General features: G+C 37.7%; 1 pseudogene; it reads right to left on the bottom strand.

Annotated features, from left to right (window-relative positions):
* Positions 1-50,390: 50,390 nt before the first annotated feature.
* On the bottom strand, positions 50,391-118,414 carry LOC127680266 (NADH dehydrogenase [ubiquinone] 1 alpha subcomplex subunit 10, mitochondrial-like; annotated as a pseudogene).
* Positions 118,415-144,179: the final 25,765 nt, after the last annotated feature.

Raw genomic sequence — 144,179 nt, 5'->3', positions numbered from 1 at the left:
AATAGACTTACAGGCTCACAGAAGCTTCAAGAACCAGTCAATGACCATAGGACCAGAGATAACCAGATGGGGAAAGGCAAACATAGGAGCATTACTAACAGAAATCAAGGCAATATGGTAGCATCTGAACCCAATTCTCCAACAAAAGCAAGTCCTGGATACCCCAACAAACCAGGAAAACAAGATTTGGATTTACAATCACTGGTAATGATGCTGCTAGAGGAACACAAGAAGGACATAAATAAATCTCTTAAAGATATACAGAAAATGGATCAAAAAGATAGAAGCCCTTACAAGGGAAACACAAAAATCATTTAAAGAAATGTAGGAGAACATGGGTCAATGGATAGAAGCCAATAAAGAGAAAATGCAGAAATCACTTTAAAAAATACAGGAGAACTGGGGTTAGCAGGCAGAAGTCATGAAAGAGAAAACACAAAAATCTCTTAAAGAAGTACAGGAAAACACAAACATACAAATGAAAGAACTGAGCAAAACCATCCAGGATCTAAAAACAGAAGTAGAAACAAGTAAGAAATCTCAAAGGGAGACAACTTTCGAGATAGAAAAACTTGGGAAGAAATACGGGGCCATAGATGCAAATATCAACAACAGAATACAAGAGATGGAAGAAAGAATCTCAGATGCAGAAGATACCATAGAAAGCATTGACTCAAGAGTCAAAGAAAATGCAGAATGCAAAAAGCTTGTAAACCAAAACATTCAGGAAATCCAGGACACAATGATAAGACTAAACCTAAGGATTATAGGTGTAGATGAGAGTGAAGATTTACAACTGAAAGGGCCAGCAAATATCTTCAACAAAAACTATGGAAGAAAACTTCCTTAACCTAAAGAGAGAGTTGCCCACGAATATACAAGAAGCCTACTGAACTGCAAACAGACTGGACCAGAACAGAAATACCTCTCATCACATAATATTAAAAACCCCAAAATGTACTAAACAAAGAAAGAATATTAAGAGCAGTAAGAGAAAAAGGCCAAGTAACATATAAAGGAATACCTGTCAGAATTACACTAGACTTCTCACCAGAGACCATGAAAGCTAGAAAATCCTGGGTAGATCTCATGGAGACTCTAAGAAAACAGAAATGCCAGCCAAGACTACTACACCCAGCAAAACTCTCAATCACCATAGGTGGAGAAACCAAGAAATTCTACGACAAAACCAAATTTACACAATATCTTTCCACACACCCAGCCCTACAAAGGATAATAGATGGAAAACACCAATACAAGAAGGGAAACTACACCCTAGACAAATCAAGATAGTAACCTTCTTTCATCAATCCCAAAAGAAGATAACCACTCAAATATAAAAATAACTTTAAAAATGATAAGAAGTATTAATCACTATTCCTTAATATCTCTCCACATCATTGGACTCAATTCCCCAATAAAAAGACTTACACTAACAGAATGGATACATAAACAGGACCCTACATTTTGCTGTATACAGGAAATACACCTCAGTGTCAAAGACCAACACTACCTTAGAGTAAAAGGCTGGAAGACAATTTTACAAGCAAATGGTCTCAGAAAACAAGCTGGAGTAGCCATTCTAATATCAAATAAAATTGACTTTCTACCCAAAGTCATCAAAAGAGACACAGAAGGACACTTCTTGCTGATCAAAGCAAAAATCCACCAAGAAGAACTCTCAATACTGAACATCTATGCTCCAAATGCAAGGGCACCCTCATTCATAAAAGAAACTTTACTAAAGCTCAAAGCACACATTGCACCTAACACAATAATTGTGGGTGACTTCAATACTCCACTCTCCTCAATAGACCAATCAGGAAAACAGAAACTAAACAGGGACAAAATGAAACTAATTGAAGCTTTGGAGCACTATAATTTAACATATACATATATATATATATAGAGGGAGAACATTTCATCCTAAAGCAAAAGGATATACCATTTTCTCAACACCTCATGGTACCTTCTCCAACATCGATCATATAATTGGTCAAAAGACAGACCTCAACAAATATAAGATCAAACTAATCCCATGACTCCTATCAGATCACTATGGAGTAAGAGTGGTTTTCAATAGCAACAAAAACAACAGAAATCCCACATACACATGGAAGTTGAATAATACTCTACTCAATGATACCTCGGTGAAAGAAGAAATAAAGAAAGAGATCAAAGACATTTTAGAATTTAATGAAAATGAAGGCACAAATTTATGGGACACAATGAAAACAGTGCTATTCATCCAGGAGGAGTAGAAGACAAGAAATCGTTAAACACAGGGCTGAAATCAATCAAGTAGAAACAAAGAGAACCACACAAAGAATCAACAAAACTGGGAGCTGGTTCTTTGAGAAAATCAACAAGATAGATAGACCCTTAGCCACACTAACCAAAGGGGACAGAGACAGTATCCAAATTTAAAAAAAATTAGAAATGAAAAGGGAGATATATCAACAGAAACTGAGGAAATTCAAAAAATCATCAGATCCTACTACAAGGCCAATACTCAACACAACTGGAAAATTTGGAGGAAACGGAAAATTTCCTAGTCAGATACAAAATACCAAAATTAAAGCAGGATCAAATAGATCATCCTAATAGTCCCATAACCCCTAAAGAAATAGAGGGGGTCGTAGAAAGTCTTGGAACCAAAACATGTACAGAACCAGATGGTTTTAGTGCAGAATTCTATCAGACCTCCAAAGAAGACCTAACAGCAATACTCCTTCAACTATTCAACAAAATAGAAACAGAAGAAACACTCCCCAACTCATACTACAAAGCCAAAATTACACTGACACCAAAACCACACAAAGATCCAACAAAGAAAGAGAACTTCAGGCCAATATCCCATATGAATATCAATGCAAAAATACTCAATAAAATTCTTGCCAACCGAATCAAAGAACACATCAAAACAATCAATCACCCTGATTAAATTGGCTTCATCGCAGGGATGCAGGGATGGTTCAATATATGGAAATCCATCAATGCAATCCACTACATAAACAAACTCAAAGAAGAAAACCACATGATCATTTCATTAGATGCTGAAAAAGCATTTGCCAAAATCCAGCATCCTTTCATGCTAAAAGTCTTGGAAAGGACTTTTCAAGGTCCATACCTAAATGTAGTAAAAGCAATATACAACAAACCTGTAGCCAACATCAAACTAAATGGAGAGAAGCTTGAAGCAATCTCACTAAAATCAGGGACTAGACAATGCTGCCCCCTCTCTCCATATCTTTTCAATGTAGTACTTGAAGTTTTAGCTACAGCAATTAGACAACATAAGAAGGTCAAAATGATACATATTGGAAAGGAAGAAGTCAAATTATCACTATTTGCCAATGATATGATAGTATATTTAAGTGACCCAAAAAAGTACACCAGAAAACTCCCACAGCTGATAAACAACTTCAGTAAAGTGGCTGGTTATAAAATCAATTCAGGTAAATCAGTAGCCTTCCTACACTCTAAGGATAAAGAGGCTGCGAAAGAAATTAGGGAAATGACACCCTTCACAATAGCCACAAACAATATAAAGTATCTTGGGGTGACTCTAACCAAACCAGTGAAAGATCTGTATGACAAGGACTACAGGTCTCTGAAAAATGAAATCAAAGAAGATCTGAGAAAATGGAAAAATCTTCCATGCTTGTTGATTGACAGGATTAATATAGTTAAAATGGCCATCCTGTCAAAAGCAATATACAGATTTAACACAATCCCCATCAAAATCCCAACTCAGTTCTTCATAGAGTTAGAAAGAGCAATTCTCAAATTTATCTGGAATAACAAAAAACCCAGGATAGCTAAAACTATTCTCAACAGTAAAAGAACTTCTGGGGGAATCGGTATTCCAGACCTAAAGCAATACTACACAGGAATAGTGTTAAAAACTCCATGGTATTTGTACAGTGAGAAGCAGGTAGATCAACAGAATAGGACTGAAGACCCAAAAATGAACCCACACACCTATGGTCACTTGATCTTCAACAAAGGAGCTGAAAACATCCAGTGTAAAAAAAGATAGCCTTTCAACAAATGTTTCTGGTTCAACTGGAGGTCAGCATTCAGAAGAATTTGAATTGATCCATTCTTATCCCCTTGTCCTAAGCTCAACTCCAAGTGGATCAAGGACCTCCACATAAAACCATACACACTAAATCTAATAGAAAAGAAACTGGGGAAGACTCTAGAGAACATGGGCACTGGGGGAAAGTTCCTGAACAGAACACCAATAGCTTATGCTCTAAGATTAAGTATTGACTAGTGGGACTTTATAAAATCAAAGTTTTTGTAAGGTAAAGGACACTGTCAAAAGGACAAAACCAACAAATTGGCAAAAGATTTCCAGTCCTACATCCGACAGAGGGCTAATATTCAATATATATATATATATGGAACTCAAGAAGGTGGGCCCCCAGAGAACCAAATAACCCTATTTAAAATGGGATACAGAGTTAAACAAAGAATTTTCACCTGAAGAACTTTGTATGGCTGAGATGCACCTGAGTGGCCCCTTGTTCTGGAAAGACTCAGTGTAGCAGTATAGGGCAAAACCAGAACAAGGAAGTGGGAAGGGGTGGGTGGGAGAACAGGGGGAGGGAAGGGGGCTTATGGGACTTTCAGGGAGTGGGGGGCCAGAAAAGGGGAAATCATTTGAAATGTAAATAAAAATATATAAGAAATGTTCAACATTAATCATTATGGAAGTGCAAATCAAAACACCTCTGGGATTTCACCTCACACCAGTCAAAATGGCTAAGTTTAAAAACTCAGAAGACAGCAGGTATTGGTGAGGATGTGGAGAAAGAGGAACACTCCTCCACTGCTAGTGGGATTGCAAGCTTGTACAACCACTCTGGAAATCAGTTTGGCAGTTCCTCAGAACACTGGGTATGATACTTCCTGTGGACACCACTATACCACTAATGGGCATATACCCAGAGGATTCTCTGGCATGCAATAAGGACACATGCTTCACTGTGTTCATAGCAGCTTTATTTATAATAGTCAGAAGCTGGAAAGAACCTACATGTCCCTCAATGGAGGAATGGACACAGAAAATGTGATATTTACACAATAGAATACTACTCAGCAACAATGAATTCATGAAATTCTTTGGCAAATGGTTGAATCTGGAAAATATCATTCTAAGTGAGGTAACCCAATCATGAAAGAACACACATGTAATGAAGTTACTGATAAGTGGATATTAGCCCAGAAGCTCTGAATAGCCAAGACACAACTCACATATCAAATCATTCCCAAGAAGAAGGAAGTAGAGAGCCCTGGTCCTGGAAAGGCTTGATGCAGCATTGTAGGGGATTATCAGGACAGAGAAATGGGAGAGGATTTATTGGGAAACAGGTGGAGGGAAGAGGGCTTAGGGGGTTTATGGGAACTGGAGGGGGGACTGGAAAAGGGAAAATCATTTGGAATGTAAACACAGAATATAGAAAATGAAAAAATAGTGTGTGCATTTACCTTGTTATTGTCAATATAGTAACAAAGATTTGCATATGTGGTGACTTCAAATACTATAAATTATCCACAGCTTAAAGATCAGAGCTTAACATTAGGATATATTCTTAGGGGCATGCTCTCTCAAAAGGCCACTTTCAGATTAGTGTCTCTGGCTGTTCTTATGTGGATGTTGTAGTCCTACCAATGATTTTCCAAGTGAGCCTCTTTTGCTTCTCCACATTTTTCTTGTGAGTTCTATAAAGAGCTTTGGATTGAGCCATCACTAAGATAAAACAGACTGATCTCATGTTTTCAAGATGAAATTTTTAGCTTAATTATGTCTCTTTATGCCACATAAGACACCATTCACACACTTTGGGAATTAAGGAATGAATAAATATCTTTCAGCAATCTATAAATCAAGTATTTACCATGTCTTCAAGCTAAATCAAAGGATTTGGTTAGACACCCAGAGATGAGACATGGTGTAGTAAACTTATGCTTCCATGTTACTCAGCCAAACAACCACATGTATTAACTTAACATCTTGTGTCCGTGCTTCTTCAGCTTGTCTGAATGTTGTTTACCAGACAGCAAAGAGCTACATTGTAGCTAGTGCCTTCTGTGAAGCAAACATGCACTAGATACTTATTACTGAAAATCTCTGAAACATAAGCTTTCAATAAATGGGTGAGTATGTGAGAGTTCCATTCTGAAAATTTTATTACTGCAACAAGTGTTTGAAAATGTTCACACTGAAATTTGAAATTATAATTATGTTAAATTGATTTACATTTACATAAACCTTTTTTTGTTTGTATTTTGGTGATGGAGTTGGTCAAATGCAGCCTCTATTTGAAGTAACTTATCTCAGCTGTGGTACAAGCCAATATGAATCCACTTTCAGAGTATGCATGGAGTCTTAGCTAATCTTGGCAATTAACATGGAGCTAAAGTAAAGCAATCATTAACTGTAAATACAACAAATATGTGGAGTAATTGAAGCCGTCTGAGTGACTTGACATCTGGCATACTGTGGTGGTGACTTCTTACATGTCTCATCAGAAGCAGAGAGCTCTGGCTTAGATAGTAAGTCTATCTCAGATTCCAGACCTGGCTCACAAGTCCTCCTTAGCTAATTGACCACAGTTACAAAGGTCTGCAATTGCCAAAAACAGCATCACTGACTGGGGACCAAGTGTTCAAGCACATGCTTATATGGGGTCATTTCACACTCAAACCATAAAAGAAAATGCACACTGAGAGAACTACAGTGTGGGGAGTGTCAGAAGAGCAGAACAGGCACACAAAGAAGTGGCTAGGTATACTACTGGTCCTATGCGCTGCCAGAAAGCTTTAATAGATGTAATTATCCTTAGGTTTTTAGGTATCTCTCAGGCCTAGAGTGCTCAAGGAACAACTTTCCCTCTCCACTGTCATGTCATTCCCCAGGCTTTCATATGGACAGGAGTATCAGGGCAAGCCTAGAAAAACCAGAACTCTGTCCTCATATATGGGCAGAATAGAGGTTGGCCAGAAGAAATATCTGGAGTTGAGACTTGTTATACTTCTGTGGAACATAAGGGAGCCAGCTAGGGCCTAGCTAACTTTTGCAGACTGATGAATGGGTCACAAAAATGGTATTTTAGAGAGCTAAAGCTACATTACTGAATTTTTTCAGCAACTGGTTTGGAATCCACAGTTTCAATACTAACAGTGCAAAACTTCATCTACTACATATTTTGCTAATTCAAATTCATTCGTTAAGATGATAACCCATAAAAAAATTTCCAAATAGACTGCATGTGTCTTTGGATTTGCCTCTGTTATTTATATATACATAATGTGGTGTATTTACATTTGTGTGCAACTATGTGTTGTCTGTGTGATTCATGAAAAGATAAAATAATGTTGTTGGGGAAATGCCAAGATGTATGTTGGGTATAAACATCAAAAACACTTTAACACCACTGATAAGTATATGACTGAGAATCTAGTTATATAGTTACACTTTACCATTAAAGGATGATTCCACATTTTTTAACATTAACAACAAATTATGTTACCAGAGCATGAATCATTTGTAGGATGTATTTGCTAATTTACAGTCATGGGACTTTTGTTAATAAGTTTTCTTGAGATTACAAAGTAATTAAAATATTTCTTTCCCTTCCCCCATCAAATTCTAACATTTAATGCACTCTATGCACCTTCAAATTCATTGTTTCATTTTTCATCAATAGTTATTTTATGCTTACATGTATACATGTATAGTTATATCCATTCCTAAATATAACCTCAGTTAAGGATCCTATTGTATCCATATTTTCAGTGTTAACTATTTTTCAATGAACAACAAATCAGTGTGTTATTTCCCAAGGAAGAATAACTCTCCTATTCACATCTTTCCAAGGTTGTTTATAGATTTTGAAGGGTTGTGGATTTCCTTCTGGCATATTTTCTGGTATTGTCCTCATTTAAAAAGGTCCAATTTGGCCAGTCATATTGGTGAGAGTACATATACAGCTTCTGACATTAGTAGGAAACACAATTCCATAGCAAACTCCCAGACTTTGCAGTTATAATACTCTTTCTATCCCATTTCAGCAATGTTCATTGAGCTATAGGTATGAAGGTATGTTGTAGATGTAGCTCAGTGTTTTGATTGGCTTTCTGTAATGGTCTTCATCTGTTTCAAAGAGGAGTTCCCTTGCTGAAGAATGAAGACTACATTTATCTCTCTACATATAAGAACAAATGATTATAGATTGCTCTTAAGTATTGTGCAACTTTTGAAAATGTATTGGATGTACATTATCCTCTTAATCAGAAGTCAACTAATGGTCTTAACCAGCTCTGACAACTACAAAGCACATCAATGAACAGCATGGCACAAGAACCCTAACAGTCCAATAATGGTACACATACTTTGGTAACCAGAAGTTCCTTAATTATACTTATGACTATCTCATCAAGAGGGAAAACATCCATTATACTGGATACATAGCTAATTACCCAGTACTAATATAGTCAGGTACATTTTTCCCTGGCATAGGGAATAAATACAAAACAAACAAACAAACAAACAAACAAACAAAACAAAAAAACAAAAAAAAGAAAAATGAGGAAATTTGGAACAGTAAATCTTTTCAAAGTACGATAGGAAATTTGAAATTGAGATAAAGAAAGGTACGATGATATATGACTGTTGGATATTCATAATTTGTTTAGTCTGTCTACAATGAAACAATGAAAAGGGCTGTAACAGTGATTCTTTTTTCTTTTTTCTTTTTTTGATTCGATACATTTTTTATTTACATATCAAATGATTTCCCCTTTTCAGGTCCCCCCACACCCCGCAAGTCACATAAGCCCACTTCCTTCCTCATCCTATCCCATCCACCCCTTCCCACGTCCCTGTTCAGGTTTTGCCCTATACTGCTACACTGAGTCTTTCCAGAACCAGGGGCCACTCCTCCGTTCTTCTTGAACATCATTTGAGGTGTGGATTATGTTTTGGGTATTCCAATTATCTAGGCTAATATCCACATATTAGTAAGTGCATATCATGATTGATCTTTTGAGACTGGGTTACCTCACTTAGTATGATGTTCTCCAACTCCATCCATTTGTATAAGAATTTCATGAATTCATTGTTTCTAATGGCTGAATAGTACTCCATTGTGTATATATATACCACAATTTTTTGCATCCATTCTTCCATTGAGGGATACCTGGGTTATTTCCAGCTTCTGGCTATTATAAATAGGGCTGCTATGAACATAGTGGAGCACGTATCCTTATTACATGCTGGGGAATCCTCTGGGTATATGGCCAGGAGTGGTATAGCAGGATCCTCCAGAAGAGATGTGCCCAGTTTTCTGAGGAACCACCAGACTGATTTCCAGAATTGTTGTACCAGTTTACAACCCCACAAGCAGTGGAGAAGTGTTTCTCTTTCTCCATATCCTCACCAAAACCTGCTGTCTCCTGAATTTTTAATCTTAGCCATTCTGACTGGTGTAAGGTGAAATCTCAGGGTTGTTTTGATTTGCATTTCCCTACTGACTAATGAAGTTGAGCATTTTTTTAAGATGATTCTCAGCCATCTGAAGTTCTTCAGGTGAAAATTCTTTGTTTAGCTCTGTACCCCATTTTTAATAAGGTTATTTGGTTTTCTGGGGCCTAACTTCTTGAGTTCTTTGCATATATTTGATATTAGCTCTCTATCTGATGTAGGGTTGGTGAAGATCTTTTCCGAATTTGTTGGTTGCTGATTTGTCCGTTTGATGGTGTCCTTTGCTTTACAGAACTTTGTAATTTAATGAGGTCCCATTTGTCAATTCTTGATCTTAGAGCATACGCTATTGGTGTTCTGTTCCGGAACTTTCCCCCTGTACTGATGCCCTCAAGGGTCTTCCCCAGTTTCTTTTCTATTAGCTTCACAGTGTCTGGCTTTATGTGGAGGTCCTTGATCCATTTGGAGTTGAGCTTAGTACAAGGAGATAAGGATGGATAAATTCGCATTCTTCTGCATGCTGACCTCCAGTTGAACCAGCACCATTTGTTGAAAAGGCTATCTTTGATCCATTGGATGTTTTCAGCCCCTTTGTTGAGGATCAAGTGGCCATAGGTGTGTAGGTTCATTTCTGGATCTTCAATCCTGTTCCATTGATCCACCTGCCTGTCACTGTACCAATACCATGCAGTTTTTAAAACTATTGCTCTGTAGTATTGCTTGAGGTCAGGGATACTGAGTCCCCCAGAATTTCTTTTGTTGTTGAGAATAGTTTTAGATACCCTGGGTTTTTTGTTATTCCAGATGAATTTGAGAATTGCTCTTTCTAACTCTATGAAGAACTGAGTTGTGATTTTGATGGGCTTTGGATTGAATCTGTATACTGCTTTTGGCAAAATGGCCATTTTAACTATATTAATCCTGCCGATCCATGAGCATGGGAGATTTTTCCATTTTTTTTTTTTGAGGTCTTCTTCTATTTCCTTCTTCAGAGTCTTGATGTTCTTGTCATACAGATCTTTCACATATTTGGTAAGAGTCACCCCAAGGTACTCTATACTGTTTGTGGCTGTTGTGAAGGGTGTCATTTCCCTAACTTCTTTCTCAGCCTGCCTATCCTTTGAGTATAGGAAGGCAACTGATTTGCTTGAGTTGATTTTATAACCTGCCACTTTGCTGAAGCTGTTTATCAGCTGTAGGAGTTCTCTAGTGGAGTTTTTTGGGTCACTTAAATAGACTATCGTATCATCTGAAAATAATGATAGTGTGACTTCTTCCATTCCAATTTGTATCCCTTTGACCTCCTTATGTTGTCTAATTGACCAAGCTAGTACCTCAAGTACAATATTGAAAAGATAAGGAGAAAGGGGGCGGCTCTGTCTACTCCCTGATTTTAGAGGGATTATTTTAAGTTTCTCTCCATTTAGTTTGATGCTGACTACTGGTTTGCTGTATATTGTTTTTACTATGTTTAGGTATGGGCCTTGAATTCCTGTTCTTTCTAAGACTTTCAGCATGAAAAAAATGCTGAATTTTGTCAACTGCTTTTTCAGCATCCAATGAAGTGACCATGTGGTTTTTTTTCATTTTTTTTATTCGATATAATTTATTTACATTTCAAATGATTTCCCCTTTTCTAGCCCCCCCCACTCCCCGAAAGTCCCGTAAGCCCCCTTCTCTTCCCCTGTCCTCCCACCCACCCCTTCCCACTTCCCCGTTCTGGTTTTGCCGAATACTGGAATACTGTTTCACTGAGTCTTTCCAGAACCAGGGGCCACTCCTCCTTTCTTCTTGTACCTCATTTGATGTGTGGATTATGTTTTGGGTATTCCAGTTTTCTAGGTTAATATCCACTTACTACTGAGTGCATACCATGATTCACCTTTTGAGTCTGAGTTACCTCACTTAGTATGATATTCTCTAGCTCCATCCATTTGCCTAAGAATTTCATGAATTCATTGTTTCTAATGGCTGAATAGTACTCCATTGTGTAGATATACCACATTTTTTGCATCCACTCTTCTGTTGAGGGATACCTGGGTTCTTTCCAGCATCTGGCAATTATAAATAGGGCTGCTATGAACATAGTAGAACATGTATCCTTATTACATGGTGGGGAGTCTTCTGGGTATATGCCCAGGAGTGGTATGTGGTTTTTTTCTTTGAGTTTGTTTATGTAGTGGATTGCATTGATGGATTTCCTTATATTGAACCAACCCCGCATCCCTGGGATAAATCCTAATTGATCATGGTGAATGATCATTTTTATGTGTTCTTGGGTTTGGTTGGCAAGAATTTATTTTATTGAGTATTTTTGCATTGATGTTCATAAGGAAAATTGGTCTGAAGTTCTCTTTCTTTGTTGGATTTCTTTGTGGTTTTAGTATCAGCTTAATTGTGCCTTTGGGTAGTGTTTCTTCTGTTTCTATTTTGTGGAATATTTTGAAGAGTATTAGTGTTAGGTCTTCTTTGAAGTTCTGATAGAATTCTTCACTAAAACCATCTGGTCTTGTGCTTTTTTGGTTGGAAGACTTTCTATGACCCCTTCTATTTCTTTAGGGTTTATGGGACTGTTTAGATGATCTATTTGGTGCTGATTTAATTTTGGTATATAGTATCTGTCTAGGAAATTGTCCATTTCCTCCAGATTCTCCAGTTGTGTTGAGGATAGGCTTTTATAGCAGGATCTGATGGTTTTTTGAATCTCCTCAGTTTCTGTTGTTATAGCCCCCTTTTCATTTCTAATTTTGTTAATTTGGATACTTTCTCTGTGTCCTTTGGTCAGTCTTGCTAAGGATTTATCTAACTTGTTGATTTTCTCAAAGAACCGTCTCCTGGATTTGTTGATTCTTTGTATGGTTCTCTTTGTTTCCACTTGATTTATTGTAGCCCTGTATTTGATGATTTCATGTCTTCTTCACCTCCTCAGTGAAGTAGCTTCTTTTTGTTCTAGGGCTTTCACATGTGCCATTAAGCTGCTAGTGTATGTTCTCTCCCATTTCTTTTTGGAGGCATTCAGGACTATTAGTTTTCCTCTTAGCCCTGCTTTCATTGTGTCCCAAATAATTGGGTGTGTTGTGCCTTCATTTTCATTAAATTCTAAAAAGTCTCTGATTTCTTTCTTTATTTCTTCTTTGGCCATTGTGTCATTGAGTAGAGTATTGTTCAGCCTCCATGTGTATGTGGGCTTTCTGTTGTTTTTGTTGCTATTGAAGACCACTCTTATTCCATAGTGATCTGATAGGAGGCATGGGATTAGTTCGATCTTCTTATATTTGTTGAAGTCTGTCTTGTGACCAATTATATCGTCGATTTGGGGGAAGGTAACATGAGTTGTTGAGAAAAAGGTATATTCTTTTGCTTTAGGGTGACATGTTCTATAAATATCAGTCAAATCTAATTGATCCAAAGCTTCAATTAGTTTTACTGTGTCCATGCCTAGTTTCTATTTTCCTGATCAGTCTATTGAGGATAGTGGAGCGTTGGAGTCACCCACAATTATTGTGTTAGGTGCAATGTGTGCTTTGAGCTTTAGTAAAGTTTCTTTTATGAATAGGGTGCCCTTGCATTTGGCGCTTAGATGTTCAGAATTGAAAGTTCTTGGTGGATTTTTCTTTTAACCAGCAAGAAGTGCCCTTCCATGTCTCTTTTGATGACTTTAGGTTGAAAGTCAATTTTATCTGATATTAGAATGGCTACTCCGGCTCGTTTCCTGAGACCATTGGCTTGTAAAATTGTCTTCCAGCCTTTTACTCTAAGGTAGTTTTTGTCTTTGGCACTGAGGTGTGTTTCCTGTATGCAGCAAAATGTAGGATCCTGTTTCCTTATCCAGTCTTTTAGTCTATGTCTTTTTATTGGGGAATTGAGTCCATTGATGTTAAGAGATATTAAGGAATAGTGATTATTACTTCCTGTCATTTTTGATGTTATTTTTATATTTGAGTGGTTATCTTCTTTGGGGTTTGATGAAAGGTGGTTACTATCTTGCGGTTATTATCTTGCTTTTTCCAGGGTTTAGTTTCCTTCTTTGTATTGAAGTTTTCTTCCTATTATTCTTTGTATAGCTGGGTTTGTGGAAAGATATTTTGTAAATTTGGTTTTGTCATAGAATATCTTGCTTTTTCCATCTATGGTGATTGAAAGTTTTGCTGGGTATAGTAGTCTTTGCTGACATTTGTGTTCTCTTAGAGTCTGCATGAGATCTGCCCAGGATCTTCTACCTTTCATAGTCTCTGGTCAGAAGTCTGGTGTGATTCTGATATGTCTTCCTTTACATGTTACTTGGCCTTTTTCTCTTACTGCCTTTAATATTCTTTCTTTGTTTAGTACCTTTGGGGTTTTGATTATTATGTGACAGGAGGTATTTCTGCTCAGGTCCAGTCTGTTTGGAGTTCTGTAGGCTTCTTGTATATTCATGGGCATCTCTCTAAGTTATGGAATTTTTCTTCCATAATTTTGTTAAAGATATTTGCTGGCCCTTTCAGTTGTAAATCTTCACTCTCATCTATACCTATAATCCTTAGGCTTCGTCATCTTATTGTGTCCTGGATTTTGTTCTGGGATACAAGCTTTTAGTATTTTGCATTTTCTTTGACTGTTGAGTCAATGGTTTCTATGCTATCTTCGGCATCTGAGATTCTTTCTTCCATCTCTTGTATTCTGTTTTTGATATTTGCATCTATGGCCCTTGATTTCTTCCCAAGGTTTTCTATCTCCAAAGTTGTCTCCCTTTGTGATTTCTTATTTGTTTCTACTTCTGTTTTTAGATCCAGGATGATTTTCCTCAGTTCCTTCATCTGTTTGTGTTTTCCTTAATTCTTTAAGAGCTTTTTGTGTTTCCTCTTTCATGACTTCTGCCATTTGACTCACTTTCTTCTGCATTTCTTTAAGTCTTTTTTGTGTTTCTTCTTTATTGGCTTCTATCTCTTGAGCCTTATTCTCCTGAACTTCTTTAAGTGATTTTTGTGTTTCCATTATATGAGTTTGTAGCTTATTCATGTTCCCCTATATTTCTTGAAGAGATTCATTTATGTCCTTTTTGTGTTCTTCTAGCAGCATCATGACCAGTAATTTTAAATCCAAATCTTGTTTTTCTGGAGTGTTGGCATATCCAGGACTTGCTGATGTTGGACAGCTTGGTTCAGATACTGCCACATTCCCTAGATTTCTGTTAGTAGTGTTCCTACGTTTGCCCTTTGCCATCTTGTTATCTCTGAAGTTAGTTGGTCTTGTCTCTGGCTGGTGTTTGAGCCTCCTGTGAGGCTGTAGGGCTTATTTCCGCAACAGTGGATGGCTGAGTTTCCCCTGTCACAGATTGCTGATGTGCTACCCTCCTCTTGTGTGCCCTTCGAGCCCTAGTGATCCTTGTCCCAGATTATGTCTGTAAACCAGGTGGTGCTGATGGTGCATGAAGCGGGGACATTTTCTGTAGGGATCAGCCGAGTTCTGTCTGCTGGGCAGCAGCACTCCCAACCGGTTTGGTGCATACAAGGTTAGCCTATCTCCTCAGGCCCTGAGTTTAGGCAAAAGCCTGGCCAGCTTAGGCCTGAGCAATGTTTGCCTTGGGCTATGACTGTTAATTTATTCTGTCAGGTATCCAAGATGGCGGCCTGCTTACACTCCCTTAAAGTGCCAGGAGAGTCTGCCTGGCTAACAACCTCCTGGCTGGGTTGCCACACATATGGCCCACTGGACAGCCCAGGGTCTAGGTGCAGTCCAAAGCCTCTCGGGCTTAGACCCCTGCTATGTTAGCCTGGGTCTATGAGTGTTAGCTGGCTTTGCCTGCTAGAACTCTCTGGCATCCCCTAGCCAAAATGGCAGTACACACTGCTGAGCAGATAACCTCCTGGTCGGGTTGGCACACTGATGGCCTCCAGAACAACCCAGGGCCTGGGTGCAGGCCAACACCTTTTGGGCTTAGACCCCTGCGATGTTGGCCTCGGGCTAAATTTGTGTACCTCGGGCTGTTGGTTCTCTCTGGTGTCCGAGAGCCAAGATGCTGGAGAGTGTCTAGTAACTGACTGGTGGGAGGCAGAGTTCTGATGTGGCTTCAGTGTGGTGAAAAGCGCTGTAAATCCACAGCCAGTTGCAGCCTGGCTGGCCAGTGATGGTCAGTGCTAGCGGGCACAGGGCCTGTCAGGACCCTGTTGCCTTGGATCCACTGCTGATGGCCCTTCCGCAGGAGCTTCCACTGCCGCCACTGCTGCTGCTGGCTGCTGCTCTGTAGCAGTGATTATTAAACATGGAAGGCTACCTAGGATGCATAGCTGATCAGATATCTGACAAGACTCTTGGCTCATTGACTGTTCATCCTTAAAGATCACTCTAGCATATTAATGCATGCTCACTTTAGAGAAACAGCAGCATGTTTGCTTTATTCACTCACTCGTTCATTCATTCATTCATTCATTCAATTGTTCGCTTGGCTAGAGCATCTTTAGCACACAACTTAGTGAAGTCTTTGTCCTGCAGTCACAAACTTTGGTGAAAATAAGACTTTTGATTGTGACTAGAATTTGAAGTTCCCCTATCTGCTGATGAGTAATGTTCTGAGTTATTCTACATATGACTTATATTGTAAGAAATAATATGCCCCTCCTCTTTTCATTTTCCTGTTTTGGTTTTCTGTCAAGAAATTTCTTAATTTCATAAGGCAAAGACTGCCTGTGATATAAAGAAAAAACATCTGTTCCAAACTGACAATATTCCAAATCTTAAAGAACATGGTGTCTGATAAGTATCCTGTCTATATAAGGTTTTCAGCCTAGGTTCTTCCCTGTGGCTAGCTTTCATAGTTATGACATGTAGGATGTTGGATAAGAATAGTCTTCCTCAGCTATGAGTCAGGAAGGCAAGGTGTGTCCACCGAGCAGTAGTACATAAATGCTATAAGGCCATCTCAGTTATGGCTACTATTTCTGTGATATATTGGGAGCATAACAATAAATAGTCCTTGAGGTTTCAAATTTTCAGAAAAACCAGGAATGCTAAGCAATTGTCTTTCCAGTGTGAAAGATGGAAAATCTGTTTTTACATCCAGAAAGCTGAGAACTGAAGTGAATAAGAGCCTAGTAATCTATGTCATCAGATGGGCAAGGCCATATCAAGCTCATACAATCAGGATTGGATGTTGCTAGTAATCTGAATGTCCCTTATAGCCAGAAGCTCCCCGAAGCTCCCACAACTAGGACCAAAGGTGACTAATAGACCAAATGGCTTCTTTGTTATCTTTGTGACAGAGACCAGATCAGACCCTTAAGTCCCTAATCTAGTCCAGATATCATATCTCTAGAACACGTCTTGGAATAAATGCAATGTACATTGAGTTGAATTTCAGTATAATTACAATTCCTTGTGCAATAGAGATTGTATTACAACAAGAAACATTTTGCTTTGTTTTCAAATTATACTGGGATTAAATATTATTGGTAATGTACCACCTCTTATTAGATCTCCAAAGTGTAATTTAGGTTGACAAAGGTAATTTTCACTTGGCTTTTATTCTTTTCTTTTACTGTGGTTTGCATTCCTGTATGATACCTTTAGGGACCTTCTCAATGATGAAACACTATGATCAAAGTGTCTTGGGGAAGAAAGGGTTTTCTTCACTTATGCTTCCATATTACTGTTCTTCACTGAAGGAATCAGAATGTGAACTCAAACAGGACAGGGACCTAGAGGCAGAAGCTAATGAAGAGACAACAGAGAGAGACTTGCTACTTCTGCCTTGCTCAGCCTGCTTTCCTGGAGACGTTAGGACTACTAACCCAGGGATAGTACCACTCACAATGGTCTGGGTGTTCCTTCATCAACCACTAATTAGGAGAATGCCCTGTAGTAGACTTGTCTATAGCCTGATCTTATGGATTGATAGAAACGACAAAATGCTGTGTGCTAAGAATAAATAACTGTTGAGTGTTTAGCTCTATATTAGGTATCTGTTCAAACCCCTCCAAAACTCAGAGAAATTAATGGGTGAGAAGGGAGTAGCATTCAAAATGTTAGATAAAAGCTACAGAAAGCTGTGGAGTAATGTGGGATGTTTCTCTTTAGGAAGGACATAGCCATTGTATTCACAAACTCATAGTAACTTCCACTATCTGATCAAGACCTGCCTAAGTTTGGTCTGTTGACATCTCCTCATGAAGTAGAGAACAACTCATAAGGTTCTACCCTTCTCTGTGGATTTATAAGTAGTTATTAGTTGTTATGGGGTGGGAATTCATGAATCTCCACTCTTTCCCTGAAGGTCCCTTGACAGTTACTTGTTTCTGGGAGGTAAATTATTTCCTTGATAGTATAGATCTTATTAAGATACCCATGCTTCTGGAAACAACCCTTGCTTTTGTGAAGAAAAGCAGAAAACAAGAGAGAAGAAGAAGGGTAGTTGGGAAGCAAGAGTTGATCAGTTGGACAAGAAAGAGGCCAATAAGGGTAATAGATTAAGATACATTGTATGAATGGATGATAACGAACCCATTATTGTTCACAATTAATATATGTTAATATAATCTTTTTAGTATTATACAGTTGGTGATGTGTTGGTTTGGTCTCACAGAATCATTCTCTTTATCTCCATTTTCTCTAAAACCTTTTCTCCCTTTATTAAAAATAGTTTTTTCTCACATAATATATGATAATGATGGCTTTTCCTTCATCTATTCGTCCCAGTTGTACTCACACTTTCCTTCCATCCTACCATCCAGATTCATCTACTTTCTGTCTCTTATAAGAAATCAAACAGGTCTTTAAAGTAATAGAACAAAATAAAAATAGAAAAGAATAGAATATGGTAAAAAAAAAGACTTATATATTAGAATTGGACAAAATAAACAAACAAAAGGAAAATAGTTCAAGAAAAGGAACAATAGAAACCAAAACCCACTCTTTCAGACACTCAGGAATTCCCCTAAAAACACTGAACTGGAAGCCATATTATATATGCAAAGGATTTATAGGGTAAAAAAAAGATAAGAAAAAATATATAAGTAAAACAAATAAAGACCAAATACAAAACAATACAACGCAATATAAAACAGTGAAGCCCTGACACAACATTTTGAGACAAGGAACCTCAAAAGATGACATTGAGATTTAGCACCATTGGCCATCTACTTCTGGGCATGCAGCCTACATTGAAGAGCAGTTTGTGTTGTCGATTAGATTTTTTTAATGAAACCACATTTTCATTTGCAAATAACTATCAGTTGGAGATTAGAGATTGTTTTGTGATTAGGGATGGGAGCAGGAGTCCATGTCTTTTTTTCAGCACTTGAGCCTGTCTTGTGTAGACCCATACTATTGGCCCTGTGCCTAATTCAGTCTCTGTGACCTCATATGTGGGTTTATCCTGTTGATTTAGAGGACATTGTTTTCTTCATCCCCCTTCTTATCTGGCTCTTATGTTCTTTCTACTTCCCTTTGTCATCATTCTCTAAGGACAAAGCATTCAAATATATATGTCTATGAGGGACCATTCCTACTCAAACCATTACAATAACCTAAAGCTATTATTATTATTATTATTATTATTATTATTATTATTATTATTATTATAGGCTTGCTTCACAGGAAGAAACACATGCCGGGTATTGAAAATCTAGTCAAGAACCCATAAACATATGAAGTCAGAGGTCCCAGGATTAAACCTACTGCTATTATTTTGCAAAACATATCACTCTGTTTCCTAAATTTGCATTTCTATACCAGTTGACTATGTAGCTCTCAGTCCCTAGTCCGAGAACTTTTCTATTTCCTACACTATGGTTAATGAATGAACTAAAAACTGCCTAAAGTGCACCAAATATTGTCTATAAAGTACTGAACCATAAAAAGGGGTATCTATATCACTTCCTCCAACAAGGGTTCAGGAAACATTGTAGAAAAGGTAGTAGTAAGAATGTAATAGCCAGTGGCTAGAGGAAATTCTGGTGAGAGAGTATGTTCTGTTTGATGCACTCATAAATTCTCAGCAACTACTTGACTGCACAGGATTTAGAAAAGATGAAGCCAGTTAGCATTCTGGCAAGGAAAGATGAGGGCTTCATTAGCAGCCATCTCTATCTGAGAAGCCATTTACTTCTAGGAAAGTGTCCTTTTTTTTTTTTTCTCTCTCTTTTTTTTTTTTTTTTGTTTTGTTTTGTTTTTTGGTTTTTTTTTTATTCGATATATTTTTTATTTACATTTAAAATGATTTCCCTTTTTTCTAGCCCCCACTCCCCGAAAGTCCCGCAAGCCCCCTTCTCTCCCCCTGTCCTCCCACCCACCCCTTCCAACTTCCCCGTTCTGGTTTTGCCGATTACTGCTTCACTGAGTCTTTCCAGAACAAGGGGCCACTCCTCCTTTCTTCTTGTACCTCATTTGATGTGTGGATTATGTTTTGGGTATTCCAGTTTTCTAGGTTAGTATCCACTTATTAGTGAGTGCATACCATGATTCACCTTTTGAGTCTGGATTACCTCACTTAGTATGATGTTCGGCAAATGGATGGAGGGCCCATTTCTTTTAAGGGAATAATTTATCATAGATCAACAAAGCTCCATTGGATGGCCCCACACTTATTTGTATATGAATAGCACAAATTAGACTCAGAGGCTTATTTTTTTTCTTTCTTTAATTAGATATTTGCTTTATTTATATTTCAAATGGTATCCCCTTTATGCCTTACTTCTCCAAAAATCCCCTATCCCATTCCCCCTCCCCCTGCTCATCTCTTCCCCCAATTTCCTGACTTGCATCCCACTATTCTGGGAAATCGAGCCTTCCCAGGACCAATGGCCTCTCTATTCACTGATGTCTGAAATGGTCATCTTCTGCTACATTTGTAGCTGGAGTCATGGGGCACTCCGTGTGTACTCTTTGGTTGGTGGTTTAGTCCCTGGGAGCTCTGGGTGAATTGGTTGATACATATTATTGTTCGTCCTGAAGGGCTACAAACCTCTTCAACTCCTTGGGTCCTATATCTAGCTACTAACCTATGCTCATTCTATTGGTTTTTGAGCAATGGGTATTTTGATTCACTTTCCAATAAAGATCAAAGTATCCACACTTTGGTCTTCCTTCTTGAGCTTCAAGTGGTGTGTGAGTTGTATCTTGGATATTCTATGACTTTGGACTATTATCCACATATCAGTGAGTGTATACTATGTGTGTTCTTTTGGGTTCCCACCAGCAATGGAGGAGGGTTCGTCTTTCTGCACATCTTCTCTAGCATTTGCTGTCCCCTGAGTTTTTGATCTTGGCCCTTCTGACTGGTATGAGGTAAAATCTCAGGGTTGTTTTGATCTGCATTTCTTTAATGATTAAGGATGTTGAACATTTCTTTAGGTGTTTCTCAGCCATCTGGTATGCCTCAGTTGAGAATTGTTTGTTTAGCTCTGTATCCCATTTTTTAATAAGGTTATTTGGTTTTCTGAAGTCTAACTTATTGAGTTCTTTGTATATATTGGATATTCGCCCTCTATTAGGTGTAGGATTGGTAAAGATATTTTTCCAATCTGTTGGTTACTGCTTTGTCCTTTTGACAGTGTCCTTTGCCTTACAGAAGTTTTGCAATTTTATGAGGTCCCATTTCTCAATTCTTGATCTTAGAGCATAAGCTATTGGTGTTCAATTGAGGAAATTTTCCCCTGTACCGATGTGCACCAGGTTCTTCCTCAATTTCTCTTTTATTAGATTCAGTGTATCTGGTGTTTGTGGAGGTTCTTGATCCACTTGGACTTGAGCTTTGTACAGGGAGATAAGAATGGATCAATTTGCATCCTTCTATATGTTAACTGCTAGTTGTCCCAGCACCATTTGTTGAAAATGCTATCTTTTTTCCACTGGATATTTTTAGCTCCTTTGTCAAAGATCAAGTGACCATAGGTGTGTGGATTCTTTTCTGGGTCTTCAATGCTCCAGGTTTGGTTGATTCTTTGCATAGTTCTTTTTGTTTCTATGTGGTTGATTTCAGCCCTGAGTTTGGTAATTTCCTGCTGGCTACTACTCTTGGGTCTATTTGCTTCTTTTTGTCCTAGAGCCTTCAGATGTGCCATAAAACTGTTAGTGTATGCTCTTTCTGGTTTCTTTTTGGAGGCACTCAGAGCGATGAGTTTTCCTTTTAGCACTGCTTTCATTGTTTCCCATAAATTTCATTAAATTCTAAAATGTTTTTAATTTCTTTCTTTATTTCTTCCTTGACCATGTTATTATTGAATAGAATGTTTTTTCGGTTTCCATGTGTATGAGGGCTTTCTATCGTTTTTGTTGTAGTTGAAGACCAGCCTTAGTCCATGGTGAACTGACAGGGTGCATGGAATTATTACAATCTTCTTATATCTGCTAAGGTCTGTTTTGTGACCGAGTATATGGTAAATTTTGGAGAAAGTACCCTGAGGTGCTGAGAAGAAGGTATATTCTTTTCTATCAGGATAAAGTATTCTTATCTGTAAAATCCATTTGATTCATAACTTCTGTTAGTTTCATTGTTTCTCTGTTTAATTTGTGTTTTCCTGATCTGTCCGTTGATGAGTGTAGGGTGTTGAAGTTTCCCACTATTATTGAGTGGGGTGCAATATGTGCTTTGAGCTTTAGTAATGTTTCTTTTATGAATGTGGGTGCAAGTGATTGTTGCTTCCTGTTATTTTTGTTATTAGAGGTGGAATTATGTTTGTGTGGCTCTTTGGTTTGTTGAAAGATTAATTTCTTGCTTTTTCTAGTATGTAGTTTCCCTCCTATTGTTGGTGTTTTCCATTCATTATCCTTTGAAGGGCTGGATTTGTGGAAAGATATTGTGTAAGTTTATTTTTGTCATGGAATACCTGGGTTTCTCCATCTAAGGCAATTTAGAGTTTTGCTGGGTATATTAGTTTGGGTTGGCATTTGTGTTCCCTTAGAGTCTATATGACATCTTCCCTGAATTTTCTGGCTTTCATAATTTCTGGTGAGACATCTGGTGAAATTCTGATAGGTCTACCTTTATATATTACTTGACTTTTAATATTCTTTCTTTGTTTAGTGCATTTGATGTTTTAATTATTATATGACTGGATGAATTTCTTTTCTGGTCCAAACTATTTGGAGTTCTGTAGGATTCTTGTATGTTCCTGGGCATCTCTTTCTTTAGGTTAGGGAAGATTTCTTCTATAATTGTGTTGAAGACATTACTAGCCCTTAAAGTTGGAAATCTTCACTCTCTTCTATACCTATAATATTAAGGTTTGGTCTTCTCATTTTGTCCTGAATTTCCTGGAAGTTTTGGGTTAGGAGCTTTTTGCATTTTGTATTTTCTTTGACTGTTGTGTCAATGCATTCTATGGCATCTTCTGCATCTGAGATTCTCTCTTCTACCTTTTGTATTCTGTTACTGATGCTTGCATCCATGACTCCTGACTTCTTTCCTAGGTTTTCTATGTTCAGAGTTGTTTCCCTTTGTGATTTCTTTATTGTTTCTACCTCCATGTTTAGATCCTGGATGGTTTTGTTCAATTCTGTTACCTCTTTGGTTGTGATTTCCTGTAATTCTTTAAGTGCTTCTACCTGTTTTCCTGTGTTCTCCTGTATTTCTTTAAGGGAGTTATTTATGTCCTTCTTGAAGCCCCCTATCAGCATCATGATATGTGATTTTAAATCCAAATCTTTCTTTTCCAGTGTGTTGGGGTATCCAGGACTTGCTGTTGTGGGAGAATTGGGGTCAGATGGTGTTATTTTGCCCTGATTTCTGTTGGTAATTTTTCTACATTTGCCTTTTGCCATTTAGTTATCTCTGGTGTTGATCCTGTTGTCTCTGGATGTGGTCCTGCAAGCCTGTCTCAGCACCCCTGAGTGACCAGCTCTCCCCTAGCACAGAGTGCTGTGGCCTTGCCCAGCTCCTGGGTGCATGTGGAGCCTGGACTTACTCTGTCCCAGCTGTTTTGGCTCTCCTGTATTCCCAGCTCTCCTGGATGTACCCACCTGCTCAGTTGCTTTGAAAGAAAATGGCTGCCTCACCTCCAAACTTGGGAATCAAATCGCTCCCTGCAGAGCAATTCTCTCCTGGCAGGATCACTTGCACAGATAGCTGTGGCACTGCCCAGCTCCTGGGTGCAGAGGGAGTCCAGATGGACCCTGTCCCAGCTGTTCTGGGGACTCCTATGTTTCCTGTTCAGTCTGTTTCACCTGCTTAGTTGCTGGAGAAAAGATAGATAGTCCAGAGGCTTTTCTTTTATTTGATATATTTTTATTTACATTTCAAATGATTTCCCCTTTTCTGGCTCCTCACTCCCTGAAAGTCCCATAAACCCTCTTACCTCCCCCTGATCTCCCATCAACCCCTTCCCACTTCCCTGCTCTGGTATTGCCCTATACTGCTACACTGAGTCTTTCCATAACCAGGGGCCACTCCTCTGTTCTTAGACATCATTTGATGTGTGGATTATGTTTCAGGTATTCCAATTTTCTAGGCTAATATCCACTTATTTTTTAATAAACAAGGACATAAAATTCAGATTGATATTCAGGGGTAGGGAATGGATCTGGGAGCCATTCCATTCATGTGAGGAATGGGAATGATATAACTAATATAAATTATATGCATTTATGCATATCTAAAATAATAATTAAAATAGAAATACATTAAATTAAGTAATAAAATAAAGGAATTATATTTTATTTTTAACTAATAGCCAAGTACACATATGCACATTTCAATTACAGTACAATTCAATTTAGACTAACTGCTTACAAAGCAGTCAATTGTCACGTGCAGTCAAGGACTGCTTTGTTATACAGACATGCGGGAATCAAGACAAAACAACACAGCATTACTAATCACCTACAGAAGTTTTCTCAGAGGAATGCAGGAAGAAAAACTTACTACCAAGCGAAGAGTCAATATTGTATGCTTGAGTCAATATTGTATGCTTCCGTAGTCATTACATAAAGATACTGTCATAAACATGCTTTGTAAGATCAAGTATACAAGCATACATTCAAAGTCAAAGCAATATTCATAGTAGACATTTGAACACAGCAGTAGAGTCTACCTGGTAGCAGAGGTTAAAAGTGGGAAAGTGGAAAACACTATCCAGTGAGAGGAAGCTGATATGGAAGGACCAGTTGTCTGAGACTTATTTCAGAAAATATATCTTTTATAGGAACATAATTGCTTTCATTTCATAACTTAGCACAGTCCTTTTTGTTTCCTGAATCTTTTGGACACAACTTTTGGAGAGGAGTAGGCAAGTAAAGAAAGGGGAAAATATGTTGTGTACATAATTATCTAACATGGAGATTCCTGGTTAATTCTTTGAACAGCCTCATTTTTTGCCTGTATTGTTTTCATGGAATTAACACATGAATGGAGTATTTATATGCTTGCCAGATAGAATATGTGTACATGTGTGGCATGGTATGTGGCAGACACAGATGTATGTGATGTGTGGATTATAAGTGTGTTCATGTACATGGTATGTCTGAACATGAGTATGGTATATGCTTATATGTATGGGTATGTTGCATTGAGTATTTTCACATGTTTATAAAGTATGTCTGGTGTTAGTGAATGTGTATATGATATATTATGTGTGCATATGTTAAAGTATCACATGCATGGCATGTTATTTGTACTGCTTGAGACTGGTTTTGAAGGATTTAGGTTGATTTAGTCTGGCACGATAATACTTGGTTTTAGATTTTAAAAAAGAAAATGAAAAGACTATCAGCAATACTAACATTCTAATGTTTGAAAGCTGTTTCATGTCTTTGAAAGGTACTAAATATGAAATAAAATCCCGAGAAACCTACTTGACCATTACCAGTTCCTTGTGAGAAAAACAGCATGTTCCATCCTAGGGGAAATAATGATGTCTTAGACAAGTTATGTCAATAACTCATTCCCAGGGGCCATTTTAAGCTTAGATTCAACTTTCCATAACCTGCTGTACTGTCATATCTGTCAGTATAATTTGGTCCTTGTTCTACTGATAAATTATGAATTTGTGTCTAACATTGTGAATTATCAAGAATGCATAGAGCTCTTAACCTAAACTAAAGAAAGAAAGAAAGAGAAAGAAAGAAAGAAAGAAAGAAAGAAAGAAAGAAAGAAAGAAAGAAAGAAAGAAAGAAAGAAAGAAAAACACTCTTAGAAAAACCCTCAAGTAGGCTAGAACACCCTTATTCAACAAATCCAAACATGACATGTGGACCTGCCTTTCAGGAAGACAAAGATCATATTTGAAATAAAAAGTCCACCAGTCTCTCAGAACTGCTCATTTTCTTTATGAAACACCAAGACAGGTAAGAAAGAAGACCTCATTCAAAATCAAATGCACCTAATGAAGGGTAACAAGTAAGCAATGTTGGAAGTTGTCTGGAACCCTTACTGAAAAACAAGTTGAGAAAGCTAATACCCTAGAGCATTTTGCAAACAATGATCTTTCTGTTCATGCAGTCTAATGAGATGGAGACATGCGCACACAGCAAGAAATTTCTCATGTAGTTGTTCCAAGATATAGCTTCTGTAACATTGTTTTGACAGAAAACTTGGTCAAAACAATTTGCTCATTTTTTTCAAGGTTCTTCTCTTCATTGGCCCATGGTTCCATATAAGGAGTGTGGAGAACTTAAAGATTAATGGTCAAAACACTTATACATCTCAATGAGCATTGAGAAGTTACAAAGGTAAATACTGACCCAGCTAAAAACCCATTGATTTACACTGGTGATGTGATCACAATATATAAAGGTATAATGATAGGACAATGCTTGTGGGATTGACTAACCAAGAATATGAGAATAACTTTGCCAGGGAACTGGCAGGATGACCAAATAATACTCTTTTGCTGAAAAATACAGCAATAAAATACAACCTCTAACAACATTATATTATGCTCATAGTTCAGTGCCTTGGTCAGCAATAATCAAAGAAGCTTCTTTCCTCAGTAGATAGTAATAAACAGAACCACAATCAGACAATGTGTAGACAGTGAGATTTTGTAACACTTTTTCCTAAGTGACATGTCTCCATCAAATTCCTCCTTTCAGGTCTCAGGGAGTCCTCTGGAAGAGCAGGCATGACAAGTGTAATAGCCAGAAGGAATGAAAAATACCAAGGAAACAAGGGCTTCTCAAAACAGCCTACCATGTACATATGAACTCATAGAGACAGGCAGCATGCACAGAAGTCTGTACCAGATGGGGGGGGGGTCCTAGAGCGGAGAGGGCAAATGGACATCCACCCCTTTCTCTAATCCTAAAATTATCTCAAATTGATAACCACTTTAAAAAAATTAGTGTTCTCCAAGGGAGTCTCATTGAGAAGACAAATTAGTCTAGAGAGCAAGCTTCATGCCATGTTGACTGCAGATTATCAACACAAAAAATCTTAACAGTATCTTTGTGGTTCTTTGTCTTATAACTTTGTGCTATGCATTTATTTTATTTTATTTTATTTTATTTATTTTATTTTGTTTTATAATTTACTTTACAAGTCTTTTGCCTATATATTATGACTTTCTGTTTTGAGTTTTTAAGGCATTCCTGTCTCTACAAACATATATATCTCTTTGTATCTACATGGGTTTCTCTTACTTTTTCTTTGGATCTTTTTCTTCTGTTTATTTTATCCTAGTCTCATGTGTTTTTATTTTATCTTATCATTATTCCTTAGATATCTTTTGTTTTCTAATGAAAGACAGAAAATGTGTGCATCCATATGGGAGGAGAGATGGGGAGAAACTGAAGGAGTTGGGGAGGTGAAATCATAATCAGATTATATTGTATAAAAACATCTATTCATAAAAAAATAAAACAATGGTCAAATGAACACTGCATGCATACACAGGGGCATTTCAAATGTATACTAGTATTACTGAATATTTTTTTAAAGGCCAACTAACATAAACATTTCTTCTCATCTTAAAAGATTAACCAAACATTTTTGTGGATGACATTTTATTAAAACTCAATAGGCATGTTGTAATTTTTAGGCTAAAAAAAATGCAGGACACTTACAAAAAGTAGAGTTACATTTTGGACAAAAATGTAAAAGAAAAAAAAATTTACTGTTGAGGTTTGAATAAGAATGACCCCTTGGGCTCTGAGAATGCTTAGTAATCTGGTACTGTAAATGCTTGAAAGGACTGGAAAGATTAGGTGTGGCCTTGTTGGACACAAAGAGTGTTTTGGTGTACAGCAGAGTTTTTCTGTGTGATGTTTGCTATGCTGAAAGGTTCAGAGTTTCAAATCCTTTTGTTTTTAACTTTTCTCCTCTGTTGTTTTCTACAGTTCTTTTTAGTGGCTATTCTAAGATGCCCATAGAATAAACATTAGAAACAGAGTGCACTAATAAAATTTGAAGTCTAGTTTGGCCATCAGATCAAGAAACAATTTCCATTGCAGAGCATAAAGAGCAGAGCATTCTGGGCTAAAAAGGTTCTTGGGAAAATGTCAGAGTTTCTCAGCAGACAAAAGTAGAGGGATGTATCCTGGGAAAGATGTTTTATAATCTCCAACAAATCAGTGAGGAACAGGTTTAGCACTGGCTTGATTGAGTAAATGGGGCACTTAGGCTTCTTTGGTTAGCTTGATTAGACACTGAACAGTGGCACAGTGTGAAGCCCAGAATCTAATGGGTTTGAGAATAGGCTTTAAACAGCTCTGTTTGCATTTGAAAAGTTCATTGACAAATGAGGCTTTATCTACATTTTAGCATTTGAGGATTCTACTGGGGTCTGCAATATGCTGAGATATCACATCACCTAAGGAAGGATTCTCTTTTTTAAAATTTTTTTTTTTATTTTCTATATTCTTTGTTTACAATCCAAAAGCTTTCCTCTTTCCCAGTTTTCCTCTCCCCATATGTCCCATAAGTCCTCTTCTCTCCAACAATTCTCCTATCTTTCCCCTCCCTTTTCTCTGTCCTGGTACTCCCCTACAATGCTAGATCAAGCCTTTCCAGGAAAAGGGCCCTCTTCTTCCTTCTTCATGGGAATCACTTGATATGCTAATTGTGTCTTCAGTATTCAGAGCTTCAGGGCTAATTAATATCCACTTATCAATGATTGCATTCCATGTGTATTGTTTTGTGATTGCATTACCTTGCTTAGGATGATATTTTCCAGTTCCATCCATTTGCCTAAAAAATCATGAATTCATTGTTTTTAATTGCTGAATAGTACTCCATTGTGTATATATACCACATTTTCTGTACCCATTCCTCGACTGAGGGATATCTGGGTTCTTTCCAGCTTCTGGCTATTATAAATAAGGCTGCTATGAACATAGTGGAGCATGTGTCCTTATTGCATGCTGGGGAATCCTCTGGGTATATGCCCAGGAGAGGTATAGCAGGGTCCTCCAGAAGTGTCATGTCCAGTTTTCTTAGGAACTGCCAGACTGATTTCCATAGTGGTTGTACCATCTTAAAATCAAACCAGCAATGAAGTAGTGTTCCTCTTTCTCCACATCTTCGCCAACACCTGCTATCTCCTGAGTTTTTAACCTTAGCCATTCTGACTGGTGTGAGGTGAAATCTCAGGGTTGTTTTGATTTGCATTTCCCTAATGGCTAATGATGTTGAGCATTTCTTAAGGTGCTTCTCAGCCATCTGAATTTCTTCAGGTGAAAACTCTTTGTTTAGGTCTGTACCCCATTTTTAATAGGATTATTTGGTTCCCTGGGGTCTAACTTCTTGAGTTCTTTGCATATATTGGATATTAGTCCTCTGTTTGATTTAGAGTTGTTGTATATCCTTTCCCAATCTGTTGGTTACCATTTTGTCCTTTTGACAGTGTCCTTTGCCTTACAGAAACTTTGTAATTTTATGAGGTCCCATTTGTCAGTTCTTGATCTTAGAGCATAAGCTATTGGTGATCTGTTCAGGAACTTTTCCCCTGTGCCCATGTCCTCAAGGGTCTTCCCCAGTTTCTTTTCTATTAGGCTCAGTGTGTCTGGTTTTATGTGGAGGTCCTTGATCCACTTGGAGTTGAGGTTAGTACAAGGAGATAAGATTGGATCAATTCGCATTCCTCTGCATGCTGACCTCCAATTGAACACGCACCGTTTGTTGAAAAGGCTATCTTTTTGCCACTGGATGTTTTCAGCTCCTTTGTTGAAGATCAAGTGACCATAGGTATGTGGGTTCATTTCTGGGTCTTCAATCCTATTCCATTGATCCACTTGCCTGACATTGTACCAATACCATGCAGTTTTTATCACTATTGCTCTGTAGTAATGTTTGAGGTCTGGGATACTGATTCCTTCAGAAGATCTTTTACTGTTGAGAATAGTTTTAGCTATCCTGGGTTTTTTGTTTTCCCAGATGAATTTGAGAATTGTTCTTTTAACTCTATGAAGAACTGAGTTGGGATTTTGATAGGGATTGCGTTGAATCTGTAGATTGCTTTTGACAAGATGGCCATTTTAACTATATTAATCCTGCTAATCCACGAGCATGGAAGATTTTTTCCATTTTCTGAGGTCTTCTGAGATTTCCTTCTTCAGAGATCTAAAGTTCTTGTCATATAGATCTTTCACTTGTTTGGTTAGGGTCACCCCAAGATACTTTATGCTGTTTGTGGCTATTGTGAAGGGTGTCATTTCCCTAATTTCTTTCTCAATCTGCTTATCCTTTGAAAATAGAAAAGCTACTGATTTGCTTGAGTTGATTTTATAACCAGCCACTTTGCTGAAGTTGTTTATCAGCTGCAGTTCTCTGGTAGAGTGTTTTTGGGTCACTTAAGTATACTATCATATTATCTGCAAATAGTGATAGTTTGACTTCTTCCTTTCCAATTTGTATCCCTTTGACTTCCTTATGTTGTCTAATTGCTCTAGCTAGGACTTCAAGAACTATGTTGAAAAGAAATGGAGAGAGGGGGCAGCCTTGGCTAGTCCCTGATTTTAGTGGGATTGCTTCAAGTTTCTCTCCATTTAATTTGATGTTGGCTACAGGTTTGCTGTATATTGCTTTTACTATGATTAGATATGGGCCTTGAATTCCTATCCTTTCCAAGACTTTTAGCCTAAAAGGATGGTGAATTTTGTCAAATGCTTTTTCAGCATCTAATGAAATGATCATGTGTTTTTTTTTTCTTTGAGTTTGTTTATGTAGTGGATAGCATTGATGGATTTCCATACATTGAGCCGTTCCTGCATCCCTGGGATGATGCCTACTTGATCATGGTGGATGATGGTTTTGATGTGTTCTTGGATTCGGTGGGCAAGAATTTTATTAAGTATTTTTGCATCAATATTCATAAGAGAAATTGGCCTGAAGTTCTCTTTTTTTGTTGGATCTTTGTGTGGTTTTGGTATCAGCGTAATTCTGGCTTCATAGAACGAGTTGGGTAGTGTTCCTTCTGTTTCTATTTGGTGGAATAGTTTGTAGAGTATTGGTGTTAAGTCTTCTTTGAAGGTCTAATAGAATACTGTGCTAAAACCATCTGGTCCTGTGCTGTTTTTAGTTGGAAGGCTTTCTATGACCCCTTCTATTTCTTTAGGGGTTATGGGTCTGTTTAGATGATCTATTTGATCCTCATTTAATTTTGGTATTTGGTATCTGTCTAAGAAATTGTCCATTTCCTCCAGATTCTCCAGTTGCATTGAGTACAGGCTTTTTTAGTAGGATCTGATAATTTTTTGAATTTCCTCAGTTTCTGTTATATCTCCCTTTTCATTTCTAATTTTGTTAATTTGGATACAGTCTCTGTGCCCTTTGGTTAGTCTGGCTAAGGGTTTATCTATCTTGTTGATTTTTTCAAAGAACCAGTGGTTTTGTTGATTCTTTTTATGGTTCTCTTAGTTTCTATTTGATTGATTTCAACCCAGAGTTTGATGATTTCCTCTCTTCTTCTCCTCCTTGGTGAATTAGCTTCTTTTTGTTCCAAGGCTTTCAGTTGTGCTGTTAAGCTTCTTGTATATGCTCTCTTCATTTTCTTTTTGGAGGGACTCAGGGCTATGAGTTTTCCTCTTAGCACTGCTTTCATTGTGTCCCATAAATTTGGGTTTGTTGTGCCTTCCTTTTCATTAAATTCTAAAAAGTCTTTGATTTCTTTCTTTATTTCTTCCTTGACCAAGGTATCATTGAGCATTGTTCAGTTTCCATGTGTATGTGGGCTTTCTGTTTTTTGTTGTTGTTGTTGTTGCTATTGAAGACCACTTTTACTCCATAGTGATCTGATAGCAGGGGATTAGTTTGATCTTCTTATATTTGTTGAGGTCTGTCTTGTCCCAATTATATGATTGATTTTGGAGAAGGTACCGTAGGTGCTGAGAAAAAGGTATATTCTTTTGCTTCGGGATGAAATGTTCTATATACATCTGTTAAATCCAATTGTTTGAAAGCTTCAATTAGTTTCACTGTGTCTCTGTTTAGTTTCTGTTTTCCTGATCGGTCCATTGAGGAGAGTGGGGTGTTGAAGTCACCCACAATTATTGTGTTAAGTGCAATGTTTGCTTTGAGCTTTAGTAAAGTTTCTTTTATGAATTAGGGTGCCCTTGCATTTGGAGCATAGATGTTCAGAATTGAGAGTTCTTCTTGTTGGATTTTTCCTTTGACCATCAAGAAGTGTCCTTCTGTGTCTCTTTTGATGACTTTAGGTTGAAAGTCAATTTTATCTGATATTAGAATGGCGACTCTGGCTTGTTTCCTGATACCATTCACTTGTAGAACTGTATTACAGCCTTTTACTCTAAGGTAGTGTTTGTCTTTGACCCTGAGGTGTGTTTCCTTTATGCAGCAAAATGTAGGGTCCTGTTTAAGTATCCCGTCTGTTAGTCTATGTCTTTTTATTGGGGAATTGAGTCCATTGATGTTAAGAGATATTAAGTAATAGTGTCATTTTTTATGTTAATTTTATATTTGAGTGGTTATCTTCTTTTGGGTTTGATGAAAGAAAGTTACTATCTTGCTTTTTCCAGGGTATAGTTTCCGTCCTTGTATTGTTGTTTTCCCTCTATTATCCTTTGTGGGGCTGGTCTTGTAGAAAGATATTGTGTAAATTTGTTTTTGTCATGGAATATCTTGGTTTCTCCCTCTATAGTGATTGAGAGTTTTGCTGGGTATGGTAGTCTTGGCTGGCATTTGTGTTCTCTTAGAGTCTGCATGAGATCTCCCCAGGATCTTCTAGCTGTCTCTGCTGAGAAGTCTGGTGTATTTCTGATAGGTCTTCCTTTATATGTTACTTGGCCTTTTTATCTTACTGCCTTTAATATTCTTTCTTTGTTTAGTACCTTTGGGTTTTTGATTATTATGTGACAGGAGGTATTTCTCTTCTGGTCCAGTCTGTTTGGAGTTCTGTAGGCTTCTTGTATATTCATGGACATCTCTGTCTTTAGGTTAGGGATGTTTTCTTCCATAATTTTGTTGAAGAAAATTGCTGGCCCTTTAATTTGTAAGTCTTCACTTTCGTCTATGCCTATAATCCTTAGGTTTGGTCTTCTCATTGTGTCCTGGATTTCCTGGATGTTTTGGGTTATAAGCTTTTTGCATTTTGCATTTTCTTTGACTCTTGAGTGTATGGTTTCTATGGTATCTTCAGCATCTGAGATTCTTTCTTCTATCTCTTGTATTCTGTTGTTGATATTTGTACCTATGGCCCCTGATTTCTTCCCAAGGTTTTCTATCTCCAAAGTTGTTTCCCTTTGTGATTTCTTAGTTGTTTCTACTTCTGTTTTTAGATTTTGGATGGTTTTGCTCAGCTCCTTCACTTGCTTGTTTGTGTTTTCCTGTAATTCTTTAAGAGATTTTTGTGTTTCTTCTTTCATAACTTCTGCCTGTTGTCCAAAGTTCTCCTTTTGTGTTTCCTCCCTATTGGCTTCTATCTTTTGACCCCTATTCTCCTGAGTTTCTTCAAATGATTTTTGTGTTTCCTTTTTAAGGGCTTCTAATTGTCACCTACAGTGAGCTAGAACTTCCCACATCAACCATCAATGAAGAAAATGTGTCATAGGCTTTACCCCAGGCCTATGTGATGGGGTTGTGCAATTTCTCAAGTGAGGTTCTCTCTTCCAAAATAACTGAATTGGGTCAACCTGACATCAAAATAGGTAGCATGGAAGGAAAGCTGGAATGTATAATATTGCATTAGTCAATGCAAAGCCAAAATCATAGGAGAATGGTCTAAAACTACATTTGCATCTCTGTTGGTTAATGTCCTGCTCCCTTTTTCCTAAATCTGCAAAGGCTTGTTTATTTCCTTTGTTTTTTGTTTTCATTGCTATGAACAAAACTATGAGAATAAGCAACATTTCTTCTGATGCTTAACAATTTTCCTTTTATTGCTGATCTTATAATTTTTATACTTCTACCAACTTTTGAAATGACACACCCACTTCCACCTGGAGATTTGGGGAGCCTAGTCCTCTCTTTTGTGCTTGTAGACAGGTAAGTATGCAGCTACTTTGGCATAGTGACAGAGAGGGAGCATCTCTGTATTCTTACCTCCTGAGCCCTCTTCTTGTTCTTCTTGTTCTTCTTCTTGTTCTTCTTCTTGTTCTTCTTCTTGTTCTTCTTGTTCTTCTTGTTCTTGTTCTTGTTCTTGCACTTGTTCTTGTTCTTCTTGTTCTTGTTCTTCTTGTTGTTCTTCTTCATCTTTTTCTTCATCTTCTTCTACTTCTTCTTCCTCTTCCTCCTCCTCCTCCTCCTCTTCTTCTTCTTCTTTTTCCTCTTCCTCTTCCTCCTCTTCCTCTTTCTCTTCCTCTTCCTCTTCCTCTTCTTCTTCTTCTTCTTCTTCCTATTCCTATTCCACTTCTTCATCTTATCTTTTTTTTCATATAAACTTAGATTTATTTATTTATTTATTCTTTTGTTCCATAGGATATTTAAATTTTTAGGTCAGAAATGACAAAATATTTAATAAAAGTGCTACATTTTCAGAATTCTAATCATTATTAGCAGAATGTCACCTATAAATTTACTTATTAACACATGATTTTATTTTCCATCTAAAATTGATGAAAACTATCTGATTTTAGGTTGAATATGGAGGTAACATGCACAGAATTAGAATGCTACCTTAAGTTTTAAATAATTAACTAATCTATTTATTTACTTCATATGCACACTGCAGTTTCCATTTCTCTTCTCCTCCCAGTCCTTTCCTCTCCTTCCCTTCCCCTGCCATTTATTCCTCCTCCCTTTCTCTTCAGAGAAGTAGAGACCTCCCATGGATATCAGCCTTTGCATATCAATTTGCAATAATGTTAGATGTATCTTCTCCTATTGAAGAAAGAAGAGACATCCCAGTAGCATTGAACAGTCCCCAAAGCAGGCAACAGAATCAGAGATAGCCCTTGTTCCTGCTGTTAGACTTCCCTCACGAAGACCAAGCTGCACAATTGCTACATACATGCAGAGGGCCTAGATCCATCCCATGCCTGCTCTGTTGGTGGTTCAATCTCTGCAGTTCTCCATGAACCCGGGTTAGTTGATTCTGTAGGTTTTCTTGTGGTCCCCTTGACCTCTTTGCTAGGCCCATTTCTTTCAATTTCTAATCACTATGTCATCTTCTTCTCACTGAAAGCTTTTATGTCCCATTCTACTTCCTTCATTTACCCATTGCTGGTTTTTATTGTATAATAACTTGAAAACTGACATGGATTCTTATATCTGTCATATCTGACCATAATTTCTAGTTCATTATTTTCCAAAATACTTTCCTTGCATACATAATTGTTTGCCACTGTGTTACAGGGCATCTGTCTTTATATTCTTTACCTCCTCGGGATTTCCTCATATTAAAATAAACATCTATCTGTTTCATTTAAAAACTGTAAAAAATTAAGTAAAGACTATGTATTATATCCTCTTTTTTAATATAATGAAGTACTTACATTGGTAGCATATGCTTCTAAAGAGATGTGTGCTGAGAACAACCATATGTCTCCTGTTCGCATCCACCTGAAAGGACAACATTGATGTAACTGTCATAGAAGACTCAAGATTAAACAGATCTTGTCACATCTTGTAAGTTGTCCTCCCTACAGTATCATTACAGAAATAAGCCATGGTTTGCTGTGAGAATTTTTGTGGATATAGTTTGTTTGCTTTTGGAAGCTAACTGCATGAAACAATGTTATAGCGAGAATTTTGGTTTCTTTTAAAAGACAGTTATGTTATATGAATATGTTTTTGTTTTAATCCCAGGTGTGGGACATGGTGCTGCTTCAGATTGTCCATAGGCGCTAACTATGATTTGTCTCGAAATCCAAGAGGGACATGATTTTTGCCAACTGCAGGTAATTTACATTTGGAATTCTGGGAACTCTTGAGAGTGTATAATGTGAGAATCCCATGAGGGCCTGTGGCAGCTGCTGTTTCCTCTGCTGTTGCCCCTGCTGCTAGTGGTCCCTGCTGCTGCTGCCCTTGTTGTTGCTGCCCTTGCTGCTGCTGATTTCTGATGTTGTGTTTACTGCTTTTGCTATTGCTGGATTGCTGGTTGATGATGTCCTATTGATGAAGACTGGATTTGCTCCAAGGAACTCAACACCACTAATCAGCAGGAAGTAGCCTAAAGAGATCTATGCCCCCTTTCCCTGCCAGCTTTCTTTCTTGCCTAGTGTTGGGAGGGAGGGTTTGGTGTAGAGAAGGGTGGCAGGAAAAATAACCTAAGAAACTAGACAAAACTAATGGCTACACAATATAGAATCTTAACCCTAACCCTATATGCTGGTGGAAGTGGCAAAATTGAGAATTTTTATGGCCCATCGTAATAAAATCCAAAAGGTTCACATCCAAATTTCATCACATGACAGGATTCAAATGTTGAAAATCACGTTGTTTTCCTAAATTCAGTTACTCATCTATGTCTCTTGTACTTGCCCAACAAACAGGGTGATAGGTTTTGATAGGTTTTAAGTAACAATACTGAGATGATCTACCCTGCCTAGGTTTAACACAAATCAAGAGGTTGGTGAAACATTTACATAAATAGAAAGGTAAATACTTATTATACCACACATGTAAATTTCATTGAAAGACACTATTAGAGTCTGTTGGGTGAGTATAAGTGACAGGTCTGTTCATGGTGAGTAAGTCCCTTTCATAAATCAATCAAGAACATCTTCTCACAGACTTGCCCATGGATTAATGTAATAAAGGCATTTTCTCAGTTGAAGATCTGTGAGACCAGTTTGTTTTTAGTGGATGTGGGAAGCCGTCCTGAGCTATTCAGATTTAATGCTTACTCACAGCCCTAAGGTGGTGGCTGCTAAAATATGAGAACAATTAACTAGAGCCTTCCCCATGAGCTGTTGGTGCGGGAAGATTCCGAGAATGAGATTGTACACCATAAGCTTGGGCATTTAATGATGTTTCCCAGTGTGTGGTGTTCGAATACTCAAGAGGTGTAGTGTTACTGGAGGAATTATGTCTCTTGGGGTAGGCTTTGAGAACTTAAGGTCTAACCTCAGTTTGCCCTCAGCTTTGTGCTTGTGGTTCAAGATTTGAGCTCTGAGCATCCTGCTCCAACCTGCTACCTTTGTGCTGACATATATTCTAAGTCTTTGGAACTATAAGTCAAAATAAAGTCATTCCTCTATTAGTTGCCTTTGTTATGGTGTTTTATCAGAACAACAGAAAACTAACTAAAACAAACACAAGATACTGCTTCTTCCTCCGATGGAACCAAAATGGCCTTTCTATGGTGGAGTCACAAAGTATACTTATCTCTGTCATAAGATGCTTTTTCCTTTATCAAGGGTTTATTGTCAAAATCAAAATACAATTGCTATTCCTGGAATTATAATTTAATTCAGTCAGCTGTCTTCTAAGAGACAATGAAAGAGTTTTTATTTTTACTTTTTTATCTACCTGTCCTGATATTTTAGGTCTACAAAGAAATACCGTGAGTCAGTCTTACTCTCGCTTTTTATTCCAAAGAATCTCCTGCTTCTTATACAGATAAAATTATGAGCATATTCATGCTTCTCTATTGGCATCCTTAGCTCTAAGCTATTCTATTCAAAGAGACTTGTTCCAAAGACCCAGCCCAAAAATTGACACAGATTGACACAGATTGACATAGAACAAAGGTGGACTGAGAATGAGCAGACTGTTTCCAATATATAGTGGAGATTACATGGTTTCTCCTTACCTGGAACCATATATTTATTCACTCCTTCAAAGGGGAGCCCTTAGCATATTGAAAATGATTACTGGCCTAGGGATCAAGAGATACTTGAGGTCTTGACCTGTGGATTCCTTTTTCACAAATGTTATAGAAAAATGTGTTTTCGTAATTTCCTTTGTGTTTTCTGGTAGGTAGAATGTATCAGAAAACTTATATAGCCATAAGTTCTTGCCATGAGGACTACATGAGACATTTCCACACATTCTCGTCTCCACTGAAGTTTACAAGGCGTAGACTTTTATGATGTGCCTCACTATTTAGCCACTCTGATAAATATGAGAAAAATCATCAGAACTCATAAATATGTGGTGTTAGCCAACTTCTTAAGGTTTAAGTAGTGTTGCTCTATTTCTCTTTAAGATATAAAATATGGCTTCTGTTTGTTGTATGTGGAAACCTCTAGTGTCTTGATGTCAGCTATGGAGCCTCAGATTGAGTTTGTCACCATCTATATCTCTCTTAGAGGTAGCTGAATGAATCTATATGTCTCTTGAATTCTTTAAGAGGAAATGCATTTAAATAACTACAATAGTAAACACAGTAATCTCAGAAGTTCCTGATTTTCAGTAAATAGGAAACAAATGGTAGAAAAGTGATCATCCCACATGGACTTGAGGAGTCTAGCCACCCACTGTTTATTATTGGTAGCAGTTGTGTACAGAACAAGGCATACTTGTGTGAATGTGAGTACTTCCCCAATTAACATCAGTCTGAAAGTGAAGAAAACATAATAAACAGCTGTGCCCAGCCTGGTAGCAGATGACACATGTTAAGCACTTGTGGCCCTCCTCTGATCATTGCACATGGGAAAGCATGGCTTCATCTGAATAGCTTCTCGTATAATTAGCAGCCTATAAATAGGCATTAGACCACAGGGAAAATATTTCTTCATTTAAAAAGAAAGAGGTGATGAATGATGCGCTCCCCAAGAATTCAGGTGTTCATCATGCATAGTCAGCCTGTGAACATTTACTGCTGGGGAGGCAGCCAACTTTCAGCAAGTGAGGCAGTTGTGCCTTGGCTTTGCATCAGAGGTTGTAATGCTCTTGCCTTTACCCAGCTGCATGTGCTGTAACAATGAAGCCTGCATAGAGGGAACGCATGTGGGTCAGACTTTGTGGTCCGCACAAGAGTCAGCTAGGCCTCCCTGCTGACACAACTTTATTTTCTCTTTTGTTTTCATATGTGTCCACTGCCTACTCCCAAGACTTGTATGTGACACAGTTTATATGTCACAATGCTGTAGTGCCCTGCCAAAAAGATTAAAAGGGTGTCTGAATTCTGAGTGTGATTAATTAGCTCTTTGGGATTTTGCAAAGCATAAGCGGCTGTCTTCTGCTCTAGAGACTAACCTTAAAATGGCCACCCACAGTCTCCCCGACAAGCGCAAGTCCATTTGTTTATTTATATACTTCTTTGAAAATTGTTTGAAAGATGTTTTCCAGATGATCTTCCTGCCAGGAAAAATACATTTCCATTAGACCATATGAAGCTCAAGAAGGAGGAAGACCAAAGTGTGGGTGATTTGGTTCTTCTGAGAAAGGGAACAAAATATTCACAGGAGCAAATATGTAGATAAGGTGTAGAGCAGAGACTGTACCACCTGGGAATTCTTCCCATATACAGTCTCAAAATCCCGACACTATTGTGGATGCCAAAAAATGCTTGCTGAAAGGAGCCTGATATGGCTGTCTCCTGAGAGGCCCTGTCATAGCCTTACAAATACAGAGGCAGATGCACACAGCCAACCATTGGACTGAGTGCAGGGTCCTTTATAGAGGGGTTTGCAACCTCAGAGGAAGAACAACAATATCAACCAACCAGAGCTTCCAGGGACTTAGCCATCAACCAAGGGGGTACACATGGCTCTAGCTGCATATGTACAAGAGGATTATCTTGCCAGGCATCAATGGGAGGAGAGGCCATTGGTCCTATGGATAGATGTCCCAGTGTAGGGAAATCAAGGGTAGGAGGTGGTGTGGGTAGAAGAACACCTTCATGGAAGTAGGGGGAGGGAGGATTAGATAGGGGCTATCAGGGAGGAGTGAAACTGGGAAAGGGAATAACATTTGAAATGAAAATAAAGAATATATGGAATAAAAAAGAAAAGAAAATTGAAAGCAAAAAAAAGAAAAGAAAAAAGAAATGATATCTTAAGCACTGGCTGAGAATCACAAGAAAGAAGGACACAGGGAGAAAGCAAAGGACTAACCTAGATTGTGTTTAACCCAAACCTTACAAAAAACAATGCATACTGTGTCACTGTACAAACTGCACTCTGCATTTCAGTTTTCTTTTTACAAAGTTACAATAGAACAGAGCCAAATTCATGATGTCTTTTATGTCTAGGGTGTGGGTACTCACCATGTGTTAGACATATAGTAAAAGTTTACTGACTCAGGCCAAGAAAAGCATTTCCCCCTTTCCTCTCTGCAGTCAGACTTGCCAGGTAGCCAAGTGGCTAATGGTAGAGGTTGGTTTGGGTCTAGGAATTACTTCAAAGTGGGAGCACCAATAACCAGAATCCAAAAGAAGTGGAGGAAAACCATGGGCGAAGACTTGAGTTCTACTTTCAGCATAGTATCATACCAAAAGAACCACCTCACCCCAAATACAAGAAAAAATACCATGGTATGGTTTGGTTTTTGGAGAACCAGAACTATGGCTTCTGGATGGGAGAAACTTGGGCCCGATCCATCTTTTCTATTTCTTACTATTATAGTAACTTTCTTATAGTTTTAGCTTTTAAAATTGTGTGTAGGCATATTCATATGTGTTGGAGTAGGGTCATGTGAGTATAGGTTGCAAAAAATGTTGTCAGATGCCCTGGAGGTGGAGTTACAGATGGTTCCAACTGCCTGGCATGGATGTTTGGACCTGGACTCACGTCCTATGCAAAGTAGCACACACTTTATTTTTTATTTTAATTTTTTATTGAATATATTCTTCATTTACATTTCAAATGTTATACCCTTTCCCAGTTTTCCCCCTCCCCGAAAACCCCAAACCCATCCTCCTACCCTCTGCCAACAAGAATATGCCCCTCCACCCAACCCACTCCTACCCACCTCCCTTGATTTCCCCACTCTGGGGCATCTATTGTGCCTCAGAACCAAGGACCTCTTTTCCCACTGATGCCTGACAAGGCATGCCTCTGCCAATCTTTCAGGTAGAACTATGTGTACCCCTTGGTTGATGGCTTAGTCCCTGGGAGCCCTTGGGCATCTGATTGGCTGACATCATCATTCTTCCCAAGGGGCTATAAACCCTTTAGCTCCTCCAGTCTGCCCTCCAACTCCTCCATTGGGAATCCCGTGCTCAGTCCAATGGTTTGCTGCTAGCGTCTGTATCTGTAAGGCTCTGGCAGGGCCCCTCTGGAGACAATCACAACAGACTCCTTTCAGTACATACTTCTTGACATCTATAATTGTTTCGGGATTTGGTGGCTGTTTATAGGATGAATCCCTAAGTAGGACAGTCTCTGTGTGGTCATTCCTTCAGTTTCTGCCCCATACCTTGTTTCCATAATTGTTCCTGTATTTTGTTCCGTTTTCAGAGGAACTGAAGCACCCCCACTTTAATCTTCCTTCTTCTTGAGCTTCCTGTGGTGTGTGAATTGTAACTTGTTTATTTTGAGCTTTTAGGCTAATATCCACTAATTAGTGAGTGCATACCATGTGTGTTCTTTTGTGATTGGGTTACCTCACTCAGGATGACACTTTCTAGTTCCATCCATTTGTTTAAGAATTTCATGAATTCATTGATTTTAATAGCTGAATAGTACTCCGTTGTGTATATATACCACAATTTCTGTATCCATTCCTCTGTTGAAGGACATCTGGGTTCTTTCCAGCTTCTGGATACTATAAATAAGGCTGCTATGTACATAGAGGAGCATGTGTCTTTATTACATGTTGGAGCATTTTCTGGATATATGCCCAGGAGTGGAATAGCTGGGTCCTCAGGTAGTACTATGTCTAATTATCTGAGGAACCACCAAACTGATTTCCAGAGTGGTTTTACCAGTTTGCAATGGCAGCAGCAATGGAGAAGTGTTCCTCTTTCTCCACATTCTCTTCAGCATCTGCTGTCCCCTGAGTTTTTCATCTTAGCCATTTTGAATTGTGTGAGGTGAAATTGATATGCATTACCCTGATAATTAAGAATGCTGAACATTTCCTTAGGTGCTTCAGCATCATTAGAGTTTCCTCAGTTGAAAATTCACTGTTTAGCTCTGTATCCCATTGTTAACAGGGTTATTTGACTCTCTGGAGTCTAACTTCTTGAGTTCTTTGTTACATTGCATACTAGCCCTCTATCAGATGTAGGATTGGTAAACATCTTTTCCCAATCTGTTGGTTGCCATTTTGTTCTTTGCCTTACAGAAGCTTTGCAGTTTTATGAGGTCCCATTTGTCAATTCTTGTTCTTAGAGCATAAGCCATTGGTGTTCTATTGAGGAAGTTTTCCCCTGTGCTCATGAGGTCAAGGTTCTTCCCCACTTTCTCCTCTATAATCATCAGTGTATCTGTTTTTTGTGGAGGTCACTGATCCGCTGGGACTTGAGCTTTGTATAAGAAGATAAGAAAAGGTTGATTTGCATTTTGCATGTTGATCTCCAGTTGATCCAGCACCATTTGTTAGAAATTCTATCTTTTTTCCACTTGATGTTTTTAGCTCCTTTGTCAAATATCAAGTTACTGTAGTTGTGTGGGTTCATATCTGGGTCTTCAGTCCTATTCCATTGATCTTCCTGACTGTCTCTATACCAATACCATACAGTTTTATCACAATTGCTCTGTAGTAGAGCTTGAGGTCTGTGATGGTTATTCCCCCAAGAGATCTTTTGTTGTTGAAAATAGTTTTAACTATCCTGGGTTTTTTGCTATTGCAAATGAATTTGCAGACTGCTCTTTCTAGCTCTATGAAGAATTGATATGCAATTTAGGTGGGATTGCATTGAATTTGTAGATTGCTTTTGGGAAGGTGGACATTTTACTATATTAATCCTTCCAATCAATTAGCATGGGAGATCTTTCCATCTTCTGAGATGTTCTACAATTTCTTTCTTCAGAGACTTGAAGATCTTGTCATAAAGATCTTTCACTTGCTTGGATAGAATTACACCGAGGTATGTATTATTATTTGTGACTATTGTGAAGGGTGTCATTTTCCTAATTTAAAGGCTTTTTAGAATTTAATGGAAATGAAGATACATCATACCAAAACTTATGGGACACAGTGAAAGCAATAGTAAGAGGAAAACTCATAGCTCTGAGTGCCTCTAAAAAGAAAATGGAGAAAGTTTATACTAGCAGCTTGACAATACATCTGAAAGCTCTTGAACAAAAAGAACCAAATACACCCAAGAGGAGTAGACAGCAGGAAATAATGAAAGTCAGGGCCAAAATCAATCAAATAGAAGCAAAAAGAACTAAACAAAGATTCAATCAAACCAGGAGCTGGTTCTTTGAGAAAATCAACAAGATAGATAAATGCTTAGCCAGACTAACCAGAGGGCTCAGAGGCACTACCAAAATTCTGATTAATAAAATCAGAAATGAAAAGGGAGACATAACAACAGAAACTGTAGAAATTCAAAAAATCATCAGATCCTACTATAAGAGTTAAACAAAATTAGAAAATCTGGATGAAGTAGCACATACTCTTAAAAGTTGAGTGAGTTCTCCATTCTCTGTTATAAACATTTTCTTGATTTGATATTGGATTTAGTTAGAAGTAGCTTTTTTAATTAATTAATTTATTTATTAATGAATCAATTTATTTATTTGGTTAGTTTTTGTCTGTTTGTTAACTTTGGTGGGGGAGACATGAGTATTCATGATTCCTAGTATACAGTTAACAAACAGGGCCAGTTCCCAAGTATCTGCACTGATTATAGAAATGATGTCTCTGTGTGTGTGTGTGTGTGTGCGCGTGCACACGTGCATGTGCGTGTGTGCGTGCATGTGTATGTGTGTGTGTGTGTGTGTGTGTGTGTGTGTGTGCTGGAGTAGAATGAGCTTGCAAGATGGTTTCATGTCTCATGTTTTAAAATCATCCCTTTCCTTTCTCTCCTTTTCTTCTTACAAAGTAATGAAAAAGCTTACTTCTCAGGTTGATTTTGGCAATGCTTGGTTGAGTAGCTAAAGATATATGTTCTATTCAGCTAAGTTTTTCCCAAAAAAATTCTGTCTTTGTATATGAATATTGGAGATTGAATATTTTACTATATAAAATAAATTACTAAATATTTTGCTAATAAAATAACTTAAATTATTCATAATTCTAAATTATGTGAAGTATAAATTATGGCAAGTGTATACAATAGAAGACTATTTTGCATGATGATATCCCTCAAGTTTCTACACATTGCAGAAAAGACATGTGGCAAATAGAGGATCCAAATTGCAAATGACTCTTATTTCATAATTACATTAACTCTATTTAGGAGGGAGGACATAACTACCATAGGGAATTTCCACATTATACTATTGCCTTGGAAATTAATTTTCAGCATTAATTATAGGAAGACCATAATATTTCCCAAACTTTCAATAAAAACTTCTCTATTTTCCAGGATATTTATCCTGCTATAGAAATGCACAGTGATATAATATACACATATTGAGAGATGGATTCTGCCCAATTCTTAAGTACTTTCCTGTTGCTGTGACCAAAAGTACTTGACATAAAACAATGTAAAAGTAGTAGAATTTATTTTGGCTCATGCTTTCAGAGATATTTGCATCGATCATGGCAAGGATGACATCATGGAGATAACAAGTCTAATATAGAGTTGAACAGCCTATTACGATCTACTCAGCCTTATGGAAGGAGGAAACAAAATCAATAGCCAGTTCTAGGAACAGCTTTGATCTCCAAAGATTCACCCAAATGAATTACATCTGCTAGCCTCCTCCTTCTAAATACTCCACAGGCAATAAGATAGTGCCAAAAGTTGGAGCCCCACACATTTGAAACCTGAAATTGTGAAGAACATTTTAGATTTCAGTTCCAATTTATTACAGTGTTTCTATTGTTCTGTGTCTCAAACAACCAAGAGAATGAAAATAGGAAGCTGACTTTTATAAGAAACTCATGAGCATCTCCCAACACCAACCAGTACAACATTCTTGTTAAACCATTAGAAAATCACACTATGGTCTATTTTCTTTATTATTGTTATTTTGTTTGCATTTAATGTGAAATTATTCATTGCTAAGAACCAATAATTGTATAATGTTACTGTCAGAATGTGTACACCATTTCAGAAACACATACACATGTTGAGAAAAATGTTCTCTTGTGTAATGTAGTACTTTGAGACTATGAAGGGTCAAGTCTGTAATCCTTTAGTGATTGAGTTTTTATGTTTTTGACATTTTTTTGTAAATTAATTTTTTTCTAATAAAGACTGGCCTGCCAGATGTAAGCAGCCTCATGATTGCTGCATATCCAGCTGCTCCAAGCACTCTATAAGGGAAGCTGAAGTAATTGTTCTCCATGGGTGGGCAGGCAGTGTCCTTGAAAAAGATATACATTTGTTACATGAATGTGTGTTTCTCTCTCTCTCTCTCTCTCTCTCTCTCTCTCTCTCTCTCTCTGTGTGTGTGTGTGTGTGTGTGTGTGTGTGTGTAAAGAGAAATAGAGACAATTAGAAAGTAGCATAGAAAATTTGGGGACCCTTCTCCATTGACTGAGCCTTTCCAGAAAGTAATATAAACAGAATGTCAGGGTTTGTTATTCTGGATGGCAAGGCACACTTCTCCTACCCTCAAAGCCAGCTGATTTAAGGAATATTTTGGTTTCTGAAGCTGAAATCAAGAGCCAGCACAGTGCATACCTACCTGAGTGAATCATATCACACATTTTCATGAGGCACGGCCCAGAAAGCCAGTCTTGTTTGCGAACTGTTCCCTTGGAACTCCTTCGAGCAATTTGGTGTTTGGTTCATTCATCAAAATGATGTAGGCCACAAAACAACTGTCTAAGGGTGCATGTTATATTTCAGTTGTGAGAGGAGAACGGTTCTAAACTGTTTTTTCACCTTCTAATACCCATATTGCTATTTAGGATATGCACTGTAGGATGCCAATGCTGGCAGAAACCTGGTTAAGTGGACAAAAAACTCCTCCTTTCTCCTCTTCCTCTTCCTCCTTCTGTATTAGGCTAGAGAGGAAATATTTTAAGTACTACAGGCCGTATAGTCTCCATTATAACCTTTGAATCTGTTCAACTCTTCCATTACAGAATAAAACCAGCTACACATAAACAAATAAAAGTGGTTGTATGCCACTACAACTCTGTAAAAATGGTTACTAGCAAGATCTGGCCCATTGAGTAAGGGTTTCTGGCTCATGGTATAGATTCTTCCTTCCTTGCTTCCTTCCTTCCTTCCTTCCTTCCTTCCTTCCTTCTTCCTTTCTCTCTGTCTCTCTCTCCCCCTCTCCCCTCCTTCCGTTCCTCCCCATTTCTTTCTTTCTTTCTTTTTTCTTTCTTTCTTTTTTTCTTTCTTTCTTTCTTTCTTTCATTCATTAATTCATTTAATTTACATGCTTCTTACAGCTCCCTAAGCTTCTCTTCCTAGGCTTACCCTCAGAAATTCATCCCCCATTATCCATTTCCCACTTGCTCAGAGAAGGGAAGCCACCTTAGGTACCACCCCACCCTGAGGAATCAACAGGACTAAGTGAATCCTTTCCCACACAGTTCCCACAAAGCAATTCAGCTAGGGTAAGCAAAAGTCAGAGACAGCCCTTGCTCTAGTTGTTATGGGATCCACATGAAGACCAAGCTGTACATCTTCTACAAATATGTACATGGCTGATACATAGCCCCTGCATACTCTTTAAATGTTGGTTCAGTCTCTGTGAGTCTCTAAGGGCCCAGGTTAGTTGATTCTGTAGATATTCTTATGATATTCTTGACCTCTCTGGCTCACTCAATTCTATCTCCAATTTTCCACAAGACTCTCCAAGCTCCACCTGATGTTTTTCTGTGGGTCTCTGCATCTGTTTCCATCCACTACTAGATGAAGTTTCTTAAAATCAGTTATGCTAGGCTCCTGTCTGCAAGCATAGGAAAGTATCACTAATAGTGTCACGGTTTGAGGCATGTGTCTCAACTTGAATCAAGCATTGGATGTACATTCCCTGAATCTTGATACTTCATCTTTATTCCTGCACATCTTATAGACAGGGCAAATTTTAGGTTGAATGTTTTGTGGGTGGGTTGATGTCTTCCTCCATCAACTGAAGTCCTGCCTGGCTACAAATGTGGCCACTTCAGTCTTCATATCTCACCTGCTAGGAGTCTCAGCTACGGCTGCCCCAGTAGATTCTTAGGACCATCCCTATCCCATGCCTCCCTTTGGCAGCAATACACTCAAATTAGAATGATACAGAGATGAGTGTGGCCCCTGAGCATGGATTACTTCTTTCTATTAGTGATGAAGAAACCAAATGCCAAAAAGTCTATCCATGCTGTTTGACTGATGAGTGATTGGCTCCAAAGCATATATATTACTTATCTTGCTTTATAAGACAGAAGTTATACCACTATTTCTTCAGAATCCTCAGGAGGTAGACAGCTTTCTTCTTTTCATTAGCTAAAGCAAGTGTTTCAATTTTAGACAGCTACTGCTCTTAGAACAATTTATTTCCATTTAGTGTAAGTGTGTGTGCATGTGTGTGAGCATGTGTCTGCGTGTGTGTGTGTGTGTGTGTGTGTGTGTGTGTGTGTTTATGTGTTTGTGCATGTGTACACACACATGCCACAGTGTATGTGTTGAGGGTAGTGAAGTCTACTCCGTGCTTCTACTTTCATGTGGTTCTGGGCTCACACTCAGTTTATAGGCTTGCAGAACAGTTGCCATTTGCCTGATAAGGCACCTCACTGGTCACTGTGAACATTTAGTACAAAAAATATATATAATATGATTGTTTCTATGAAAAAATGTACATTTTATATACTTATTTCAGAGGAATACATAGTTTCTAGTACAAGAAGAATGAAATGTTGGGATGCCAGAGATCAGTACACTAATATATGCTGTCTCTTCAGAGTGCCTGATGTTATTCTTTGTGTTTGTTTAACCAGCCCTTCAAGCTTTCCTGAATGAGAAAGTAATAAAGAATGAGAGAACAAAGAAGAAAGTGAAAGAATAAGATGGAGGAGAGGAGAGGGAGGGAAGCATAAGAAATGGAGAGAGAGAGAGAGAGAGAGAGAGAGAGAGAGAGAGAGAGAGAGAGAGAGAGAGAGAGAGATTAATGGAGTTGAGAGGTAGATGGTAGTCTAGAAGGCAGGCAAGCTCTGTTTCAGTGAGTTCTAGTTAAGCATTGCCTTGTGCAGTGTGAAAACAGCATAAACTGAACAGGAGCATGATGAAGGGTTGTTGGGAAGTAGACAATAAAATGCACAAAACACTTCCTTCAGCCATGATTTTGGTATGCCCAGAAAGTTCTCAAAGCTGAATCTCCTACAATATACTGTCTATGTCAGCAATTCCGGTACAGATGAACTACTAGTTCTTAAAAAGTTGGATTTCTTACATGAACCTAGTTTGGGAAATGGTGTGTTTAATAAAAAGGCTAATCGATGGTAGGTGAATTTGCAGTGTGGGTGTCAATTATAGATTGCAAGGTTATTATTTAACATGGTGGGGTCATTTTGTCATTGAGCACATGATGACATAAGTGCCTCTGACATCACATCTGGAAACTCCAAATTTGTTAACAGGTATCCACCAGAGAAGATCAATCAGGCATGGTTCAAGGTAATAGACAATCTTTATTAGTTGACCAGCAAGTGCCATGGGCGTTCAGGACCCAAGTATAGACTTGAGCCTTTCTCAGGTGTGATTTTAAGCACAAAACCACATCCTGGGTTGGAATACCTCACTTAGCAAGAATAGTCAGCCAGAAGCAGAACTGTAGAAGCCTCAAAGAAAGGTTACATTTAGGTACATTTCTAGAACATAGAGGATTGGACATAGAAAATTGGGTCTTCCTTCTCAGTTTGGCAATTGTTAAAGTTTACATAGAGGATTGGGTCTTCCTTCTCAGTTTGGCCATTTTTAAAGTTTACATGCTGGACTCTTAGGTCAGATGCTGCCTTGATGTCTCTAACGTCATTGGTTGTGCTAAGATCCGGTGGTGTGCCCCAGGTTCAGTTCTGAATCATTTAGCAGTGGTAGAATCACTTTCTTTGTGTCATATCCAGTGTGTATGTTCTCCTCTGAGGCTGGCTTGGGATCTCTACAAGAGGAAGGCAGTATGACACTCAGTATCTGCTAAATGACTGGTGGTGATACCCTAGTGACAAAATAAAAGTCCCTCAGACATTCTTTCATTCATCTAAATTGATACTCTATGAAATGTCTCTTTATCCTTTGTCCTCACCACTTGATATGTGCAAATATACATAGGGCATTAAGTTTATATATGACTTACTCTCGTGGCATGTTCACTTGTACCCTCAACAAGCAGCTGGTGGTACTTATTTGGAAAGAATATTTCCTACTTTGAGTAAGTAATTCCTGTGGAGTTTTATTTTGAAAGTTATGCCTTCCTATCTGTCATAGGGTGGCAGGTGAGTCCTATACTCCAATGCTCTCAACCCAGGCTTGAAGTTAGTAAGCAATGGAAAGACTGTAGACTGGGACATCTGAAGCTATGAAAGAAGGTAAGACCCTCCTCCCTTTAATCTCTTTCTATCAGAAACTTTGTCACAGCAATAAGAAAAGTCACTAATCCAGGGTGTCACTGGTTACCATGGTCATGCAGAGGTAATCTGCTTCCCACTGTAGTTCAATTTGTGAAGCAGAGAAAAGGTTCTTGGGGAAAATAACCACTTCCATGAGTTCCTCCTCCAGTTCTTCCTGAGGCCCTTTTTCTAAGTTTCTCTACTTGTTTCTTCCCTTTGTAACCCAAGCATACCTGGTTTCCCTTATCTAGCTCAAATTTTCTTTATTTTTAACCATGCTTTGTCATCTAAACCATATAATTTACTGGCTTAAATTAATTGTATTACTTAATGAACTTCATATTTTTATAATAGAATATTGGATTTCTCATGTATCCAACAGGCTTCCCCTGTTTTTTGTTTTGTTTTTTAAATATTAACCTGGATTCCATTAATGAATATAAAATCCTTTTGAAGGTTTTGTCTTTTATTCATTTCCCTTAACCACAGCTACTCTTTCAGCTAATTATAGAAAATTTTCTCTAAACACTTGTTTTGCCCATAACTCTAGTCTTGCTTTTTTCTTACATTCTTTCCAGGAGGGATAAGCATGCCCACAACATACTTCTTAAAAGTTTGATGCTGACACTAATGAAACATTCACCCAGAATCCTTTGTTAAGAGTTCAAAATTTGTGATAGATCACAAGAGTCATATTATGTTGGGCCAAACCTGGACGTAGATTACAGACATTATACTTAAATGGGCTTTTTTTTTTTTTTTTTTTTTTTTTGAGGAGCTACAGAGCTGGCTTTATTTCTTCAAGTTGGGAGGGCTCAAGGAAACAGCACTGGGAACACGGGCCTTCTAGTGGGAGCTGGACTTTCAGCAGACCAGCTTTGTTTTACTTTTTCCCCAGATGCTTCCAAAACAACACTTTTTCAATGGAAGTAGATTCTTTCAACTCTGACTAGGCACAGGGCAGACTCTTTTTGTTAGACTATTTTTTTCTGGCAATTTCTTGATCATTTGCTTTTATCCTGTAGTCTTGTAAAGCTCTGAAGTTCATAGAATTGAGCAGACATCTTCATGGCTGTGACACAGCTAGGCAGAGGGGACCATTCACTTCAGTCAGATCCACTTGTCACCCACTTTGGCATTGTACCCAAAAGCGTACTTGTATACTGGCAGCTCTCTGAAGCTGTTGTGGCTCCATCTACCCTGATGAGCTCCAACAGTGGTTTCTTGGAGGTAGACTGGTTTTCTCAGATAATTCAGAATTTCTGTCTTACCCTGAACCGGCACCTTCAGGTTATGAAAGGTCTGGTTGTTCTGTTTAAGCCAAGGCCCTTTGCTGTAGTTAAGGTTTTCAATGTCTTTTACCATCTTGGTTGAGTCTTCAGCTTCCAAGGAACTGTACATCAAACCTCGAACATCTCACTCATTTTGGGGAGGAAGGTTTTCTTGTAGGCATTCTCAATGTCCTGGAGACAGGCAGAGGTAACATTTGTTTCATGTGAATCTCCTTTCTTCTGGATCTTGCTCTGTATATATGTTACAGGCCCTTCTTCAATAATAGTTGATGGTGTGTGGTAGCAGGTAGGTTCTCTTGGAGAGTGAGCCGCCTAATTTCATTATAATGTTCCACACACTGCTTTTGAATGAAATCCTGGTGGTACATTGCCTACAGGAAGACAAAGTCAGTATAGATGGAGCGCTCCAAGACCACACCTTGTTCTGTGCCCAACAGTTGTTGCAGGGGGTCTGAGTACTGCAGGAGGCAGGTGGTATACAACCAGAACTGAGTACTGCAGACCGTAGCTGTTATTATAGTTGCATTGGGGATCACCATAAAATTTCTCTAAACTATGGCTGCCACTAAATTCTATGTTGAGGTGCCTTCTGTCACCTGTGGTGCTGCTTGAATACTGTATCCCTGCTTCTGGAAAGTTCTTCATGCCTAGTTGCCCTGCAATCTCCCTTGTGAACTTGTTTTTCCCAAAGCATATGTTCCCGTCTACTTTTATCACTCAGCTGTACTCATACAACATTTTGGTTGTCTTATATCACCAAGAATGGAAGCTAAAAGCCATACCTCGGCTTACAATGCACACTGGTGTGAATTAATACCGTGTGCTGGCAAGGCAATGGCCAGACTCCAACATGGGACAAGTTTCATTAACCTTAAGGATATTGTTTCGCCTTCTGCGACGAAAGATAAGAGGGACATGAACAAAAGGGGTCCTATCTTGTCAGAGAGGTGCTAAATAGGCTTTTCAAATATAGGCAATCTATTGTGCTTCAGGAAAGCTTGCCAGTAAGGGTTTTTCCCATGATAATCATGAACAGAAATACAATTATTACAGTTTTCCAAGTATCCAATGATGATTCCTCAAAACTGCTAAGTTCTTCCTATACTTCAGGAATTACTCCCTGTACTTCAGGAACTTTGAAATAGATAGTAATGTTAAATCATATATATATATATATATATATATATATATATATATATATATATATATATATATACACTTTTCTATATATATATATATATATATACACTTTTCTATATTAATATATATTATATATTATATATAATATGTATATATTCCTTTTCCTTTTATATTTAACTTTAATACCTACTGGATAGACATTTTTAAACATACAGACTCTTATTTTGATATTTCCAATTTAATCAAACACTCTAGGATTGATCACTTTTTGTCCAATTGATTGTTTAATTTACATCTCAACTGAAGCGTCCCCTCAATCTTCTCATCCCTCTCACTTCCCCTCCCCATCAACCACTCCTCTCCTCAGAAAAGCTGAGTCCTCCCATGATACTAACTTGCTTTGGCCTAATAAGTTCCAATAAGACTATTTTGAGGCTAGACAAAACAGCCAAGTTAGGGGAAAGGGATCTAAAGGTAGGCAGTGTAGTCAGAGACAACCCCTGCTCCTGCTTTAGGAGTCCCACATGAAGACCCAGCTGCACAACGGTTACACATGGACCTTGGTCCATCCCATGCATGGTCTCTGGTTGACAGTTCCTTTTCCTCCTCCAAAGGATTCCTCAATATTAATTTCTTCTCTTGTATCTTCTACTAATAAGATTTTTCTCTTCCATTTCTTGTATTCTGGTGATGTTACTTGCAATTGCAGTTTCTGTTCTCTTACCTTGTTTTTCTTTCTCCAGGATTCCCTCAGTTTATGCTAGCTTTATTACTTTTATTTTCATTTTCAGGTCTTGAGCAGTTTCATTCATTTCTTTCATCTGTTTTCTTGTATTTTCCTGTATTTTTTAAGGGTCTTTTTATTTCCTCTTTAAATGTGCATATTACTTTCTAAGACTGGATTTACGGTCATTTTCTTGTGCTTCAGCTGCTTTAGGACATCCAGAGCTTCATGTAGTAGGATAGCTGGGCTCTGGTGGTACCATATTTTCTATTACTGATTGTAATCTCATGTGGCCTTTAGATATTTCATTGTCACTGCTGCCTACGGACCTCTGAGAATGCAGGTAGAGTTTGGGAAAATGAGCATAGGGTACAAGGTGCAGCTTACTGATCTTGGGAATATCCCAGGGAGACTCAGAAAATAAAGGATTAAGGGTGAGCTATTTCATCTGGCTGTCCTTGGAGCTAGTAGGGCTGCAGTAATACAGAAAGAGTTTGGGGTCAGAAAATGGAGTGCAAGGGACAAGGCACATCTTACAGTTGCTGGTTGTGCCCTAAGAGGAACTGGTTAAAGAAGTTTTTCTTACCTGCCTCTTTTCCTATTCACATAACTGGACCCATGATGCATTTCAATTCCACGATCACATCAATATGACCCACTCTCAGAATCCTTCATTGGCTCTTTTCAAAGAATTTATTAATTGAAATTCACAGCATCATATTCACTTGACCTGTCTCTCAGTTTAGATTTCTATAAAATAAGGTATTATGTAAACTCAGAAATCTATTTTATAAAGTTATGCTGTGCAAACAGGACCATCTTGAGTTCTAACTTGTGGTGGAAGGGGTGGGTAATCTTTCATAAGGATATTAATCTTAGTCATGAGGTTCGTTTCTTTAAAGATTTATTTATTTATTTTATGTATGAGTACATTGTTGCTGTCTTCAGACACACCAGAAGAGAATATCTGATCCCATTACAGACAGTTGTGAGCCACCATGTGGCTTCTGGAAACTAAACTCAGGACTTCTTGAAGAATAAGCAGTCAGTGCTCTTAACCACGGAAACACCTCTCCATTCATGAGCTTCTTAGGGAACCTGTGTTCTATTAGCCACCATGGCTACCTCTTGGTGCCCACTGGACTTTTGTTTTATTGGAGTTCACATGGAGTTCTTTTCTGAAGCACAAGCTTCCACCCAACTGTGGCCCTGGGACAGTGGAAAATTGTAGACATGAGATAAACTTAGCTGAAATGTCCTCTGGACAAGCCAGGCCATAAAGCCAGGGAAATACAAAAGGGAGAACTCAAGTAAAAAGGTAAAAGATATTGTTTTTAGGGAAATGTGGAAAGAACTTAAATGAATAAGTCAATGTTAGTCAAGCTCTGTTTGTCTCTCGTAGCTAGCTAAGCAATATACAAGCTGAAATGGGAAAATAATTGTTCATTCTTAATTGAAACCAGAGTTTTTGAGCCTCTGACTACCATTATGTCCCTTTCCAGGTCTCTGTAGTATTCATGGCTCTGTTACCATGACAGGAATTAGAATTTTACACATGAACAGGTGAGAGTCATATCCAGGAGAGAGCACCACAGGTCATTGTTTAATTAGCTTCCTCCTGTGATATCTTGAAACTCATTATTTAAAAGAGAAACAATTCAATCTACTTTTATATTTTTCAATAAGGTTTTAGTATGTGGTAAGTTTCCTAATTATAATTTTGGGGAAAACTAACTCTGAAAAGTAGGTTTTTAAGTAGTAGGCAATGAGTCAAATATGATTGCAAATTACAGTCATTACAATGATTTGAGCTGGCAGGACACAAAGCAAGGCATTAAAAGATACTATTGTCACTCCAAAGAAGCAAGTTTAACTTATCTCAATGAAAGCTCATTGTCTTGAGTATTCCAAGCTTCTAGGCTAATATCCACTTATCAGTGAGTGTTCTTTTGTGATTGGGTAACCTCACTCAGGATGATAATCTTCAGTTCCATCCATTTGTCTAAGAATTCCATGAATTTATTGTTTTTAATGGCTGAATAGTACTCTAGTGTGTGTGTGTGTGTGTGTGTGTGTGTGTGTGTGTGTATGTGTGTGTGTGTGTGTGTGTATCACATTTTCTGTATCCATTCCTCATAGATATTAGCCTAGAAGCTTGGAATACCCAAGACACAATTCACATATCAAATGATGCCCAAAGAAGGAGGAAAACAAAGTGTGGATACTCTAGTCCTTTTTAGAAGGAGGAACAAAATACCCACAGAAGGAGATACAGAGACAAAGTGTGGAGCAGAGTCTGAAGGAAAGACCATCCAGATACTACCCCACCTAGTACCCCACCTAGGAATCCATCCCATACACAATTACAAAACCCAGACACTATTGTGGATGCCCAGAAGTGCTTGCTGACAGGAGTCAGATATAGCTGTCACCTGGGAGGTTCTGCTAGTGCATGACAAATACAGAGGGGGAAACTCTCAGGCAGCCATTGAATTGAGCACAGGGTTCCCAATGGAGGATCTAGAGAAAGGACCAAAGGAGCTGAAGGGGTTTGCAGCGCCATAGGAGGAACATTATGAGTCACCTAGTACTCCCAGAGCTCTCAAGGACAAAGCCATCAGTCAAAGAGTACACTATGGCCCCAGACACATCAGCAGCAGAAGATAATCTTGTTGGACACCAAATGGGGGAGAGGCCCTTAGTCCTGGAAAGACTAGATACTGCAGTGTAGAAGACTACCAGAACAGGGAAGCAGGGTAGGTTGGTTGGGGAAGGAGAGATGGCTTATGGGAGTTTTGGGGGAGAGGGAACCAGGAAAGGGAACAACACAACATTTGAAGTGTAAATAAAGAATATACCTAATTAAAAAAAAAGAAAGAAAGCTCATTGTCACAGACTCTGAGAAGTAACATATTTTTTCCAAGGCTACATTTATATGGTTTCTTCAATTCCGAACATTTTCATTCACTCTCCCACTATCTTATAGGCAATATAAAAAAAGACACATGTGTAATTTTAAAGCTTTTAGTAAAACATAACAAATAAAATAGATGAAATCAAATACAATAAAACTTTTAACACAATACTTCTTAAATATTATCATTTCAAAACATAATCAATGTAAAACGTTTGAGATTTTCTTTCATATTCAAATTTCATTGTATCCATTTTTCAGGCTTGTTTAGATTCATGTGCATCACAACCTCTCATGGTTAGAGATTTTGCATGGAGGTCTTAGGATGTTCCTGTTCCTCTGCTTGATCCTCTTGTTCAGCATCCATTTTGTCTTGTGATAGAGAAAATACATTTTCAAATCCATGATGCAGCCAATTGATGAAAAATAATAATTAAAAATACAGGATGGTCATTTAACCTTATAGTTCAGGTAAATAATACAATTTTTATTCAATTGCATTCCAGATTATAATATGAAGATACCAACTGTTGGGATCTAGGATTTGTGGTACACTGACCACTCTGACACAGATTACAGATACAATGAAAATTTATTGAAGACTTGATTCAGGTTGATCAATCAGGATAAAAAAAAGGAATTAAGAGCCAAACTATCATACCTGTCTGTTTTTAAGGCAGGCTTATGATAGGAGGATCCAGTTTCAAATGTTCAGAAGGCAGGAAGGAAGTAGTATTACATTTTGGCATACTAGACCAAGTATTATCACCTGACTTTTAAGCTGATTGGTCCTAATTGAGTTAAGAGTGGTGGTACATTGGGGATTTCTATAATATCGAGATAACAGAGCATGAGTAATACAACCATAGCTTTTTGACCTATTAGGAGCATTCTTCAGTGTCAGCTAGAGTGATAACTCTTGACAAGTGGATGAACTTGATTATGAACAACATGGACAATACCTACAAAGTGGCTACGGTTATGTCAGATCACATCACCTAGAACACTGTAGGACACACCAATAATACACTGAACATAGTCATGTTTGCAGACACTTGACATTGAGTTCTTTGGGAGTCCCATTTATTAACTCTAGGCAACATTCCTAGATAAATTTCAACCTTCTTTCATTTAGATCTTAGCTCGAAGGCTTTCTGCCCAACTTATTAGTTTCCACCAACTTTCTCTTATTATTTAAAAATGTTATAAAATATCTCTCCATGTGCTTTCCTTATGCATTAGACTATGGTATTAGATTTTATACATTCTGGTTACAAGACGGTCTAAATACCAGTTTGTCTTCAAAAAGTAGAACATTTGCTTATTTCCTACTTACTCCTTAATGTCAAGAAATATGCTTGATGTGTAAAGCATTCTTAATAAGTGACTGTTCAATTACAAAGGTAAGAAGATAATGCAAATAGCAAACAAAATACATATATTAAAGAAGTAATAGGAAAATCTTGTGTGTGTTTATGTGTGTGCCAGATATTAGAATAGAGTAAAACACAATACAAATTAGAATGCTAATTTCACATCATACCTCCTATGTTCTTAATTTTCTAAAATGGGCTTTATAATACATCCATGATATTCTTAGAAAGATTTATAAAATGGTTAGAAAAATATTTATATAGGAGTAACAGTAGCACAGTGAGTAAAAGTACTGGTTATATTTGAAATCATAACTATTTTGAGATTAGTCATTCCTTGGCCTCAAGTCTAAACTCATAAAAACTAAGTTTCTTATGTGCATAAACTTCATTGAAAAGCAAACCTGATGAGGTCATGAGTCTATGCAGATTTGTTATCTTTAATATTAGTGTTATTTATTAGTTTCACTGCAGAATAGTATCCCACCAACTGGATTGTGAATTTTGCTCTACTTCAGTAAAAAACAAAAATAAAAACAAAAACAACAACAAAACACTAAAACACTAAATGTACAAAAACACCTAGACTCGAGATTTTGATGATGTCTGTAAATTCCATAGCAATCTCAAAACTGTCAAATAAAAACTTTAAAGAGCCCACACTAAGAATATCAGGTCTCATTGCCATGAAATAGTTAGGTTCTTCAGTGCTGCAGGATAGTTGATCACACTGTGAACCAAGAGACTGTTATTTACTAGAAAAGCCTCTTTCTTGATGTCTATGATTCAGTACTGGCACACATCTTTAATGTGAGACATTTCTGTTTGTTGTAAATAGAATTTTAGAATAGTCAATCATAGGTCAAGAGACCAAGCAAGCAACCAGTTTACAGGGACTAAACATATAAAAAAATCATAGAAAGTAGAAGTAAATAGAAGGAGGGATAGAGAGACAAACAGGAAGTAGAAGAGAGGGATATTTCATTTGAAGGGTTTTTGAGACAGAGTGATAAAAGAAAATGTTTCTTCTTGGGGGTTCATTGACTAAGGAGCAATGTCAGCTCTGTGCTTTCTCTGCCTCTCAGAACTGAAAAGCTTTCAACTCAGCATCTTTATTTGTAAAAATCAAAAAATTAACGTTTTTCATAAAAAAACAACCCAGAGCATACAAATCTGTATTTTTCTTTGAAAAATAGCTTAACATAACTATTTTTGAAAAGGTTTAATTTTGTGAAGAACTTTTTTGTATAGTGCCATAATTTTCCCAATTTCTTGAAAAAGGACCAAAGTAATGTCAATTAGGGAAGTTTGAATAGCCCATTTATCAACACAAGGTCTTCTGAATGAGAGAATCAATGTTCAGAAATTATTATCTCCTCAATTTCCATAATTTTTCTATTCTATGAGAAAATCTTAAAAGGAGAGAATTTGAGCCAGTTCTTATCTTCCCACACATGAAATGATGAATCTTCGGGTTAGATAAAATGTCCTCAGTTTGTATTTGTGAGGTCAAAACTAATCAATGTTAAAAGAAACACAAAAGCAAAGAAAAGAGTTGCCATGAACTGGTTATTTTTATGCTGAAGGTGCATCTGTTCAAGTGTACAATTTTATACTAATTCTGGATGCTTTTGTTCACAGATGTTTTTAATACAGTTTAAAATCTGTGTTCTTTATCCAGTTGTAAAATACCTGTGAGTTTCTAATTTTCTCTAATGTGTTTAAAAGAATATCACTTCCTCTGTGTGTCACAAATCTAAACCTAGCACAACAGAATAAAAGTTATATTGAACATATCCCTATGAACTCACAACTATGAAGATCTCTTATAAAGTCCCCAAAACCATGTCAACTGCTTTCTTTTAACACTATACACAATTTTCATGAAGCCTGTGAAATAAGCATCATTTTTTATTTGAAAATGTTCCTCCTATTAATGTCATATTTTGCCTAATTCTGTTCACAATTGTTTAGAAGCAACATTGGGATTTGTGTGTGTTTATGTGCATGTATGTACATGAGGGTAATAAGTAGTTGTGCCAGAGTGGTTGTACCAATTTGCAACCCCACCAGCAGTGGAGGAGTGTTCCTCTTTCTCCACATCCTCACCAACACATGCTGTCTCCTGAATTTTTAATCATAGCCATTCTGACTGGTGTAAGGTGAAATCTCAGGGTTGTTTTGATTTGCATTTCCCTAATGACTAATGAAGTTGAGCATTTTTTATGATGTTTCTCCGCCATCCGAAGTTCTTCAGGTGAGAATTCTTTGTTTGACTCTGTACCCCATTTTTAATAGGGTTGTTTGGTTTTCTGGAGTCTAACTTCTTGAGTTCTTTATATATATATTGGATATTAGTCCTCTATCTGATGTAGGATTGGTAAAGATCTTTTCCCAATTTGTTGGTTGCCGATTTGTCCTTTTGATGGTGTCCTTTGCCTTACAGAAACTTTGTAATTTTATGAGGTCCCATTTGTCAATTCTTGATCTTAGAGCATACGCTATTGGTGTTCTGTTCAGAAACTTTCTCCTTGTACTGATGTCCTCAAGGGTCTTCCCCAGTTTCTTTTCTATTAGCTTTAGAGTGTCTGGCTTTATGTGGAGGTCCTTGATCCATTTGGATTTGAGCTTAGTACAAGGAGACAAGGATGGATCAATTGGTACAACCACTCTGGAAATCAGTCTGGCGGTTCCTCCAAAAACTGGGCACCTCACTTCCAGAAGATCCTGCTATACCACTCCTGGGCATAGACCCAAAAGATTCCCCAGCATGTAATATGGATACATGTTCCACTATGTTCATAGCAGCCCTATTTATAATTGCCAGAAGTTGGAAAGAACCCAGGTATCCCTCACAGAAGAGTGGATGCAAAAAATGTGGTATATATATACAATGGAGTACTATTCAGCCATTAGAAACAATGAATTCATGAAATTCTTAGGCAAATGGATGGAGCTGGAGAACATCATACTAAGTGAGGTAACCCAGACTCAAAAGGTGAATCATGGTATGCACTCACTAATAAGTGGATATTAACCTAGAAAACTGGAATACCCAAAACATAATCCACACATCAAATGAGGTCCAAGAAGAACGGAGGAGTGGCCCCTTGTTCTGGAAAGACTCAGTGAAGCAGAATAGGGCAAAATCAGAACAGGGATGTGGGAAGGGTTGGGTGGGAAAACAGGGGGAGGGAAGGGGACTGATGGGACTTTCAGGGAGTGGGGGGTCCAGAAAAGGGGAAATCACTTGAAATGTAATTAAATATATCAATAAATTAAAAAAAAAGTAGTTGGGCCTATGTAGATGCCAGAGACAGGCTCTGTGTGTTTTCCTCTGTTATGTTCATTTTAAGATAGGATTGATCTTTCACCAAACCTTGCTGTTTCAGCAAGACTTGCTGACCAGGAATTCCTTGAGATATCTGCAACCACCCTCTATGATTATAGATATGCACCTCTGCAGTGAGTTTGCACATGGGATCTTGGATGAAAAACTCAGCAGTTCTTGGTTCCCAGCAAACACTTTACCACCAACAGCCTCTATACACGCTCTCTGTTATTTATGAGCATATATTTCCTTTGAGTACACATTCCAGGTCTACATTCAAATAAAAAGATTGACACTTTTTTCAGAGCTTTAGTGAAGACTGTAGCAGGGGTCGAAGCCCAACAGTGTGACAACACAAGCATTTGACTTGGTTTAAATGACCTCTCAGGAGGTCTTCAAAATTGGAAGTTGATAGAAATGATTTAAAGCTGCCTCTAATTCTGTCCTGCTTTTATATTATATCAAAGAAATTTTTCAAGCAGCTTGTCCAGGGGAAGGGCCATCAGCAGTGGAACCAACGTGACAGGGTCCTGGCAGGCCCTGCACCAGCTACCACTTACCATCACTGGACAGCCGGGCTGCAAGTGGCGGCTGATTTACAGAGCCTTTCACTGAACTGAAGCCACCAGAAATCTGCCTCCCACCAGTCAGTTACAAGAGACTCTCCACCATCTTGGCTCTCAGAGGGACTCTAGAGAGAACTGACAGCCCAAGGTATGCAGACTTAGCCAGAGGCCAACATTGTGGGGGGATCTAAGCTCGACAGGCATTGACCTGCACCCAGGCCCTGAGATATTTGAGGGGCCATCGGTGTCCCAGTCTGGCCAGGAGGTTGTCAGCCCGGCATTCTGTCCCGGTGCGTGCGCCCCGCCATTTTGGCTACGGGACTCCAGAGAGTTCTAGCAGGCAAAGCCAGCTAGCAGTCATAGCCTGAGGCTAACATAGCAGGGGTCGAAGCCCAACAAGTGTTGGACTGCACCCAGGCCCTGGGCTGTCCAGTGGGCCATCTGTGTGCCAACCTGGCCAGGAGGTTGTTAGCCAGGCAGACTTTCCCGGCACTTTCAGGGAGCACGTGCATGCTTCTATCTTGGCTACCAGACAGAACCAATTGACATTCATAGCCCGAAGCAAACATTGCTCAGGGCCTAAACCTGCCAGGCTTTTGCCTAGACTTAGGGCCTGAGCAGCATTGTATACACCAACCCGATTGGGGGAGTGGCTGCCCAGCAGTGATCAGCACTCTGCTGAGTCCCTCAGAAAAGGTCCCCAGAGCATAGACCTTCAGCACTCCCTGAAGGAGCAAACAGGCACCACCTGCTTCTAGGGCAAGTCACACTAGGGCTCCAAGGGCACCCAAGAGGAGGGCGGCACATCAGCAATCTTTGACAGGGGAAACCCAGCCATCCACTGTTGCAGAAATAGCCCTACAGCCTCACAGGAGGCTCAAACATCAGCCAGAGAAAAGACCAACTAACTTCAGAGATAACAAGATGACAAAGGGCAAACATAGGAATGCTTCTAACAGAAATCTAGGCAATATGACAGTGTCTGAACCAAACTCTCCAACATCAGCAAGTCCTGAATATGCCAACACTACAAAAAAACAAGATTTGGATTTAAAATCACTGGTCATGATGCTGCTAGAAGAACACAAAAAAAGGCGTAAGTCTCTTAAAGAAATACAGGGGACATGGATAAGCTAGAAACCCATATAATGGAAACACAAAAATCACTTAAGGAAATTCAGGAGAATAAGGCTCAAGAGATAGAAGCCAATAAAGAAGAAATGCAAAAAAGACTTAAAGAAATGCAGGAAAAAAGAGACTTCAAATGGCAGAAGCCATAAAAAAGGAAACACAAAAAGCTCTTAAACAATTAAAGGAAAACACAAACAAATGAAAAAAACTGTGCAAAACCATCCTGGATCTAAAAACAGAAGTAGAAACAACTAAGAAATCACAAAGGGAGACAACTTTGGAAATAGAAAACCTTGAGAAGAAATCAGGGGCCATAGATGCAAATATCAACAAGAGAATACAAGAGATGGATGAATCTCAGATGCAGAAGATACCATAGAAACCATTGACTCAGCAATCAAAGAAAATGCAAAATGCAAAAAGCTTGTATCCCAGAACATCCAGGAAATCCAGGACACAACGAGAAGACCAAACCTAAGGATTATAGGTATAGATGAGAGTGAAGATTTACAACTTAAAGGACCAGTAAATATCTTCCAACAAAATTATGGAAGAAAACTTCCCTAACTTAAAGATAGAGATGCCCATGAATATAAAAGAAGCCTACAGAACTCCAAACAGACTGGAACTGAGCAGAAATACCTCCTGTCACATAATAATCAAAACCCCAAAGATACTAAACAAAGAAAGAATATTAAAGGCAGTAAGAGAAAAAGGCCAAGGAACATATAAAGGAAGACCTATCAGAATCACACCAGACTTCTCACATCAATGGACTTAATTTCCCATTAGAAAGACATAGACTAACAGACTGGATAAGGAAACAGGATCCTACATTTTGCTGCATACAGGAAACACACCTCAGTACCAAAGAAAAAAACTACCTTAGAGTAAAAAGCTGGAAGACAATTTTACAAGCAAAAGGTCTCAGGTAACAAGCCAGAGTAGCCATTCTAATATCAGATAAAATTGACTTTCAACCTAAAGTCATCAAAAGAGACATGGAAGGGCACTTCTTGCTGGTCAAAGGAAAAGTCCACCGAAAAGAACTTTCAATTCTGAACATTTATGTGCCAAATGCAAAGGCACCCTCTTTCATAAAAGAAACTTTACTAAAGCTCAAAGTACACATTGCACCTAACACAATAATTGTGGGTGACTTTAACACTCCACTTTCCTCACTGGACCAATCAGGAAAATAGAAACTAAGCAGGGACACAGTAAAACTAATTGAAGCTTTGGATCAATTGGATTTGACTGATAATTATAGAACATTTCACCCTAAAGCAAAAGAATATAACTTTCTCTCAGCACCTCATGCTACCTTCTCCAAAATCAACCATACAATTTGTCACAAGACAAACCTCAACAAATATAAGAAGATTGAACTAATCCCTTGCCTCCAATCAGATCACTATGGAATAAAAGTGGTCTTCAATAGCAACAAAAACAACAGAAAGCCCACACACACAAGGAAGCTGAACAATACTCTACTCAAAGACACCTTGGCCAAAGACAAAATGAAAGAAATCAGAGACTTTTTAGAATTTAATGAAAATGAAGGCACAACATACCCAAATCTTTGGGACACAATGAAAGCAGTGCTAAGAGGAAAATTAATAGCCCTGAATGTATCCAAAAAGAAACTGGAGAGACCATACACTAGCAGCTTAATGGCACACGTGAAAGTCCTAGAACACAAAGAAGCTAATTCACCCAGGAGGAGAAAAGGACAGGAAATCATCAAACCCAGGGTTGAAAACATTCAAGTGGAAACAAAGAGAACCAGACAAAGAATTAATGAATCCAGGAACTGGTTCTTGAGAAAATCAACAAGATAGATAAACCCTTAGCCAGACTGATCAAAGAGCACAGAGAAAGTACCCAAATAAACAAAATTAGAAATGAAAAGGGGGATATAACAAAAGAAACTGAGGAACGTCAAAAAATCATCAGATCCTACTACAAAAGCCTATACTCAACACAACTGGAGAATCTGGAGGAAATGAACAATTTCCTAGACAGATACCAAATACCAAAATTAAATCAGGACCAAATAGATCATCTAAACAGTCCCATAAACCCTAAAGAAATAGAAGGGGTCATAGAAAGTCTCCCAACCAAGAAAAGCACAGGAACAGATGGTTTCAGTGCAGAATTCTATCAGATCTTCAAAGAAGACCTAACACCAATACTCTTCAAACTATTCCACAAAATAGAAACAGAAGAAACACTACCCAACTCCTTTTATGAAGCCACAATTACGCTGATACCAAAACCACACAAAGATCCAACAAAGAAAGAGAACTTCAGAACAATTTCCCTTATGAACATTGATGCAAAAATACTCAATAAAATTCTTGCCAACTGAATCCAAGAATACATAAAAACAATCTTCCACCATGATCAAGTAGGCTTTATCCTAGGGATGCAGGGTTGTTTCAATATACAGAAATCTATCAATGCAATCCACTACATAAACAAACTCAAAGAATAAAACCACATGGTCATTTCATTGGATGCTGAAAAAGCATTTGACAAAATCCAGCATCCTTTCATGCTTAAAGTCTTGGAAAGAACAGGAATTCAAGGCCCATCCCTAAACATTTTAAGAGCAATATACAGCAAACCGTTAGCCAGCTTCAAACTAAATGGAGAGAAAGTTGAAGCAATCTCACTAAAATCAGTGACAGGATAGGGCTGCCCCCTTTCTCCTTATCTTTTCAATATTGTACTTGAGGTACTAGCTCGGGCAATTAAACAACATAAGGAGGTCAAAGGGATACAAATTGGAAAGGAAGAAGTCAAACTAACATTATTTGCAGATGATATGATAGTCTACCTAAGTGACCCAAAAAACTCCACTAGAGAACACCTACAGCTGATGAACAACTTCAGCAAAGTGGCTGGTTATAAAATCAACTCAAGAAAATCAGTAGCCTTCCTATACTCAAAGGATAAACAGGCTGAGAAAGAAATTAGGGAAATGACACCCTTCATAATAGCCACAAACAGTATAAAGTACCTTGGTGTGACTCTTACCAAACATGTGAAAGATCTGTATGCCAAGAACTTCAAGACTCTGAAGAAGGAATTGGAAGAAGCCCTCAAAAAATGGAAAAAAACTCTCATTCTCATGGATCGTCAGGATCAATATAGTTAAAATGGCCATTTTGCCAAAAGCAATATACAGATTCAATTCAATACCCATCAAAATCCCAACTCAATTCTTCACCAAGTTAGAAAGAGCAATTATCAACTTCATCTGGAATAACAAAAAACCCAGGATAGCTAAAACTATTCTCAGCAACAAAAGAAATTCTGGGGGAATCAGTATCCCTGACCTCAAGCAATACTACAGAGCAATAGTGTTAAAAACTGCATGGTATTGGTACAGTGACAGGCAGGCAGATCAATGGAACAGGATTGAAGATCAGAAATGAACCCACACACCCATGGCCACTTGATCCTCGACAAAGGGCTGAAAACATCCAATGGAAAAAAGGTAGCCTTTCAACAAATGGTGCTGGTTCAACTGGAGGTCAGCATGCAGAAGAATGTGAATTGGTCCATCCTTATCTCCTTGTACTAAGCTCAACTCCAAATGAATCAAGGACCTTCACATAAAGCCAGATATTCTGAAGCTAATAGAAAAGGAACTGGTGAAGACCCTTGAGGCCTTCAGTACAGGGGGAAAGTTCCTGAACAGAACACCAATAGTGTATGCTCTAAGATCAAGAATTGAGAAATGGGATCTTATTAAATTACAAAGTTTCTATAAGGCAAAGGACACAATCAAAAGGACTAATTGGCAACCAACAAATTGGGAAAAGATCTTCATCAACCCTACATCAGATAGAGGGCTAATTTCCCACATATACAAAGAACTCAAGAAGTTAGACCCCAGAAAACCAAATAACACTATTTAAAAATGTGGTACAGAGCTGAAAAAAAATTTTCCCCTGAAGAACTTCGGATGGCTGAGAAGCATCTTAAAAAATGCTCAACTTCATTAGTCATTAGGAAAATGCAAATCAAAACAACCCTGAGATTTCACCTTACACCAGTCAGAATGGCTAAAATTTAAAATTCAGGAGACAGCAGGTGTTGGGGAGGATGTGGAGAAAGAGGAACAGTCCTCCACTCCTGGTGGGGTTGCAAATTGGTACAAACACTCTGGAAATCAGTCTGGCAGTTCCTCAGAAAACTGGGCACCTCACTTCTGGAACATCCTGCTATTCCACTCCTGGGCATGTACCCAGAGTATTCCCCAGCATGTAATAAGGATACATGCTCCACTGTGTTCATAGCAGCCCTATTTATAATAGCCAGAAGTTGGAAAGAACCCAGGTATCCCTCAACAGAAGAATGGATGCAAAAAATGTGGTATATCTACATAATGGAGTACTATTCAGCCATTAGAAACAATGAATTCATGAAATTCTTAGGCAAATGGATGGAGCTGGAGAATATCATACTAAGTGAGGTAATCCAGTCTCAAAAGATCAATCATGGTATGCACTCACTAATAAGTGGATATGAACCTAGAACACTGAAATACCCAAAACATAATCCACACATCAAATGAAGTACAAGAAGAATGGAGGAGTGGCCCCTTCTTCTGGAAAGACTCAGTGCAGTAGTATAGGGCAACACCAGAATAGGTAAGTGGGAAGGGGTAGGTGGGAGAACAGGGGGAGTGAAGTGGGCTTATGGGACTTTAGGGGAGTGGGAGGGGGCAGGAAAGGGGAAATCATTTGAAATGTAAATAAAAAAATATATCGAATAAAAAAATGCTCAACTTCATTAGTCATTAGGGAAATGCAAAACAAAACAACCCTGAGATTTCACCTTACACCAGTCATAATGGCTAAGAATAAATATTCAGGAGACAGCAGGTGTTGATGAGGATGTGGAGAAAGAGGAACACTCCTCCACTGCTGGTGGGGTTACAAGCTGGTACAACCACTTTTGCAATCAGTCTGGCAGTTCCTCAGAAAACTGGGCATTTTACTTCCGAAAGATCCTGCTATACCACTCCTGGCCATATACCCAGGGTACATGCTCCTCTATGTTCATAGCAGCCCTATTTCCAGAAGCTGGAAAGAACCCAGGTATCCCTCAACGGAAGAATGGATGCAAAAAATGTGGTGTATATACACAATGGAGTACTATTCAGCCATTAGAAACAATGAATTCATGAAATTCTTAGACAAATGGATGGAGTTGGAGAACATCATACTAAGTGAGGTAACCCAGTCTCAAAAGGTCAATCATGGTATGCACTCACTAATAATTAAATATTAGCCTAGAAAATTGGAATACCCAAAACATAATCCACACATCAAATGAGGTACAAGAAGAACGGAAGAGTGGCCCCTGGTTCTGGAAAGACTCAGTGTAGCAGTATAGGGAAAACCATAATAGGGAAGTGGGAAGGGATGGATGTGAGAACAGGGGGAAGAAAGGGGGCTTATGTGATTTTCGGAGAGGGGGGGGCCAGAAAAGGGAAATGATTTGAAATGTAAATTAAGAATATATAGAATAAAAAAGAAAAAAGAAAAAACAAAAAAAAAGAAAAAAAGGAATTTTTCACTGTATTAAGTTAATTCATTACAATTAATTTTATTATATTAATTCATTAATTATATATTTCTTTTATGTCTCAACTTTTACTGCTCTTAGAATAATGATGCTACTCCTTTTATAATATTTACTATAGAATTCAAACTACTGAATATTTTTATGTACTTGGTAAAAATTAATTTAAATACATTCTCATATCCTGGCAATTGTCTGTAGTTTTACATCTATTTAAATCACATGCACTGAGAACTTTTTTCCCTTTGAGAATGTCTGACTTCTTTGATAACTGCAAGTGTTGATGTATATGCTACAACCATTTTATTGATATCAAATTTTGTGGTTAGACAGTAACTTAAAAGTACAGCAAAGGGTTAGAATTGAACCTGGTGTCTATAGACTAGAAAAGGGCCCTAACATATTTGTGAATACCAATATTTGCTATAGCCAAATTCTGGTTTCTCCCAACCAAGGTTTTTCTACAAAATTCTACTACAAAGAATTTCTAGCAGGTTCCCCAGAGTTCCTTGTTACCCAGTATTTGAATGGTATTGTAAGTACAGCATTGGATCTCAGTACATCTCCAAAAGATGGACAAATGAGAAATATTGCCATCACCATCACCGCCTCCACCGCAGTGTCCCGTTGAACTATAAGTCATTTTACTACTGTAAAACAAATGTATACTGAAAAATAATAAATAGCATAACCCAACAAATCCATGTCTCCAGTAAAGCCCTACCCTTTCTTGTTTCAAGACCAAAGTAATGACCTAACTTTCTCAGGCTGAATGTTGCCTTAAATCTTTTTTTGTTTTTTGTATCCTTGTTTTAAAGGTTTTCAGAGCCTTAAGCTATATTCTAAAAAAATACTTTTTATTGTCATCTCATTCTTTCAATATAACCCTATTTACACAGGCAGCTTTAAAAGGATAAAACATAGAGGTTACCAAATATTAGGAACATGTGTTAAACACTGTAAAATTCATAAAACCCATGTAAAAGTCACAAAGAAAGACTTACATTGGTCCACATAGTATGATATCAGAGTTACTAAAATTATCACAAATTAGCCACCTGGCTCAGTTTTAAGCACAAAGATTAATATAAAGCTAATTTTTCATTTTCTGACAATTTGAAATTTACCACAATAAGAAAAAAATAACATGTTTCAACTCACCAAAGTATTTCTTGCCTTTTGTGATTAGGAACTCATTGAATTAATTTCCTTTAATGAAAATTATTAAATCCTACAGGTTTTTGCGCCATTGTTTTTGCCATAATACTGGGACTGGGGATATGAGTGCTAATCTGAAAGATGGGATCTGTGCCTTGTGATTGCATTATGACAAGTTTCCTGGTAGAGATGTTTACTGTGAGGAGGTTATCTACAAAAGACACTTTATGCAAGGGCAGAAATTTAATCAGGCTCTGATAAGAGCATCATCAGTTCTAGAAGTCAACAGTAACTGAAGCAGTTCTAGTCCAATGAAGTTGGGTTCCTGTTTCTGGGACCAATTTTGTCATTTTGGCCAACTGTCATTAATAACTAATTTTTTGTCTGTCCCTTGTCTTATTGTAATACCTATCAGAAGAATAAATATATAGTCCTACTATTTTCTCATTATATCTTAATATTATCACCAGAAATAAATTAGCATAGCACTTCCTATTAAGAGATCTATTGCAAGTGTGATATAGAACAAACATACTTTATCTTCCTGAAATTCCTTCTTCACTGAGAAGAAGCTTTGTATTCAGGTTAAATTAATTCTGTGAAGTGTCACGATTCCACATGTACCATGAATGGTTCTCTTGTTTTAATGTCTTATGTGGAAGGGTTTGTGAAATGCAAAAAATAAAAAATGCTCCTGAAATAAAAATGGTAATCTCAACGCACTTAAATGAATAAAATAGTCATATAATACACGGTCTCTCCAGTACTCAATAGGAAATGAGAGAAGCTGGGAAGAAAAAAATCACCAGCACAAATTAAAGAAAAATATCACTGGAAGTTTCATCCAGGGGAATGTGTACAGATGCATGATAACATACAAACCAATCTAGGCAGCTATTAAAAGAATTGTAGATGACTGTTTTATAAGACACATATTTCTCCCTTGAAAGATTTCTTGATATTTTTAAAAATAGTGACCTGTATTTATGAGTGTATCTGTGCATATGCATGTGCAAGTGGGCATATTAGTTCTTTGTTTCTTTCATTCTTTTATACTTGTATTCAATTTATTTATTTGTTTTTGTTTTTATGTCATCAGTGTGCATTCGTGATGTTCACATCTTATAACATTGTCATTGTGCATATTATATAGAAAATTGCTAACTCAATGATTTCTAAAATGTCTTCAAGCAATTACAAGCTATTTCAGGATAAGAGGATATGCAGAAATTTTAAATCATAAAGTATTTTAATATATACATTCAGCTATCTAAACCGATGTATATCTATTGATCTACAAAATATAATCCAATACAGACTACTCATGATTTGTGATGGTTCAAGAACCCTTTGCACATTTTATGATGGAAGAATGTAACTAACATTCAGTTAGTTTCCATTCTGAACATTTCACATTTTAACTTAAGCTGGGGTAGCAATGGCTGGTGTGTTACCGTCTTGGTGTTGGAAGCGGGAGCTGTGAAGAACAAGATGAAGCATCTGGTTCCCTGCCGTCTACCCTGAGGCTAAGATATGATATTCGGCTTTCTATTGATTTTCTTCTTATTGAAGACCAGCCTTAGTCCGTGATGATCTGATAGGATGCCTTGGATTATTTCAATATTCTTGTATCTGTTGAGGCTTATTTTATGACCAGTTATGTGGTCAGTTTTGGAGAAGGTACCATGAGGTGTAGAGAAGAAGGCATATTCTTTTGTTTTAGGATTAAATGTTCAGTAGATATCTGTTAAATCCATTTGGTTCATAACTTCTGTTAGTTTCACTGTGTCTCTGTTTATTTTGTTTCCATGATCTCTCCATTGATGAGAGTCGGATGTTGAAGTCTCCCACTATTATTGTTCAAGGTACAATGTGTGCTTTGAACTTTAGTAAAGTTTCTTTTATGAATGTGGTAACTTTGCGTTTGGAGCATATTCATAATTGAGAGTTCATCTTAGTAGATATTTCATTTGATGAGTATGAAATGTCCTTCCTTATCTTTTTAAATAACTTTTGGTTGAAAGTCAATTTTATTTGCTCTTAGAATGGCTAATGCAAATTGTTTCTTGGAATCATTTGCTTGGAAAAGTGATTTCCAGACCTTTACTTTGTGGTAGTGTCTGTCTTTGACACTGAGGTGTGTTTCCTGTAAGAAGCAAAATGCTAGGTCCTATTTAAATATTCAGTCTGTTAGGCCATGTCTTTTTATTGGGGAATTGAGTTCATTAATGTTAAGAGATATTAATGAATAGTGATTGTTGCCTCCTATTATTTTTGTTGTTAGAGTGTAATTATGTTTGTGTGACTATCTTCTTTTAGGTTTGTTGAAAGAAGATTGCTTTCTTGCTTTTTCTAGGGTGAAGTTTCCCTCCTAGGGTGTTGGAGTTTTCTATTTATTATCATTTGTAGGACTGGATTTATTGAAAGATTTTGTGTAAATTTGATTTTGTCATGTAATATGTTGGTTTCTCCATCTATGGTATTTGAAGACTGGTGTAATTCTATTAGGTCTGCCTTTTTATTTTACTTGACCTTTTTTTTCTTGTGCTTATTATATTCTTTCTTCAATTTGTGCATTTGGTGTTTTGTCTATTATGTGATGGGAGGTATTTCTTTTCTGATCCAGTCTATTTGGAGTTCTGTAGGCTTCTTATATGTTTATGTGCATCTCTTTCTTTAGAATAGGAAAGTTTTCTTCTATAATTTTGTTGAATATATTTACTGGCCCTTTAAGCTACAAATTTTTGCTCTCTTCTATACCTATTATCCTTAGGTTTGGTTTTCTCATTGTGTTCTGGGTTTCCTGGATGTTTTGGGTTAGGAGCTTTTTGAAAGATGCATTTTCTTTGACTCTTGTGTCAATGTTTTTTATGATATCTTCACCTGAGATTCTCTCCTCTATCTCTTGTATTCTGTTGTTGATGCTTGCCTTTATGACTCCTGATCTCTTTCCTAGGTTTTCTATCTCCAGAGTTGTTACCCTTGTGATTTCTTTATTGTTTCTATTTCCATTTTTAGATCTTGGATGGTTTTGTTAAATTCCTTCACCTGTTTAGTTGTATTTTCCTGTATTTTTTAAGGGACTTTTGTGTTTCCTCTTTAAGGGCTTCTACCTGTTTATCTGTGTTCTCCTGTATTTCTTTAATGGAGTTATTTATGTCCTTCTTAAAGTCCTCTATCATCATCATGAGGCATAACTCTAAATCTGAGTCTTAATTTTCTGGTGTGTTAGAGCATCTTGAGCTCACTGTGGTGGGAGAACTGGGTTCTGATGATGCTAAGTAGCCTTGGTTTCAGTTGCTTATGTTCTTACCCTTACCTTTTGCCATCTGAATATCTCTGGTGTTAACTGGTCTTGCTGTCTCTGACTATGGCTTGTCCATCCTACAAGCCTGTGTGTCAGTACTTCTGGAAGACGAGTTCTCTTCTGGATAAATTTGGATATGGCCAGGCAGCTCAGGTGCACAAATGGAAACCTGAAGGATCCTGTCAGTCCCAGGCTGTTTCTTGGTCCCTCTTGGGTCAGGAATTTGAGCTGAAGTGGAAATGTTACCTGTACTCCCAGGTGTGCCTACACTCCTGAAAGACCAGCTCTCTCCAGGCAGCACACTGGCACAGGATGAGCTCTGGGTTCTGTGGCCTAGTATTTTTTTTTTTTTGTTTGACATATCTATTTATTTATTTTCTTTTCTTTTTTTTATTCGATATAATCTATTTACATTTCAAATGATTTCCCCTTTTCTAGCCCCCCCATGGCCCGAAAGTCCCGTAAGCCCACTTCTCTTCCCCTGTCCTCCCACCCACCCCTTCCCACTTCCCCGTTCTGGTTTTGCTGAATACTGTTTCACTGAGTCTTTCCAGAACCAGGGGCCACTCCTCCTTTTTTCTTGTACCTCATTTGATGTGTGGATTATGTTTTGGGTATTCCAGTTTTCTAGGTTAATATCCACTTATTAGTGAGTGCATACCATGATTCACCTTTTGAGTCTGGGTTACCTCACTTAGTATGATATTCTCTAGCTCCATCCATTTGCCTAAGAATTTCATGAATTCATTGTTTCTAATGGCTGAATAGTACTCCATTGTGTAGATATACCACATTTTTTGCATCCACTCTTCTGTTGAGGGATACCTGGGTTCTTTCCAGCATCTGGCAATTATAAATAGGGCTGCTATGAACATAGTAGAACATGTATCCTTATTACATGGTGGGAAGTCTTCTGGGTATATGCCCAGGAGTGGTATAGCAGGATCTTCTGGAAGTGAGGTGCCCAGTTTTCGGAGGAATCGCCAGACTGCTTTCCAGAGTGGTTGTACCAATTTGCAACCCCACCAGCAGTGGAGGAGTGTTCCTCTTTCTCCACACCCTCTCCAACACCTGCTGTCTCCTGAATTTTTAATCTTAGCCATTCTGACTGGTGTAAGATGAAATCTTAGGGTTGTTTTGATTTGCATTTCCCTAATGATTAATGAAGTTGAGCATTTTTTAAGATGCTTCTCCGCCATCCGAAGTTCTTCAGGTGTGAATTCTTTGTTTAAATCTGTACCCCATTTTTTAATAGGGTTGTTTGGTTTTCTGGAGTCTAACTTCTTGAGTTCTTTATATATATTGGATATTAGCCCTCTATCTGATGTAGGATTGGTGAAGATCTTTTCCCAATTTGTTGGTTGCCGATTTGTCCTCTTGATGGTGTCCTTTGCCTTACAGAAACTTTGTAATTTTATGAGGTCCCATTTGTCAATTCTTGCTCTTAGAGCATACGCTATTGGTGTTCTGTTCAGAAACTTTCTCCCTGTGCCGATGTCCTCAAGGGTCTTCCCCAGTTTCTTTTCTATTAGCTTCAGAGTGTCTGACTTTATGTGGAGGTCCTTGATCCATTTGGATTTGAGCTTAGTACAAGGAGACAAGGATGGATCAATTCGCATTCTTCTGCATGCTGACCTCCAGTTGAACCAGAACCATTTGTTGAAAAGGCTATCTTTTTTCCATTGGATGTTTTCAGCCTCTTTGTCGAGGATCAAGTGGTCATAGGTGTGTGGGTTCATTTCTGGATCTTCAATCCTGTTCCATTGATCCTCCTGCCTGTCACTGTACCAATACCATGCAGTTTTTAACACTATTGCTCTGTAGTATTGCTTGAGGTCAGGGATACTGATTCCCCCAGATTTTCTTTTGTTGCTGAGAATAGTTTTAGCTATCCTGGGTTTTTTGTTGTTTCAGTTGAATTTGATAATTGCTCTTTCTAACTCTGTGAAGAATTGAGTTGGGTTTTTGATGGGTATTGCATTGAATCTGTATAGTGCTTTAGGCAAAATGGCCATTTTAACTATATTGATTCTACCGATCCATGAGCATGGGAGGTTTTCCCATTTTTTGAGGTCTTCTTCCATTTCCTTCTTCAGAGTCTTGAAGTTCTTGTCATACAGATCTTTCACATGTTTGGTAAGAGTCACCCCAAGATACTTTATACTGTTTGTGGCTATTGTGAAGGGGGTCATTTCCCTAATTTCTTTCTCAGCCTGCTTATCCTTTGAGTATAGGAAGGCCACTGATTTGCTTGAGTTGATTTTATAACCTGCCACTTTGCTGAAGTTGTTTATCAGCTGTAGGAGCTCTCTAGTGGAGTTCTTTGGGTCACTTAGGTAGACGATGATGTCGTCTGCAAATAATGATAGTTTGACTTCTTCCTTTCCAATTTGTATCCCTTTGACCTCCTTATGTTTTCGAATTGCCCAAGCTAGTACCTCAAGTACAATATTGAAAAGATAAGAAGAAAGGGGGCAGCCTTGTCTGGTCCCTGATTTCAGTGGGATTGCTTCAAGTTTCTCTCCATTTACTTTGATGCTGGCTACGGGTTTGCTGTATATTGCTTTTACTATGTTTAGGTATGGGCCTTGAATTCCTGTTCTCTCCAAGACTTTAAGCATGAAGGGATGCTGAATTTTGTCAAATGCTTTTTCAGCATCCAATGAAATTACCATGTGGTTTTGTTCTTTGAGTTTGTTTATGTAGTGGATTGTATTGATGGATTTCTGTATATTGAACCAACCCTGAATTCCCAGGATAAAGCCTACTTGATCATGGTGGATGATCGTTTTGATGTGTTCTTGGATTCGGTTGGCAAGAATTTTATTGAGTATTTTTGCATCGATGTTCATAAGGGAAATTGGTCTGAAGTTCTCTTTCTTTGTTGGATCTTTTTGTGGCTTTGGTATCAGCATAATTGTGGCTTCGTAGAAGAATTGGGTAGTGTTCCTTCTGTTTCTATTTTGTGGAATAGTTTGAAGAGTATTGGTGTTAATTCTTCATTGAAGGTCTGGTAGAATTCTGCACTGAAGCCATCTGGTCCTGTGCTTTTTTTGGTTGGAAGACTTTCTATGACTCCTTCTATTTCTTTAGGCATTATGGGACTGTTTAGATGGTCTAGTTGGTCCTGATTTAATTTTGGTATTTGGTATCTGTCAAGGAAATTGTCCATTTCCTCCAGATTCTCCAGTTGTGTTGAGTACAGGCTCTTGTAGTAGGATCTGATGTTTTTTTGGATTTCCTCAGATTCTGTTGTTATATTTCCCTTTTCATTTCTCAGTTTGTTAATTTGGATACTTTCTTTGGGCCCTTTGGTCAATCTGGCTAAGGGTTTTTCTACCTTGTTGATTTTCTCAAAGAACCAGCTCCTGGTTTTGTTGATTTTTTGTATGGTTCTCTTTGTTTCTACTTGATTGATTTCGGCCCTGAGTTTGATGATTTCCTGCCTTCTACTCCTCCTGGGCGAAATAGCTTCTTTTTGTTCTAGGGCTTTCAGGTGTGTCATTAAGTTGGTAATGTATGCTCTCTCCATTTTCTTTTTGGAGGCACTCAGGGCTATGAGTTTTCCTCTTAGCACTGCTTTCATTGTGTCCCATAGATTTGGGTATGTTGTGTTTTCATTTTCATTGTGTTCTAAAAAGTCTTTAATTTCTTTCTTTATTTCTTCCTTGACCAAGGTATCATTGAGTAGAGTATTGTTCAGTTTTCACGTGTATGTGGGTTTTCTGTTGTTTCTGTTGCTATTGAAGACCACTTTTACTCCATAGTGATCTGATAGGAGGCATGGGATTAGTTCGATCTTCTTATATTTGTTGAGGTCTGTCTTGTGACCAATTATATGGTCGATTTTGGAGAAGGTACCATGAGGTGCTGAGAAAAAGGTATATTCTTTTGTTTTAGGATAGAATGTTCTATATATATCTGTTAAATCTAATTGGTCCAAAGCTTCAATTAGTTTCATTGTGTCCCTGTTTAGTTTCTGTTTTCCTGATCGGTCCATTGAGGAAAGTGCAGTGTTGAAGTCACCCACAATTATTGTGTTAGGTGCAATGTGTGCTTTGAGTTTTAATAAAGTTTCTTTTACGCAAGAGGGTGCCCTTGCATTTGGGGCATAGATGTTCAGGATTGACAGTTCTTCTTTTTGTATTTTTCCTTTGACCAGCAAGAAGTGTCCCTCAGGGTCTCTTTTGATGACTTTGGGTTGAAAGTCAATTTTATCTGATATTAAAATGGCTACTCCAGCTTGTTTCCTGAGACCATTTGCTTGTAAAATTGTCTTCCAGCCTTTTAATCTAAGGTAGTGTTTGTCTTTGACCCTGAGGTGTGTTTCCTGTTAGCAGCAAAATGTAGGGTCCTGTTTACATATCCATTCAGTTAGTCTGTGTCTTTTCATTGGGGCATTAAGTCCACTGATGTTAACAGATATTAAGAAATAGTGATTGTTACTTCCTATCATTTTTGACGTTATTTTTTAAATTTGAATGCTTAACTTCTTTTGGGTTTGATGAAAGGTTACTATCTTGCTTTTTCCAGGGTGAAGTTTCCCTCCTTGTATTGGTGTTGTCCTCCTATTATCCTTTTTAGGGCCGGGTTTGTGGATAGATATTGGGTAAACTTGGTTTTGTCATGAAATATCTTAGTTTCTCCATCTATGGTGATTGAGAGTTTTGCTGGATATAGTAGTTTTGGTTGGCATTTGTGTTCTCTTAGAGTCTGCATGAGATCTGCCCAGGACCTTCTAGCCTTCATAGTCTCAGGTGAAAAGTCTGCTGTGATTCTGATAGGTCTTCCTTTATATGTTACTTGGCCTTTTTCTCTTACTGCCTTTAGTATTCTTTCTTTGTTTAGAACATTTGGTGTTTTGATTATTATGTGTCGGGAAGTATTTCTGTTCTGGTCTAGTCTGTTTGGAGTTCTGTAGGCTTCTTGTATATTCATGGGCATCTCTCTCTTTAGGATAGGGAAGTTTTCTTCCATAATTTTATTGAAGATATTTGCTGGCCCTTTAAGTTGTAAATCTTCACTATAATCTATGCCTATAATCCTTAGGTTTGTTCTTCTCATTGTGTCCTGGATTTCCTGGATATTTTGGGTTACAAGCTTTTTGCATTTTGCATTTTCTTTAACTGTTGAGTCCATGGTTTCTATGGAATCTTCAGCATCTGAGATTCTTTCTTCTATCTCTTGTATTCTGTTGTTGATATTTGCATCTCTGTCCCCTGATTTCTTCCCAAGGCTTTCTATCTCCAAAGTTGTCTCCCTTTGAGTTTTCTTAGTTGTTTCTACTTCTGATTTTAGATCCTGGATGGTTTTGCTTAGCTCCTTCACTTGCATGGTTGTGTTTTCCTGTAATTCTTTAAGAGATTTTTGTGTTTCCTCTTTCATGAGCTCAGCCTGTTGACCAAAGTTCTCCTGTATTTCTTTAAGAGATTTTTGTGTTTCGTCTTTCATGACCTCAGCCTGTTGACCAAAGTTCTCCTGTATTTCTTTAAGTGTTTTTTGCATTTCCTCCTTGTTGGCTTTTGTATTCTCCTGGATTTCTTTCAATGATTTTTGTGTTTCCCTTGCAAGGGCTTCTAACTTTTGATCCATTTTCTCCTGAATGTCTTTAAGTATGTCCTTCATGTGTTCCTGTACCAGCATCATGACCAGTGATTTTAAATCCAAATCCTGTTTTACTGGTGTGATGGGGTATCCAGGACATGTTGGTAGAGGAGAATTGGGTTCAGATGTTGCCATATTGCCTTGATTTCTGTTAGTGACGTTCCTGCGTTTGCCTTTTGCCATCTAGTTCTCACTGGTGTTAGTCTTGTCAGTGTTGGACTCACCCGTGCAAGTTGCCCCTTCCCAGTTGGCCTCTGGTGCACAGCTTACCTCCTGCACTGCTTGTAGACAGGGTGCTGCTGCCCAGGCTGTTCAGATCCCAAAGCAGGCACCCGAAGGCTCCCACTGGGGCCTGCTGGATTCACTGGAGCACACTGACTTCTCCCAGCTGGCCGCCCGGAAGCCCAGCTAGCCACTTGCAGGACTTGGAGATGTGGTGCTCCCGCCCAGGCTGATCTGGATCCGGAAGCGGAGAGAGTAGAGCTGAGGGCTTCTGCCTGAGGCCTTGCCCCAGATTGTGTCTGTGGACCAGATGGAGCCCGTGTGCACCCCCAGGGAGTGCCAATGGTGTATGCTGCTGTGACCTCCCCTGTGTTCCGCTCACTCCGCTGAGCAGCCGATCCGCCAACTGGGCTGTCGCACACAAGGTTAGCCTGGCCGCCCAGTCCCTGAGTCCAGGCAAAAGCCTGGGAGACCAAGGTCCGAGCAAAGTTCCCCTAGCGCTATGACTGTTAATTGGGTCTACCAGGTGACTAGGATGGTGGGCGTGCGTGCCCGCGCTCCCTGAAAGCGCTGGGAGAGTCTGCTGTGCTAACAATCACCTGGGCGGGTTGACTCACAGATGGCCCACCAAGCCGCCCAGTTCTTCGGGTCAGTCCTGTGCCTTTTGGGGCCTAGACCCCTGCTTTGTTAGCCTCAGGCTATGCCTGTTACAGGTCTGCCCGCCAGAGCTCTCTGTCGTCCTGCAGGCAAAATGGCGACGGCATGCACGCAGGCCTGGGCAAAAAACCTCCTGGCTGGGTTGGCACCCCGATGGCCCCCCGACCAGCCCAGGGCCTGGGTGCAGGCCAATGCTCGTCGGGCTTAGACCAACGCGGTGTTGGCCTCGGATTATGTTTGTGTACCTCAGTCTGTCCGATTCCTGGAGTACGGAACCAAGATGGATGTACCTCTCCTGACTGGTGGGAGGCCGAGTTCTGAAGTCTATTTTTAACAATAATAAAAGTAGTTATTCTTTGCCATTACCAGAGAACTTGTAGAAAGAGGCAACTGGCTGGTGTATTAGTTGCAGGAGACCCAAACCTGCAACCACTTCCCTAAAAAAGAAGAAGGGCCTGAATTCAGTGTGGTTTTAAGATAGTACCTGGAGTTCAAAAGCACTTAACTACATTAGTTTTTTGAGAAATCGTTATACTGACTTCATTAGTACTGAGTACTTAGTACTTCCTTTATACTGACTGGAGAAGTTTACATTTCTTTTGGGGTCCAGGAATCACATAATAAAACACTGACCTTAATCTGACAAAGATAGTTTATTGAACATACACCTGAGGAATGGTCTACCAGGGCCATGGTCCAAATTTGGAAAGTGAACCATGACCCTGAGTGGGTCATGATTCTACACATGGTTTTTTTTAAGCTCCAAATATGCATATATCTGTATACCAAGTTATTTCAACAATCAGAATTTCAGGATAGGGAATTTCCTTAGGAACATGTATTTGTTGTACATTTACCCTGCTTCAATTGGCTGGGTAATTCTACTGTTGCAGGGAACTTGCCTTGTCTAATTTCATGTACTAAGTTGTCTATCAGGATGCAACTTGTTTAACATTCATGTCTTAACCAGCTAACCAGGATGTCAGTTACCCATGTACATGTCTCCTTTTGCCAAGTAGGATGTCAGTTCCCAGAGAGGTCTTGGGAACTTAAACTATAGTGGCCCAGTACTCAAAATGAAAGTCTTAATTTCTTACATTGATGCAGGTGTCTTTCTTATGTTGGGGTCCATTCCAGGAGCAACTTATAAAGTCAAATAATATAAATGCTTATACATTGGTACAGGAAGTGCTGTTGGGTGGCATGTTGGGTCCATGCTTATTGTGTGTAACTATACAAAGCAGTTCTACTGACCTCTACCATGATCAGTTCCCAAGAGCACAGGGAGTAACAGAATATTTAATCAATCTTGGCATTGGAAAATTTTATAGTAACAGCAGAAACATATGAAGACATTTCTTTATAATGGCAGGCTAGCCAGTAAGAGTTACCTAGGACTTAACATTTTACCTGGTTCTTAACATTTCATCTAGGCCTTAATATTTCACCTAGGTTTTAATATTTTACCAAGTCCTAATAATTTTCACCATCAGTGTATGAGAGGTCCCTTTTGTCTGTATCTTTGCTAGCATTTTTTTCTGACAAAACTCTAAAAAACTTTATTGATTGTGAGTTTCACATCAGCCCTGTCTCAATCACCCTCTATTCCAGCCACCCATACCTGCACTCTGACTTTGCAACCTACTTCCTGAAATATAAAACACATACATAAGCAAACAAACAAATCAAAACAAAAAAAAGCATAGGGAATTTCTCATGACGGAAGTTGTAGTATGTCACATTGTGTTCTACAGTGCACCCTTTAGTCCACAAATTTCTCATGATGGAAGTTGTAGTATGTCACATTGTGTTCTACAGTGCACCCTTCAGTCCACACATCTTCACTCGAAAATGTAAATTGCAATGAGTCATTGGTCTGGTTTCAGGTTGATTTTGTGAAACCATAAATATTGGATCCTTACTGGAACTCCTCCTGGTTTTCCTGTTGTGGCTCTGTGTCATGGAGATCCTGCAGCTTTGGAACAGCAGGACCTTTCACCAGTCCAACCAGTAACAGATAATAAAGACATTTGTGGTCAGCCAATGGAGAAGCCATGATCTGAGTCTAGGTGCTAGCTGAGCTGGTCTGTGTTCTGGCTGTCCCTTATCTTCACCACCAGGGTTAGCTCTCCAACATTGCTCTATCTAGGACAGCCAGTGCCACTATCAGCAGGAGGAAGGGTCATCTCCCCTCATGCCCTTGCTACCACTCATTTTTATCCACTCCTTTCAGAGCCAGTTCTACTATGCAGCCCAGTCAAGGTAAGGGACTTTTTCAAGTACAGCAGCCTGTGAGTGGTGGAATCAGCTCTCTCCCACACAGGGGATGACTCACCTTTAACAGTATCCCCCCCCCCCAACACACATACACACCATTACTAGGGACAGCCCTCTTGTGTTGCTTATGTAAAATACAGGGCCAACTGTCTTGAGAACTGTAGCCAATAAGGGGCAGGGCCAGCTAATCAGTTCTAGTGCCAGTGGGATCAGCTTTCTCAATTGCCTCAGGTGGTAAGGGAAAAGTGGAGAAAGGACATCACCCCTTGTCAGCATTTGTAAATTGTTTCCTTAATGATTGTCATTTTAATTGTGGTGAGATGGATTAGCAGTGTCATTTAAGTGTGTGTTTTTCTGTTTTGTTAATGTAGAGTTGTAAGGGTGCACGAATCACTGAAGAATGATATTCCTGGGCTCAAAAAGTATGTAAACACAAATGGGGTTTTTTTTCAGCAGATGTCCAGCATGCTGGGTTTCCCATCACCAAGACAGAGAGACAACCAACTGAGCTCCCAGGCCTGATTTAAAGCACATTAGGGGAATTCTGATGTAGATGACATCTATCTTAATCTGTTGGGTCAATCTCTATTGATATTCCAGAGCCATTGCCAGAGGTGGAAACTGCTGCTGGGAGGTCAGGAAATTATTGCTGAGGAAGTCTGGAAACTGCAGTGGACTCATTGTGCTTGCTTCTAGGCATCTTCTTATGGCAGGGCAATTTCTGACTGGCTGCCTAAAGCCCCCTCCTCCCTTTTTTAAACCGACTTGCCTGTGTTTGCCAAGACTTGCCCAGTTCTTAGACCTAGTCTCCTTAAGTGCCAAGTTGAAGCTTGCCATGGAGTCATCCTAGCCTTTTCATTTCCCCCTTCAGTTTTGGGCCATCTCAAATCCTTGAGATGTTTAATAAACCCATTCCTTAACAAATGAAACTAAAGTATTGATTATGCAGGGGCCACAAGTTGAAGCTAATATATTTTTCTGTCTTGTAGTCTCTTTCTAAGGTCATGGATTATTTGATCACTCCTGAGTGGTAAACATAGAAACAACATTCCTCACCTAAGGCTATACAGAGTCTTCCCTGCTGGAGGAATAGCAAGCCTAGGACTTATCTGTTCTGCAAGACTACATTTGCCAGGGAGGATAAGAAATCCTACAGGATTGTGATGGACTTTATTTTATTTTCTGTATATCTGCATCTATCACCTTCAGTAGAGCCTTGTAATTATTATCTGGACCCTATGGATGGCTTTCAAGGATTTTAAAAACTTGCTGCTAATAAGAGGGGGCCTCCTACATAGGGTCTCAAAAAAGGAAAGGACCTAAAGTATAGGGGGTGTTTCTAGACCTATATAAAGCATAAGGTAGGAAAGATGCCCAGTCACTGCCAATTTCAAGGATTAAATTGGTCAAGGCCTCATTCAGGGTCCAATTTGTCTCCTCTACTTTCCTTTGAACTCTTGCATCTATAACTTCCAAATGGTTCCCAGAACCTGTGCTAGAGAATGAGTGACCTGAGAGATAAATGTTTGTCAGACCCAAGCAGGGTAGACAAACCATATGTGGGTATAATTTCTTCCAGAAGTTTCTTTGTCACTTGATAGCAGTCTCCTTTGTACAGTAGGCTTCTACCCATCCTGAGAAGATAGCTATAAAAATTAGCAAATACTTACCTCTATGTGTTACTAGTTTTACTTCTGTATAATCTATTTCCTATTTAGCCCTTGGCTTTTGACCCCTGACTCTGGATTACCCTCTTGATTGGGGCCTGATGAGTTCATACGCTGGCAGGTTGCACAATCTGAGATGACCTAATCAACCAAGTGTCCTAAGTCAAATATTTTGTACCTTGCCATTCACAGCAATTCCTTTAGTTTTAAGTGACCAGGTGTGAAGCTTGGTGAGTCTGATGGATGAGTTACTTAGCAAATTTCTTAGGGAAGATGGTGTGTAGCCATCAGAGGTCAGGAACCATCCTTCTCTTTTATAAACTCTGTAGCATTTCACATTATACCATTTGTTTGAAGCAGTATATTCAGGAACGGCTGGAAGAGCAGAGGTCTGCAAAGCTACCAGGATGTTGGCAGCAGAAGCTTGGACAGCCTCCCATTCAGATTTATCAGCTAGCCTGTTCCCTCTGGCTATTTCTGTGTCCCTCTCTGATTGTCCTGGGCAATAAATTATGGCCACTTTTAGAGAAAGCCATAATGTCTCCAATAAAGCCTGTATTCTTTCCTTATTTTCAATATTTTTTCCTTCTACAGTTAATAATCCCCTTTCTTGGTATATGGACCTATGTACACGAGCTGAAGCAAAGGCATATCTGCTGTAGCTATGGCTCCTTTTGTAAGTTTTAAAGCCTGGGTTAGATCCTTTAGTTCAGCTTTCTGGGATGAAGTTCCCAGAGGCAAGATGGTTGTGCAAATAACAAAGTCTAAGCTTTGGTGACCTCACCCAAGGCTTTTTAACATCATAACACAGAAAATCTTCTCTTTGGGCAGGTGAGGAAGTTTCAAACATTTACATATCTTGCCAGCACTTGGCACTGTTGGCACAAACTAACAAGTGAGAATCCAGGGACATACTTTTCCTGTATTTCTTTAAGGTATTTATGTGTTCCTCTTTAAAAAAATTATACCTGCATATTTACCTGTGTTCTCCTGTATTTCTTTAAGGGAGTTATTTATGTCTATCTTAAAGTCCTCTATCATCATGAGATGGGATTTTAGATCAGAATCTTGCTTTTCAGGTGTGTTGGGATATCCAGGGATTGTGGTGGGAGAACTGGATACTGATGATGTCATGTAGCATTGATTTCGATTGCTTTTGTTCTTGGGCTTGCCTCTATGGTTGACTCGTGTTAGTGGGCCTTGATGGCTCACTAACTGGAACCTGTCCCTCCTGTAAGTCTGTGAGCCTGGGTGTGTCAGAACTCCTGAGGATCAAGTTGTCTCTTTGAACCAGTGAGCTTAGGTGTGGCCCCACTCCTGGGGGTCAAACTTTCTCTGGGTGGGATTGGATTGTGGGAGACTGTAGTGCAGGGTCTGCACCAGGGCACAGATGGAAGCCAGAAGCAGTTGATACAATATGTGTATGTTTGGTAGGTTACCCCAGCACCCTCTTCCTTCACATCCCTACCAATACACCCTCTCTATCACTCCATTTCCATTTTGACTTTTTGGTTTGTTGTGTGACTCATTTGGTTTAAACTGCTTGGATGTTGAATTAGACCTACCTCCTGTAGCCTGGTGGAGTCATTGGCTCATATAACATAGAATAGCATCCCCTCTAAAGCTTAAGGAACATTACATAAATGTGAGCTTCCAAAAGTTTGTTTTCAAAATGGGTTTTGAGTGGGGGTAGAGAAGTGGTTCATTATGAAAACTGCTTGCAATGTATGCTGGGTAGTTTTTTGTAAAGTGAACACAACATAGATTTGGATATGAGCTGATATGAGAGAAGGAAAGGGAAGAACATTAGAAGTTGCTACTGGCAAGAATGGCCTGTAGACAAACTTTTTGCTATATTTCCTTGATTTGAAAATGATATGGAGGGCCCAGATCATTGTGGATTGTGTTACTATCCCTGAGTTGGACATCTTTGATGCCTAAAAAGCAAGTTGAGGAAGCTATGGCGATAAAACCAGTAAATACCATTCCTCCATGGACTATGCATCAACTCCTACTTCCAGGTGCTTCCACTGATTGATTTCCTGCCTTGAATTCCTTCAGTGATGGACAGGAAGTATAAAATGAAAGACAAAGAAGAAGAGAAGAAGAAGAGGAGGAGGAAGAAGAGGAGGAGGAAGAAGAGGAGGAGGAGAAAGAGGAGGAGGAGGCAAGGGGGGGGAGGAGGAGAAGATGGCAGGAGAAGGGAGGAGGAGAAGGCAGTGGGAGGGAGGAGAAGGAGGAAGTCACAGAAGAGGCAAAACTAAATAAACACTCCTTTACACCAAGTCAAAGAAGAGGCAAAACTAAATAAACACTCCTTTACACCAAGTTGGTCATGGCGTTTTATCACTGCAACAAATGCCCTAAGACATTGTAAAAACAAATGGACCTCATTTGAGATACATGCCTCTTACCTTCATATTAAAAATAAAGAAAAAGTAAAAATTAAAGACAAATAAAATAAACAGAATCTAGTAGACCATGGCTAAGTCTATAACCCGACCATAGTGGTCTAGAAACAATCAACTCCCCAAACCACCTTGACCATCCAGAATTGCTAAAACCATAAACTTCAGGTTCAGTGAAGACTCTTAGTGTAGGAAACTGGAAGTTGTCTCAAGATATTCCTAGACCAAGTTCTTGGAACAAAGGAGATTTATTTGTCTCAGATGGACCGACAGCGGGAATAAGGAACAAAGACGGGAGAAAGAAGAAGAGGGAGAAGGAGAAGGGAACAAAGGAAAAGGGAGAAGAGAGGCAAGGGAGAAGTGGAAGAGGTATCTGTTTTGCTTGGGAGTGGCAGGGAGTTCGGTAACAAAGGATTAATTATCTCTGCATAGAAAGGAGTCAGACTTGGTCCATAGGCAAATAGTGGTTTACAAGGGTAAAATGGGAAACTCCACATTAGTATGAGGTTTTAAATTTCATTTTCTTTCCCTGTTTAGAGCTGGCTGTCCTGTTATTCCCTTTGTAGATTAGTCTGGCCTCAAACTCAGAAATCTGCTTACTTTTGCCTCCTGACTATGGGGATTTAAGGCTTGTACCACAGCTCCCTGGTGGAGGTTTTATATTTTAATTGGGCATGTTAATTAGGTGAGCCAAAGGGGGATTTTGATTACTGTACTTGAACACTTTTATTACTGGACCTTGGTAGTCAGGTTCAGGGGAATGAATTGGCCAAATAAGAGAATGGTCCCTGTGTGCTAGCTTGAGGAATCCAATCTAATAGCTTTTTTTAGTGAGGCAGAAGGATTGGGAAAAGGAACAATATCCATACAGTCACTCTCTTAGTGTGAATAAATTATGTTTATTCCTCTATTAAATTTTGATGAGTTAAGTTCAGTATTGAAAACATAAAACTAAAACAGAAGTTAGAACAAATAATAATATTCTGTAAAATGTTGAACCACCAGGAGCCTGCACTCACTCTGTAGGTGTTCATAGTGACTGTGAAGTTAATGTGAATATAGTCTCTGATGAATCTCAGATAATAGATATTTCTTATCACAAAATTACATTGTGAGAAACTAGAAAGAAACTAATAATTTCAACAATATTTTGGTACAAATGATATGTAGCTATATTGGTGTTTCAGCACCATATTTTATACAAAGCAACCCAGATGTTTAGGTAGTTATAAAATTAGTTCCCAGTTCAAATACTCCTTGATAAGCAAGGTGGACTAGTTACTCCTAGGACAGATGTGGCAGTCAGCTTCATGTAATACATTGGTACCATGAATACAATTATACTGAGCAGTGAGCTCATTGATTCATATATGTGCTGCTATGAAAACTTACTTACACAAAGACAATGAGTGACATACAACTTTATCCTTGACTATATTTCAAGATTGTTTGAAAATCAATGCTTATGAAATATTTCACATTTTCTGTGCCTAACAATTCTGTTCATTTTCTATTAATGCTGCAAAGTAATTGCTGGTCTATAATTGCCATACTAAAGTTATATTTGTCATATGTAGTATCAACACAAACCTGTAATACAAAATAATGGTCTTGTGTGATATTGTAACTAGTGGAGGTGGATTTGACCTGTCTCTAGTAATTTTTATTCTTCTTTAGTATTATTCGAATCAGTTCCATGCCAGGAATAGGCACAGTAATCTCTAAGTAATAGTGAGTATAATAAAAGATAGTGCTCTCTGACATGTTTATAAATTATTTTATATCTCATTAAAGGACTAACGGACAATGGGAATTCTCATTTTTGCTGAACAATAAGTTTGGTACAGTTTTTCTTTCTGAATGTTAGATCTATATTCTGTTAGCTAACAAGTTAAAGTATGCACTGTGAAGAAACTGAGCTATAAGAGTCAGTTTTGGAATTTTCTACAGAGGAAAAGTCTTTGGTTTGCTTTTCTATGATAAAAACATAAATTTTTACTCATGTAGATATGTAGAATTTTTCCCACCATATTTAGTTATTGTATTGGCAATCAAACCAAGGGCTTTAGACATAATAGAGGACTGTTCTATCACTGACTTATATTCCCACTCCTTTATTCATTTTTCATTGAGTTTGACTTTTTGACATCTTCATACATGTATAATTTACATTCTGATTATTATAAACTTCTTCCTCTATCTCCTTTTAACTCACATTTTCATACTTCTGAGACAGGATCTTATCATATAACTTAGGCAGCCCTTATTCTTATGATTACAGTCCTCTCAAGCAAACTGAACATGCCTGGTATTTTAGGGAATAACTTAATGTTTTTTAAGAAGTTTATAAAGGTGACAAAAGCAATATCTTTATGATGACAAAATCTTATTCTCAAAATCAGAATTTTATAAATGTCATTTTCCCCATAAATAAAAATCTAATAAATGTTTTTAATGTCTTCTTGTCAATTACATTAATCAGAATAAAAATGACAAACTCTAAACTACTACTCCTACAGAAATATTTTCCATTGAGCCCTACTTAGGTGAACAAGAGAACAGATAATTTAAAAGAACAATCACAGGGGCTGGTGAGATGGCTCAGTGGTTAAGAGGACTGACTGCTTTTCCAGAGAGCCTGAGTTCAAATCCCAGCAACCACATGGTATCTGTAATGAGAGCTGACATGCTCTTCTAGGGTGTCTAAAGACAGCTACAGTGTGATTACTTATAATAAATAAATAAATCTTTAAAAAAAAAAGAACAATCACAAACATGATCATGGAATTCAAAGAGTTTAAAGAAGACATGAACAAACACCTCAAGGAACATAAACAGAACGTGAAAGAGACCATAAAGATATAGCTAAATCAAATGACAAATTCAGAATTTAAAAATTGAGTTCAATAAATAGATATAAAGCCTCAAGATAAAATGAAGAGGGAATTGAAAAGTTAGATCAAGCCTCATCAGTAGAATGAATCAAGTAGAAGGTGGGATATCAAGATTTCAAGATAAAAGAAAGGAACTCTACTGTTCAACCAAATAACATAACTAATTTAAAAACAAATACAAGTAAAAGGCAGAAACTTTGTACCATATCAAAAGGCTTAACATGTAAATTATAGTCATTTAATAAAGGATAATCCCAGGTAAATGTCATACACTAGATCATTAACATGATCATGAGAAGAAAAAAAGATTCTCCAAATTAAGGAAAAAAATATACACACTGGTAACTGTACCATACAGAACACTCAGAAGACAGGACCAGAAAAGAAACACCCCTTGACTGTAGTGAAAATAATAACCATAAAGAATAGAGGCTATTAAGAAATGCCAGAAAGAAACCACAAGTTACATATAAATGAAATCCTATCAAAACAAGTGACTGACTGCTCAATGGAAACTTTAAAAGCCAGAAGAGCCTGGAGCAATGAATTTCAAGCTCTAAAACACCACAGATGCCAAAGCAAGATTACTTTATCAAATAAAACTATCTGCCTTTGTTTAAAGAGAAATAACATTTTCCATGCCATAAATAGGCAGAAAAAGATTAAGTCCACTAAAAAAGCCCTACAGAGAATGCTGGAAGCAAAATTGAACAAACTAAAATTAATCATAAGAGATATGAAGGGCATTTAATTCTGATCATAGGAAGAATTAACCAAAAATACATTATACATACATACATACATACATACACACACACACACACACACACACACACACACACACACACACATATATATATATATATATATATATCTCAAATTCTGTCTTTGAACTTCAAGATACAAATTATCCTGAACAATAGGTGATTTCCAATAGGCAAATAATCTGGAGAACAACAAAAAAAAAACCTTTCAAATTAAGTGGCAAAAAAAAAATCAAAGAAACATAATAAATACCTAAAAATATCTAACGTAAACACCATAGCATATACATTCTATTCATCAGCCTATGGATGGTTCTCTAACATAGACCACATATTGACACACAAAACACTTCTACAAGTACAAAAAAGTAACTTTGTTATTCTGCCTGACCACAATGCAATAAAGCTTAAAAGCAACAAAATGTGGACCTGGCAGAAAAAACCTGACTGAAGACAACCAGAGACAAGCTAGCTGTTGAGGGATTGTAGGTCTCTCTCTCTCCCTGTCCCTCTCCCTGTCCCTCTCCCTGCCCCTCTCCCAGTCCCTCTCCTTCTCTCTCTCTCTGCCCTCTCTCTGTGTCCCTCTCCTTTTCCTTGTCCCTCTCCTTCCCCCTTTCTCTTTCCCCTATGTGTGTGTCTGTGTCTGTGTGTGTGTGTGTGTGTGTGTGTGTGTGTGTGTGTGTGTGTGTTGAAGACCCACAGAAACAGGTGAACAAATGCTCAAAAGATACACAGAGATATACCCTCCACCACACAGCACAACAGGCCACAAGTCACCCAAAGTGGACTACAGTAAGCAAAGTATGTGGTGGACAGATGGGAGGGAAAGAGAAACAGTGTGTTTATTATAAAGACAGCTGCTGAGAGACTGTAGGCTTCTCCATCGCCTTCTCCCTCTCCCTCTCTGTCTCCCTGTCCCTCTCTCTCCCCCTTTCCCTCCCATAGAACTGGCAATGAAAAGGTGTTGAGGATCAGCATGAAGCCATGGTAAGGTCAGGCCCATGCTGCTTCTAAGGTCCGTGTCTATGGCCCTGTAGCATCAAGAGTTTGTATCAATGTGCATGGACCCTGCTACTACCAAAGGCTATGTGGATATCCCTGGTCTGGAGCTCCTGGAGCCATCTCAGTGTCAAAGAGCTGTGCAGAGCTGAACCATCCCTCACTGGCTACAGTGGAAGTTAGGACAGCAGCATTTCACATTGCCTGGGTGCCACAGAAGAGATGGTCCTAGTGGTGAAGGCATGAGAGAGTAAGCCCTGAATGTGTGTGAGCTGAAGACCTGGCCTTGACACTAGCCAGGGCAGTGCTGGAATGATGGTCGTGGTGGCATAAATGCACGAGAGCTGAATTCAATGGCATGACCATAGGAGAGCCAGTCCATCCTTTGGCCTAAATGCAACAATCAGGAGAGCTGGCATCATTCTTTGTCTGGGCAAAGTGGTAAAGTTGGGCCTGGTAAAGCAGGCATTGGGAAGTTGGTGGGCTAAATAACACAAGTAACACCCATATCCAAATCCAGAATTTTGAGTCAGTCCACCCCAATATCTATCCTATCTATGAACTGCTGGAGTGCATGAAAGGACTGTTTCCTGCAGAACCAAAGCTGCAGGAACTCTATAGCACAGGGCAAGTACAGGCTATCTTATAGGATCCTCAGTGAGAATCTAACACTGATAGTGCAGCAGAAGCCAGAGCCCTTAAGCTACACCAATGACTCATTGCAATGAAGATTTGCTAGTAAAGATGTTTGCACAAAAGGGTACACTGTGTGACACATCAGGACACAACACAACTTTCACAATGAGACATTTTTATGTTATTTTTTTCCTGTTTTGTTGTGGTTTTTTTTTTTTCATTTACTTTTAGAGGAGAGATTGTGAGGATATACAGTAGAGGGTAAAGGGCAGACAGCACAGATGCAGGGATAGGAGGGGGATTGCAGTGCATTATATGAAATTCTCAAAGAATAAAGAGTTTCTAAAATCAACAGCAAAAAATCTGTTCTAATCACATGGATCCATGGTGATAAAACATTACATTAATGGGTAAAGAAGACTTTAGGAAAGACATGAAAATTCCTAAATTTAAATGAAAATGAAAGCCCAACCAAATCAAACCTCAAGGACACATTTAAAACTAGTCTTAAAAGGGAAATTTATAGCTCTAGTGATTATATTAAAAAACTACTAAAGCACAAAAGTAAACAAGTATTGGAAAAACAGAAACAAACCAAATCCAAACCCATTAAGTGGCAAGGAATAATAAAAATTAATTAAATAGGTACAAGTAAAACATTTTACAAATTAATGAATATAAGAGCTGACTCACTGAAAGGATAAACAAAATAATCAGATAATTATACCAATTAACTAAGAATAAGAGGCATGAAAAGCAAAATTAACAGGAACCATTAGAACTGAACATTCAGAATACTGTAAGGAAATACTTTTAAAACTATAAAAGCTACAAAAAAATGGATGAATTTCCAAAATCATTCAGAGGATCAGAGTTAAGTCAAGATAATCCCATAGCAATTAAAGAGAAAGAAGTACTAATACAAAGGTTCTAACTAAAACCTCCCAGGATAGATGGATTCACAGCAGACTTTTAAACAAAAACTTCTGTGATGATTTGGATAAAAGTGTCCCCCATCACATATGTTTGAATGTTTGTTCCAAAGTTAGTGGAACTATTTGGGAAGGACTTGGAGGTATGGCCTTCTTGAAAAAGATATAACACTATGTGGGGGGTTTGAGGTTTATAAAACCTGTAGGAGGCCCAGTATTTTCCTCACTCTGCTTTCTAATTTGAATCAGATGTGAGCTCTCAGCTAGTGACCACCAGCACCATTCCTGCCTGCCAGCTAGCCACTCTTCTCTCCATGGTGATTATAGAACCCTTTGAAATTCTTAGCAATTCCCTAATTAAATGGTGCTATTATAAGCTGCTATAGTTATGGTGTTTCTTCTTAGTGATAGAACAGTGATTAAGACAACATCTTAAATTATTTTTAAAAACTAGAATCAGAGGGAAGATTTACAGCTCTTAATACCAAAACAAGGTAAAAACAACAACAAAAAAGAATATCAAAACCAATATTTCTAATAAGCATAGATTCCAAAGTCCACAAGCATTACTTACAAATTCAAAGCTGGTATATATTTGAAAAAAATCATACAAACCAACATTAAGTTATTATTACCCTAGAGATCAATGGAGGTTCAACATAAGTAAATTTATAAATCACATAAATGGAGTTAAGAAAAAACAATCACATTTTTATCTCAATAGTTGCAGAAAAGGCAACTATTTAGTTGATAAAATCTAACATGCTTTCATTGAAAAAACACAAGATAGAATAGACTGAGGGGAACAGAGATTGTACTTCAATACATAAAGTCCATACATAGCCAATATTATCCTAATGAAACAACGATGTAATCCCATTAAATTAGGAACAAAATAGGGTTGTATACTACTCCATTTCTTTTAATATGATACTTTGATGTAAAGTTAGGCAAAATTAATTTAATATTTTATGTACTATGAATTAGAATATTTGTGTGTGGATGTATAGCATTTGCAAAAGGTAAAAATTTGGCTTTGTTTCCTTAAATAAACATTTAAACTGATGTTACACTTTTGTAGGAAAAGCCCTGCTCCTGTTATGAACACTTTCAATGTAAAGGATGAAGCTTGAATTATATACCAAAAGTTACATTAGGAATCATAATTCAGATAAACATAATTTTCAGCATAGCATTTACATAAGTGATTCTGTAAACATAAAATGCTACACTCTGTGAAAGTTAACTCAAGACTCAAACCCCTCATTATCTACACTATTTTCTCAAGCTTAAAATATTTAAATCTAGTCTATTAGCATACCCATTAAAACCTTTATGTTTATTATTGAGAAGTTCATTTTGCATATCTCATTTTATCCCCACTCAGAGACTAGGCCATGGATCACTCTGCTTCTGCAGTCCTACATCTGATCCACCTGACTGACTACTTTTAAGGCTGATTTCTGCAGCCTCCAGTGACAGAACAGGAGGTTAGGTAAAGCTTCTTCAGGGAATTGTGCTTCTCTAAGTTGAACTCTAGAGTAGAAAAGGGATGGGGAACTTCTTGTATCCTTCCCACAGCCTGGAGCTGGCTAATCAGACCTTGTTTTGCCCCAGTTGCCTAGCCCACGTAGAGGGCTTATGGGACTTGCAGGGAGTGGGGACCCAGAAAAGGGGAAATCATTTGCAATGTAAATAAAAAAATTAAAAAAAGTATTCCTACCAGGTGGAAGTCTCCTGTTTCCCACATCCACAGTATTCCTACAAAAATAAGACTGCCTGCTGAAGCTTGTTTTGAAACAAGAACTCAGCTGAAACTAAGGATGGGTCTTTCCCTATATAAACGCAAAACAGAAAATTAAATTTTGTGCCTTGATCAGAACTTTTATCTTGGCTCCATTCTTCTCTTGTCCCCTACCTTGATTTCAGCCTCCCTTTCAGGTAAACCTAGTTAGCCTGTGATTGCTGGATGGTTACAGGAGGGGAATTGAATACAGGGGTGTTAGGATTCTGTCTAAGCTTCACCCCACAGTTACCTGGCAACAGCCAGGTAGGCATGGCCTAGTATAAAGGGGGTTGCTTGGCCCCTCCTCTCTCTCTTGCATCTCTTATTTTTTCACTCTCAGCATCTTTCTTGTCCCTTCTTGGGCTCTCCTCCCCTCCCCCTTCTCTCCACAAGCTCATGGCTAGCCTCTGTTTTTCTTCTCTCTTCTTTTCTTTGCCTTTCTCTTCCTCTCCTACCCTCTTAACTCCCCTCCCCATGCCCTGAATAAACTCTGTTCTATACTATACCATCATGTGTATTCCCTCAGGGGGAAGGGAGACCCCCTTGCCCCACACCACTGTAGAACATATCTCACACCTCTTTCTCTTTTTATGATCACAGCAGGGGGGAACTACTGAGAAACACCATCTTGCGTGTAGCTCTGCAGAAAACAGAAGAAAAGTTAAAGTATCCAAGAAGCACGGTAAGCAACATACAGAATTAATGCTAGCACTAGCCATTTGAAATTGTTGTGTTAAAAAGGGTGAATTCAGAGGGATACAGGCTAGGCTGAAGAAGTGTTGGTTGGATACCAACTTCACCAAGGTGTGGCAGTGCAATGGGACGGGGGAATTCAGGCAATTGTGCGCAGTCAAGAACTGTATCAGACAAAGGCATTTGACAGGTGAGAGAAGTAGGGCTTAAAATAAAATAAAATGAAAGGAGTAAAGATCAAAAAAGAGAGAGAAGGTTTCAGAAAAACAGTTGCCCCCTGTCATGGATGTTTTAGCAAAAGAGAAGGAAAATGGAGAATTTTCTTCCCTCTCTGTTTTCTATCCTTGGTGCACCAATTTGTCCATGTCTATCAAAATTGTTCTTTGTTAAGTCTGTGTTTTCTGTTTTGGGATTTGATTGAATGTTCTATGTTTCATGCTGAAAAGAAAAAAATGGTAAAAAACTTTATCTGCTGGTTGTTCCCCTCTTGAAAAAAAAAAGAAAATAATTAAATTGGAGTCTTAATTGGCCTTTGGAGACCTGAACCTGTAGATAGGAATTTAGCACAGCTGAGAAGCCCTGCCAGAAGCTTCTCTGTTCAAATCCATCTTTTTTTTGTCTTTTTTTTAATTAAAAATTTTTATTTTCTATATTCTATGTTTACATTCCAAATGATTTTCCCTTTCCCAGTTCCCCGCTCCCCATAAGTTCCCTAAGCCCTCTTCCCTTTGCCCATTCTCCTATCAACCCCCTCCTACTTCTCTGTCCTGGTATTCCCCTACAGTGCTGGAACAAGCTTTTTCAGGATCTGGGACATCTCCTTCCTTCTTCTTGGGAGTCATTTGATATATGAATTGTGCCTTAGATATTCTGAGTTTCTGAGATAATATCCACTTATCAGTGACTGTATTCCATGTGTATTCTTATGTGATTGGGTTACCTCACTTAGGATGATATTTTCCAGACTTTTACCATTTGTCTAAGAATTTCATGAATTCATTGTTTTTAATTGCTGAGTAATATTCTATTGTGTAAATATACCACATTTTCTGTATCCTCAAATCGATCTTAAAGAGGCCAGAAGCTTCTTGGCTTCTATAGTAAGGGAGTTGGTGGCTGCTTTTTTTTTTTCCTACAATAATCTCTGTGACTGTGGTTATTGGGTTCAGTAGGTAACAAGGAACTCTTGAAATTACAATTAGAAAACGTAAATATTTTTTGATTAAAATTTATAAGATTTGTGTAGCCACTTCATTTTGTTTCTGATTGGTCTTAAAGGTATCAATATGTTTTGCAAGTCTTGGCTATAGAGGATTGGCTTATAGGTTATTGGATATGATTAAAAAAAGTGTAATATTGGTTACAAAAAGTTAACTTAAAACTGGTAACTCAAGGTTGAAGTTATTTTAAACAACAACACATGACATGAAACAACCCAGGAAAACAGGATATTTCTAAATTGGCATATTTTATATAATCCTTATCCTAGAAATTAGACTTATAAGGGATAAGATTCAAAGCAATGAAGCAAAACTTGGTAACATGAAAGTAAAGCTTTTGGTATTGATTTTTATTTTTATTTTTTTTAAGTTTTTTTTTATTCGATATAATTTATTTACATTTCAAATGATTTCCCTATTCTAGCCCCCCCCCACTCCCCGAAAGTCCCGTAAGCCCCCTTCTCTTCCCCTGTCCTCCCACCCACCCCTTCCCACTTCCCCGTTCTGGTTTTGCCGAATACTGTTTCACTGAGTCTTTCCAGAACCAGGGGCCACTCCTCCTTTCTTCTTGTACCTCATTTGATGTGTGGATTATGTTTTGGGTATTCCAGTTTCCTAGGTTAATATCCACTTATTAGTGAGTGCATACCATGATTCACCTTTTGAGTCTGGGTTACCTCACTTAGTATGATATTCTCTAGCTCCATCCATTTGCCTAAGAATTTCATGAATTCATTGTTTCTAATGGCTGAATAGTACTCCATTGTGTAGATATACCACATTTTTTGCATCCACTCTTCTGTTGAGGGATACCTGGGTTCTTTCCAGCATCTGGCAATTATAAATAGGGCTGCTATGAACATAGTAGAACATGTATCCTTATTACATGGTGGGGAGTCTTCTGGGTATATGCCCAGGAGTGGTATAGCAGGATCTTCTGGAAGTGAGGTGCCCAGTTTTCGGAGGAACCGCCAGACTGCTTTCCAGAGTGGTTGTACCAATTTTCAACCTCACCAGCAGTGGAGGAGTGTTCCTCTTTCTCCACACCCTCTCCAACACCTGCTGTCTCCTGAATTTTTAATCTTAGCCATTCTGACTGGTGTAAGATGAAATCTTAGGGTTGTTTTGATTTGCATTTCCCTAATGACTAATGAAGTTGAGCATATTTTAAGATGCTTCTCAGCCATCCGAAGTTCTTCAGGTGAGAATTCTTTGTTTAACTCTGTACCCCATTTTTTAATAGGGTTGTTTGGTTTTCTGGAGTCTTACTGCTTGAGTTCTTTATATATATTGGATATTAGCCCTCTATCTGATGTAGGATTGGTGAAGATCTTTTCCCAATTTGTTGGTTGCCGATTTGTCCTCTTGATGGTGTCCTTTGCCTTACAGAAACTTTGTAATTTTATAAGGTCCCATTTGTCAATTCTTGCTCTTAGAGCATACGCTATTGGTGTTCTGTTCAGAAACTTTCTCCCTGTACCGATGTCCTCAAGGGTCTTCCCCAGTTTCTTTTCTATTAGCTTCAGAGTGTCTGGCTTTATGTGAAGGTCCTTGATCCATTTGGATTTGAGCTTAGTACAAGGAGACAAGGATGGATCAATTCGCATTCTTCTGAATGCTGACCTCCAGTTGAACCAGCACCATTTGTTGAAAAGGCTATCTTTTTTCCATTGGATGTTTTCAGCCTCTTTGTCGAGGATCAAGTGGCCATAGGTGTGTGGGTTCATTTCTGGATCTTCAATCCTGTTCCATTGATCCTCCTGCCTGTCACTGTACCAATACCATGCAGTTTTTAACACTATTGCTCTGTAGTATTGCTTGAGGTCAGGGATACTGATTCCCCCAGATTTTCTTTTGTTGCTGAGAATAGTTTTAGCTATCCTGGGTTTTTTGTTGTTCCAGATGAATTTGATAATTGCTCTTTCTAACTCTGTGAAGAATTGAGTTGGGATTTTGATGGGTATTGCATTGAATCTGTATAGTGCTTTAGGCAAAATGGCCATTTTAACTATATTGATTCTACCTATCCATGAACATGGGAGGTTTTCCCATTTTTTGAGGTCTTCTTCCATTTCCTTCTTCAGAGTCTTGAAGTTCTTGTCATACAGATCTTTCACATGTTTGGTAAGAGTCACCCCAAGATACTTTATACTGTTTGTGGCTATTGTGAAGGGGGTCATATCCCTAATTTCTTTCTCAGCCTGCTTATCCTTTGAGTATAGGAAGGCCACTGATTTGCTTGAGTTGATTTTATAGCCTGCCACTTTGCTGAAGTTGTTTATCAGCTGTAGGGGCTCTCTAGTGGAGTTCTTTGGGTCACTTAGGTAGACGATCATGTCATCTGCAAATAATGATAGTTTGACTTCTTCCTTTCCAATTTGTATCCCTTTGACCTCCTTATGTTGCCGAATTGCCCGAGCTAGTACCTCAAGTACAATATAAGAATGGATTGTTTAAAATTGTGTTTTGCTTTCCAAAGTTGTAGTTATGCTCTAATATTGCAAGAGAAATAAAGAGTTATGGTTGGCAACTGTCAGTGTTCTACTGACTTCAGTTTGCAGTTTGATCACAGCCTCACAATTCTTAACTCGCCCATCGTCTGTAATTAAGATGATTTCAGGAGTGATAAAGTTGAACATAGCTGTGATCAGTATGGGCCTGATGCCCCTTTTATACAAGCTTTATTGGATACTGTGATGAAAGCAAATTTAACTCCTCAAGACTGGAAAACTGTATGTAAGGCTGCTTTGTCAGGAGGACATTATTTACTTTGGAGTGCTGAATGGTGTGAAGCAAGTAAAAGAACTGCTATGATGAATGCTTAGGCAGGTAATAGTCCATGGGATATTAATATGCGTTTATGAGGTCAATATGAAGGTAATGCTAATCAAATTGGGCTGCCTGCAGGAGTGCATGCACAGATTGCATTGGCTGCTTGTCGGGTTTGGACTCAGTTGCCAACTAAAGGGGATCTAAATGGGGATTTCTTTGGCATCAGATAGGCTCCTGTTGAACTGTTTTAGGAATTTTTGGATAGACTATTAAAAACACCTATTAGAATTTTCAGAGACCCTCAAGCAGGAGAAATTAAAATTATGGCCACTTCTCCCCATGGCATTATAACTGTACCTGCAAATAAAAGAATTGCTCAACTTGCTTTAGTTCCCTAACATCTACTACCTTCTAAATTTGTTAAGAGTGAGAGAAGACAAGATGGTTTTGGTGCATCAGATGTGTACTGGGTTCAATCTATTACTAATAGAAGACCTAACCTTAAATTACTGATTGAAGGAAAAAGTTTTGGAGGATTAATAGATACTGGAGCCAATGTAACAATTGTTAGAGGACAAAATTGGCTGTCAGGTTGGCGTTTATCAGGTATATTCACTCACCTTCAAGGAGTTGGTTATTGTAATAACCCAACACAAAGCTCCAAACTTTTAACTTGGAAAGATGAGGAAGGCAATTCAGGACAAATTCAACCTTATGTTACACCACATTTGCCTGTTACTCTCAGGGGAAGAGATCTCTTGTCACAGATGGGTCTTATGATGTACAGTCCTAATGAAGTAAAAATAAAAAGAAGTTTAGAAAATATGGTATATGGTGGTGTGGGAAAAGGAGGTGCCTCAGAGAGCCCATGCCGAGGCAACCCTTCCCCCCAGGGATCACACACACTGGCATACTATAAAATAGAGTTTATTCAGGACATGGGATGGGAGTTAAGGTGAGTAGTAGAGGCAGAGAAAGGCAAAGAGAGGGAGAGAATAGAGAAGCAGAGACTGGCCATGACCACATGGAGAGAGGGGGAAGGGGAGGAAATCCCATGGGGAGGGCAAGAGAAAGAAAAGAGGGGTAAGAGAGAGGAGGGGTTGAGCATCCCCCTTTATAGTAGGCCAGGCCTAACTGGCTGTTGCCAGGTAACTGTGGGCTGGAGCTTAGAGCCCTAACAGTAGTAACTAGGCAAATGCTAAGACAAGAATTTTACCTGGTCAAGGGCTGGGAAAAGATGGGCAAAGCATTTAAAAGGTCTAAGTCTCAAACTAACACTAGAGCTTGGGGTATTTTCTGTAGTGGCCACTGTCTTGCCTGCATCCCATGCTGATAAAATTTAGTGCCTTAATAATGTTCTAGTGTGGGTTGATCAGAGGTCTTTATCTAAAACTAAAAATAGAAGCTGCCTCATTGCTTATGCAGGATCAATTAAAGTCAAGACATATAATAGAGTCTCAGTCAGTCACCTTGGAACACCTCTGTATTATTAAGAAAAAGTCTGGTAAATGGCGATTGTTAAAAGATCTAAGAAAGATTAATGAAACCATAGTACTTATGGGTACCTTACAACCTGGGCTTCCAACACCAGTAGCTATTCCTAAAGGACCTACAGGATTGTTATGGCTAAAAGATCCTCTTATGAGAATACATTCAAGGATAGCTCCTAAATGCAATATATTGCCATATTATGAAGCAGTAGCTCATATGATGATACTTGGAATAAAGCAAGCACTGATTTTTTTGGCAAAGAACCATATATCATTATTCAGCCTTTTAATGTGGATCAAAATAATTGATTAAAGCAGCATAGTATGGATTGGTTGCTTGCTCAAATAGGACTTGAAGGCAGTGTGGATAATCAATATCCTCAAGATAGTCTGATGAAATTTCTAAATGTACTTAAGGTTATATTTCCTAATATGGTATCTTTATAACCTCTACAGAATGCTCTTTTAATATTTACTGATGGTTCCTCTAAAGGACGTACAGGATGTCTTATAAATAATCAACAGGTAATCATAGAGACTCCTGGGATTTCTGCTCAGCTGGCAGAACTTACAGCAATACTAAATGTTTTTCAGTCTGTAAACGATGCTTTTAATCTTTTTACTGATAGTCTATATGTAGCTCAGTCAGTTCCTTTGTTGGAAACTTGTGGTACATTTCATTTCAATACACCAGCTGGATTTCTATTTTCACAACTGCAAAACATCATTCTTGCTAGGAAAAAAAAAACTTTTTATATTGGTCATATAAGAGCTCATTCTGATCTTCTTGGACCTTTAGCTGAAGACAATGACTGTACTGACAGAGCTTTAATAGGACAAGGTTTAGTTTTAGATACTATTGTTTTGGGAAAATGTGATCATTATAAATTTCATCTCTTTAGTCACATCTGAAGGCTCGGACATAAGAACACTAACATTCTAGCAGGATAGAATGATTGGAAAAGAATGCCCCGACTGTCTTATTAGTTCCTCATTTAGGGGTTAATCCATGAGGCCTTACACCCAATCATATTTGGCAAATGGATATAACTCATTATTCAGAATTTGGAAAATTGAAATACATACACGTCGAGTCGGGCATGGTGGCACATGCCTGTAATCCCAGCACTTGGGAGGTAGAGACAGGTGGATTTCTGAGTTCAAGGCCAGCCTGGTCTACAGAGTGAGTTCCAGGACAGCCAGGCTATACAGAGAAACCCTGTCTCAAAAAAAAAAATACATACATGTCTGTATTGACACTGTGCAGGATTCGTTTTTGCTTTTCTACATATAGAAGAAGATTCTAGAAATGTAATTGATCATTTTTACAGACTTTCAATGTTATGGGATTGCCAAAACCATCAAGACAGATAATGGGCCTGCTTATATTGGAAACAACTTCATACAGTTTTGTAAAAACTTTGGAATTGAACATAAAACTGGAATTCCTTATAATCCAATGGGACAAGGAATTTTTGACCATGCACATCACACTCTGAAAAATTGGCTTAAAAGAACAAACAAACAAAAAACAAAAAGGGGGAATCACATCCCCCATATACCACAACAATTTAAAATTTCAATGCCAAGGAACTCTGAGTGTGGGGAAGAGGACATATTTGTGTTTATTTTGCACAGGATGCTGAAGGAACACGCTAGCTGCCAGAGAGGTTAATGAGACATGCTGATGCTGGGACAAAGAATGATGTTGATTGTGATCTTGTAGAGTGTCCTGTAAATGATGATAGGGAAGCTATATTGAGCAATTGTCCCTGATCCACTTTTTCTTTTTTATATTCAACAGTTTGGGAGGCCTAGAAATTGTGGTAATGGTAAACAACGCTATAAGTTGATGGATATGCCTGCTGGAAGAAATTCCACTATCAATAGAGAAATTTGTTACCAAGGATTGGGAACTAGTGACTCCATGTGCTTTTGTGGGAGGAGCAGCTATAGGTTCTTCTGCCCTAGTTTTGTAAGGAGAGAATTATGAGTTTCTTAGAACAGCAATAATAGATACAGATATAGAAAGGATAGGAACCTCTATTTGCAAGAGTCTCTAACATCCTTGTCTGAGATAGTTCTTTAGAACATGATGGGACTTGATCTTTTATTCCTTCCACAGGGAGCATGGCTGTCCATGAAGAACATTGTTTTTACATAGATCATTCAAGAGTAATAAAGGATTTTAAGGCTAGAGATAGAGAAGGATTCACAAAAAGGAAAAGAGAAAGAAAACAGAATCAGGGATGGTTTGAATCTTCCTTTTCTACTTCTCCATGGCTTACAACATTAATTTCTACATTTCTTGGACCATTAATTATAATTCTGTTGCTCTTAATTTTTGGACCTTTTATTTTGAACAGATTGGTTGCTTTCATACAAGATTGTTTTCAGCAATCTCAGCCATCCACAATGGCAGTTGTTCATCATTATGGAACAATGCTTTAAGTACATATGCAGCATGCAACTTTGATATGTCCTTTGTGGCTTTGGTCTGAATGGGAAAAAGGTGTGCTATGAGGGCCGGTAGTCAAAGATGGGCCACTGATGTTTTATGTCTCTTCTAAGAACTAGGCATGTGCCAAAAGGCCATATTTATTCATAATAAACAGTAAAAGGCCATGTTTGTGCAAATAACCACAAGCAAGCTGCGCATGTCCTCAGAGATGGGTAAGAGAGAGCATAGACTTAGACCTAAGACAGTCACAGTTGCCAACCATGGCCGCCAGCCACCATAATTCCTGGGCAGGGCTATGGAGCATAAGTAAATTTTATGTCTCAGACCAGCTAATATTTTAAAAATATAAAAAGGAGAAATTTTACCCTTTGCTCAGCCTTGAGTGGGCTAATCAGACCTTGTTTTGCCACAATTGCCTAGCCTACCTGGAGTCTGCCCTTTCAGGTAAACCCAGTTTGTCCATGATTGCTGGATGGTTACAATCTTTGCCCTTTGCTCTTAATAATTGTAGGACTCTCTGAGCATGTGCTCACCTGGGGAGAAAACCTCACATAAATTCCACCATAATTTGAATAAGAGGTTCTGTACATAAATTCCACCATAATTTTAATAAGAGGTTGTAACAGAGAATGTCTACATGCAAATACACTAGGAACAATTATCTTAACTTTCACCATTTGTTATTAGCTTGCAGGGTTATGGAAAATTTTTAGACTTTAACTAAGCCATCTTTGAAGTTTTGACAAATTAAGTCAATATCTGCTGATTTTGCACTTGGGGTCCTGTAGTGTATATCTTTTTATGCCCTTCAGTTAATGGCTTCTGTAACCCCTTGGAATGTGCCCTGAGTTTTAGAAGTCTGTTGTTATCTCAGAAGCAGTTAAGCAGTCCTGTTACAAAAGGAATTCCAATAGCTCTGTAGTTATTGCCATTTGGAAACAATGGTAATCCTTGCATACTAGATGTATCTTTGAAACACTATTTGTCTTTCATACTATCTGAGTCTGGAGTATTCCTTCAGTGATTTGATTTTGGACCCTTACACTATGAAAATGAATGTGGTATTTACATAAACCTATACCTAAATAAAAACAGTTCAATAACGCAATACTTAATGTATCTTATGTCATGGTCCCTTTTGATAATCTGATGCTCTCCTCAGGAGAGAAAAACATATATGTCATATAACTTTTATGTTTAATTTCAAGGTCCTTGGAACTCTTAGTCCCAGATTAAAGTTCTTGACCATATGGATAAAATGCTTGATTATGAATCAGCAAATTGGGATTGGCATCTCTCTTTAAAGCTCATGAAGTTGGGTAAATTTTATAATTTTATAAATTAAAAATTTCAAGCATAAATATTGCTAATAATAATAATTAGCCCTCATACATAGACTAACCTATATTATCTGTAGTCAAATTATAATGGAATCCCAAGATGAGGTTGTTATTGAGAATAAAGTGTAATCTTTTCTATTGCATGTAATAATTCTGACTTCATTTATTGAAATATATGCTTATCTTTTCCTAGTCTGAAAAAAAAGTACTATGACATGCTGGTTTTTAAGTTTTTCTATTCTTACAAAGGACATTCTATGACTAATTTTTAAACCCACTTTTTGGGTATCTTATTGATATTTAAAAAATTACTTGCAGACATGTTCTCATATGTCTTAACTGCTTCCTAATTCTCCTTTTCAGGGAAAAAAATAAAGCAATGCTAAAAGTAACTTACCTGATAGAACCCTATTCAAGGGTTTCTTTTTTCCCCACTAAAAAGTAATATTCTTTATTGAAAGCTGAAATGATGTGGTTACACTTAAGGAATTTCAAACTGATGCCAAAAGTTAGCAAATCTTGAAATTATTTCAGTTGAATTTACTGCCTACATTTATTCATAACTTCCTTATTTATCTGAATCTGAGCCATTGAATGCAATGTACTACATCCCTGGAATCATTCTGTGGTTCTATTAGATAGCTCTCTTACCAAGTTCACCATGATATCCACGTTTTTCTACTCACTGATTTATGGGAAATAATGATGAAAATTAAGTAAGTTAATATAACAACCAATCACTAGGAATAATGAATGTTGACAGAGATTAGTGTAAATGGAGAATGGTTAATGTAGGATACGAATTAAGACTTGGTTATGCTAAAGTGGTCATGTAGGGGTAATGAGATATCAACAATCATAAATGGGAGTTTTGAATGTAGCCATCACTTTAATAAGCTATTAACAAACCCCAAGTGCAATAAAAGTTGTTGGTAGACACGAAACTGTGGTTTAGTGGCACATGGGGATGAGTCAGCCTTCCTTTGTGGTGCCTGTATTGCTACAGGCACAATGGCCAGCTGCCTGATTGCTGTTGAATCTTCCTGTATTTCATTTCAAATATGGATAATAAAGCACAAAACAAAGTCTATATTACACAAACTTCCTTTTGGTGAAATGCTGCCAACCTTGATTTTCCTCTCTAGTTACTACATCCAGATATGTCATTTGTATTATTCTTTTGCTCATGAGGACAAAAGAAAACAATGTTCTGATTTTCTTTCCTGCCTTCTAGTGATTTACCTGAACTTTGAAGTATATGCTGCTTAAAACAGGATATTGTATGTGTGCCTATGTGTGTTGCAGGGGGTGGGGTGTATGAGGAAATGTAGTGTGTAGATAGTAGTGTCAATTTATGGAATCTAAAGATTTATTAAAGACATTGTTTTGTTGGAAACTTTAAATTTAAGAATAGACAGCTAAAGCAACTAATGGGCTTTGTGCCTATAGTTGCGTGGTAGAATGGTTTTCCTATCCCAAGGATCATATTAGCTAACCTTGGTACACTTGCTCCATATCTATGTTTTTTTAAATATTTATTTGCACCTCAAATGTTTTCCCCTTTCTTGGTTTCTGCTCTGAAAATCCCCTATCCCATTCCACCTCCCCCTGTTCACCAACCTACCCACTCCTGCTTCCCTGGCCTGGTATTCCCCTACACTAGGTATTGAGCCTTCACAGGAAAAAGAGGCTCTCTTCCCATTGATGTCCAACAAGGCCATCCTTGGCTACACATGTTGCTGGAGCCATGGGTCCCTCCTTGTGTACTCTTTTGTGGGTGGTTTAGTCCCTGGGAGCTCTGAGTTAATGGTTGGTTGGTTCGTATTGTTGTTCCTGCTATGGGGCTGCAAATCCCTTCATCTCCTTGGGTCATTTCTCTCACTCCTACATTGGAGAACTGTGCTCAGTCCAATGGTTGATTGAGAGCATCTACTTCTATATTTGTCAAGCATGGTCAGAGCCTCTCAGGCGACAGCTTTAGCTCCTGTGTGCTGATGGAGACAGGAAGGATCATGTCCCAGCAGCTCCACTGTTCCTGTGCCTGGTTGGGCCCGCTTTGGACAGAGAGAAAGTAGCGATCTCACCCGTATCTATGTTTCTTACTTAGAGCAATAATTCTTGCTTATTAGTAATATTAATCAGAAAAGAAATCAGTGAATATTTGTGGGATGCAATATGTTGAACTTTTGCAACTAAAAACAAATTTCTAGTACTAGGAATCCGGTTTTTAAAATATAATTTATAATCTGGACTTCAAAACAGGATGTTGAACATTGTGAAATGCTTTTATATAACAATGTATAAATAAATAAATGCCTTTCTCAGAAATATGCCCTGCTTTTGTAACTTTAAGGCAGGACTATGATGATCAGTATTTATGGAATTTTCCAGTAATCATAGTCATTTCTCTGTGATCCTAATCTGGCATTTTAAGAAATAAGCATTTCTTAGCTATATCTTCTAATATCCCACCCTTTTTGATAGTCATTTTGCTTCTAAAGAGAATATATTTGTTTCAACACCTTCAACTCGCCTACTTTAATCATTTGTATCTCTTGTCTGCACATTGACATCTCCTGCCCACCCATGCATTGTCTATGTACTTTGATCTTTCTTTCTCTTCCCATTGAAGCCATTTACTGACTTCTGAATGATGTCTCATTCATTTGGATGTTTTTCACAAGAACTGCTCCCCCTCCCCAAGTCAAACACAGCAAGTATTTCATTTCACATGGGCATAGATATTAGATGTACTTTTTAATTCAAGTACTTTTTAAAACTTAATTTTGCAACATCGCTATATGTCTACTTCTATGAAACCTCATTAATGCACTTTTCTGTGCATTAGTCCTGTGAGAGTGATTTCTTGATTTTTACCTCCCTCTTGTTCAAAGAGAACATTCAAAACCACCTTAAATTTAAAACATGTTACAGTAAAATAAGTAGAATGAATACAGAATGTTCAAGAGTTGTGATATAGATAAGGATTTTTTTTTTCTGTTTCTGAGGTTTTTAAACAATTACAAGAACAATATTGTTTCACAAGTTAGAATTCTAAAGAGCATCAAGACCTGAAGCAAAGTAGTAATTGCCACTAGTAAGTGATAGATTAAAAGCAAGTGAGAGTTCCTAAAGTGCCTTGATGTATAAAATAATGGAGTGTGGTATTAGTGTAAAAAGGAAATTTGCTGAAATGATGTTGCTTTAATTCCATTATAGAAAAAGCTAACATCGTTGAATAAGTAATATTGTCTCTTGTTCTCTCTAAAAATGAACATTGCATTTTTTTAAAAAACTCTTAATGTGGTATAACAAAGAAGCTCATTCAACAGAAGTGGCCAGTGACATTTCGTCTGTAAAGGTAGCAGAATATCATGATGGGATTTTAATGGGAAATAAATATATTGAAAACATCACTAGTGTATAAAATTACATGTCTTTTTATAGAAGTATACTTCAAAGGGAAAGTTTAAGGGAAAAAGAACATGTCTACCAGTAGGTTCATTTTTAAAAATTGTCTTTCAAATAGATACTTACATGGAACATAAAAGAATTTCTTTGGATATCCTGTCTAAAATTGCAAGGGTTCCCTTAACAATATTGTCAACAGCAATCCTGGTATTTTTCTGGTGCCATATTAATGGATATGAATGTTCTATGTCTGTGTTTCTATATATCTTATGCCCATGTTATAGCACATACTCCATTCTTTGAATGTTTTCTTCTTTTCCTAACTTTCTTTAAGCATATATTTTTGTCCTTGTTATAATACAAAAGAAAATTCTGGAACCCAGGGACAGAATTATTCCTGTTGCATTTTTCTATCTCTGAAGCAAATGACAAAAGTAAACCTTGATTTTATACAAGTTAAAATTGTTCAAGAATGTTTTTGAGAAATGTGCACCATATTTGTGTATTAATCATCTTTGTTCTTTCCCTCATTCTGTGTATATTTGTTCCCTGAAGTATGGGGCTAGTTTTTGTTTTGTATCAAACAGGAAAAAAAAAACATGTTGTCCAGTTATGGCCTGAAATGTTCTCCAAGAACATCCAATAATTTTATCATATCATGAGCCAAATGAGTCTCCTGAAACACCATAAAATTATCATATATTTTGGCTCCATGGAAGGTCCTCATAAAACCTATATTTGTCAAGACTCCTCAAAAAGTTCACTATCCGTGAGTCTAAGAAAACCATATCATTTTCTAGTTCCAACCATTTGCCTTAGAATTAATTGTCTTTAAATGCTGAATAGTATTCCATTGTGTAAATATACCACATTTTCTGTATCCATTCCTCCATTGAGGGACATCCGGTTCTTTCCAGATTCTGGCTATTATAAGGCTGCTATGAACATAGTGGGAGCCTTACATCTTGCGAGTGTGTGTGTGTGTGTGTGTGTGTGTGTGTGTGTGTGTGTGTGTGGTGTATATGAGGGATTGCACATACACATGAGTTTGCATGTTGAAGCCAGAAAGCATTAGTATTCTTCCTTTGATGCTCTTTACAATAGTTTTTTGAGAGTGCCTCTTTCACTGAAGCTGAAATTGCTTTTCAGCTAAGATGGCTGGCTGGTGAGCTTCAGGGCTATACTTTTCTTCTTTTTTCAACCCTGGGGTTATGAATGTGGCTGGTTAACCTCAACTTCAGCAATAGGTCTGCGGTTTTAAACATAAGACTTCTAGCTTTTACAGACCAGACTGTTACTCACTAAGCCATGTTTTTATCTGCTTACATATCAACTTCTTAGTGTATGTTTTAGTGAATCGAGGTACATTGCTTCAAATGTCTGAAAATGTATGTTGCAAATAATTAAAACAATGTCTAAGTATATGAAAGAGTTGTTTAAAGTGAATTTAATCTCTAGGCATAACCTCTAAAACTTCAATTCCACTTTAGTTATATTAATTTTACATCTACTAAGTGGCATAAAAATTCAAATCTTTAAGAAGCAATGGCTTTAGGATGAACCATGAGTTCTCATAGTCCTTAGATGAAAAGTTTTATAAATTTCCCACTGAGATGATGGAAGATGATGGACTTGTCCAAACTGTGGAGGACTAAAGCTGTAATAACATTTAACCACTGATAATGATTATGAATACCTTGTTGGTATTTATTATCTCACTTGAGTTTGTACTTAGAGACCACAGTCAAATGCAGAAGGCTGAACAAGTCCATTTAAATCGTTACAGGCATGACTTGGTTTTGTGAAATTTAAATATATGGTAACCAAGTTAACTAACTGTTCGTATTTGGTAGAATTTTTAATTTTACTTTTATTAGATATTTTCTTTATTTACATTTCAAATGTTATCCTCTTTCCTCGTGTCCCCTCCAAAACCCACATCCCATTCCCCCTCCCCCTGTTCACAAACCCACCCACTCCTGCTTCCATGTCCTGGCATTCCCTTACACTGGGGCATCTAGCCTTCTCAGGACCAAAGGCCTCCCCTCCTATTGATGTCAGTTAAGGCCATCCTCTGCTACATATGCTGCTGGAGCCATGGGTCCTTCTATGTGTATTCTTTGGATGGTGGTTTAGTCCCTGGAAGCGCTGGGTATACTGGTTGGTTCGTGTTGTTGTTCCTCCCATGGGGCTGCAAACCCCTTCAGCACCTTGGGTCCTTTCTCTAGCCGCTCCATTGGGGACCCTGTGCTCAGTCCATTGGTTAACTGTGAACATCTACTTCTGTATTTGTCAGGCACTGGTAGAGACTCTCAGGAGACAGCTTTATCAGGCTCCTATCAGCAAATACTTGTTGGCATCTATAATAGATGCAATGGATCACCAGGGATGGGGATGGGGTGGGGTGGGGAGGGGTAGTCTCTTGGCCAGTCTCTGCTCCACACTTTGTCTCTGGATCTCCTCCCATGGGTATTTTTATCTCCCTTCTAAGAAGGATCAAAGTATCCACATTTTGCTCTTTCTTCTTCTTGAGCTTCATGTAGTCTGTGAATTATATCTTGGTATTCCAAGCTACTAGTCCAATATCCACTTATTAGTGAGTGCATACCATGTGTGTTCTTTTGTGAATGGGATTTCTCACTCAGGATGATATTTTCAAGTTCCATCCATTTGCCTAAGAATTTCATGTTTTAAATAGCTGAGTAGTACTCAATTGTGTAAATGTACATTTTCTGTATCCATTCCTCTGTGAAGGGACATCTGGGTTGTTTCTAGCTTCTGGATACTATAAATTAGGCTGCTATAAACCTAGTGGAGCATATGTTTTTATTACATGTTGGGGCATCTTCTGGGTATATGCCCAGGAGTGGTAAACCTGAGTCATCAGGTAGTACTATGTCGAATTTTCTGAGGAACCGCCAAATTGATTTCGAGAGTGGTTGTGTCAGCTTGCAAACCCACCATCAATGGAGGAGTATTCCTCTTTCTCCACATCTTGGCCAGCATGTGCTGTCCCCTGAGGCATTCTGAGTGGCGTAAGGTAAAATCTCAGTGTTGTTTTGATTTGCATTTCCCTGATGTCTAAGGATGTTAAACATATCTTTAGGTGCTTTCCAGCCATTCACTATTCCTCTTTTGAGAATTCTTTGTTTAGCTTTGTTCTCCATTTTTAATAGGGTTATTTGGTTCTTTGGTGTCTAACTTCTTGAGTTCTATGTATATATTGCATATTAGCCCTCTATGGGTTGGACTTGAGCTTGGTACAAGGAAATAAGAATGGATTGATTTGTCTTCTTTTACATGCTAACCTCCAGTTCAACAAGTACCATTTGTTGAAAATGCTGTCTTTTTTTTAAATACTGGATGGTTTTAGCTCCTTGGTCAAAGATCAAATGCCCATAGGTGTATGGGTTTATTTTTGGGTCTTCAATTCTATTCCATTGATCTACCTGCCTGTCACTGTACTGATACCATGCAGTTTTTATCACAATTGCTCTGCAGTATAGCTTGAGGTCAGGGATAGTGATTCTGCCAGAAGTTCTTTTATTGCTAGGATCATTTTCACTATGCTGGGCTTTTGTTATTCAAGATGAATTTGGAAATTGCTCTTTCTAACTATATGAAGAATTGAGTTATAATTTTGATGGAGATTAGATTGAATCTGTAAGATTAAAGGCTAAGATTAAAAATTCAGGACATAGCAGGTGTTGGAGAGGGTGTGGAGAAAGAGGAACACTCCTCCACTGCTGGTGGGGTTGCAAATTGGTACAACCACTCTGGAAATCAGTCTGGCAGTTCCTCTGAAAACTGGGCACCTCACTTCCAGAAGATCCTGCTATACCATTCCTGGGCATATACCCAGAGGATTCCCTACCATGTAATAACGATACATGCTCTACTATGTTCATAGCAGCCCTATTTATAATTGCCAGATGCTGGAAAGAACCCAGGTATCCCTCAACAGAAGAGTGGATGCAAAAAATGTGGTATATCTACACAATGAAGTACTCTTCAGCCATTAGAAACAATGAATTCATGAAATTCTTAGGCAAATGGATGGAGCTAGAGAACATCATACTAAGTGAGGTAACCCAGACTCAAAAGGTGAATCATGGTATGCACTCACTAATAAGTGGATATTAACCTAGAAAACTGGAATACCCAAAACATAGTCCACACATCAAATGAGGTACAAGAAGAAAGGAGGAGTGGCCCCTTGTTCTGGAAAGACTCAGTGAAGCAGTATTTGGCAAAACCAGAACGGGGAAGTGGGAAGGGGTGGGTGGGAGGACAGGGGGAGAGAAGGGGGCTTGCGGGACTTTCGGGGAGTGGGGGGCTAGAAAAGGGCAAATCATTTGAAATGTAAATAAAGAATATATCTAATAATAATAAAAAAAACATCAGGTAGAGCTTGGGGGATCTTGTGAACTGGCAGAGGAATAGGTCTTAATGAGACAGAGGGGTGAAAGACACCATAAGAAGATGACCTATAGAGTCAACTAACCTGTGCACCATGTGTACTCACAGAGACTCAACCACCAACCAAAGCGCATGCAAGGGCTGGGATTGGCACTCTTTTGTAGCAGATGTGCAGCTTGGTATTCATATGAGGCTCCTAACATTTGGAAAGGGGCTATCTGTCTCTAACCTTAGTGACTGCCATTCGATCTCCCTACCCCTAGCTGGACTGCCTGGTTGGACCTCAGTGGTATGGAAGTTCTTTGTGCTCTTGATACTTGATGTCCCAGGATATAGTGGTACCCAAGGGTGGGGAAGTTCCACTTCTCACAGGAGAAGGAGAAAGGGTAAGAGAAGGAGGGATTTTTAACAGTGGGACTGGAAAGAGAGGAGGGAGGGGCTGCAATCCAGTAGTAAGTAAATACATTTATTAATGAAAGAAATTACAGGAGAATTTTATATATAAGGTGACACTAAAAACCCTGGATTGCCAGATAGTGTAGGCTATTAAAAACACTGCATAATACAGAGGCAGCACTCTCTTAATCTTTGGAAAAATGAAATAAACAATTTTTCTCTGTAAGGTCATCAACATAACTGGGTACTTTTTTAATTATAAAATTATCATACCAGTTATTAACCATCATTATCTCATTTGAAACAAAGTATGTTTTTGTTGGATTTCCTTTTGCCTTATATCCCCCATATCCTGCGACTTTTGAATCTTTTCATTTTTGGACCTATATTACAAGATATGTGGTATGACATTATGGTGAGATAGACATTGGACAGAGAACATACATTCTTTTTTTTTTTTTTTACTCATTGACAAGAATAGTATCAGTCATTACAGTTACAGAACTTTGATTTGCATGACACTTTGCAATTAATCCAGAACTAGATGGGTTTTCAGGAGGAGTCAAAGTGTTGCAAGCATAGGATTAAATGGTATCAATTAAGGGATAGGGACTCATCTTAGTTAATCATTATTAGAACATACAACATAATCTTGTAAAAAATTAGGAGGAAGGTGTACAGAATCTCCATACCTTTAATTTCAGTACTAAAAGGGACAATCCAAAAGGTGGCTATAAATTTAAGACTAAAAGAAGACTACCAGAAAAGGCTGTCAGAAAAAAATAGAATGAAATAATAAATGAATAATATGTAATTAGGCTTATTTTACTAAAAAATGAACTGATTTTTTGGTCATTCTTAAATAGTACAGTTTGTGTTAGCAGGCAATACTTTATACATCTCCAAAATCATAAAAAAATTTATCAAATTATTAGTTTTATATTTAGTAGGGTGAGTAAAGTTTATAGTGGATATAGTCTTAAATACTGTGTACTTTCTTCTCAACGGTTGCTAATAGTGATTTTATCTTACATTCTGATCTTCTTAGGATATGAGTCAGTGCTAGAAAGGCATTGGCATAAAACTCTTCATATGACCTAAAATACAGTTTAAAAGCATAAACTATTCATATTGTTTGTTCTGAACTGTATGAAATACCCATTTCATTCATTCATTTATAAGTTTCATTTTATTTCCTTTCATTTCTGTTTATTTATTCTTTTAAAATAAATTAATACCAAACAGTAATCATTCTGTATTCACAGTAGAGATCATTCTGTGTTTTTAAACAATTTGTTGTTGATTTTTTATGACTCATCTTCACTGCTGTAATCTTCCACACTTAGGTCATCACCTTCTGCTGCATCTCCTCGGTCTGCTTCTTCAACACCTCTCTTGGTCTTCCCATAGTCTCCTTTCGAATTTCATACCCTAAACCCACATTCATACCCACACATATACACACATATATAAATACTAAAAGCTAGAAAGGAATGTTCATAGGAAAGTGAACATATGATATTTATCTTTGATTCTAGGTCATCTTGCTGTGTTTAATACTTTATATATCTATCTATTTTATGAAGATTTCCAGTTTCATTTCTTTACACCAGAATAAATTCCATTGACTACATATATTGCAATTTTATTATTCATTCACCTGTTTTTGGGCATCTAGACTGAGATAAGATGGGATCTGAAAGTATTTTTGATTCATATTCCCTTGATAGCTCAGAATGTTGAACACCTTTTCAGTACTTATGGACTTTTGCTACTAACATTTATTTTTATGAAACACAAAGTCTTGAAAAATACTACACACTGAAAATTGCTATTCAACTTGTTTCACATCAGGGCCCCAGTGTAGGGGAATGCCAAGGCTTAAAGTTCGGAGTAGGTGAATCGTTGGGGGAGTACCTCATAGAGATAAGGATAGGAGAGATTGGATAGGGGATTTCCAGGGGAGACCTGGAAAGAGGATATCATTTGAAATGTAAATTAAAAATATCCAATGAAAGGAAAAGAAAATAATGTATTTTCAATGGATACTTTAAACATTGTGGTTATTTATCCATTATTTGTTTGTGTGTATGTGCATGTGTATGGGGGCATAATAAGACAAAAGAGGACTTGAGTTGTCCGGAGCTGAAGTTACAGGCAGTTGTGAGCTGTCATATGAATGTTGAGAACTAAACTCTAGTCCTCTGCAAGATTAATAAGTACTCTTAACCACTGCATCATTTCTGCAGTCCCCCTTTTTGTTCAATATCATGTAACTTGTACTTTGAATCTCATTATTTTTTTGCAAAACTTTCTATCTCACCTCGATTCCCTAAGTACTTTAGCTAATCTCAATGAAATTATTTTTTGTAAGGCATATTTTTCAGTGTACTTCAGGGTGATTGAGAGTATTACTGATGTTTTTTTTTTTCCTGGATCCACTTAGTATCCCCCTCTTTCCTTGTTAACACCAAAATGTTCTCCACAACTTGTCATAGTTCCGCTTCTTTTTATAAAAATATAAATAACCACCTTCTTTACATGTAATTATATACGGTTTTACCTAGTGTCTACTTGTCATAGTTGCCCATTGTTGTCATAGAGACCCAACAATCCTTACTTCAGGATTTATGAGGACTTCTTAAACCATTTCCAAAATGATTTCCAACCTTGCTCAGATTTCATAAAACCATTGTTGGCAGCAGCATCATTCTCTTTGACTAGAACAGAGATGTGCATCTACCACAATTTGACCAACATTTTCTATATATATACATTTTTCCCCTTTCCCTTGCCTTTCCCTTAATAATTTTAGAGCTATTGTTAGCATACTGAAGATAGTATTTAGGATACTGTTCCCCATTTGTTCTAGTGTGGGCTATTTATTTAATATATGTTTTACAACTACCCCTCTCTGCTTTCTGTCAATTACATTTATGGTGTGTGTCTGGTACTGGTTTCTTGGACCAAGGCACTTGAAATAATCAAATATTTAAATTGTGTAACAGCTTATTAATATTTTGTGCACATTCATACTACTGACTTCATGAAGATATATTTTATACAACTATTTCATATAATTTGACCATGCTCCCTCCCATTAGTCCTCATTCTCCCTTTTCTTTTTCTTTCCTCTCTCCTCTGCTCATTAGTGTCCCAGAATTTTGCATCTACTTTTATATTACAAAAGGAAAAATATGATATTTATGTTCTTATGCTTTAAGTCACTTAAAATGATTATCTCCTGTTGCATCCATTTCTACAAATAGCAATTTCATTTTTTCTTTATGACTTCTTGAATTTCTATTTTTGCAAGTATTGCATTTTCTTTATTCTACTGTGGACAGACAAGAAGCTGATTCTAGAATTTAGATATTTTGAATAGTACTGCAATAACCACTAACATGCAAGAAACTCTGATATATTGACTGTTTTTTGAGTCCTTTATGTATATACTCAGAAGAAATATCACTGTTTCATATGTCATTTCTACTTTCAGGTTTTGAAGATACTGTATCATTTTTCCATCCTGGCTGAACTAATGTCCATTCCAATTAGCAGTGTATAGTGGTTCTCCTTTCCCTACATTCTTACATGTTGGGAAATGAGCTGTGCACAGGTAGCATGGTTCCAGGTTGAGCACCGACTTTGTACCCAGCAACTAGGTTGGCAGCTTCCACCTACATGGGACAGAAGTTTGGTCACACCCCTTGGGCCCCTTGCTCCTGTTGCGGTTTCAGCCCCCACAGCCTCTCACCCCACAGGTGTGTGGCTCTCAGTTATATAAGAGCAGCACTAAGCCTTCCCACATGTAAATAAGGTTTCCCCAAGCTCTCAGTCCAAGACAATGAGAAGTGCCTCCTGTCAACTCCTGATTTACCCCCAAAACTATATAAATCCTATCCTGGGAATTAAAGATGTGCTAGAACTACTCCATCACCTGAGAGAGCTTCTGTCATGAGAGCTGTAATATTTGGGAAGAGGTCCGCTCTCTGGAAACACCAACAGCATCTCTGCTGCACTCCCCCTTGGCTAGGTGGCCTTTCATCTGCCTACCAGACCCGACTCAGCTTAGGGGAACACTGGTAACCAAGATGGCAGCACAGCAAAGATGGAGGTGGAGCCAGCTGCAGCAGCACAAGCAACTTTCTTCTCTACTCACCTCTCTTCCTTCTGCCAGAATTCTCACACCTGGCTGGGCATCTGCCCCAGGTACACAGGCCCATGTTCACAAGCATGTATTATTACTTGCTTTTATTTTTTAACTGTAAATGATGAGCTATATTTGAAAGACAGACGATACATATACACTGACGACAATATCCTTTTTCCTTTAATCTTCATGTATATGTTTATTAAATTCTAAATGCTCACATATGTAGTTGTGCCAATAGATATATATTTTAGAATATAAAAACATAAGTTTTTAGGATTATGTTTTTTTAATAAATATTTTTTATTAGATATATTTTTTATTTACATTTTTTTGTCTTTTTTTATTCGATATATTTTTTATTTACATTTCAAATGATTTCCCCTTTTCTAGGCCCCCACTCCCCGAAAGTCCCATAAGCCCCCTTTTCTCCCCCTGTCCTCCCACCCACCCCTTCCCACTTCCCCGTTCTGGTTTTGCCCTATACTTCTTCACTGAGTCTTTCTAGAACAAGGGGCACCTTCTCCTTTCTTCTTGTACCTCATTTGATGTATGGATTATGTTTGGGGTATTCCAGTTTTCTAGGTTAATATTCACTTATTAGTGAGTGCATACCATCAGTCACCTTTTGAGTCTGGGTTACCTCACTTAGTATGATGTTTTCTAGCTCCATCCATTTGCCTAAGAATTTCATGAATTCATTGTTTCTAATAGCTGAATAGTACTCCATTGTGTAGATATACCACATTTTTTGCATCCACTCTTCTGTTGAGGGATACCTGGGTTCTTTCCAGCATCTGGCAATTATAAATAGGGCTGCTATGAACATAGTAGAGCATGTATCCTTATTACATGGTGGGGAATCCTCTGGGTATATGCCCAGGAGTGGTATAGCAGGATCTTCTGGAAGTGAGGTGCCCAGTTTTCGGAGGAACCACCAGACTGATTTCCAGAGTGGTTGTACCAATTTGCAACCCCACCAGCAGTGGAGGAGTGTTCCTCTTTTTCCACATCCTCTCCAACACCTGCTGTCTCCTGAATTTTTAATCTTAGCCATTCTGACTGGTGTAAGGTGAAATCTCAGGGTTGTTTTGATTTGCATTTCCCTAATGACTAATGAAGTTGAGCATTTTTTAAGATGCTTCTCCGCCATCCGAAGTTCTTCAGGTGAGAATCCCTGTTTAACTCTGTACCCCATTTTTTAATAGGGTTGTTTGGTTTTCTGGAGTCTAACTTCTTAAGTTCTTTATATATATTGGATATTAGCTGTCTATCTGATGTAGGATTGGTGAAGATATTTTCCCAATTTGTTGGTTGCCGATTTGTCCTTTTGATGGTGTCTTTTGCCGTACAGAAACTTTGTAATTTTATGAGGTCCCATTTGTCAATTCTTGCTCTTAGAGCATACGCTATTGGTGTTCTGTTCAGAAATTTTCTCCCTGTACCAATGTCCTCAATGGTCTTCCCCAGTTTCTTTTCTATTAGCTTCAGAGTGTCTGGCTTTATGTGGAGGCCCTTGATCCATTTGGATTCGAGCTTAGTACAAGGCGATAAAGATGGATCAATTCGCATTCTTCTGCATGCTGACCTCCAGTTGAACCAGCACCATTTGTTGAAAAGGCTATATTTTTCCATTGGATGTTTTCAGCCTCTTTGTCGAGGATCAAGTAGATATAGGTGTGTGGGTACATTTCTAGACCTTCAATCCTGTTCCATTGATCCTCCTGCCTGTCACTGTACCAATACCATGCAGTTTTTAACACTATTGCTCTGTAGTATTGCTTGAGGTCAGGGATACTGATTCCCACAGAATTTCTTTTTTTGCTGAGAATAGTTTTAGCTATCCTGGTTTTTTGTTATTCCAGATGAATTTGATAATTGCTCTTTCTAACTCTGTGAAGAATTGAGTTGGGATTTTGATGGGTATTGCATTGAATCTGTATATTGCTTTTGGCAAAATGGCCATTTTAACTATATTGATTCTACTGATCCATGAGCATGGGAAGTTTTCCCATTTTTTGAGGTCTTCTTCCATTTCCTTCTTCAGAGTCTTGAAGTTCTTGTCATACAGATCTTTCACATGTTTGGTAAGAGTCACCCCAAGATACTTTATACAGTTTGTGGCTATTGTGAAGGGGGTCATTTCCCTAATTTCTTTCTCAGCCTGCTTATCCTTTGAGTATAGGAAGGCCACTGATTTGCGTGAGTTGATTTTATAACCTGCCACTTTGCTGAAGTTGTTTATCATCTGTAGGAGTTCTCTAGTGGAGTTTTTTGGGTCACTTAGGTAGACTACACCAATACTCTTCAAAATATTCCACAAAATAGAAACAGAAGGATCCCTACCCAATTCCTTCTACGAAGCCACAATTACGCTGATACCAAAACCACACAAAGATCCAACAAAAAAAGAGAACTTCAGACCAATTTCCCTTATGAACATCGATGCAAAAATACTCAATAAAATTCTTGCCAACCGAATCCAAGAACACATCAAAACGATGATCCACCATGATCAAGTAGGCTTTATCCCGGGAATGCAGGGTTGTTTCAATATACAGAATTCCATCAATGCAATCCACTACATAAACAAACTCAAAGAAAAAAACCACATGGTCATTTCATTGGATGCTGAAAAAGCATTTGACAAAATTCAGCATCCTTTCATGCTTAAAGTCTTGGAGAGAACAGGAATTCAAGGCCCATACCTAAACATAGTAAAAGCAATATACAGCAAACCGGTAGCCAGCATCAAACTAAATGGAGAGAAACTTGAAGCAATCCCACTAAAATCAGGGACTAGACAGGGCTGCCCCCTCTCTCCTTATCTTTTCAATATTGTACTTGAGGTACTAGCTCGGGCAATTCGACAACATAAGGAGGTCAAAGGGATACAAATTGGAAAGAAAGAAGTCAAACTATCATTATTTGCAGACATGATAGTCTACCTAGGATTATGTTTTTAAATGAGAATGAGAACTTCAAAGTTTCACAAAGCGGACACATAGACATGCTTGCTGTTAAGTCACATGTGTCACACAGCACACTCACCAGGACATACTATTAAAGTCTCAGGTGTCACACTGTACACTCACCTGGACATGTTGTTAAGTCACAGGTGTCTCACTCCACCACTGAAGTTCTGACTGAAGAGACTGGGGAAAGATGAGAACCTGTGTTTCCACCAACTCATGCTGTAATTAGCAGCACCAAATTTTAAAAAATTGCATTGTTCTGTCAATCATTCTTGCAATATCACTTTTACATCTTTGTACTAACAATTGGGAGATTATTTTCATGCAAGGGTACATCTAGTCTCACACTCTTTTAGAGACAACCATTTCTGCCATCAGGCAATGACATACCTCTCATGCTGTCAATCCCCATGTTAAACATTCTCACTGATATTGTAATAATCTGAAACCAATCACTGCTATTGTATCCATCTCAAAACTGTGTAGCCCATCTGAAGCTAATCTTTAGATGCAACCTCAGATGCTGGAGTAGTTTTCAGATAATCTCAGTACTGAGTATCAGTTTCTCTGAGTTCCAATGAGATCTATTACTTCCTTTCTTAAGTCTAGCCATTTAGATTGAGGTAAGATATAATTTCAGTACAATTTCTTCTGATGCCTGGTAATGTTAAACATTATTTTATAGGTCTATCTATCACCTGTACTTTGTATTTTTGAATTACTTGTCACCATCATTAGTATAGTACATTTATTGCTTGTGCTGTTTGATTTTTATGTATTAAATATTTTGAGCTCCTTGCACATTCTAATTATTTTAATTTTGTGTAGCAAGCACATTTTTTTCTGTTCTTTTTATAAAATGTGTTCTTGTTTAAAGGTTTTGTGGGATGGAAGAGATTTAAAATTCTATCCAATACTAAACCATTGTAATCCTGAACTCTGCTCTTATCTGTCAGATCAGAGCCCAAGAATAGCGTCATATGAGAATTCTGAGTGCTTGTGAGGAAAAAAAAAAAAAACTTCAAGAAAACAAGATAAGAGTCTTGTAATCTTGGAATTTTTATCCTTGGATTTCATTTTTGTGCTCTTCCCAGGTGTAGCAAATAGTAATGTGCTTATTTCAGATTATTAATGACATCTGGCTATTGCTGTTTGTTTATAATCCTCTATGGAAAAACATGATTTTAGCACATGCTGCTTTCCCTTGTGGACTGGATACAGCTTGAACTCTTGAACCCTTCACTCATGTGACCTTTCTTAACACCGACTCTAAATTGTGTGAGTCTCTGAATAAAGTTGGCTATTTTATGAGACTTTAGTCTGTATCATTTATCAGCCTCTTTCTCCCAAGTTACAATACCTTTAGAGCAGTAAACAATTACCTTCAACTGTTTTCCATATTTATTCCTTCTCTCAGCTTCAGAGTTTCAGGTATCATTTTAAATCCATTTGGAACTGTTTGTACAGGGTAAGAGCTAGGGATCTAGTTAAACTTTTTTTTTTAAAGTGGCTATCAAATATTTCCAGCACAATTTGTTTTATTGTTCATATTATTATGATTTTCTGTAGCATCTTGTAAATTCTCAGATGTTGTTCAATGTACAACAGCTTCTAATCTCACCATGAAATTTTCTGTAACCCTCAGGGTGCTATACATTTATTAAAAACTCCTTAACAAAAATAATCATTTGGAAAGTGTTTAATATCTATTTCACTTATACTGTTCATAGAATTATCTTTGAATCCATATGCTAGACAAAAGTAAACATAAGGAAAATAATGTGTATATCATACCGAAAACCATAGACTAAACCTCAGATTTAAACCATAAAAGGATTAAAATGAAATGAAAATGAAAGGTTGTATTTTGAACTGTAACATTTTTCAAATTCTTATTTTTGTAGATTTATTTTTTATGTATGAATTTCTTTTATGTTTGCATATATATATGTACTGCATATCTGTATCTGATGCATGCAGATGATATATGAGGCTCTTGGATAACCTGAAACAGTAGTCACTGATAATTGTGAGCTTTCTGGTAAGTTCTAGGAACTGAATCCAGGTCCTCTGCATGAATGATAGGAGTATTTAATTGCATAATGATCTGCTTGTAATTCTTTCTAGCCTCCAAAGGCCATTCTTGCCAAAACAAAAAATAAAAATTCCTTACTTATCATGTACAGAGTTATACTACCATAAACATAATAATGTCTCTAATTTCAACCTTTGAGGCAGTCTTGACTAAACCACATGATTTAACCACAGTGAACATTTCATACTGAACCAGGTCATAATTTTCCTTGGCTATGGGGTATGCTTCTTTTTTCAGCAAAAATTTGAATCCATCAAGTTGAGTGTCCTTACATCTATTCTGTGCTGGAACATTCGTTCTTCCTTTTCATATGGTTCATGCTCTCAAAACGACTAATTTTGGCCAAGTAATTTTGGCTTTCCAATCCATAAGATGCCTTCCTCTCTTTTTTTCCCCTATTTCTCAGTGTCTCATTGGTATGTTAATTGTTTGGATACCACATCTGAATAAGGCAAACACATGTACCTCATGTCAAAAGCCTCAGTGTATCTGTGGTTGACTACTTAATTTATCTTATCTTTGATAATTTTGTGTTTATCTTTAAAATTTAACTTTTAATGTTTACCAATTTGTGACTAGGCATAGGTTTGTCTTTTTTCTATTTTAGGTTTTAGAATGTAAGTAAAAGTGTTTATATACATGGTCAGAAATCTTAAGGATAAAGATGGTCTTTTGTTTTTTGTTTTTTTTCCCTTTTCTTTTTATTTTCAAAGCCTCCTTGTGTGTTTATCTTCCAAATTGCATGAAATCAGAATTATTGAGTAAAATTTCTTAGACATTCTTCAAGGTATTTATTTACAAACAAACATTCTATACAAATACAATTTTCTCACCTAGGAAGAGTTCCTCTTTTCTCTCCAAGCAGAGAAAGTAACAAGAATATTAACTTCATGATTCTTGATTACAGGATTTCTTCTATCATATGGCATACATACAGATGCCTATATGTCCACATGACACTCATTTCATCAGTCCAGAAAGCAAAAAGTTTTTTTTGGAGAGAGAATAGTAATATTATGGTTTTATTCAGAACCACCATGTTAGCTTTTAGGATGCATAAATAAGGACAGATTCCTTGTCACATTTTAGCTGTGAGAATCTACCTGATCCTACCCTTCTTACACTTTTCTGAATTCCCTGGATCTAGCCTGAATCCCATGTCTGTTGACTTGGTCTTATCTAGACATTCCTTCCTGGGTTACTCACAATCTACGATCTTTCCTCTGGACACTGCTTTCTTAGCTATGCCCTATATATCCAACTCCTCTTTCCCAGCCAGACACTGCAATGACTTACCAGGGTCTCTAGTATAGAATCTACTTGATTCTATACTTCAAGAGCCCTGACACACCTTCCCCAATATCTATAAATTTGTAGAATTTCTACAAAATAGATTTGAAGAAGAATAGAATCAGTGTAGAATCTGCCTGATTCTATATTTCAAGAACCCTCCAAAACTTTGTATACTCAGAATTATAACAGAACATACATGCTGCATATCAAACTAACCTTCTTGTCCATCTGATTTGATCTCACATAAGCCATATTCAATCTTTAGGATAAGTAGAGCCTTAACCTGCACATCGTATCTTCAGTCACAAATTTCTCTGTTCATATCAGACACATACAAAACACAAGAAATACACATGATAAGATCTCACTGCAAAAATATAAAAAATATTAAAGCCCAAGGCCAAATATCTAACACAAAACGAGCCAGTCTTTTACAAATATTTGCTAATGAGAATTACCTGGATGGACTGTAGAACACAGAATTTAAAATATCAATCATAGATATCATCAAAGATTTTAAGGAATTTAAATAAGACAAAAACAACTCAATGAACTTGGGAATAAACACCTGAAAGACATTCAAGAAAGCACAAATAAAAGATTGAAGCAAATGGAAAGGAGAATCCAGGATTTGAAAATGTTTGGGATATTAAGTCTTCCTGCTGTCATTTGCACCAGGGAGCCTGGAGACCCCACAGCCTACTGTGCATTCCCACCCTCTCCCCCAGCTCCCCCCCTCTACCAGGAGAGAGTGATCTCCCAGCAGCCTTTTCACTTCTGAACTCAGAGGTGAAATTTCCACCTTTTCTCTTGAGGGGACCAGCTAAGAGTACACAGGGCCTAAGATCCATAGATCAGCTGGGACAGAAGTCTTCCCATTCACCCAGTAGAAGTCTCCCTGCCACCATTTGCACCAGGGATCCATGAAACTCCACAGCCTTCTGTGCATAGCCTGCCAGGAGAGAGAGATCTCCCAGCAGTGCTTTCACTTTTGAACTCAGAGGAGTAAGGACACAGGCTTACAGGCCCACAGGAGGAACAAACTCCTGCCAGAGACAACAATAGGAATGGGAACAGAGGAATGAGTATAGCCAAGAAGCTTAGAAAGAAAAATGAAAGTATAATTATTGAAACATAAAGTACCACTGAGAATACACACACACACAAAAAAACAACTAAGTTTAACAATAAAATAAATTAATAAACACACAGACCTTACTAATAAATTTAAATATTAATACACCAATTCTTTAACAACATAAAAAACACAGGCTGACTTAGTAAATTAAATCCATCTAACTGTTATCTGCAAATAAAACAACCAATAAAAACCAACAAAGAAAACTGCTTAATTCAAATATCTTGACTTTATAGGTAGACTTAGAGTGGCTTTGAGTGAAAGGATAGACAAAATTACTCTGGTCAAATGAGATGAAGAAGCATATATGAAACACTATCCTTATATCTTACAAAATAGACTTCAACCTGAAACTTACCAAAAAAGATAAAGAAGGTACCTTCATTTAAGTCAAAGTAACAATTAACCAAGAAGATATTAGTATCCTAAACATATACATCAAACTCTCATGCAAACAATTTCATAAAAATTGTACAACTCAAATTAGAAACAGAGGTACACATCAACCTGTTAAGAGTTGGTGATTCCAATAATGCATTTTCTCCAACAGACAGGTAATCTGGACAAAAATTTTAGAATTTGAATTAGATGGCACCATTCATCAAGTGGAGTTAACTGATATTTACGGACTATTTCATTCAAACTCCAAAGAGAGCACATTCTATTTGTACACTCCTGAAGGTTGGCTCCATCTCTCCCATGGAAGATAGAGAGTTGAAAAATGAATATGAGGCAGATCCTGCTCAACCTCACCTTTTCACCTTTTGCATCTGCTACCTGGTTTCTCACTCTAGAAACAAGTGTTGTATATGTCTGAGAATGCACACACCATGGAGTATACCTCATAGTCAGAGGACAGCTTGCAGGCATCAGTTCAGGTCTCAGTTAATCAGGTTTGGTGTATGTCTAGAGTGTCCAGAAATTTACCTACCCTACATTATTCCAAGGGTAGCAGACACTTTTTTAGTGGGCTTTAGTTTCATATAATAGAAACTGGCTGTGTGGAGATCAACAGCAGTTTAAGATCTGATGTTTTGTCTTGGCTACCTGCTTCAGTCCTATTTGTGGTTATATCCATGTGGGCTCCAGAGCTTTGTCAAGACTGATATTGGGCCTGTGATAAAGTTGAACATAGTGACAGGGGAGGATGCAGTTAAGACTAAACATCCTGAGAGTGGAGGATGTGGGAAATCTGTTCACCTCATGGCTGATGTGAAAGAAAGACAGAAGACAGAAAATGCAGACCCATCTGCCACACAGCAGAGTCAGGCTGTAGAAACACAGAAGACTGCCTGCATCTAAGCCTCAGGTCTCAGGCTAGTCCATTCAATGCATCATAGGAGAAGAAAGACATCCAGAAATGTACCTGTTGTGTTCCCTGCTCCCAGCAGGAGTCACTACAGTGTGCAAGTATGTGGCAGAGAAATGGGAGAGAAAGAGAAACAGAACAGTTTAAACATTATGAGGAGAGGTAGGATTGGAGATGTGGAGTGCAGCCTTTTATGAGTAGCTAGGGATAGGTTTATAAAAAGATAAAGAGATAAAGAGAGGGGAATATGTTCTGTGGATGTGCAGTCAGATATGGGGGAAGGGGGTGCCTCGGCAGGCCCATGTTGAGGCATCCCCTCCTCCCGAGGGATCAGCAGCAGGACAGTATAGGATAGTTTATTCAGAGACTGGGGAGGGGAGTTAAGAGGGTAGTAGAGGTAGAGAGAGAGAGAAAGAGTAAGAAAAGAGAGGAGAAGAGAAGAGAGGAGAAGAGGAGAAGAGGAGAAGAGAGGAGAAGAGAAAAGTAAAGCTCACTATGAGCATGTGAGGCAGGAGGAGAAATAGGGAGAGAGTGGGAATAGGAAGGCAAGATCAAGAGAGGAGCAAGAGAGAGCAAGAGAGAGAGGAGGGGGCAAGCAGCCCATTTTATAGTGGGTCAGGCCTACCTGGCTCTTGCCAAATAATTGTGGGGTAGAGCATACCTGGATATTGCTAGGCAATTAGCTTAGACAGAATGTTAACAGCCAGCCCCTACCACCTGAGGTGTGAGTACAGAAAAATTGGTGAGTTGATCAGCTCAACTACCACTTTAGAGTTGGTCTATCCCAAGATCTACTTCATCCAGATAGTATGAAAGGACCAGCCCTGCTCTTCCACAGCTGTAGTTGCTCTAATGTACAAGACAGCAACAGGGTAACTGAGAGAATTCTCAATGATGTAGCAGAAACCAGAGACCTCATGCCAGACCAATCACTTTATAATGAACATTTGCAAGTAAAGTTGTATGGACAGAGGCATATACTGTGGAACATACTGTAACACTCTACAGCTTCCACAATGAGATATTTGCTATGCTTTGTTTTGTCTTATCTTGTATGTTTGTTTATTTATTTATGTATTTGCTTTTTATTTTCTTTGGATTGGGAGGTTGCGAGGGCAGAGCACAAAGGGAGGATATGAAGGAAAAGGGAGATGAGTGGGACAGTGGTGTATAATGTGAAGCTAACAAAATAATCAAAAAGAGAAGAAGAAGAAGAAGAAGAAGAAGAAGAAGAAGAAGAAGAAGAAGAAGAAGAAGAAGAAGAAGAAGAAGAAGAAGAACAAGAACAAGAAGAACAAGAACAAGAAGAACAAGAAGAAGAAGAGGAGGAGGAGGAGGAAGAGGAAGAAGGGGAAGAAAAGTTCACATTCTACTTAGCAGGACATGGAACCTTCTCTGAAATAAACAAACCACAGCCAGTGACATAAAGGTAATATTAACAAATTCAGAGGAATTGACATAACTTTATGGATCTTATCAGAACATGTAAAAAACTTAGTACTGGCAGCAAATAATTCCCTAGGAATTACACAAACTCATGAGATTAAGCAAAGCATTACTGAGTAACAAATGGCTCAAAAAGGCATCAAGAAAGAAATAAAAATTTCCTGGAATTAAATGAAAATGCAACACAATAAAACTTTTATGATACATTAAAAACTAAAATGTATAGTTTTATACAGATATATTAAAAAATAAGAAAGTGCACAAAAATATCTTAATGATGAAGCACATAAATTTGGAAAATACAAAGCAAATTTGGAAAACACAAAACACTGGATGGGAAAAATAATAAAAATTGGAGCCAGAAAAAGTATGGAATAGAATTAAGGGAACCAATAAAATGAGTCAATGAATCTTAGAGCTGGTTCTTTGTGAATGTAAGACACTTGGCCCAACTAACCAAAAGAGATAAAAAGAGGCTACAAATTAACAGAACTACACCTTTGCTGAGCAGAAGTGGAGAAAAGGTAACAGGTCAGGAGAGGAAATGAAATGGAGGGATGGGGAGGAGAGAAGGGAAGGGAAGCTGCATTGAGATATAAAGTAAATAAGTAACAATAATTATAATAAAAAATGAACAGGGAAACATTAGTGGAAATAATTTAGAATATTATAAAGCAATATTTTGCTGGTTTGTACTCCACTGAGTCTAACCTAAAAGGAATGGACAAATGGACAAAAAAAAAAGAGTAAAACTAAAAGAAATGAACAAATTTCTAGATTTAGCCAAATCACTAAAATAAACCCAAGAAAATCAAAAACATAATCAGACACCTAACAAACACTAAAATAGTAATAAAATGCCTTTCAGTTAAAGCAGGCCTGGACCAGACATGCTCAAAGTATAATTATATCAGACTTCCATGAATATTTATATCCAATTCTTAAATGATTAAAAATGAATAGACAAAAAGAGCACTCTCAAATTTATTTTATGAAAATAGTATCAATCCAATAATAAAACAACATAAAGACAAAACAAAAATAAAACCACTGGCCTATATCCTGGATTAACATAGATTTTAAAATATTAAATATACTGCATATAAACATGATAACAAGCATATATCACAAAAGTTATCCCCAATGAAAAAGTTGGCTCTAACCTACAGATTCAGAGTTATCCAAGTACATAAATGCATCTTATGATAAAAAATTACATTATCATATAGATAAACAATAAAATGTACATATCATATAAAGTATAGAACTAGGGGGAATATATCTCACTGAAATAAAAAGTATTTATGAATCAACAACAGGCAACAGCATCCTAAATGTAAACAGGATCTTGAGCGATCAAGAACCAGAAAGGAATACTCACTGGACCCAATCCTCTAAATAGTGTGTAGAATACTGAATAAACTTTCAAAAATCACTAGCTTTTCAATATGACAACAACAGACTTACAGAGAAAGAGATCAAGGACACAGTCACATTCAGAATAGCCTCAAAAATTAAAGGAATTTTAAAGGAATAAAACTCACCAAAGAGGTGAAAGACCTCTATAATGAAAACCTTAAATACCTGTAAAAGAGATTTCAGTCAACATACCCATCTCATCATTCACAAAAATAGATTTTAAAATTTAACATTTTCTTTCATTGATGTATTGATTTCTTCTATCACATCTTCTACAGCTGAGATAGCTCTCCTATTTGTTGATGATGCTGTGTCTGCAGTTCCTGTTCTCTTACCTTGGTTTTCCATCATCAGGATTTCTTCAGTTTGTGTTTTCTTTATTCATTTTAATCTGATTTTCAATTTTTGGACAGTTCTAGTTCAGTTTCCTTCACTTTCCTGATTGTATTTTCCTGTATTTTTTAAGGGATTTATTCATTTCTTCCTTAAAGGCCTCTATTATCTATATAAGATGGGATTTAAGGTCATTCTCTTGTGCTTCAGCTGCTTTAGGATCTCCAGGGCTGGCTCTGCTAGAACAGCTGGACTCTAGTTGTGCCATAATGCCCTGGCTCTCTAATATTTTAATACATTAAATCAAAAGTAATTTTCTCTTATGCTTCTTGTAGAAAGGTTTGTAAATACATTTAAAGACTCAAGTTTGTCACAAAGTGATTTAAAAGAACCTAAAATTGCAGTTGGATTACATAATTTTACAGTATTGAATTATTTGTGAATGAAAATGCAATTTTTGATACCTTAAAAATCTGCCATTATTAGCTTAACAATAGAGAACTCCAGGAATTTGCTTTATATTTTATTTAAATGTTAGGGAGGCTTTGAACATCTCATTAGAATTAATCATGCCATGTTAACATAGCCAAAGCTGTGATTATCATATGGAGAATACTTATGAGTCTAATATACTTACAGAGTGATTTTTAAGAAGGCAGCTTGCTTAAGTATACTAGAATATTAAAGGTAATACATAGAGTCATAATAGAAATGTCTCTCTATATACATGGAGACACTTTTGCAGTTTTCTGAGTTTTTATTAAAAATTACTTTCAATTTTTTTCTTAACCTTAAATTTCAGTTAGTCAAGTAGAAAATGCCAAAGCAGGCTTTAGGTGCCTTTCCCTTTCAATTCTAGGCTTCTAGCCCAGGGACTTGTTTCACTAGGCAAGAGGTTTGCCAGTTGGGCCTTACCTCTAATCCCTTCTTTTCTTTCCTTTTTCTTTTTTTGAAAGATCTTTGAACTTTTAATGGTTAATAAATGAGGTGCAATTTACATAGAAAATGATGAATGATTCGGAGAAGAAGAGACCACTGTGGACAAAAAGTGTCAAGAGAATAAAGATGGATATGATGTAATGAGCCTGGAGAGCAGGCAAGTCTAAGAAAATTTGAGAACAGAAATTAAAAATATAATCAGTAATGTCCTTGGGAAACCAGAAAGCCAATAGGCATGGCAAAGTAAGTCTTGAGAAGTGAGTAGTACCAGATAATGCAAACTTCACAAAGCTGACTATGCACAGAGATTGAGGCAAAGGCTCACAAAAAGGTAACGTGGAATGGAGCTATCAGCCATATTTGAAAACCATAGTTGGATGACAAAGTTAAGTAAATTTCTTGTCCTATTTGCCTATGTATGTGTGTGTGTTTTGCTAGAAATTGGACATAGGTTAGCTTATGTTCTATCATTGATATCTGTTTGCAGCCCATGACTCTGAATTATTAATAGTACGAAATGTTCTTCAAAACTAACAGAAATAGCTGAGTAAAAATGAGTGATAGGTAGAATAAATGAAGGCAAAAAAATGTCTAAAATAACCCCGAAAATTGACAGAGGCCTAAAATACCCCCGTAAAAAACAAGAAAATATTGGGGGAAAAAAGAGTAACTCCATACTTTAATTCTTATTTTTCCTTTGTCACCATAAGGACTTTTTCAAATACACCTGTCTTAATTTCATGAAATGGTAATTCTCCTCTAGGGTTATTGATGTTTCTTTCTGTTCCTCTCATCTATTCCACTAATCTTATACTGCTTTAAGCACAGAGCTTTTCCTTTTCTCCAAGGTAGAAATCAGACATTGTTAGATACTTCTACAATTTTCTTTTTATTTTAAATTATATATATGTATATATATATATACATATATATAATTTTTATTAAACTTCTCTCACCATTTTATTCTTTTTGCATTTTTGTGATAATTTTGCATATCCCCCAAATCTATCTAACGGAAAGTAAATTAAATGAGTTTATTTTAATGAAAAGAACTTTATTGAAGCTGGAGTATTGTCTTCAATACTCTGAGATATAGAGTGTAGTATAAAATTATCAAGATTATTTCATGCATTCTCTTTATAACCAAGGATATAAGTATTACAAGCAGAAGAATTGTACACACATAAGGTTATCCGACACAATTCTTCTAAGAAAAAAAACACATATTTTTGACTAAGCTGTTCCACTCTTAATCTTTAAGATTCATAATCCTCTACAAAGGTGAATGACTGCTGCACACAAGTGCCCCCTTTCAATAAATTTATGCTCATCTTACATCTTTGGGAATACAGTTTACCAGAAAGGAAATTGGCCTTGTTTTTTGTTTGTTTGTTTGTTTGTTTGTTTGTTTCTGTTTGGAGTAGAATTTTATGCTTGTGAAACTGAGATACCAGCAGCAATCAGGATTAATAGGACAGTGGGCCAGTTTCCTCCTTCAATTCTGCAAGCCAATTTCACTGTTACTAGTAGCCTGCCTGCTCTTGCTCCTGCAGGCAGAAAATTAGGACAACATCTGAGGAGGTCTAGGACAAGGACAACTGTCCACCAGGGACCAAGATTGGTAAACCAATTTTCACTTGTGAACAATGCCAGAATTCAACCCATATGTCTCCCACAGTGAAGCACTGTAGTGTGTCATTAACCCACTGTGCCATTTAGCAGCTTCCCTCCTCTTGCTGTCTTGTGAATTAACCACAGCAGAGCCTGAATTCCTTTCTGCTAGGAATTTTGTTGGATGAATAGCAGCCCTCAGTAATGAGGGAGCAGGGCACAGGTCTCTGAAATGTTCAATCGAGAGCGCTAGCAATTTGCCATTCAGTCTGTTCTATCATCATTATTAGGATGAGACATTACAATTGGAAAGTTCATTGTGATGTGCTGTCAAACCTGATATCTTGTAATTTTAATGTGTAATACTGTGCTTAATAATTAATGGCTTCAACTCCGTAGGTGGGATCAGAATTTGGCTCCAAAAGTGAAATCCCTCTGAGTTGTAATATTCTTTGAAGCCCCAACATCTTATGAAGTTCCCCCCTCAGCTGCCTTCTAGTGTTCTTATTTAAATGATCTGCCATCTAATGAATTTGGATCAAAACCTCCAAGCTTAAAATATATTACAAAAAGCTGCTTCTGGGTGAAGAGTTTGGATCCAAATAAAAACATTTCTGAGCGGTGGCCATTATCACATTCAGTTAACTGCTGGGAAATACTGATGTTCAAAAGATATGGAGGACAGGCACCTGCTTTCTCACACAGTTTATGTTTGCAGATGATAAAAATGCAAGGTGGCATATGCAGACATTATGCAGAAGCCCCATTCACATGGTAATTCCTTTGTATTTGAATAATTTCTTTTCAGGTGCTCTATGAATGCCAGACCCTGGGAGAATTTGAGTATCCCCCTTCCTTAGATTCTCCATGACCACATTTTCCTGTCTGGAACCCGCTTTTGATCAAAAAACCCTACTATGTAGATGCTGCCCTTGGGATTTTCTAAACCAGAAGCCATGTTTCAGAGATGGTGTATATTCTGTTGGAGTTATTCTTTACTCTTTCAGCAAAAGTCCTTAGATTAAGTGCTGTGTAATCAGTGAAAAATAAGACCTCTTATAAACCAAACTGTGAAGGACACTGGCCTTCAAAAACACCAATAATGACCTGCTTTTCTATAGAGTTAAGTGAATGAATTGGTTAGTCTCATAAATCTACACCTTCCTGATGTTTACAGTCAGGAGCTCTGCATATTATTTTAATTGGAACAAGACACAGTGTTAAAACTACTGTTAGCTTTTTATTACATTACTACAACAAAGTCCACGGGCAGTGACATAAGTAAATGCATTTTGTTTTGACTCACACTTTCAGAAATTGATGTCCTGAATGGGCTGGCCTCCTTTTGGTTCCTGTGATAGGTAAGGTGTCACATTATGGTAGGAAATGTATGGTAAGACAACAGTGCTCACCCCATGGGTAGGAAAGAATAAAAAGCTGTATAAAGTCTTGCTTTCTACTTAAAATTTCTTCCTCACAATAACCAGAAGGTATCCTGCTAAGTGTCACTTCCTGAAGACTCTACCACTCTTCCCAATAGCACTAAGATGAGGGGCCAAGACTATGGTACAGGGACTTTGGGGAATAATGAAAATTCAAACTAAGTGCAAACTGATTCTGAGTGAAGAAAACACTCAGAATTATTTGGAATATCTGAAATATATTAAAAACAAGAAAGAAAAACATCTATAGGAAACTTTTTCCAAGGCTAGACTTGTCATGGTGCTTTTTCAGTGCAAATCAGTTGATAATAACAGACTTAAAATTCCATGTTTACATGATTAATGAGTTTGTTGCCACCTCTAACAGTGAACATTGTTATATAAAGCATGATGCTTTTCATTTGGACAGAAGGTAGACCATCTCTGTGTACCTCACTACATCTATGACCATATTATAAGGGACCATTTATTTGAACCTATGTTACAGATTAATATGACATCTGGCTGTTAAAGCAACATGTCAAATGACAGATGCATGCTGGGTGGTGTTAATTTTACCAATACAACTTTTCAAGTAATATTTTCTTTTCATCTCATTTTGTCTTTTTGTGACACAGTATAGCCATGACTGGATTGGAACTCTCTTTGATAACTAGGCTAGACTTAAATTCACAGAGATCTTCAAGCCTCCAGAGTGCAGGGATTAAAGGTGTATACTAGAATGCTATGTCTACAAATAGTAATTTTAATGTCAATAGTCTCTTTTAAGTACTCAAGGTATTCTTTTGTGAGAAGCATACTTGACTATATTTGTAGCATTATAATGCACTTATGATAAGGTCTTTCAGTTTTATTTAATACTATTTAATATAAAAATACTATATGAGGCATCCAATTTGTGGTTAACTTTTATGTGAATAAGTATTAATCAAGGTTTCCAATTTGTGTTTAACTTGCTAACTAACAAAAAATGTACCGTGAATAAGACAATGAATATGTTTTTACTAAAGAGTGAAAAAAAATCTCTTTGACTTCAATTATGAAGATAATTAACAGGAAGCAATAGTTTAGCAAAGCTGGTGATATCAGCCTATTAGAACTAACTATTGAATACAAATGTTATTCAGCATTGAATTATGTACTCATAATTAAATAATCTTTTTAAATGTATTTTTAAGGCTTTTTGGTTCAACTTATAATCATCCAATTTTAATGTAATCCATACTTGTGTAGTTACTTGTGATATCCATATCTACAAAGTGAAAAGAGTACAAAAATCATTAGGGAGCAATTTGGCCCACTTGTCTTCCAGGGACATCTTGTTGGTGGCTGAAGTTTGACATAGTGCAAATTTCTGTGGGAACTGGTGAATACTAAGAAAGGGTATAATTTACAATTGTGTTGGTTGTATAGACCATAGATAAATAAAACTCTTCAAAAGGCCCAGATAGTAAATGCTTAAGACATTCTCACCATGTGTATGCATTTGTTTCATCTATAACACAACATATACAACAATATATTATCGTTGTATTAAAGAAACTATAGAAACAGACTTCTTAGAATCAAAAGGGCAGCTCAGCGAGCAGCGTTTGCTGGGCTCTGGTCTAAATATAGAAAATAGAATAAAACAAGCAAACAAAAAGCCACCACAGAAGTACCAACATTACCCTTGAGGACATGGGCACAGGGGAAAATTTCCTGAACAGAACATCAATAGCTTATGCTCTAAGATCAAGAATTGACAAATGGGACCTCATAAAATTACTGATTTTCTATAAGGCAAAGGACATTTTCATAAGAAACAAATGGCCACCAACAAATTAGGAAAAGATCTTTGCCAACCCTACATCTGACAGGGCTTATATATAAGATATACAAAGAACTCAAGAAGGTAGACTCCAGAGAATCAAATAACCCCATTAAAAATGGAGTACAGAGTTAAACAAAGAATTTTCCACCTGAAGAATATTGAATGGCTATGAAGCACCTAAAGAAATGTTCAACATCTTTAATCATCAGGGAAATGCAAATCAAAACAACCCTGAGATTTTGCCTCACACCAGTCAGAATGGCTAAGATCAAAAACTCAGGAGAAAACAAATGCTGGCGTGGATGTGGAGAAAAAGGAACGCTCCTCCACTGCTGGTTGGTTGCAAGCTGGTACAAATACTCTGGAAATCAGTCTGGCATTTCCTCAGAAAACTGGGCATGATACTACCGTTATACCACTCCTGGGCATATATCCAGAGGATTACCTAGCATGCAGTAAGGACACATGTTCCACTATGTTCACAGAAGCCTTATTTATAATAGCCAGAAGGTGGAAAGAACACAAATGTCCCTCAGTGGAGGAATGGATACAGAACATGTGGTATATATACACAATGGAGTACTATTCAGCCATTAAGAACAATGAATTCATAAAATTCTTAGACAAATGGATAGAACTGGAGAATATCACCCTAAGTGAAGTAACCCAATCACAAAAGAACACTCATGGTATATACTCACTGATAAGTGGCTATTAGCCTAGAAGTTTGGAATACACAAGACAATTCACATATCAAATAAAGCCCAAGAAGAAGGAAAGACCAAGAAGAAGAGGCTCCTGGTCCTGGAAAAGCTCATTGCAGCAGTGTAGAGGAATACCAGGACAGGGAATTGGGAGGGGTTGGTTGGGGAACAGGGGGAGGGAAGAAGGTTTATGGGACGTTCAGGGAAGGGGAATCCAGGAAAGGGGAAATCTTTTGAAATGTAAATAAAGAATATTTTGAAAAAAATCAAAGTCCATTAGAATGCTATGATGGGCTCACAAGGTATCCTTCCATTGTGCTTGTCCTCATTTTTTCTTTAGTGTCAGAGGCTGTATTCGAGAGAGGTGAATGCAGAATCTGCTTTGAGGCACTTTGCTTTCTTTTGGAATTTCTAGAATCACAGTTTGAGTTCCCTCCCAGTTCCTTGAAGGAGAAAAAAATGGAAATTAAATGCCATTTGATCTTTTAGGTTGAAACAATAGCAGGTCTGTCTTGTAATATTGAATTAAGCCAAGGTCTAAACAATATGTTTATTTAAAGCAGAAAATCATATGGAGAAAGAATCATCTAAATAGTACTTTATGAAGATTTAAATCTGTTTTCTGGGAACTACAATTCTTTGAACTTCTAAAAATTTCCTAATCATCTAAGTCTTTGGCTAGACTTTCTGGATTATTGTTTATGGCAATGCAGATAGCTAGAATTAATTTTCTTTTTCTCTCTAGACCAGTAGAGAATATGGTCCTCAGGGGTCATTTGGGCTTTGATCTAGAATCAGTTTCCTTTAGCATCTGTCCACCCAGTGGCATTTCCAAGACTTTCTTTAGCAAGAAGATATATGACTTACCAGGGCTACAGCAAATTTTGGGAGAGACTCGATAGTTTCTTGGGACTCTGCTGACCTAGGAAACAAGGGTCAAAATATCCCTTTAACAAAGTTAGTATAGGCTCTAAGTATACTTATACCAATGTGGTATAACTACTGTTAACTACTGTTTAACATTTAGATGAACCCTAAGATGGAAAAAAACATTTTCAATGCACCTCAATTAGACATATATTTTGTTTATTTTTTGAAGCCAGTATTTATAACTGTTACCATGAAAAGATTAATAACGTATTATATGTATAGCATCTCAAACTCTGATCTTCTTCTTGTCTTCTATATGTTCTCACATCTTTGCAACTGGCTTATGTTTTTGCTTTGTTTCCCAATCTGAAAGGACATGTAGCCTACTTAATTTTTATATACAGACCCTCTTCTTTCTTTTAATTAGGTATATTCTTTATTTACACTTCAAATGTTGTGCCCTTTCCTGGTTCTCCCTCTCCCTCAAAAATCCCATAAGCCATCTCCCCTTCCCCAATCAACCCACCCCCACTTCCCTGTGCTGGTATCAAGTATGGTATCAAGACATTCTAGGACCAAGGACCTCTCCCCCATTTGGTGCTCAACAAGATCATCCTCTGTTACTGATGTGTCTGGGGCCATGGGTAACTCCAAGTGTACTCTTTGGTTAATGGTTTTGTTCCTGGGAGCTCTGGGAGTACTTGCTAACTCATAGTGTTGTTCCTCCTATGGCACTGAAAACCCCTTCAGCTCCTTTCATCCTTTCTCTATCTTATCCACTGGAGACCCTGTGCTCAGTTCAATGGATGGCTGAGAGTTTCCCCCTGTATTTGTCATGGAGTAGCATAGCCTCCCAGGTGACAGCTATATATGGCTCCTGTCAGCAAGCACTTGTGGGCATCCACAATAGTGTCTGGGTTTTGTAATTGTATATGGGATGGATTCCTAGGTGGAGTAGTATCTGGATGGACTTCCCTTCAGACTCTGCTCCATACTTTGTCTCTATATCTCCTTCAGTGGGTATTTTGTTCCTCCTTCTAAGAAGGACTAGAGTATCCATACTTTGTTCTTCCTCCTTGGGTATCATTTCATATGTGAATTTTGTCTTGGGTATTCCAAGCTTCTAGGCTAATATCCACTTACCAGCGAGCACTTACCATGAGTGTTCTTTTGTGACTGGGTTACCTCACTCAGGATGATATTCTCCAATTCAGATGGCAAAAAGCAAACCCAAGAGCATCACCAACAGAAACCAAGGCAATATGGCTCCATCTGAACCAAGTTCTCCAATAAGGGCAAGTCCTGGATTCCTTTTCTTTTACTAAAAATATTTCATTGCATTCTTCTAACATTTCTTTTCCTTATTTATAGGCTCCCATGAGAAACAATACCATGAGAAATAGCAACATTAACAGTAAAATATATCATCTTATTAAAAAGTAGAATCTAAACCATGTGCATAACATACTAGAATGAACTAACTAATATTACATATATACATACTACTAAACTATGAGAGTTTTAAGTTTCCAGGCAAACACTGCAGAAACACAAGATACTCAACAATCATTTAATGTTCAGTATAGTTAACAGAATGTTCTACTGTAACTGTAGTTAGGATATTGAGTGAGTGAAGAGTACAATAATAAAAAGTCAACAAATTTATGTTTTAATATCCAAGAGAGATCAACCAAGTAATTCTCATTAAAAGTGCAGTGATGCTGTGGTTACCTGACTGAGCATTTCTAGGCAGAAGATTCTCTCTGCCTTCTCTATAGATAAGGACCCTCTTTGCTGTTTCTACTGTTTATCATGAGATAAACAATACCGACCAGTTTTGATAATAGTTTCTACTTAGGGCACAGTCTCTTTCCTCTTGGGGTATTTTATTGTTATCCTTTTTCCTTATCAAAAAATTAGGGGGCCTGCCTGACTCAGGTCAGGTGATATTTGCAAGATATTTTAATACGAACAAAAAATCAACAAAACCAGGAGCTGGTTCTTAGAGAAAATCAACAAGATAGATAAACCCTTAGCCAGACTGACCAAAGGGCACAGAGAAAGTATCCAAATTAACAAACTTAGAAATGAAAAGGGAGATATAACAACGGAAACTGAGGAAATCCAAAAAATCATCAGATCCTACTACAAGAGACTGTACTCAACACAACTGGAGAATCTGGAGGAAATGGACAATTTCCTTGACAGATACCAAATACCAAAATTAAATCAGGACCAACTAGACCATCTAAACAGTCCCATAATGCCTAAAGAAATAGAAGGAGTCATAGAAAGTCTTCCAACCAGAAAAAGCACAGGACCAGATGGTTTCAGGGCAGAATTCTATCAGACCTTCAAAGAAGAGTTAACACCAATACTCTTCAAACTATTCCACAAAATAGAAACAGAAGGAACACTACCCAATTCCTTCTACGAAGGCACAATTACGCTGATACCAAAGCCACACCAAGATCCAACAAAGAAAGAGAACTTCAGACCAATTTCCCTTATGAACATCGATGCAAAAATACTCAATAAAATTCTTGCCAACAGAATCCAAGAACACATCAAAATGATCATCCACCATGATCAAGTAGGCTTTATCCCGGAATGCAGGGTTGGTTCAATATACGGAAATCCATCAACGCAATCCACTACATAAACAAACTCAAAGAACAAAACCACATGGTCATTTCATTGGATGCTGAAAAAGCATTTGACAAAATTCAGCATCCTTTCATGCTTAAAGTCTTGGAGAGAATAGGAATTCAAGGCCCATACCTAAACATAGTAAAAGCAATATACAGCAAACCGGTAGCCAGCATCAAACTAAATGGAGAGAAACTTGAAGCAATCCCACTGAAATCAGGGACCAGACAAGGCTGCCCCCTTTCTCCTTATCTTTTCAATATTGTACTTGAGGTACTAGCTCGGGCAATTCGACAACATAAGGAGGTCAAAGGGATACAAATTGGAAAGGAAGAAGTCAAACTATCATTATTTGCAGACGATATGATAGTCTACCTAAGTGACCCAAAAAACTCCACTAGAGAGCTCCTATAGCTGATAAACAACTTCAGCAAAGTGGCAGGTTATAAAATCAACACAAGCAAATCAGTGGCCTCCCTATACTCAAAGGATAAGCAGGCTGAGAAAGAAATTAGGGAAATGACCCCCTTCACAATAGCCACAAACAGTATAAAGTATCTTGGGGTGACTCTTACCAAACATGTGAAAGATCTGTATGACAAGAACTTCAAGACTCTGAAGAAGGAAATGGAAGAAGACCTCAAAAATGGGAAAACCTCCCATGCTCATGGATCGGTAGAATCAATATAGTTAAAATGGCCATTTTGCCAAAATGAGTCATTGAACTGAGTGATTCTTCTAGTTTTCTTGTCTACTGCTGTGATAAACATTATGACCAGACACAGCTTGGGGGGAAGGGTTTATTTCATCTTACATGTTACCATCCATCATCAAGGGAATCCAGGTCAGAAATTCAAAGCAGGGGCTTGAAGCAGAAACGATTGAGTAATATTACTTACTGGCTTGCTCCTAGATTTATATCCAGCTACTTTTCTTACAAACCACAGGTCCTCCTCCTTGAGATACCATCTTCTACACTGGGTTCGAATTTAAATGCCAATTAACAATCAAGAAATGTTTTATTATAATTTATTATTTTCTATATTCTTTGCTTACATTCCAAATAATTTTCCCTTTCCTGTTCCCCCATCCCCATAAGTTCCCTAAGCCCTCTTCTCTCGGCCCATTCTCCTATCAATCCCCTCCTACTTCTCTGTCCTGGTACTCCCCTACAATGTTGGAACAACCCTTTTCATGACCAGAGACCTCTCCTTCCTTCTTCTTGGGAATCATTTGATATGTGAATTGTGTCTTGGGTATTCAGAGTTTCTGAGCTAATATTCACTTATCAGTGACTGTATTCCATGTTTGTTCTTTTGTGATTGTGTTACTTCACTTACGATGATATTTTCCAGATCCAACCATTTGCCTAAAAATTTCATGAATTCACTCTGAGTAGTATTCCATTGTGTAAATATACCACATTTTCTGTATCCATTCCTCCACTGAGGGACATCTGGGTTCTTTCCAGATTGTGGCTATTATAACATACCCACAGGCCAATCTTATGAAATAAGTTCTACAGTTGAACATCCAGGTGTATCAAGTTGATATGTTTAGCCATCAACTTAATGCCATGTATTAGAAATGTGGATTAACAGGAGTCAGAAATCATTCTCCGTTTTTTTATCATTAGAGTATTAGCAGAGGCAGAATATTTGATTTTAAACAGTCACCCCTGATATCCTTAAACTTGGCAAAGTCACTGTGAATGGCTGCTAGCATCCAATCATCAAAACAAAACAAACCTACACAAATATCTTCATCTATCAATGTCAATCCTGATATCTTCCTAATATCTATTTTTTTTTGGTGACTAATTGGTTGAATGCCTCTATCCACAGTCAGTGAATGCTTGTAAATAGAGACAGAAACCTGAAATTTAAAACTATTTCCTTCTTATAAAGTGTTCAAAATATTCAAGTTTGTATGTGAGTATAACATTCTGATTGTCATTTCTCACTAGAGGCCAGGTATAATTTGAGGCCAGGATTAGATGTAGAAAATCATCAGATATTTCCTGCTTTAAGGTATGTTTAGAACTGATATAATCTAGTGCTACCATGTTATATCTCTCTTTAAGGCAAGTAGAATATATATATATATATATATATATATATATATATATATATATATTATGTTATATATATGTATTGTAGTTAGTAAGAAATATTTATTATGCATACAATTGAACTTTTTATGACTGCTTAAAAATTGGTAAAATTTGCAATATGCTTTTTTTATTGGATTTTTAATTTACATTTCAAATGTTATCCCCTTTCTAGGTCTCCCCTCCACAACCTCCCTATCCCATTCCCCCTCCTGACTCTATGAGAGTGCTTCCCCACCCACTTACCCACTTCTGCCTTCTTGCCCTGGCATTCCTCATACAATTTACAGAGCAGGTGAAGCTCAAGACAAAAGAAGACCAAAGTATGCATGCTTCAGTGCTTCATAGAACAGGAAGCAAAATACTCCCTGGAGGCAATATAGAGACAAAGTATGGAGTAGAGACTGAAGCAAGGCCATCCAGATACTGCCCTGCCTGGGGATCCATTCCTTATACAGTCACCAAACCCAGATGCTATTGCAGATTCCAGGAAGTGCTTGCTGATAGGAGCCTGATACAGCTGTGTCCTGAAAGGCTCTGCCAGAGCCTGACAAATACAGATGTGGAAGCTTGCAGCCAACCATTGGACTGAGTGTGGGGTCCCTAATTGAGGAAGTGGAGAAGGGACTGAAGGAGCTGAGGTGCAGCCCTATGGAGGGCAGCAACAATGCCAACCAGCAAGATCCCTGAAGTTTCCAGGGACTGGACTACCAACTATTTTAAAATGGATTATAATCTCATCACACACCCCCACCTTTGGAGCACCTCTGGCATTTGCTTTATTCATCCCTCTTCCCTTCAGAATGATTTAAAAAAGGAGAGCTCTGTAAATTGAATGACTCGGGTGACCTAAGTTTCCAGTATCTTGACTTTATTCAATAGTGGTGATCAGGATAAGAGAAGCCCATCCACTCTTACTGACCTGACCCAACAGGACTTTAATACCTGTGATATTGATGAATTATTTATATATTTTTCCTAGTTGATCTTAGTGTTTCCATGCAGAACTCACCAATAAATTAGTAAACAAACCAACAAAAATACAATTGTGGAATTAATGTCAGTTAACCTCTTTCTTGCTACTTACATAAGTTAGGGAAGGGCCTTGGCTCTCTGATAGACAGGACTACCATATTGGTTGGAACATTCACATTGGTCATTTTCCTCAAATTATTCATTTGCCAATCCATATTACATTTCTCAGTCAAAATAAGAACCCAGCACTTTAGTACTCTGGGTAAATTTTCTAATTAAAGAAGGCTGTCAGCTACCTAAATTAAGACAGATATATTGAAATTTATCAAATATACCTCTGAGTTAAGTGTCCCTAATTTTGAGAATACTGAGCACAGGAAACAAAGCAAATACCCCCCCCCAAAAAAAACTCAAAAATAATTGGTATGCTGAATTTTCCCATTCCTTAGCCTTATTGTGTCACTGCAACTAAAAAACTCAGAATGTCCAAAATACAATTCACAGACCACATGATGCTTAAGAAGGAAAATCAAAGTGTGAATGCTTCAGTCCTTCTTAGAAGGGGGAACAAATACTAACAGAAGGAAATGTGGAGACAAAGTATGGTGTAGACACTAAAGGAAAGGTCATCCAGAGACTTCCCCACCTGGGGATTCATCCCATATACAGTCACTAAATTCAGACACTGTTGTAGATCCAAGAAGTGCTTTCTGACAGGAGCCTGATATAGCTTTCTCCCAAGAGGCTCTGCCACAGCCTGATAAGTACAGAAGCAGATGCTCACAGCCATCCATTGGATTGAACATGGGGTCCCCAATGGAGAAGTTAGATAATGGACTGAAGGACCTGAAGGAATTTGCAACCCCAAGGGAAGAGCAACAATATAAATCAACTAGATCCAACAGAGCTTCCAGGGACTAAATCACCAACCGAAGAGTACACAGGGAGGGACCCATGGCTCCATCCAAATATGAAGCAGAGGATGGTCTTGTTGGGGATCAATGGTAGAAGAGGCCCTTGGTCTGGGGAAATCTTGATGCCCCAGTGTAGTGGAATGCTAGGGTGGGAGACAGTTGTGGGTGGGTGGATGGGGGGAACACCCTCATAGAAGTAGGGGAGGGGCAATGAGATAGGAGGCTTCAGGAGGGGACAGGAACAGGGGATAACATTTGAAATGTAAATAAAGAAAATATCCAATACAAAGAAAAAAAGAAAAAAGTGAATCTTCTTTTACAATTATATCAACCTTGTTTGGTAGTGTTACTCAATTATAAAAGCAACTTCCTTGAAACCACATGGTTTAAGACAGTGTTAGTGTCCACCATATGTTGCCAGAAAATTTGGAAAATCCCTTTGCAATTACCAGATGAATCCAGAGAAATTGGGGTCTTTTTTTTAGGGTTTTTGTCTCATTTATAAAAAATAAAATATTCACAGGGAAGATCAAGAACAATGCTATTAAAGTAGTTTAGAAAATTACAGAAAATAAATGAATCAATTATAAATAGAAATAAACCCAATGTACGAAATCTGAAAATTTTAGCAACTGACTAGATAGGAAGAAAGAGGTGGTTAAAGAAAAGTGTTTTTTTTTTTTTGTTTTGTTTTGTTTTGTTTGTTGTTGTTGTTGTTGTTTTAAACCATGCTATTTGAGTTAAACTGCATGAAGATCAGCTAGCCACATGAGGGACGAGCAATAATATAGTTGGGATATAGTTTAAGGAATTCCAAAGTACAAGATAAAGCATTCTTTGAACAGAGAGAGGAAGAAGAAAAATAGAAGTTATTCTTTGGTGAATAAGTCAGAAAAGTGACCAGACTTAAAACTTGGGCCTGGCTCTATAAACCACTTCTATCATTATGCTGTAGATGGATGATTAAGACATGTCTAGAAAAATAAATACCTGTATCTAGAGATGTTTATGGAATAAAATTTGTGTAATAAATAATATATGTACAATATCATATATGTAAAGGGTGGCTACACAAAAAGGATGATTGAAAGGAGTCCTGCACTACCTCAGAGCTATAGACAACAGTCATACTGGACATGATTACTAAGGTTTATCATATCTTTCACATCTTGAGAGTGATACTTCATTGTATGTGTATACTTCTCTATTGTTTTAACTTGATTTTCAAGCAAGTACAAGCTTCTTCCTAGATCAGTTATCCTTCATTAAGTAAGAACTATTAATGCTTTATCTACATGTTTCCAAACTATCATTTTTACACTTGTTCTTTATCTAAGTAATTGAAAGATATTGCCAACAGACATCTACCACTGTATTACCCACTTACTAAAGCCTACAACATCATTGTCTCCAATAGCATTGCTCCAAGCCTTGTTTCTAAGCTGTGCACTAGTCTAGCTTCCTTAACTCTACTTAAATATATGGCCATAAACCATCCCTACTATATGTTATTTGTTCTCTTCATTACTTTCAAGCTGTTATTTGATCATCTCAAAAAGAAATTTTGTCCATCGCTTTACTTATATCTATTATCATAAATTTACTTGCATTTTTAACCACAAAATATTTCAGAAGCAATCCCACTAAATAACGTCAAGTTTTCCTTTATTCTCTGTAATCTACTTTATAAGAAAGTATATCTGCTAAGATGCCTTCTAGTTTTTATTTGTTTTATTAACTAAAGTTTTGGCTTTCATGTTGTATATTCATCTTACCATGCTCAGAGTTGTCCACTCTGCCTTTCACATGGTCTCATCTATGCCACATAATCTGAACTATGTGTTACTGCTCCATGCCAGTTGGTGATATTACATTGTGGTCTTGTTGTGATAAACATTTTGCTCTCCTCTCACCCTCTTCTCTAATACATTATAATATTTTGCTTAGTCTTTATTTAAAATATACTCCATATCTGACCACTTCTCACCACCTCAATTTATCTTAATCTGCTTGACTCCCTTCAATATCAATGTCCCTCTAAAAAGTAATTTTTGCTTCTATCCTTGTTCCCACTAGATGCTGTTCAACTCAGTTGGTCAAGTGCTCTTTAAAACTGAATCAGATATTTCTACTGTATCAGATATTTCTACTCTATAGTATGAAATACTACTAGGAGGAAGTAGCAGTGTATTTACTTATGACTAAACATTATGCATGGCATGTCCTGCATGTTGTATTATAGGTGCTCTTACCTTACCCATAGTGTTCATCTTGTTATTTCTCTTGTCATTCTTTTATTCTGTTTATTACTTTAGCTACTTGGGTCCATCTTTACAATTTTACTAAATTGCAGGTTTGTGGATGATATGGAACAAAATATTGTATGAGGAGGTGCTTTTTTAAAAATCTGCCTTTGATAGCACTGCTGGTATAATTGTCATTGGCCTTCCTATTCAACTATTTACATTTTTGATGTTATTTTCCAAAAAAAATATTTAAAAGCTTTATATGCTATTGAGTTATTCTCTGTAATATTTAGACAGGAGAAAATTCCGCTCAATCATTTTTACCAACATAATACTCTACAAAAGAAAAGTGAAAGAAATTGAGCTATGGCTACTGTTCTTAATTATGCGTCAAGGAATTCAGTTTTTCTAATTTTTAAAATCACACCTTATGTATTCCTTTGACCAAAATTTACTAATTTCTACACAATTTTTCTTTTTGTTCTCAGAATTTTATTTTTCAGGAAAGTTGTTAAATAGTTCTATAGCCAGTGTAGGCATTTGCACCTAAAAGTATGTATTCAATAGAAGCATTTCAAAGAGTTAAATATTCAAACAGCTCATCACCAAAATGAACTATCAGATGGTGGGATTTTCTAGCCATTGATCAATAGTAAATTTGTATGTGGGGAGAAAAATATACATTCACTGAATTTTTTGAATAATCTTAGACTTCAGGAGGGAGAGTCAGTTAAGTTTCGATGGAAATAAGACCCATTCAGCTGTGTTGTAATTTTTTAAAATTTCTTTTTGTCAGCTGTAATATTATTAGCTAAAATATCATTACCCATTGGATTGATGTTTTTTATGAAAAAAAGAAAATGTGTACAGT

The sequence above is a fragment of the Apodemus sylvaticus genome, chromosome 3, assembly GCF_947179515.1.
Source record: "Apodemus sylvaticus chromosome 3, mApoSyl1.1, whole genome shotgun sequence".
In the NCBI taxonomy this organism is placed as follows: Eukaryota; Metazoa; Chordata; class Mammalia; order Rodentia; family Muridae; genus Apodemus; species Apodemus sylvaticus.
The sequence above is the reverse complement of the archived record's forward strand: the minus strand, read 5'-3'. Positions and strand labels throughout refer to the sequence as shown.